Raw genomic sequence first — 144,179 nt, 5'->3', positions numbered from 1 at the left:
ATATCACACACCACAGACTTTCTAATTAAATACAAGAGCACGATATAGTCATTAATTATCTGCCTATTACAGTATGTGACTTAAGTTTCAGGACACATCATGCTGCTATATTTATAGTAAAAGCAGAAATTCTCATTTTTTTCATTCAGCAACAACTGAATGAAAACTGTTACAAATAAACACACAAATAAATGTATTGCTCAGCCGGAAACTAAACTCCTATGTTTCTCACTGCAGTTTTTTGTCAGCACGCAATATAATTTTCTATTTATCACCAGAGATCTCATTAAAAGATATTGGTCCACCAAATACACACAGTTATGTCTGCGTTCCAAATATTGGCATCATTGGTGAACTATACCATGTGTATCAGAAGGGAACACTCCTATTGTATCTCTGGTACATCAGATGTATTTGTTTGCTCACTAAGTGCACCACTTATGCCTTGATACATTAAAGCAGAAGAGTTACACAACTGTTTACCTTTTAATAAACTGCAAGGAAGAGAGCACTTTATTTGGGGACCCTAACCCTTTAGACCAGGGCTCGGCAACTCCAGACCTCAAGGGCCACCAACAGATCAGGTTTTAAGGAAATCCCTGCGTCAGCACAGGTGGCTCAATCAGTGGCTCAGTCGAAGACTGCACCACCTGTGCTGAAGCAGGGAGATCCTTCAAACCCTGGCCCTTGAGGGCTGGAGTTGCCCACCCCTGCATAAGACAGAAGGTGTCAAATCATTTCAGTTGCTCTAAGATACTTCTTACCCTTTTACTTGTTCTAACTACATTCAGAGGATTAGTTATATTGTCCTTTGCTTAAGTGAAAGCATGAAGAGAACAGTCGTGGGAATGCATCACCGCAGGCTACTTATTCTGATGCTTCATTTCTAGGCAGTTATACAACGCACACATGTATATAGTACTCTCTGCCATTTCTAGGCAGTTATACAACGCACACATGTATATAGTACTCTCTGCCATTTCTAGGCAGTTATACAACGCACACATGTATATAGTACTCTCTGCCATTTCTAGGCAGTTATACAACGCACACATGTATATAGTACTCTCTGCCATTTCTAGGCAGTTATACAACGCACACATGTATATAGTACTCTCTGCCATTTCTAGGCAGTTATACAACGCACACATGTATATAGTACTCTCTGCCATTTCTAGGCAGTTATACAACGCACACATGTATATAGTACTCTCTGCCATTTCTAGGCAGTTATACAACGCACACATGTATATAGTACTCTCTGCCATTTCTAGGCAGTTATACAACGCACACATGTATATAGTACTCTCTGCCATTTCTAGGCAGTTATACAACGCACACATGTATATAGTACTCTCTGCCATTTCTAGGCAGTTATACAACGCACACATGTATATAGTACTCTCTGCCATTTCTAGGCATTAAAGCAGCGGAATGCACTACACATTTTTTTGGGGGGGGGGGTGTCCATTTATTTTTATTTATTTTTACATTACCTGAACCGTGGGATCCCTTTGAGACAATCCACGGTCCCCCAACCTTTGGGCATCCGCTGGTTGCTAAAATATAAGTGGTTTTATCTACTGATGGCACGCAATACGGCATATAGTAATGTATTAAGGATGACAAGTATAAAACGATAGATATATTTAGTAAATATCAATTACATCAAATGTCACTTTATTAAAAAAAAAAAAAAAAAAAATGTATATATCAAAAACACAAAAATGTACAAATTCTGACAAAGTCCAAAACCAGAACCAGAACCAAAACCAACAGACTTTGGTTATGCCTAAGGACAAAACCTGGAAAAATATAGGCGCCAGAAGCAAAACATGCCTAATTTTTCTAATAGTAAAATCCAGTATCACAATGAGGCAAAAAATGGTGACTGGTTCCTCATTGAAAACACCACGTGTTACTACATTTGGAAAACGTGTTTCATATCATTTGAGATCCGGTGCAAAATTGGGGCAACATTTTGTTAAAGGTACCCCACTGATAAATACAATAGTCATGGGGTGCTCCACTCAAGTCCTCAAGCTCCCCCCCCCCACACCCCAACATGTCAGATTTTCAGTCGAAGACTGAGCCTCTGATTGAGCCATCTGTGCTGAAGCAGGGACTGATTGAACCACCTGTGCTGAAGCAGAGATATCCTGAAAACCTGGCCTGTTAGGGGGGGGGGGTCTTGAGGACTGGAGTTGAGCACCCCTTCTATAGTGTTCCTGTCTGGTCCTACCTTATACTCTCCGGTGAAAATGATTATTGTCTTAAGGTGCGGCATGTGTGGGCTGAGGATAGGGACATTGTTCAGTCATGTCTGCTACACAGAGAGAGCGCACAGTTTTGGCTAATGCAGACGGGATAAAGTGCTTTTCCAACACATTACTTCAAAAAAAAACTTTAAATGAAGAACATTGACCTTTCACTAACATGTTGTAACATAAAACTGAGCAAAGGAATCTAACGAAGAAAAAAAAAAGGCTATTGACTAAAAAAACCTGCACAGTTCTCCGAGGCCTGATATCTTCTCCAAGCACTGAGGGTACTATTGTCTAAGTGGTGCTACTGCTAAGCCGTATGATGCCTTCCAGCATCGGAAGTCACTTTACAGCACATTCACGTAAATGGGCGTCAGTTATTTCTCGGATCCAGACTGTCTTATGGTAGGGTTGGCCAAACACGTATTTTAAGCCATGCCAAGAAATGGGCACACATTTTTGGGTGGGCCACTGCCTACTGTGCCCCCACACTTTCCTCTCTCACTCAATTTCCCTCCCCCCTCTGTCACTCAATTCCCCTCCCCATCCTCTCTCTCTCAATTCCCCTCTCTCACTCAATTCCCCCCTCCTCTTTCACTCAATTCCCCTCTCTCACTCAATTCCTCCCCCTCAATTCCTCCACCCTCACTCAATTCCCCCCATGTTGGTTAAATTCATTTTTTTTTGCTGTATACTTGTACTAAATATATTTATATTTGAGGTGGTTGTTGGGGTTGTATTGCCTCTGTCACGGCGGCTGGTTGGGGGGTAAGTGCAGGGTAACCTTGGCAGACAGGGCTCAGTTACGGCAATGCCAGGTGGGGCATATGGTGGGTGAGTGGGCAGGGCTCGTGTTGCTTTGAGTACCTGGGGCCCAGCTTGTGGCTAACGTGGGGTCCGCTGAACGGCTGGGACTTGGGACAGTCCCAGCTTACGGGCCCTGATTTAAGCGTCATTGGCCTTACCTGTGGGGGGAGCGCTCTGGCAGGGTTAGCACCCCCCCTTTTGCTGTATATAAATAAAAGCCGAGGCTATTGTACCGCCAGACCTTGGTATTTGCGCTTCATTTGCGGGATTTGGGGGGTGGGGGGTGAGAGCAGCATTGCAGGCTCGAAGGTCGTGGCTACAAAATTACTTCTGAAAGGTTCATTTAAAAAAAGTTTTACTATGGAGAAAATCCTGATTTAGGTGAGGTGGAAAATAAGAACAATGTGTCTTCTTTAACCCCTGCACCTTACTGTAACTCTTGCAGAGCATTGTGTTGCTGCAATGCAAATTTCAACTTCAATGTAGGACTAAATATGTGCAGGGGACGAATATGTGCAGGGGACGAATGTGTGCAGGGGACGAATGTGGGCAGGGGACGAATGTGTGCAGTGGACAAATGTGTGCAGGGGACGAATGTGTGCAGGGGATGAATGTGTGCATGGGACGAATGTGTGCAGGGGACGAATGTGTGCAGGGGACGAATGTGTGCAGGGGACGAATGTGTGCAGGGGACGAATGTGTGCAGCGGATGAATGTGTGCAGCGGGTGAATGTGTGCAGGGGACGAATGTGTGCAGCGGATGAATGTGTGCAGCGGATGAATGTGTGCAGGGGACGAATGTGTGCAGCGGATGAATGTGTGCAGGGGACGAATGTGTGCAGGGGACGAATGTGTGCAGGGGACGAATGTGTGCAGGGGACGAATGTGTGCAGCGGATGAATGTATGCAGCGGATGAATGTGTGCAGCCGCTGGTTTGCATAAATTTATGGCAGAAAAGAAGGATTATTTTCCCGAAAGCACCAGTAATTTACAATGGAGACACCCTACATTTTGTGTCTACAACTTTTTTTTTTAAAATAAAGACAGGACTACCAGACTATATTTAGAGGCGTGTGAAAGTTCCACTTAGTAAATACATAAGGGGAGTGTTATATGAATATCCTGTGGCACTCATACTTCCAAGCACTGCTCTTACATTGACTACTAAGCCCAGCACGTCTTTTAGGAAATAGTCTGTAAATTCTTATCCATTCTTCCCAGTTGCTGAAGCTAATTGTAAGCTTTCATAGTTTGGTTTATAAGGAATGTGAGTATGAAAGTGTTTTTGGAAGATTCTTGAGGAATGTGAAAGAATGATTGCCAATTACTGTACATGTGTTTCCTGGCATTTTGTTTTGCAGGAGGGAAGTGCGTCTGATTGGGGAGATATTATTTAACCAGACAATCCAAAGCTTCATACTTATTCTCAGACCAGTTGAAGTCCACCCTCAGTAATTTAACAATGTGCTGCTTTTATCAAAACATTTAATCTTACAATATTGATAAGGCGCATTCTGAACAAGTTTAAAGGTCATCTGCTAAGAAATAACACTTATAATAAAATACTATTATGCACGGAGGAAATGTGATACCTGCTTTTACATTAGCACAAACCAATTTCCTCTGTTTTGTGAATTCGTCTCTCCGTCTTCTGAGTCACTTCCTCCCATCTTTGACACAATAGTTGGTATTTACGCCCAGTTAATCTGCCTTCCGCAGGAGGAGTAAGTGCAGCGAAAGGAGGGATTCTCTCCATGAAAGCAGTTGAAGAAAGGTAATTACTGTAGTGGAAGGCATCACTAATAATGTCCATGCTTTTGCACTCTAGATTCCTGCTAACGCAAGGCAAAAAATAGAAATAGGGCAGAGCACTGCCGCAAAAATATCTGGAGGAGGCTCACATTAGAAAAATAAGAAGCGTTATTGGATCATTAGAGACCCCTGATACAAAAAAACACACCTATGCGTTTTGGGCCCGTACGCCCGTTATCAAGGTGTATTTATCAAGGTGTATAAAGGCTGCACAGCCCGAAACGCGTAGGTGCATTTTTTTTGTATCAGGGGTCTCTAATGATCCAATAAAGCTTCTTTATTTTTCTAATGTGAGCCTCCTCCAGATTTATTTGTGGCAGTGCTCTGCCCTATTTCTATTTTTGCCTGTTCAACCTCTCTGGCGGATTCTGCACGCCGTCTGATCTTCCCTATGGATTCCCATGGTGGACAGGATACCCACTGAGTGAGTTGTTTCAGCCCTGTTTCCACATTTAGGACTTATTATTCATTCTGGGGACAAATATTGTACTGTTATCTTTTGTGCTTATGCCATTGGCGGCACTAGGTACTAGTTCCCCACTCCCTGGCTATGGGATGCTGTTATTTTCAAGAATCTATATGGAGTCCTATTCTATTCTATTCAATATCTGAAGCACTGGTTTTCTCTTTATATCAACGCTAACGTTAGGCAGTGCTATCTTAACATGGCGTCAAGCCTATGCTAATGTGATGACTAACGGCCATTGTTTTTGCATATATTTAGCTTTGTGGATTTCCGTTAACCTCAGGCATCATAATGTCCATTACTGATTTTGATATGATGTTATGAGCCCTAACTTAATGGAGCTTTGAGGATTTGGGCCTGGGAGAGATTCAGCAAAGCTGCCAGTGTGACAGCCCTATAAAAGTGTTTAGCCCTCTCTATTGTTGACTGATGAATGCAGCACGGACACGGTTTTGTAAATAATCAGAAATATGTATTATTTATAGGCTCAACGTTTCAGTCCTTTTTATTGAAAAGGGTCCAAGAAAATGACCGAAACATTGATCAGTTGCCTCGTTATTCAGCAAAGAAGGGTGGGTACCCGTGTTGGTCCTTTCTTCCATGTAGTAACAATGTGACAAGCTGTCCAACTTCTCAGGGTTCTTCATCGGGTACGGCAGAAATACAGACACACAATATGACATACAGTGTGTGTGTAAGAGGGATCTCTGCTTACAATGGAAGTTGAGAGGAAGTGGGAAAGAACGTAAGGTAGAAAGAGGCAACAGTGAAAATTAACAGTGGAGACATACAAGGCTATTCTCTATTGAAACGTAAAAGCGGGCTGGACAGGAAGGAGACTTGAGGGGGAGTGGAATGGGACACAACAGAGTATGTGAAAAAATGTAATCACAAGACCATGTGAGGGCCGCATTCACCATTCAACTATCTACGGTCTAAAATTTTGCTGAGCACCCAGCCGTGGCAGATAATGAAGCATTTTCGTGAGTGCCCTTTTTCTAAGTGATATACAGCTGCAGGGAATGCGTTCAGAGGCTTTCGAGCCAACCTAAATACAAAGGGCCTAAATACAGGTACACAGAGGTCGGTTAACTCAGGGCTCATAACGTCATGTTATCAATATCCGTAACGGACGTCATGTTCGCTAAAGGTTAACGCCAATCCACAGAGATTATAATGGCTATTTCTGATCTCATTAGCAAAGCCTAACGGCATGTTAAGTTAGCCCTGCCTCACGTTAGCTTCAAATCACGTCTGGCGTTATGCCCGTCTTACCCAAAGATGTCGTCAGCTCCCTCCAGACCCTAAAATATGGGAGAGAGAGAAAGAGAGACAGAGAGACAGACAGACAGAGAGACAGAGAGACAGAGAGACAGAGAGACAGAGAGACAGAGAGACAGAGAGACAGAGAGACAGAGAGACAGAGAGACAGAGAGACAGAGAGACAGAGAGACAGTGAGAGAGATCGCTAACCCAAGGACCTGTTACGGCTGAAAACAGCACTTAACACTGCGTTAATGAGCTGTGGAGACGCCCGGTAGCAGTTAACGATGCATTAACTTCAGTTAACACCACATTAAGTCAACGACGGAGCCTTGTGGATCAGGGCCAAAGTGAGCATTCCTAAATAATATACTGCTCTTATAGCATCGTCCATGTTAGAGACTTATCTTTTGGGATACACTTTATTCTGTTCCTTTAGGTTCTTTGCCTTAGAATCATTACGAGACAATGATTTAATCAGATTTTTCCTGGTTTTAAACAAAAGAAACTCTGGGATCCTAATCCGAGACTTCCAGTTAAGAAGTTTGAACAATTAGCTGCTTGTTGAAAGAAAAGAAGGAAAAAAAAAAAAAGTTTCCCTCCAAACGCAGAGAGGCGTTTCATATAAAATCAGCTGCTTGCTGTCTGGGCAGCGCCTAGCTTGTCTAAACGTATACAGTTGTTAATGCTGCCCATCTAAGCATCTATTGTCTATTATTTTCCTGTGAGAAACAGAACATGCAATGAGATTGTATAAGGGCGACTTGAGAACAAACAATCATTCTATGGGTGTTAGGGAAATGATGTCAGGCACGGAACATTTGCCAGGAGTTCAGAGTAAGTTTGTACTGTTCTAAGCATGACCTTGGATTACAAGAGGTTGCAAAGGATGCAAAATAACGGCCACACAGTCATATGACCGCTGAGCTATAATGAAGCACTTTAATTTAGCAAAGGTAGTTTCAAGCAACAGCAAACTGAGCAAAGGTTGTAGCCCAATGAAGTCCTCCAAAGGGATCCATCATGCAAACATGTTCATAATGTTTTTTTCCTTTTTTAACCATAGCTTTGTTGTAATTTATTTAATACAATTAATTTTAAAAAAAGGATCGATATGTCAGGTGAAAACAAGGATTCTACATAGTATGGTAACGCCTTTAGTGATACAAGTACATGCAACATATTGCAGAGCATAAAGGGAGAAGTGCTATGTTGGTTGCTGTTGGCCTTCGTAATATACTGTGCAGTAGGCTAACAAATTACTAGGATCACGTCTGTAAGGCACAACTAAGTGTCACTTTGTGTTAAAATAAAACTTACCAAGGAGCTTTGTGTGGGAATCTGCTCAGAATTACCCGGCCACCTCTGGACATTTATGACCATAACACATGTAACCCCTCTTTTTGTAGATAGAAGGGCTGGGGTCTGAGTTTGCCTCCCCTGAGTAAAGGTAATAATCAGCCGCCAAGAAGCCATGCTGGTGTCAGACTACACAGAGTGACATGTATCTTATTAATAATAGTACTTTATATCTGCAGAACTTGGGGGTGGATTTTTTTAAATGTATTTGTGGGTGGTTTTTATATGTATTAAGGGGGTGGTTGTATTTTTTATATATGTATTGGGGGGATGGGGGGATGGGTGGGTGTATTTTGTTATATGTATTTGGGGGTGGGTGTATTTTTTTAATATGTATTGGAGGTATGGGTGTATTTTTATATGTTTTTGGGGGTGTTTTTTTTTAATGTATTGGAGGGTGCGGTGTATATATGTATGTATTTTGGAGGTGGGGTTTATATGTATTTGGGGGGGTTATATATTTGGGGAAGTAGGGGTTTTTTTGGTATGTATTTGGGGTGTGGGGGGGGGGGAGATTTGCAAGACCGCCGACACGGGGAGAGGGGAGGGCCCCGGGAAATCTGTCTGCGGCCCTTTTAACTATTACTAAGGGAAACAAGCACAATTATCTCCTGTATGCTAGGTCAGGGGCGCGCAAACGTTTTTTTTGCTGCGCCCCCCCCTGCCTGCTCTCCTCCGTTGTGCACCCCCCCCCTCCTTACCTCGCGTGGCGTCAAATGACGCCACGGGGTCGTGTGCAGTCACGTGACCCGTGGCGTGATTTGATGTCATGTTACCAAGGCAACCGTGATATCACATGACCCTGCAGTGTCATTTGACGCCGCGATGCCATGATCACGCGTCCTGAAGCCAGCTGAACCCCGGTAAGTAGAAATTGCAGAGGCCCCTCCCTCCCCCCCAGTTTGTGCACCGCTGTGCTGGGGATAATGGTGAAAGGCAGGGTTGCAGACCTATCTAAGACATGTGAATGTGCTCACAAGTGATCTTTTTATTTGATTATATATATGTATATAGCACGCGGCTAGGGGGCGTGGCTCTGACATCACAGTGTCAGCCACGCTGTGATCGGCTCGCAGCACGAAAATACAAATTTCTTGTATTTTCCCAGATCTGCCGGGCCAACGCTCACGGCCGTGCACGCCTGAAGTATAGCAACTGCAGGGTCATACCCCGCAATTATCATTCACGCTCACGGCAGCGGGTGGCCAACCCTCAAGTCCTCAAGAGCTGCCAACAGGTCAGGTTTTCAGGATATTCCAGCTTCAGCACAGATGGCTCAATCAGATTAAGCCACCTGTGCTGAAGCTGCGACTGATTGAGCCACCTGTGCTGAGGCTGGGACATCCTGAAAACCTGACCTGTTGGCAGCTCAAGAACTGGAGTTTGCTGCCCATGTTCTAAGGTATTTCTCTCCTTCATCTTCTAACTCTCTTCTGTTACAAGAAGAACCCCACCTGTCTCTAGCAGAAGGGGGGGCTCGGGGGGGGGGGGGGCAAGGTTAATGCTGCAGCTGTTCCTGTTGGGGGAGCAACAGTTGAATTCCTCTCCTGTCTCCCTATGCGTCACAATCCTTTTGATTAGTAGAAGTAAGCTGATGGCCTAGTATGGCCATGCAGCCTGTCCTATACACCAGGGGTACGCAAAGTGGGGGGCGTGAGATTTTCTTGGGGAGGGAGGGCGCAGCTGTTACAGAGGACCCGCACTTCCCCGAAGGCATTTAAAATAAATGTCAGAGATCGCGCGAGGCCTCTGTAACTTTTCACTTACCTGGAGTTCCAGCGACGCGTCTCCATGGCAACCGGCGTCAAATGACGCTGCGGGGTCACGTGACGTAATTTGATGCTGGAGCCGTGCACAAGGGGCGGGGGGCGAGCCGGAAGAGAGAGGAGACGGGGGGGGGGTGGGGGGGGTGGACAATACACTTTGCGCACCCCTGCTTTACACCACCAGGATAGCATCACAGTAACACACTTATTTAGCTACTGACTTCTTTCTCCTTTCAAAAGGTAACTTGTGGCCTTAAAGCAGCAGTCCAAGCGCTCGTTTCTTTTTTTATATTTTATTTATTTTTTCCCCTTTAATATGTGCATCAATACAATCCACACAATAAGTAATTAGCTAAGTTGCCGCTTGATCCCTTCCTGAAGATTCGGCTCGGGTTCACTAAATGGTTGTCAGTGCAGCAGAAGAGGACCAAAGATACAAAGATCTGTGGGGAAGATCATGTGACCGGACAGTCACTAGACTTTGCTCGGGCTACCGGGCAAAAAAAAAAAAAAATCCAGGGCCCCATTATGAGTGAACATATTCCATAGATTCAGGAGTTTCCATCACACCCCCCCCCCCCCCCCCCCAGCGTGATGGCAGCCCTGCGAGACCCCCTCCCCACCCCCCGCTTTTACACCTCTTCACTCTTCTCTATTCACCCCTCTCTCATGTATTTATCTCCACCCTCTTACACCCCCTCCCCTACTATCCCCCTTTTCCTCTCACACTCTTCCCCCCTCCTCACTCAGTGACACCATCCCTCTCCACACTCAATCCAGCTCCCTCAATCCTCCCCTTCACCCCCTGGCCACACACATACAATTCCTCCTCTACAATAGTTCCCCCCCCCCATACACAAATTAGAATAACCACCTACACGCACACTACAATAACCCCCATCTCCCCCCCCCCCACACACACACGTGGTTGAAAAACACTGGTGTACAGTATACTCAGGTTTGCCACCTCTCTGGGTTTGACCCCGAGACTCTGGGCTTACGAGTTGCCGTCGTCAATCTTCGGGGTGCGGTGGCGTCTCCGTCATCATGCTGCAATTTCCCCCCAACTGCAGTGAAGATAGCTGCGCGGCGTCAAATGACATCACATTGCCATGGCAACGCGGTGGCATTTGATGCTGCGCAGCCATGTTCACTGCAGTTGGAAGGGGAAATTGCAGCAGGATGCCGGAGAATGCCGGGAGACACCACCGCACCCCCATGCCACACAAGTAAGGGATTTATTTATTTTTTCTCCGGTTTTGCGTTCAGTAGAAGGTGGCAACCCCGAGTATACTGCACAGTAACATCTTTTTATAATTCAGTGAACTATAGACAACTGTGTAAAGAATGACACACTATTTTAAAAATGCTCTAATAAAAAGATTGTTATCACGTGTTACGTCAATTTCTTGCACTGAGGTACACACAGCACACAGACACTGAATCACACACAGCACACTGACACTGAATCACAAACAGCACACTGACAGACACTGAATCACACACAGCACACTGACACTGAATCACAAACAGCACACTGACAGACACTGAATCACACACAGCACACAGACACTGAATCACACACAGCACACTGACAGACACTGAATCACACACAGCACACTGACACTGAATCACACACAGCACACTGAGACACTGAATCACACACAGGACACTGACAGACACTGAATCACACAGAGCAAACTGCAGCTGACAAATTTACACACAAACACACAGCAAATTGACACACACGCATAATAAATGACACACAAACAACCAACTGACACACACACAGCGTACCTTCCCACAGCAGCACATGGTAACTCCTCACCCTGATGTCACAGAGAACAGGGGCGGGCAGAGCTCTGCAGCTCTCTGCCTCAGTTCCGCCCCCAGCCTCTGCTGCCTGCTCTCTGCTGCCTGCTCTCTGCAACTCCCCCAAAGTTTTCCTTCGTAGCTCGTAAATGTGTTAAACTGTTGTAATCGGAAACATTAACATTATTGTATAGTTTCAGTTCAAATGTGTGTGTTCAAAATCTCCTGCTGCAACGCACACCCCAAGAAGATGAGAACGCCATTGTCTGATTGCATAATTGATAATGTGTTGATCCAGCCTCTCCCACTCCTGAACGATTCGTTGTTTTATGAATGACGTAAAATTAAAGGGGTCTCATCTTTTCTGGTGTGTGTGTGTGTGTGTGTGCATACACACAGATAGATAGATAGATAGATAGATAGATAGAATACAAAAAATCCAGGGTTTTCTTCTCCTGCACCACAAATTCTCTGCCAACCATCCACAACTCCTGGATTAGGGCTAAAAACAAGCTCCAGGGAACCCCTGCTTCTGGATCCGTAGTGGGTGCCGGTATCTCTGCGGAGTTTAAAGGTGCAGGTCTCGCGAGCCTATAGGAAGCCACACCAGATGACATCACAGCTTCCTATTGGCCCATGTGAAGCGGGACATTTAAGGTGCCACTAGATTAAGACAACACTACGGAGGTAAGTATCTCTGGAAGCAGGGTGTAAGTAATTGTTGCTTTAATGACCTTACTGTATGACATAAGAATCAGAAGTTACAAATGTACTGTATGTTGAATGCTAACAAGGTTATCTTCATTAATTCATTTGAACTCAAATGCTTAAAAGTATGTCAAAATGGAAGTGTTAGCAGATTTCTTTAATTTTGTCACACTTTCCACCAGATGAGGATATTTTGCAACTTCATAGGACTAATACATTTACAACCTGCTTTAGCCTGTGTCATGATAACATCATGAGATATTATGTATTTGTTTTAAATATATAAATTAATGTTTTATGGACTGTTGAACACTAGGGCAGGCCTAGTTTAAGGACTGATTAGGATCTGGAGATAAGGGCATCTCTTTTGCTAGAGAGGGGATTGATTTATGGCCCCTCTGACATCCACATAAACAGGACACTAATAAAGGTACGCTAAAAATCATTCTCTGGAGGGTTCTGCAAGGCTCAGGGGGCGTGGCTATGAAAGTATCCCACAAAAGAATGAATTTATTAAAACTGAGGATATCCGGTGATAACTTATATCTTAAAGTATACCGTTGAGATATCTGTAACCGTTGCAAGGATACGCATGCAGTAAGAGCACACACTACATGGGTAAGAGGTGTCAAGGACAGATATCCATTTGTCACTCAAATTTAGGAGCAAGCCGGTCATAATTAGTCTTGTTACATCTGCCATAATCGCCTGAATCTATTGATATGACTCACAGGTGTCTAAGTATCAGAGAAAGGAAGTTGTGAGGGCGTTTATATATTGAGGCAAGAGATTTAAATGTCTTTTTTAGGATTTTTTTTTCTCTGTCGTAAAACTGTCAACCTAGCATCTGATTTACTACAGGGGTGGGCTTATGTTGTTTCAATGGGGAAAAATAGTACATAAGTCTTAGCAAGGTATTATGAAATCGGAATTAACAGAGGTGTGTTTGGCATGAAATACGGGAAAGAATTATGCAAAATGTCATATATATATATATATATATATATATATATATATATATATATATATAAAACATGTTTTGCATAATTCTTGGTGGTGGAAGCAGATAGACATGATTGAAATGGAGTAAGGGGTTCATTTTAACTCATTGAAAGTACCTTGCAGAGGAGAAAGGTGAGTTTGCTCGTACTCACAGGTGTGCCATACGTGACAGCCTGTTTATATAATTAATTTAATTATTGCTTGAACTGGAAATACCCCTAGTTAAATATATTTCCTGTGGAGCCAGTGTAATCTGGGAATACTTGGGAAAACCAAATATAGATTTCTATTGAAGGAGAAACTAAAATTGCCCCAATTCTATTTATTACCTAAGATAAAAAAAAAAAAAACCGGGAAGACCCATTGTATCATGAATTGACTCCCTTAGATGTAACATTTCCGAATATATCAATGTTTTCTAGCATAAATATCTAAAACAGCTTAGATCTGATCTCAAAGATACCCTGGATATTTTGATTCTTCTTAGAGAATTACAATGGAAATAAGAATTTGTACTCGTGACATGCGATGTCACGTCCCAATGTATCTCTATCTACCACACCAATGGCTGTGGGGCAATTAGGAGAATCATGTCGAAAGATGGTGATATGCCAGATTCATAGACAACATTTTTGATAGACCCAAAATGCCTTCTATACTATTTCTGGTTTAATGGGGGTTTTTATTTGCAGAAGTGTGGTACTGCTTTGGGGGACCAAGTTCGTACTGAGCTATGCTTAAAAAAAATTATGGGAGTGTGGGAGGACGATTACAATTAATACTATGTGGGGCTTGGTGCGAACTTGCTCCCCTGGTGAAGATATATTGCTGATGTTCTTTTGGTTTGGCTAGAGGGAGTCTTGATTGTTACAATTATTTTTTTTAATCTACCTTAATGACAACCTAAACCATACCTCCAAATGTAGTCAAATGTAGCTGGATTTTGTAGATCTAACTCTATCGATAACAACCAATTGAAGACAAAGGCCTACTTCAAGCCAGTAGATCGTTACTTTATCTTACAGTCCAGCAGCCACCATCCAAGGTTTACAGATAACTGCCCAAAAGGAATGTTCAGAAGGCTTAAGAAGAAAGGGACAGATGGTGTCAAACAATGATCCAACAATCGTAGCCCCTCAAAAATCACAAAAGAACTGTGGTCCTTGTGTCTCCATACTTTCCTTCTAGATTGTAAGCTCCTTGGGGCAAGAGCCTCCTTCGTAAGGCCTCCTACGTTTGTCTTAACTTATATGTATCTTGTCATACAGTACTATTGTCCTCCCTCCCACATTGTACTGCGATGCGGAATATGTTGGCAGCATACAAACAAAAGATAATGGATTAGAAATCAGTTATATCAACCTTACGATGATTAGTTTATTTTTTTCCATCACACAAAACCTAGTATGCCGTTGTAACTTGTTTCCTCCATAGACGGTTTTGTCATTGTAAATTACCATTTGGCTTTAAACCAGCAGGTGTTTGGGGTTTACTCAATACATTGAAATAAGAAATCTGCATTATTACGTTTACAGTATTTCTTGGGGTGTCATGCACAGAGAGATGGAGCAACCGGAAATCGGGTTCTACCACTTCAAAGACATTGCAACTACTGCTGGACCATCTCCACTATCACATCTCTCTTCTAGTGACGTTCTATTGTTTTGGGATGATATGAACTCGCTCGATGCACGCTGGTCTAAACACAAGTAGTTCTCCGTTGTACTGGCCAATAGCAGTTTATTCATCTGCGTGTTAGTAATTTTTCAGCATCGGTGCATTCACGCATATGAGAATAGTCCAAATCGGAGGAAACTATGCTATGTGTCAACCTACAGTATGCCATTCTGAAGGTCAGCGGAGGGTGGTGGCTGATTCTTTGTAAGTTTCCTGGTTTCACTTTGATTCTCCAGCTTGGCTGTGCTCCTAATTTCAAAGTCTGCAACAGCCTTATAAATGATCTGTCTTCAAATACTTCAGTCCAAGGCCTTTTCCTCCCAGTTGGGATTGTGTTTCTGTGTTGCAAAGTTTCAGGGTATCCTTGTACTGTTTGCAGCTGCTTCTGGTTTGATGCAGGCATCAAGATTACTTTTTGTAAGGTTCGCAAAAACAGCCATTACATTAACTTGAATGATGTTTAACAATCACTGATGACCATGAATTTAATGATTAGTCCCCATATTTGAAGAGAAGAAAAAAGCACAAAGCGCACCAAGGGTAAGAGATATGTATAATATACAGAACAAATAAATGCAACTAGTAGCTTACATATGCAGTGTCTAGTCCAATGGGTTTCTTATAAGCGTATATGTCCATGCTGCCCCGCCGGATAAATGTATAGCTTGGAGACAGTACTGTGCTTGAAGCATTGAATCCAGCGCGCTGGGATCAGCTGATTACCTCAGCGCTACTAATCCACTTCCGGGTTCGCATTGTACGGCGTACCCTGTATGCAGCAATTCAACATGTCTCCTAGGCTCACAGTGTTGAACCGGAAATGTAACACAACCGGCAATATAGAAGGCCTCAACACAACGCGTTTTGCACACGCTTGTGCTTCGTCAGGTGGTAGTTGAATGCCTCTACGTCAGACTTCATATACTCTCTCAAACAGTGGGGTTTAATTACCCCAATTGATTATGTTTGATCAGTCTCCACATCAGAGGCTAAACCGAGGGTGCATTATTTGATGTACATTAATGCATACTAAAGAGAGTATATTAAGGCGATATAACCTATATTAATAAATCCTATAATGACCTTCATTAGATTTAAATTTACTTGCAAATAGTCTGAAGTAGGTGCTATAAACAGTCGAGCATATTAAGAATGTATAAAATAGATATAACATCAATGTAAAAAAACAACATACCAGTATTAAAAAAACAAAACATCAAAGCAGAATACATACAATAAATTAAAAAGGGATATACGTACTTGGGAAAGAAACGAAAAAGGAAAAGATACTGGAAATAATAGAAAAAAATGGGGGAGGGGGTGTGGGGGAGGGAAAATAATGGTGTGGGAGGGATTGGCAAGGGAAGGGGGGGAAGTGGAGGGAGGATAGAAATAAAGGTGGATACTATAATAAGTATCTTTAGATATCATATGGCTAAATTGCCATTAAATCAAAGAGCAATATGACAATCTATATTTGTTCTGTGAGAGATAGGTAAGAAAGGAATCAAATTAAGTTAGTATGTCCACAAACAAAAGGACCTGGGGATCAATGATCTATTTCAGGAACGATGTTAGTTCTAGATAATCATTGGGCCCTCCCGGGAACTTACTCTGTAATGTAAAAATCCAAAATTGCTCCCTTCTAGCAATATGGAAATCCCGATCTCCTGCCCGAATGTTTTCCATTATTTTCTCTATGCCCATGTAACGTACCCCTTCTGTACTACATCCGTGTTTGTCTTTAAAATGGGTCAATAAACAAGTTAATAGTTTAGATGACTTCTAATTTATGAATGTTCAGGATGTTTCTTAGGTGTTCCATAATTCGCAATTTTAAATTGCGTTTTGTTTTACCTACATATTGTTGTCTTTAAAACCAGAGACACCCTCCCTCCCTCACCCCGACACCCTGAAGTCATGTCTTTCTGTTTGTCAAGTCTGTCATGTTAGTTTCATTCAATGTATTGGAAAAACAGAATTGGTGATTTTACGAGAGCCTATGGATTGTGTTATTATGTATGTACGGGATCACCCAATAAAATCAAAGTTATAAAAAAAAAAAAAACAGAGACAGAACATGAAACACAGACAGAGCTCCATTGACACAGATACACGGGGTGGGGGGGTGGTGTGTGTGTGTGTGTGTGTGTGTGTGTGTTAGATAAAGATATCTTTTGAATAAAATGGTCTTTTAGTTTAACTCTTTGGCCAAAGTGTTGTAAGCCCTTGAGCCCCTCCAAGGCAGACCACGTCTCAAGGGTCCCTAACACTAATATAAATTCTTAATAACCTGTGCATTACCAGGAAGAATGATTTATAATAAATCTGTCAAAATTAGTTGCATAGTACTAAGTCTGATTGAAGCTCTTATTAACCTGTACATTACCAGGAAACGCACTCTGTATTAGATTTGTCGCAATCAAACTGTATGCAGGTTCCCATGAGTGTGGAAGGTGAAGTGGAGTGAGCTTTTAACCATTTAAAAGTGGGAGGGGGCGAGCTTCAAACCTGAGAAGGAGGAGACACCCTCTATTGAGCTTATAGGGTTTCTGTATGTTTTACATATTGTTGTCCTCAGCTGCATTGCAGAATGTACACCACATATGTAGACAAATCAATATAATTATTGATTTTATACTCGATACCTGTAACATGTGATGTTAATATTTTGATCGGAAGCATTTTGGGACAGATTTTGTATCTCGGCATCTGTAATTCCCTACTAAACCCAAGGTATCTCTTAAATCTATTTTTGGAATTACATTGGTACCTTCGAGGAGGCTAGGTGCAAGGATGGTTTTCAGTGTTTGGGATTTTCTAAATACTACAGGAGTTTTTTTTTTGGAAAGAAATCCTGTCAAAACAGGATCCATATGTAAAATGTGCCAATGTTGAGACAATATCCTTCTAATTAATGCATGTGAGCTATTGAATTTGATTACAAAATAAGGAGTATGTTGTCTAGATTCTAGGGAATCTACAGTGGTGTCTGAAGTTGTTTCAGTATTGATACTGGTATTAACATTGTGTCCATTTATGTTATTCATATTTCTCACTGTTTGTCTTTTTTGTGAAACAATGTTTCTCTCTTTCTCCTTAAGGCATCCTTATAAGTTACTCATCATATCCTGTCTGTCTGAACCTCTCACTGAGAAACTTAGATTGTTCCTTAAAGGTTCCCTCATCTGCACAATTACGCCTTATATGAAGGAACTGGCAGAGGATATGAACTCAAAATTGAGAAAATGTGAAAATCTGGTTATGCTCACTAAAAATATGAAATTTCTAAGAGATAAATTAGATTACTCTTTAAATAAACAAAGATCGTGGGAGAACCCTCATGATCAAATAGAAAACAAGGTGATTCATATTGATCAAGAATCAAGGACACAAACATCAAGGGTTATATCAGATCATAGGGATGTTATAGGGTCTCAGGTGTATTAACCAAATCGGGGTTTGAGAACCTCTATTGTGCGACTCCCACCATCCCAATATTCTATCACTTACCTAAAATTCAAAAGTCTCTTTCTAATCCACCGGGGCGACCTATTTCTGTTAGAGATTCACTCCACAGCTAATCTTTCACAATATTTAGATTACTTTTCACAGCCATTGGTGCCAACACTCCCTTCTAACTTATTAGACACTACTTCTGTCTTAACTCTCCCTACGGAGCAGTGCGCGGGACTCAAACGCTTCGAGCACCGTACCGTCTCCAAGCTACACATTTATCCAGCGGGGCAGAATGGATATACTCTTTTAAGAAACCCATTGGACAACAGACACTACATATGTAAGCTACTACTTGCATTTATTTGTTCTGTATATTATACATATCTCTTACCCTTGGTGCTTTTTTCTCCTATGATTGGTTCACCTGTGGAGTGGATCTGCGGTGGACACTAGTGGACGAGGGGAATACCTCCACACACAGAAGCTACAACAGCGGGGAGTTGATCAACTACAAGATCTATAGGAAGCATGAGCCGGATCATATTCTCTGACTGGTCTCCATATTTATTTCTCACACGCGTACCTATATCAAGAATAATACAGATAGCATTCATTCACGGAGTAGTGACTACTCTACATTTCTGGCAGGGGGCTCACTTATTGTAATGTTTTTTTGTTTAACCTTCGTGTTTCTCGACCCCACTTTGTCTTCTACTTCGACTATTTTATTGGTCCTGTCTTTTAATAGCCTAAAATTATCTATATCCGTCTCCTCTGCATTTTGCTCAGAATCATATTAATAAATGTTGCGTGCAAGTTAAGACATCCATTTCTAAAAGTGTTTTATCAGCAGCTGTTCCATGTACGTGTAGAGTAGGTTAGCAGATTAGTTACCTATGTCTGTGTTAATCTATTCAATTATGTCCAGGGCTCACAAAGGTTAAACCCACAGACAAAAAAAGCACAAGACATGGAAACTAAAGACTTAGGGCTGTTCTATAGTGTGTGCGCTTGCTGCGCCGCACGCGGCATTAATAGTTGGCTGAGGTTAGTCAGCCATTCTATAATAGGACCGCTTGCACGGCAGTGTGCGTGGAATCGGCCGACAGGGGGGAAGATGAGAAAAATAATGAATTTGCGCCGCTACCGCCGCTGAAATGTACAGTATGTATATGTGTATATGCATGTGTGAATACGTGCACAAATAAACATTTTTTTATTTATCAAACATGTTTTTTTTTCTTTTAAAAATCTTATTTAAGTAATTATTCACTCACAATCTATATATATACACACACACACACATATATATAAATATACACACACACACACACATTTTATATATATATATATATATATATATATATATATATATATATATATTATATATATATATATATTATATATATATATATATATAATTATATTATATATATATATATATATATATAATTATACACACACACTACCTTCCCAGCATGTCGCTCCCCGCAGCACAGAGTCTATACACAAAGTGTGCGGCACGTGCACGCGCCTTTGCATGGCAGCACACAGTATATAACGAGCCTTATTTAGATTTAGATGCAACAAGCTTCGTCTTCCAGATCAGAGAGCACAAATTAATGCAGCACTCTGTTTTTACAAGATGGGAACCTGAGCAGAATCTGGCAACTTTCAGCTCTCAGGACCCAGTTTCCAGAGATTCTTACTGGTGAAAGCACCTGGATTAAATCTCTTTTGGGCAAACAAAATGACTGCAAGACCGCGGGCCAATAAGAACCTGCAACATCACCGGTAAGCATTTCAGGAACCAGGAGTCCAATTCCCAGAGCTGAAAATAGTGTAGAATAACACAATAGCCAAGAATACACCGTTCAATGGAACCCCTAGCCGAGCAGTATCACACAGTTGTGCATTAATTAGAATACCAATTAATCCTTTAATAAACTCAATCCAAATTTGGAAGCCCAGCAGATTGTCCTTTCTCAATGTGAAGTGTGATGCCAAACAAACCACTCTCCAAATAATTAATTAACACTCATCCTAGATATTGACTGAAACACCATTTACAGTTGGATGTCCCTACCCAAAGTAACCCACTAGCCCCTAATCAACACAAGCACACCTTGGTTCTATAATCCCATCCCGATGTTTCACCCAACATTTTGGGAAGGCTTGCTACCTAGTAATTATAAAAACAATGTGCCACTACACCTGGCAAAGCTGAAGCATAGTGCATGCAAGTTGCAATGAAATGCTTTGCACTCAATGCCCCAGAGTCAAAGCACGATTTGGTGCATCGTTAAAGTCAATGGCAGATATCGTTTGGAGCGCAATGCAGCAGATCGCGCATTGATACTCTGGGGCCATGTGCCCCATGGTCTTTAATAGCTCTCTGCATCAAGCGCAAAATCGCAACTCCTAGCTACTAAGGCTGCGGTCCCAGTCACTGCCACAGCGCACGGCTCGGCGTGCGCTGTGCGTGTAAGCACCGCCCCCCAATGGGGAAGGGCCCAGTACGCACCTTCATGCTGAAGGTGCAGCCGCGCCGTGCTGCAAGATTTTTTAAACTCAATGAAATAGAGTTTAAAACTTGCGACGGAGGCGTGGCCACGCCCCCACCGGCGGTTCACCCAATGAGGGCGAACCTGACGCATGATGGACACGCCCCCGCAAATCCCCGAGCACGCCCCGTCCCGTCGCAAGCTCCCTCTCACCCTGTCAGACCGCAGATCGCGGTTAGCGCTGTGCACACGCCGCCCCCCCCCGCCGGGCGCGAGTGTCACAGTTATGACTGGGATCGCCGCCTTAGTAGGTATCACTGCAGACATTCATTCCACCTGCAAGCACCATTTGGAAACAATGGTTTGTGTAGGTCTTCTTTGGACGCTGGCACAGCAAAGACTGTATTTGTAATGTTCATCGAAGATTACGTCCACCTCCCAACACGTAACAGATTGAAAGATAGTCTATTGGATGTAGCTGAATGGTAGATAAGCTCAATACTATTAGAATATAACATTTTAGAATAGCAGCATTTAAAACTTTGTTTCCAAAACAGGATTAAAATGGGATACTTCAGCCATTTGCCTCTGAGGAAAACATTGCTGCTGGGCAAAGCAAATAGCAAAGTTGTGTATTGGCTCAATTGCAGCCATTTTTTATTTCCCTAGCAAATATGCCTAGACAAATGGTTATAAAGTCTCCCGTAATAGTAAGAATGATGCAGCCCAATTATTTATATACTCTATAGAAGTCAGTTTTTTTTGTTTTGTTTTTTAAATTATGGACTCTAGCATAACAAGCCATTTCCCATTTCTAATCTTTGCAAATATAGTCTCAACCACACATTATATAAATTATGGCGAGTAATAAAAGTGGGGGGTAGGGGGGAGGGTTCATATAAAAGTGATGAGGATTAAAATAAGGTCCCTTGCAGCACTAAGTAAACATGGCCTAAGTGGTTAAGAAAAATTGCTTGAAAATGAACAGTTGATTTTTTTAAAATGTATATATATATAAACAGCTATTTTATTACAGAATTTCTGCAGCTGCCCAATTAAATCTATTCTAACAAATTTGCTGCAAATCTATTACAAAACTTAAATGTTTCTAATAAAACGATAATGAATGTGTTTCAATTAAACAGCACTTTAAAAACAAAACAAAAAAACAAACAAACACATCTTTGTTTTAATATAAGCAGCCTTTGATAACCTTTATTGAAAACCAACTACCCAAGCTGCCTATCGATTCGTTCTCCCGTAATCGAACGGCAAAGATGCTGCTTCCCAGGGCGCACTAAATGGCTGCCTTTTCAGTTTCAATCAATCCTTCAGTCAGTAACTCAGCAGCTACACTGTATCTTAACGTTACTGTGGTAATTTAATCTATTGTTACTTTTTACAGCTTCTTAAAAAAAAATCAGTTCTGTAGCATTAGGTAATATTTACTACAGTACCTATTTTTATTTTAAAATTCAACTCTGCCATTTTGTTATGAGTTTTAATATACTGAGCATCCTTTGATTTCAATAGCAGGCTTTAGCCCCCCTCCCAAGCAGTGCAAGATCTTTGTAAGGCCGCGGCCATACAAGGCACGACGCGAACAAAAGGCCGCGCCTCTATAAGGCAGGCGCCACCAGACAATCATTTGACTGTCGTGCGAAGACCGGGTCACGTGAGTGGTTTAGCCAATGAGGGCGAACGAGCTACGTGATGTCATGATTACATCTTCGTTCGCGTCTGCCACATGACCACAAATCGCCTCTGCGGCAGGCATGCGTGGCATCAAGCACCCCGTCGTGCGCCTAGTATAACCTTAGCCCAACACTTTCCTGTTTGTTATCATTTGTTGCCAATGTTCCCAGCAGTTTAAGCTGCGAACTATAACAATAGATAATGTCACCTTAGTAATATAAGAATACATTGTAGCGGCGAATTTACACTGACTGAAGGAGGCAGCCACAACCTCCATATTAATGAACAATTGGTTAACTGAGAAAGAAGTTCATAGGCGGCTTTAAAAAAAATTAAGTAAATAAGGCACCTGGCCCGATGGCATACGTCCAAGAGTTCTCAAGGAGTTAAGTTCAGTAATAGCCAAACCATTATATTTAATATTCAAGGACTCCATTTCCACAGGCTAAGTACCCCAAGATTGGCCTAAAGCAGATGTGGTGCCTATTATTTAAAAAAGGGAGCTAGATCACAACCGGGGAATTTACAGACCTGTAAGCCTGACTTCAATAGTGGGGAAACTACTTGAAGGTTTAATACGGGATAATATTCAGGAATACCTAATGGATAACAAAATTAGTAGCAAGAGTCAGCATTGATTTATGAAGGATAGATCATGCCAAACGAACCTTATTTGTTTCTTTGAGGAAGTAGAAATTTAGACCAGGGTAATAGTTGATGTGGTTTACTTAGATTTGGCAAAGGCTTTTGCTACGGTTCCACACAAGAGTTTGGTGTACAAAAGAAAGCAAATTGGACTCAGTAAAAATATATGCACCTGGATTGAAAACTGGTTGAAGGACAGACAACAGATGGATGTAATAAATGAAACGTTTTCAGGTTGGGCTAAAGTCGTGAGTGGAGTACCTCAGGGATCGGCACCCCTGCTTTTTAACTTGTTTATTAATGACCTTGAGGTTGGCATCGAGAGCAAGTCTCCATATTTGCTGATACACAATTTTTAGTAAGGTAGTAGAATCAGAGCAGGATGTAATTTTTGGGGATAAATTGGAGGAATCCTTGATGGAGAAGGATTTTGGCGTGCTTGTAGACTGCATGCTTAGCAATAGTGCCCAAAGTTATGCAGTAGCTTCAAAAGGCAAACAATCTTATCTTGCATTAAACGGGCAATGGATGGAAGGGAAGTAAACATAATTATGCCCCTTTACAAAGCATTAGTAAGACCACACCTTGAATATGGAGTACAATTTCGGGCACCACACCTTAGAAAAGACATTATGGAACTAGAGAGTGTGCAGAGTAGAGCCACCAAATTAAAAAGGGAATAGACAATCTAACTTATGAGAGGCTAGCTAAATTAGATTTACTTACATTAGAAAAGAGGCGTCGGACCACAGGAGGTCAGGGGGAAGTTGAGTCTTTCCTTTTCTCTTCTCACTCAAGAAAAAGAAAAAATGTATACTAGGCTGATATATTGCTTGCAATGTTTATACCATGTAATGACTTATCTGCCTAATAAAAAATTTGGAAAAAGAAAAGAGGCGTCAGAGGGGATATTTTAACAATATACAAATATATCCGGGGACAGTACAAGGAGCTTTCAAAAGAACTATTCATGCCAAGGGCAGTACAAAGGACTCGGGGGGCATTCCTTAAGGTTGTAGGAAAGGAGATTTCACCAGCAAAAAGAAAGGGTTCTGAACAGTAAGGGCAGTTAAAATGTGGAATTCATTACCCATGGAGACTGATGGCAGATACAATAGATTTGTTAAAAAAAAAAAAGTTGGACATCTTTTTAGAAAGGAAAAGTATATAGGGATATACCAAATAAGTAAGCACGGGAAGGATGTTGATCCAGGGAGTAATCCGATTGCCAATTCTTGGAGTCAGGACGGAATTTATTTTTCCCTTTATAAGGTATCATTGGATGATATGTCACTGGGGTTTTTTGTTTGCCTTCCTCTGGATCAATAAGTGTAGATCTAGGATAAAGTATCTGTTGTCTAAATTTAGCATTAGGTTGAACTTGGACATGTCTTTTTTTTTTCAACCACAACTACTATACAACTATGATTTGAAACTGAAAGGCAGTCATTTAGTTAACCCCGGGAAACATGATTACGCTGATCGATCACAGGACAACAAATTGATCAGCAGCTTAGGTAATTCATTTTCAATAAGGTAACCAAAGGCTGTATATAATAACAAATTATTATTTTTTAACTGCTTGGATTGACTCTATAAAACCAGCTATAGAAATCAAAGGATGTTCATTATATAAAACTCATTAAGAATGGCATTAAGGTTTGAATTAAAATAAATAAACAAACCACAAGTATTATCCAATACTACAGAACTGATGCAACACGTATGATATTGCATGGATTGCTCTTTAAAAGACTGGAATGCTTTTTGACCTATGATGAGCATGAATATGTTTAGAATATACAGTACAATGTGGATTTCTGAGCTTGCAGGTTTTTAAAAACATGGCAATGGAAAATAACCATGTAAATCATAAGTTGCACTTGGAACATCCAAAGCCATGTGATTATTTTGTGGGATTTGGAAAATACAAATCCTCTTGACCTCTATTTCCTGGAGAGAGAAAGGAGGGGGGAAAAAAAAAAAAAAAAAAAAAACCTGTATGTTTCAATCATGACCGACTTTGGGGTAGAAGGTCATTTGGTATTAAATTGTTCTTGCCTTTAACCTACATGGAGGACTCAACATATTGTGGGTTTGATCAAATACAACAGGAGCTTATTTTATTTGTTTTCCTCTGGAGAAAAAGGTCTTCATGCGTGGCTTTAAAAGATCCATTCTAATTACGGGGGCATATATAAAAATTAACACATGCAAACTGGTATAAATATGGTATAAAGATTCATGTTTCGGACGCTTAAAATGAATTTTCCACAGCTGAGAGAGACAACATGGCTATACATTTGCTGCAAGCCAGTAGCACTAAAATTAGAACAAGACCCTTTCATGGATCTTATTCCCAGAAAATGCCAGCCTCAAATGTACTGGCCCTTCGCGCTAGTAGCGGTCCCTGTAAAATGTGCAATGTTGCAAAAGAAGAATATAAAAAAAGCGGCTAAAAACACGCTAAGAAATTCATAAAAACGCTCAATTATTTTAATGGAACATTTTAATTGAAGGAAATATGCCAGTCTCTTGTTTTTAGTGGCAAATGGACGCAACTAAAAAGTAGGTTTGTTTGCAAAAGGTACTAGGAACAGTCTCAGTAAGTACCAATATGGTACATACACATACACATATAAAAAAAAAACTTGCTATTTGTAAATAAATTAAAAAAAGAAAATACCTATAGAACAAAGTCTCTAGGTGCAGGTGTGAATAGTAGAGATGGGCAAAATTTTTTTGGGAGGGGGGGGAGGGTGGGAAGAGAAGATAGCCGGTTCCTTCGGTCCGTGGATTTCAGCGAATCAGTCTCAGAAAAAGCGATTCGCGTTTTCTGGATTTTGTGTCTCACGCTGGTGGATTTTAAGAATCCAATAGCTGTTTTTGACTGTTCCGTGCGGATTAAAATCTGTTGACAGACTTTACACCGCGGGACGTATTTGGAAAGGAAAGCTCAGGAAATTCTGCAAAACTGATTTTTTTTTCTAGAGACTAGGAAGCCCCCAAAGTAACAGGGGCTACAGAGGTAAAATCCACAGCACTAGTATTCCAAGTTGAAAATGAAAGCTTTATATTTATTCCATGTGTTCAGCAAGAATGACATTAAAAAAAAAAAGCTAGAGAAAGAGTCTGACTTTCAACGCTGCTTGTTTTTACGCAGTTATTCTTGCTGAAAAACATTATGGAATAAATGCAAGTCTTTCATTTTTCAACTTAAAGTAGGATTGTTAATATTTAGATAAATTACGATGGGTAAAAAAAAAGTGACGAAAACCCTCAAATTGCATACAGCAAATGGAAATATCACTTGTGAGCACATTCACGTCTCAGACAGGTCTGCAACCCTGCTTTTCCCCCATTATCTTCTAGCATACAGTGCTTCCACTGCAGCCAGGGATTCTGGGAAATGACATGCACATTTTGCTTCTAATCCCTTTTAACATGGAGCCCTATAAATTCCACTGCAGCAGTGTATACTATAGAGTGGAGAGTTTGCGGCACTTTTATATACCCACTAGAACTTATGGTGTGGTTGAAACCCAGTCTCACACGGGTTTACAAAAATTCCAAAAACAAAAAGGACAAACATTGTTATAAAATGCTTTAATAAATAGTTTTTTCTGAAACTTATTTTAAGAACATGTCAAACAAAATGCACAATAAACAGAGGATTCTGCGAAGCAATTCCTGCATTCTCGTATAAAATAATTGTTTTCAAGCATTCATAGTCATTGGCCAAAGTTTATACTTTCAGATAACTTTCCTTCACTGGGTATGCTCACTATATGCATGTTGTGTTACATTGTTCCAGGGGGAAAAAGAAATAGCTTGACAATTGAAAGTAATAAAGCCTTAAAAAAAAAATATATATATATAATAAAAAAATATGCTCAAGCCTCGATTATGAATAACCATTTTCCATGAGGTAATTCATCCGCAATTTTTTTTCCTTTTAAATTGAAAATGAAAAAAAGCACTAAGAAGAAAAAGAATGAGGAAAAAATTGTTCCCTTCATTAGGCCTGTAGTTAAAGAAAAACAAACAAAAACAAAACAAAAACATAATACCACGTTCACAACAAGGGAAAGTCTTGCTTCGCTATGCTGTCCAGCGTCTCACACACACGGTGAATGCAACCTCCAATGTTCTTTGACAATCAGAACAAAGGGGATAAAACATCTCTATATACTATTTACACAAACTGTTCAGTGTCGCAATGCAAATACAAATTACCCACAGATTCCTAACATTGATTATATTAACATCCCTTACTAAATCTGATCAAAAAAAAATAAAAAAATTATATAACATATTATATATATATCATATATATCAGTCATAAAACCTCCCCTTCTGCAACATAAATTAAAAAGGAATGGCATGTAAAAAAAAAAAAAAAAGGCTGACATATTGTAAGTTATTAAATCAAATATACAGAGTGATTCATTTAATATATACATATTTACAAAATGTACGTTCACAATTAGAAAATAAACAGTGTCTCTATGAGGAGGCTTGCACAGCTATGCCTAGAATTTGTGAGCAATATCAGAAAGGCAGTCTTTGACAGTTGCTATAGAAAAAGTTTCAATCTCAAGGCACTTGTCACATACGTCAATACTGCAATCCTAAAAGGAATTAATAAAATGTAATAATATAAAGGCCACTTTTTAAACCACAGTTGAAAGCGCTCCGACTTGTTTTGTTCATTCCTCCTGCAAAAATAAATAATACAAAAAAAAAATGTAAGGAAAAAAAAATTCCGTACGGGGCAAATTTGCTAACAACGAATGCAACAAGTGCAGTGAGCTGCCACCTGAAACAGAAGATTAACCCTTTCCCGGCGAGGGCCCTGCAAGGCAGGCTACCCGACGGCGAAAAGGCGATGAAGTCAAGAAAAAAAAAAAAAGTTCAAGTTCACTAATTTTCCTCGACCAGGAGGTTTTCAAAGCCACCGTTAAATTATAAACCGATAAAAGGAAATACATTCTGTAAACAGATGTACAGTCTCGAGTAATAAACTTTACATGATATATTGAAAATAAAGACTACCTTTTTATGTCCTCTCTGCTTTTAAGAAAGGATGGTTTAAGTAAACTTTACAAAAAAAATAGCAACTATCAAAGAACACTCAGATTCTTTTTTTTTCCCCTCTCGCCAACTTGCGTGTTAACCAGACCGTCACAAATAATGTATAGAAAAACTGCAGCAACAAATAGAAAATTATAACATTTCTTACATAATATAAAGAAATTAACACAGACTCCAGATTTTAGTCCTGAACCCGTTTGCTGCTTGGGGGGGGGCCCCGTGTAACTTTTATTAGGCAATGCAACACCGACTGCTCCAATAGTCAAAGAGCTAATGCAGGGGGTGGCCAACTCCAGTCCTCAAGGGCCACCAACACGTCAGGGTTCCAGGATATCCCTCCTTCAGCACAGGTAGTGCAGTCTTTGACCGAGCCACCTGTGCTGAAGCAGGGATATCCTGCAAACCTGACCTGTTGGTGGCCCTTGAGGACTGAAGTGGTCCACCCCATGAGCCAATGCATCGGAGACGATATCTGCCTCTCACCTCTCCCCATTCTAAGCATAGGCCACAATGTCCATCACTTCCTTCAGTGGGATGCATTCACATTTTTAACACATCTGTTATCCATTTTGTCGTGACTTGTCCGATGTGGTTTCTTTACCAGGGTACTTTCCGAGCTGTCAACATCCCCTTTGCTTGTAAAAGTTTTTGGGTATGTTTGAGAGAGGCATTTCTCAGCCTCCACCACCACCCCCTCCAGCTCCTCCTCTTTCTCTCCCTCTTCTGCATCAAAAGTTCTTTTTTGATGAAAGAGGAAATTTTTGCATTCATATTGAATGTCTTTGTTATTGTAAGGTGTCCCAATTGGGTTCCTTATGGGATTTAAAGGCTCCCGTTGGTTATTTGCATTTTCTTCTTGGCATCGCCTCTCGCGCTCTTTTCTTCTTTTTCGTGTCCACCACACGCAGATAATTATACAGGTGCTCCACACAATACTAAACACCACGCAGAGTATTGTGACCAGATCTGCAAAAAGCAAAGAGAAGCCCCATGAAATGATCCGATGAGTAGGTTTACACAGGCATTACACACGAGGAGTGGCTCGGTAAGTAATGGCACTGACTGATAACGAGTTTAGAGAATCTGGTTCAATTCCCGGTGTGTATCATGCACTACACTGTAATTGTTAAGCGCTCTGAGTCCCACTATATGAAATAAAGCTATTAAAATTATATACAATTAAACAAAATACTCCTTGCTTTTCACTAAATAAATCACTATTTTTTTGCCCACTCAAATATGCCTCGTAGAGTGGCTCGCCAACTTAAGTTTGAGCGCTATCAAAAAGGTTTCTTCAATTAATTAACGCCGCTCTAGCCATCACTAATACAACTTGATAGGTACCGTATGCGTTGCGCTGAAATGCCACTGTGTCGGTGGCCCTCAGGGGCTGAACTTGGGGAACCATGGTTTATACAATTCAAGGTTTTAAAATGAACATTTCCTCCCCTCATGGTATAGTAAGAGTTTATAGAGAAGAATAATACTGACAGACGATATTATGCTTTTTATAGCCATAGGAATTTAAGCAGTAATTTAAACCACTACAAAAATATTTAGAAATGTGTTTGAAAAGTGACTGCAAAGTGAGAAACAGTGAATTTAGAGAGTCATTTAGCAGAGAAGCCTCTTTAAAACAATTAGTATATTTGATGTATTTATCCCTGTAACAGATTATACACTTATCCCTGTAACAGATTATACACTCCTGTACTTTAATGTTATCTGTTGAGCACTGCATAAACCCGTAGCACTATAAAAATATTATATATCCCAGATGTAGACAAAATGGCCTAATTAGTACTGAAGTTAAACCGGTTCTTAGGTCTGCGGTGTATGGCAATTTATTTTAGCTCCGTATTCCCTCTCCTCAGAGTTCGGAGCCAGACCAGGTTTCAGAGGCAACCACCCAAGTTTCTATTTGTATGCAAATGAGGTGAATTCACCTGTGTGCAGTGTATGGGTTATTCCCAAACACTGCGGTGGCCGTCTTTCCCAGAGTAGAGATTTGAGAACTACTGGTAGATAATACATTTTAGATAGGAGAGATCCTAAGAATGTAGGACGTTTGCCAGAATCCCAGTCCTGGGGGAGTGGATCTTAATCTCCATATTATTCATTAAATCTCCCACACCCCCCCCCCAAAAAAAAAATATATGTAATATACCTGAACTGGATTTTCCTACGACAATGGTTTCAACTTTGACTTCGGTAACAGCCAGCATCACAGTACTGTTTTGCTGTTTCGTAATGGCGGTCACTATGCTATTGGCAGCATTCTGGATAAGACTGGGGTCTTGAGTGTCTGTTTGAGAGACAAATGCCTGCAAGACAAAATGAAATACAGATTGGTATAACACATCATTTATCTCTAGTGCTGAAGCAGCAATTTTTCTCTACCATTCCTGCCAGTTATACTTTAGCCACTCTGCACCTTGATTTACAGGACTACTTAAAGCAGAAGGGGGTCATTGGGAGTTGGGGAGGAAGAGGAGAAGAGGGAGTCATACAGAGCTGAACTGCACTATATTTTAGCTGCAGGGACCGCAGATACCTGTGATCTTTAGCATTGTAGTTACCAGTGTGTTCTGCTAGGGCATTTGAGTGACCATCAAATAGAAAGCCATAACAGGCTTATCTGCAAGATGTGGGGGCCATTTTGAATTCCCTGGAGCAAGCAGAAACACTGGTAACTACACCATTACGAATAGTAACTCGTGCTCAGGCTAGAGGTGGAGAAAGAGGAATCACTGTACATCAGTGTGTGCAATTTGGGGTTGCTTTACATTTTGTCCTCCCAAAGCTTACCTGGGACCAGAGAACTTCTCAGCTGTACACACACACACACACACACACACACACACACACACACACACACACACACACACACACACACACACACACACACACACACACACACAATCTTACGCGTTACCTGTCTGCCCTGCATGTTGAACTGCACTAATATTAATATATACATTAGAACAGGGGTGTGCAAGATTTGTTTAGGGGGGCGCGGGTGGTTGCAGAGGCCCTGCGCTCTCCCCAGGGGATTTAAATTAAATGCTGAGGGATCGCGCGAGGCCTCTGCAACATCCTTTACCTCGTCTTCGGGCGACACATCGCCATGGCAACGCGGCATCAAATGACGCCGCAGGGTCACGCGACGTCACATCGCCATGGTAACGTGACATCACGCGACCCCACAACATCATTTTGACGCTGGAGAGATGGTAAGGCATGGGGGGGCGCAAGCACGGGGTGAAGCAGGCAGGGGGGCGGAGCGGGGAAAGATTGCGCACCCCTGCATTAGAAGACAGGCAATTTATCGATTTATCATATGTAGAGGGCAGTTGGGGGTAAGTTTGCTCTTATTAAAATAGTCTCTTGGGAAACAAAGACAATACAGTAAAAGCCTAAAAGGTAGGAAACCAACATTATTTCAGATTTTTTTTTTTGACTACTCAATTTCTACAAATTGTAAAGGTTGCGCTTACTAGCGGTTACTAACCAGCCTATTAGAAATATAATTATTTTACCATTAGCCTACACCATCATTGGGCTTATTCTCTGTACAGCTCTCGAGTTACATTATACAAGTACAGTTACTTACTATGGCAACTTCAACCGCTTTCTCTGATGAATAGGACACATCACACAACACTATTAGTGGCCTCTCTGTGGATAGCGTCCTGATGGATGGTAAATATCTTATTTCCGAGCAAATGTTTTCAACTGTAGTTCCCTTGAGAAGGATCAAAAAAAAAAAAAGAAAAAAAGCACAAGTCAGCAAAACTAAGAGTAGCTTATTTGAATTGTAAATTTAAAGCTGCAGACCGAGCAATATCGGGCATGCGTTTGTGTGTTTTTTTTTTTTAATAAATCAGTTCTGTACTATGAGAAAATACTTGTAGCATTTCTTTAAACAACTCTGAATGACATTTTAATGTATTATAATGTAAAAAGCATTTTGATTCTATAGCAACCATTTACAAATTCACATCCCCTTCCTCTTCTGAAACAGGCTCTGGCACACCCCTTTTTGAGCCCTGCCCTCTCTCTAGCAGGGCACCAATTGTATCTAGTGACTGCCTGGTCACATGAACTTCCCCACAGAACTTTGCATCTTTGGTCCTCTTCTGCTGCACTGACAGCCATTTAGTGAACCCCTGACCCCTCGCCAATCGATTACAGGAGAATTGATCGATCAGCAACTTGGCTAATTACTTATTGTGGATTGTAGTGATGCACATATTAAAGGGGGAAATGAAGGAGGGGGGAGGGAACTGCAGCTTGGACTGCTGCTTAATACAACCTAATGTAGGTCTAATGAAACAAACCACAGAAAAACAACTTGTCACATTGACACATTTAATCTGCCTTTCCTGCACTCCTACTCCATACGTGTCGAATGTAGCTGACATGTTTCCGAGAATGGAGAAGACGGCTTTACAGTATATTGCATGAGGGCTTCAGTTAAGTTTGTCACTGATACACCATGTTATATTTGAGAGGAAATGGGTTATGTAAAAATATGAATAATTGGGCTAGGATATACTCTATTTAGTGCACATTCTTCAGTTATCTGTAGATTTAACTCCTTATCTCTGCCAAACACTACCCAAGGTTCTAACAGTGCGTGTGCAGTTTTTGATTATTTATCATGATTCTCACCTGTGGGATTTTATTATTGTTAAAGATCAATGTTATTCGTGCACAGTTGTTGTCCAGGTATCCAGAACTGGGCTGGCATTTCACCACAGCCTGGGATTTATCTGGTGCATTGCATTCTCCCCAGTCGCTGCACGGCGGTTGAAAGCATTTAATTGAAGACATTTTCGCTTCACAGTCTTGGCCATGAGGACACTGGTCCTGGTCATGACGTTTTTCCAGCAAACAGGGCTTCCGGCCACACCACACCTAAAGGAAAAAATAAATAATTAAAAAAGGGAAGATCTAGAGAGATATAGATATATAGATGACACGGTCCTTACATGGGCATTTCAAGGCTTCCTAAACCGAGCGATGGAAACAAGTTATTCATCTTACACAAGAATCTTTTTAGGTTTATAACCTTTACCATTTTCTTTTTACAAAGAATAAAACGAATGCCAGGATTCTGAGCCTGGGGAATCTCCCACACAATGACCCAAAGTTTGCGGAGTATCACCATGCTTAAAGAGTTGGCCGTGTACATCCAAAATTTGAAGAAGTTAATGGGGTAGCTGCCAGGGAATGTAATGCATTATTTGTTCTCCCAACAAGGTCGTTACGTTGAAGCATTGAAGTGTGTTAAATGAAATCTACGTTTCTACAGGTTGCGGATGTTACACTTGAGTATTTGCCTTCAGATAAAGAGAAGTAGACACGGATCTGTGCATGTATGATTAACAATGAAAGAGAACATTCTAATTATTCCTTTCACTAGATCTTGTATAGTAAGGAATACAAAATATATATTTTGTCTGTCCGTAAAAACACGACAATCCCATTCTGCAGCATTAGGCCGAGTCCATAGCAGGGGAGGCCGTGCGGACGCTCCGCGCTGAGCCCCTGCATCCTCCAGGAGGATGTCTTTAGAGGGGGCTCACGAGAACGTCCGCAGGCTTGCTGAGGCGCTGGATTTTTCAGCCGACAGCCAAGCTGTTTTTCAGAGCGCTGTCGGCTGAAAACATCCAATCAGCGCGAAGCAGCGTCAATGTGTTGGCGCCGTGACGTTGACGTCCCTGCCCCGCCTCCCTCAGTCTCCCCCCGCCTCCCGATCGCGCCCGCTGGCTCGCCTGCATGGGCATGAAATCGGACAGATTTCAGCAGGCGAGCCTCAGCGTCAGCGCGGTCCAGCACTGACAACCCCTCTATGAACGTGGCCTTAGAATACTATAAACACAATAAACTATACCTTGGTACATTCAACAAAACCATCTAGACAGCGACAGGTGTTACACTCTTCATCCCATTTACTTCCATGGGGGAATTGCATTTCTTTAAGCCAACAAGATCTTCCAAAGCCAATCACTTAAAAATGGGATAAAAAAAAAAAAGTTCAAAGTTCAGATCTAGTGGCATACACAAAGTGCAAATGCATGCTAACAATGTCAAAAGCTTTCAACTAAATACAGATTAAATTACCTTCTTGGCATCGGGGACCAGCTCTTCCTGAAGGACAGGTGCACCTGTACCCATTTATTTCATCTATACAAGTGGCGCCGTATGCACAAGGGGAGGACTGGCATTCATCGATGTCTACAAAAGAAAAAAAAAAAAATACACAAAAACAATGCTCAGCAGCGTTTCATGATGTGCCTAATTGGTAGCAATGAAACCTGGCAGGCACTGCGTTGTTTACAGTGGAAGTGTGTAAGTCACGGGGACAACGCTTGAGAAGCTCCTTACAGCTGCTCGGGGTTCAAACCATTTGAACTCTTCTGATTACCCCATAAATGAAGCAGAATACACATCACCCGTAAAAAAAAAATAATAAATAAAAAAAAGTTTGGATTTTTCTGTACAGATAGATATCCATCTATGACATATTTTAAAATGCTGCATGTTGGTAATTTAAGGTTACGGTTGCTGGATAGATTCTCAACAAATAAAATAGTGATGTCTCAGTCCCATGGGGTCCCCAAAGAATGTGCAATGGCTAACGTGTTGCTTTTCTTCCCCCTATGACAAGTATTAAATGGTAGTGCCAAAAAATAATTTAAATAGTTCAATTGAAGCAGACACTTACTGATTCGGCAATCAGGCCCTGCAAATCCCGGCGCGCATTCACAGCGAAACCAATTCACGCCGTCAACACAAATGCCGCCATTGTAACTGTCAAAACATCAAAAAGATCACACGTTTGCATCCTGTTCACAACAGACCAATTACAATATAATGGGACCAGATTATCCCCGTTCTCACAGGAATATTATTTTGGGAGAAACAAGACCAGTGTTCTCCATATTTGACTCCTAGTAGAACAGCTAGCACCTCTGAGCAGTGCGGTAATATAGGGGCCCCGTCTTGCTGCCGCTAAAATCACATGGCTCAAACCAAATTAACCCACTAAGTGCTAGTATGTTACAGGACTCCCATGTGCTACTTAAACCAGATTAATGACGATGGGAAAAAAAAACGTAGATGGGGAATGTGTAATGTGAAACGCTACCAGGTATTACAGGGATATACCAAATAAGTATACATGGGAAGGATGTTGATCCAGGGATTAATCCGATTGCCAATTCTTGTAGTCAGGAAGGAATTAATCTTTCCCCTTAATGGGGTTTTTTGTTTGCCTTCCTCTGGATCAATAAGTAAGTATAGATATAGAATAAAGTATCTGTTGTCTAAATTTAGCATAGTTTGAACTTGATGGACCTACGTCTTTTTTCAACCTCATCTACTATGTAACTATGTAACTATGTATTAAAAACTAAAAAGATAAATAAAATAAAAAACACACTTACCAGGGGTGAGGATTGCAGTCATTGGTATCTATAAGAAATACATTAAAATTAGTACAATGTTTATTTGAAAGTTGAATTCAGTAAACCAGTTTAATAAAGGGAAGACTAAAAATGCGGCGCACGAAAAACACCAAACACACAAAGGAGCAGCGATACATCGGACTCTAGAATAGAAAGTCTTCTTTAGGTACTGCATTGCTGGGATGCGTTTCCAGCACAGAAGGCTTTTAAGAGACCCAATAGACGGAAGATCATGTTTATGCTGGCAAGCCTCCAGAGCATGCACGCACACAATACACACACACGAGAAGGCTTTTCGTGCCCTCTAGCTACTTCCCATCCCAAATGAGTCAAATATGTTGGCAAAGAATTAAAGGATAGAACATGTTAAAGACACACCCAATAACCTAAAGGAATAAAATAAAGCGAAGGCTTACTCTGCGTGCAGGTCCGTCCCTCCCAACCTTCTTTACAGACGCAAGAAAAGGAATCTCCACTCCCCACGCAAGTCCCTCCGTTCACACAGGGGTTGGGAAGGCAGCTGCTGTTCTTTGCTGTTCGCAGAAGCAGAAGTTACAAATGAATGCTTGAACAGCGATCATATTTTATGTCATGTGGACTTGGTAAATACTGCAAACATGCAATATCAGAAGAGATTTACACCTCCCAAAAACACCATGTTAAAAATAAAACGCACCGATTGATCACTATTGCATTACAAGTAGGCAGTGCTTCATGTTTGTAGATTGCTCGCTGCAGAGAAAGGATTCTGATCCCTTAAGGAGAGAATTTAGATTGTGAGCTACTGGCAGTAATCCTAATGGGTAACCCGAATGCTAGACTTCTGCTTCTTCAATACAACACAAACAATCCTGACTTTATTTCCATGACCACATATACACATAAGTGTTTCCTAAAAATTGGACAAGCTGCGTGAATTTCTTTAGTTGCATTTAATGAATGTTACAGCATTTAAGCATACCCCTCTCCCTTCTAACCTGATCCCCGAACTACGCAGACCCCACGATTTGAGAGATTTGCAGAACTCTCCTGATGATGCTGCAACTTTCTATTGGCTGCCAGAGCGAGCTTGACCCTGTGACCACTAGGCAAGTATTCATGGGGGGTGGGAGGGGCACGGTATGGAGAGACAGCTTGATGCTCAATAATCAGGCGGTCCATGGAGGTTAGGGCCAAAAAGGACCCCGCTCCAGGGGCTACACCCTCATCCAGGTTATAAAAAATAAAATGTGGTTCTTACCAAGATTGCAAGTGCCTCCTTCCCATCCTGGAGGACAAAGACATCGAAAAGTGTCTCCTTTATCATCACATATGCCCCCATTGCTACAGGTGTTCCCATCGCACTGAGTGTAGCCTGTTGGGCAAAAATAAAATCCATCATGATGCGCACTAACTTATCGCCATCCGAAGACTCCTTTTGTAAAGCAAGATTTTTCAAAGTGACCCTCAAAACGAACATTAGTCGAGGCTTTGAAAAATATTGTCCAAGAACCTCGTGGGAAGTATATCCACAACAATGTGACAACTTACACAGTAGTGAGAAACAAATCTTTTTTTTAAAAAGTCACTTACGTGAATGGCATGTTTTGCCTTTCCAGCCATTTTTGCATTCACAAGCAAAATCGTTCACCAAATCAACGCACCTGCCATCATTGTGACATGGGTTAGGGTTGCAATCATTGTAGTCTAGGTTAAAAAAAAAAAAAAAAAAGACAAAAAAGTTCCATCATAAAACAGACAAAACTGGCAACAACAATGGGCCAAATTATCGTCTAAAATTAACCGAAGAAAGTGGTTGGGGTCTGCAAACCACAAACTCGCTGTATCAGACACTATCAGGTCTTGTATATCAGGGGTGCGCAAACTTGGAGCTACGCGCCCCCCCCGCGCCTGCTCCCCCCAGTGCTTGCACCCACCTTACCTTTTTTGCCAGCGTCAAATGACGCCGTGGGGTCATGTGATGTCACATGACCCCGCTGTATCATTTGACACGCTGCGGCAAACCTCAATCTCGGCAAGTTGAGTTGCAGAGGCCTCGCGCAGTCCTTCGGCATTTAAATGCCAGGGTGAAGAGCGCGGGGTCTCTGCATACCGCAGCAATCCCCCAGTTTGCACAGCCCGGTTGTATATGATCTCTATAAAAGCACTGTGTACATGGTTAGTGCAATATAGAAAAGGGCAATACAATACAAATTCCACCTACTTATGTCACAGAAGTCTCCTTCCCAGCCATTCGGGCAAAAACACTTGAAGGAATCTATGTCATCGATGCAAGTCCCGCCATTCTTACAAGGGGTCCCGAAACAATCGTTTATATCTAAAAGACAAATCACCGCATGCAACAGTCAGACAATAAATTATGTGGAAATGGGTGAGGGGGGGGGGGGAGGAGGAAAAAAAAATCTATTTCACTTGTACATCTATTTGCATAAAACAGGAATATAGAGGGAGGGGGAAAAAAAAAAAACACTACTTACTCTCATGACAGTAGGCACCAGTAAAACCTCTCTCACACGAACAAGTGAAGTTTCCACCTGGCCGACTGATGCAGCGGCCATGAGGCCCGCAAACATTGGATGAGATGTAACGGATACCTTCCTGGGTGGCATTAGTAGAAATCGCTATTGTACAGCTGTCTATGACTAAAAATAAATGCACACATTAGCGACACCGAGACGCTCCATCAGCTGCATAAAGATTTCACTGACAAAACGCTGAACCAGGGGCCCGTTTCATTTCAACATGAAATGCAGTTTACATGATAATTTATGACCGTTTCGCCCCCAGAACGGTATAGGCCAGGGGTAGCCAACGCCAATCTTCAAGAGCTACCAAGGATGTCAGGTTTGCAGGATATCCCTGCTTCAGCACAGGTGGCTTAGTCTTTGACATCCATCTGTGCTGAAGCAGGGATATCCTGAAAACCTGACCTCTTGAAGACTGGAGTTGGCTGCCCTTGGTATAGGCATTCCTAATTATTATTATGTGACACACAACAACTTAACAGAAATGGCAGAGTTTGTACATTTTTTTTAAAATAGATCGTTACCTCTGCAGGCGCTGTTTTTGCAGTGGTCCTTAAGGTGAGAACAATTCTTTCCATCATAGTCATCTGAGCATGCACAGTAATAATCTCCTCCTAGATTATAGCACTGGGCTCCATTCTGGCAAGGGTTTGGCTCACAGAAATCAATATCCATCTATAGAGGGGGGTAAAAAAGGTAAACCGGCAAAAACATTTAAGTGTACAGAAGAAAAAAAAAGTATATATCATTTGTAAATGAACCAGCCCCCCCCCCCCCCAACCCAACCCACCAGCTTTAATAAAAACATGGAAAGGAATGGGCCATTCAATCTTAAACCTATAATCTTGCAAACATGATCCTAATGTAAGGCATTGTGACTTTAAATATGGCTAAATAAAAATGACGAAACAATGCTTTAACATCTAAGCAACATTGTTCTTCTGGTAATAGTTTTTGCGTTGTCATGTGTACATTCATTTTATGTATACAAGACTACGAAGCAAAGAACCAAGCAAGACAAATTTGTAATAGCCCACTCATGCCTTCAGCAACAGGCATAATTTATAGCATAAAGAAAACATTTAGACGCTTGATCAGCTTTCACGTGCGGTTCAATACTTTGGTAATGATATGCATATATAAAGAATGCTTCAGCCTCACGTTGAAAGCCTGTCTTTGAGACTGTTGTTAGGACAAAAATGCCCAACTTAAACAAATCTTAAAACCATGTAAACCTTTATGCAGTTCTATCCTTTTAAGGTAGTCGTTCATCTTAATAGATGGGCTTCGACTTGTCTCAACTGCATTTATTTAAACCAGCTACAACTTTGCCATAAACCTAAAATGCTCCATTACAGCACTTTAAAAAAAATAAAAATTAAATATAAGTCAAATTAAAAGAACAGCATCTTCTGCATGTACAACAAACCACGTGTCCTAGTTTGGAGCACAACAACAACGGCATAATTACAAGCTGTATTACCGCTTGTATTCCGACTGACTCATTTAAGATTCGTCTTTTTTAAATGAAGGGGACAGCGGTATAATGAAACAAAATAATATATTTTGGTTTTGCTGTTGCACGTCAGTTTGTGTAGTCAGATTTGCTTTCTACAAACATGTGGCTTCATTTTGATTTCACAAGTTACAGGGGTGCGCACACAGTATGGCGCCACATGCAAGATATGCCATGTCATCAACAGCCAAACAAATGAAAACATAGACAGATGAAGGTTTGACGGCTGCAGTGAGCTGCACAAATGTGCTCTTCTAATTTGCAATAGTACTACCCTTCCCCCTCTAGGACACAAGAGAAAATAAGGGTATACAGTGTCTAGGAAAAACGTTGTTCACTTTGCTCTCCTAGTCTGGGCAGCAGTTTCCACACCCATTTTTAAGGAAGCTCTAAAGCGTGCGCACTTGTTGGCAGTGGGCTTTGCTAGCAATCAGCTGGCGGTTGGCGTGTGTGGAACTTCAAAGAATCGCCTGTTCGGCAAGAAAAAAAAAAAAAAAAACCCTTCTAGCAGCAATGTCCCGGCCTGCCACCTGTCTGATGTAAACCAGTCCAGCGAAACACTGTTAAAGAATACACCAAGGTCTCGGCAAAAAAAGTATGTCTACACCATTGGACTGCCAAACTGTCTTCAAACAACTGCACTAGCGAGCTATACAAAATCTGATCCAATCTTGTTACAATACACAACTCTTCAGTATCCTATAAACCAAGCGGATGGAACAAGCAAAGAAAATACAGCTTAGCAGAACATGGAAAACCTAGGGTGAAATACGCAAAATAATTGTAACTGCATGTCATGTTTGTATAGTGTGACGCAGTCTTCATTGGGCTTGCTGTGATTAAGTATCATTCGTATAAAGAAACAACCATTTCTCAACCTGCTGACATGGACTGAACATACTACTAGCCTTTAATAAGCTTCTTGCACTTAGGAAAATGCCAATCTACCATTGTACCATGGATATGGACTCCCTAATAGACTGCCCCTAACAGACCTCACAATACTCCAGAGACCAGCAGCTAAAGTATTTAGATGAAGGCCATTCTTGTCCATCATCACACTGCAGTAAATAGCAAAGTACAGGGGAGGGGTTCGGTAGTATGATACCTTTTATTGGTACAACAATAGTTTAGTGTGTACAAGCTTCAATGTACATTCAACATAAATATACCGCTGGGAGAGGTGAAATCTTTCCCCAAACCTATACATGCAGCATTAAGATTAAATAGGTAAGCCAGCAGTCTTAGACAAAAAAAAAAAAAAAACCTGCCTAGAGAGGGATGCATCATTTATAGTAGTATGAATTGCTTCAGGGCGTTTGACGTGTAAGGGAAATTGATCACACAAGTCCAGAAATATTTTTGTTGTTACGGAAAGCTTTATGAAGGTGAACAAGAGGTACCATGTTTCATTTCAATTGAGCCTTTTCAATTGAAAGGCTGAACAAAGACTGAGACATGCCATATCAGCAGCATTTATTTGTTTTTTTTTTTGGTTTTAGAACACTTTTCCCTTTCAAGTTTAATAGTTGGTAGCAAGAACTGTACACAGAAGTGGTAGAAACTTCCTCCAATTCAACCGGCTTTTAAAAGGTTTTCTATAGGACTTGGGAAGCAAAGCACTTTAAATAGACAAGGCTGTTACAATGAAAATTTGGGAGAAAGTAAAGGGGTTCACTAGTCACGGCCAAATGGTCAGCAACACATTAATTCAACCCTGTGTCACTGAGCTGGTAAAAGCAAGTAATGTTCTTATACTGCAGCCATTTAACTCTTGGGTGGCATTGGGGGGGGGGGGGGGAAGGGGGAACGCAAAATGCAAAAAAAAAAAATCATCCAACACGGAAACTTGGGGGGTAAAGAAGAGAGATAGCTGCAAAAGTGGCGCTGAGACCCAAGGTGGGTGGTTACAGTTTTAGAAGACACCAACACAAGAGAAAACTCTTAATAAAATCAGGAATTCAGAAGTCTAACTGGTCAATTATTCATTTTTTAAAAACACATTGTTACATTATAATTTTGCAAAGGCCATCAACAAAAACAGGTCTTCCATAGTTTATACACCCAACTTTATCTGCAAACCATACTTTCTATTTATGAACCTCAGCCTTTTTATCATTTGAGAGATTTTTAAGAGGGGAAAAAGGCCACGTTACAGCACACAAGAGTGAGTATGGATACCATGATGAATTGCTTTGTGAACAAAATGGAGAACCACAATACAGTCCAACTGTTCTTTTTCTATTACATCCCAAATATCTCCATGGCCATGAACCCAACAAAATGAATGGGATAAATTACAAAGATCTATGGGTCATCCTTTATCTCCCTCGTCAAATCAGTTAAAAAAAAAAAAAAAACTTTTCTAATTAAAACTAAAAAAAAAGTCTTCACTTTTATAAAAGGATCTGGTGGATCAAGCCATACAGAATTTGTATTTCCTGAAAATGTGGTAAAACTTATTTTAATAAAAACTGACACTCCTACACATCTATTTGCCATTCGTCGCAGATATATTCGGGATGCACATTGATATCCTGACAACCAAGACCTATGCCAAACTAGGGGCACTTTACAGGAACAAATCCTCACTAAGTCTCCTGGTCAAAGCGTATCGCCCAGCAGATGCTAATGCCAATTATTGACTATGGCAACATAGTATACGTCTCGGCACCTCAAACCCACCTTAGCAAACTTGACACCCTCTACAATTCAATTTGTCGTTTTGTTCTCCAATGCAACTACAACACACATCACTGCGAAATGCTCAAAGAACTAGATTGGTCATCACGCGAGTCTAGGCGCAAAGTTCACCTTTCCTGTCTTGCCTTTAAATTCTTTATGGGCAAGCTACCCAGCTATCTGAACAAGCTCCTCACCCCTACCACATGCAGCACTTATCACCCGAGATCAGACTCCAAAAGACTATTCATGGTCCCAAGGCTCAACAAAGTATCCGGACGTTCCTCCTTCTCCTACCGTGCACCCCAAAACTGGAACAACCTACCAGAGACTCTCACATCCACCACCAGTTTCATATTTTAATCTAGTCTGTAACTGTTTCATACGCCCATAATATATATTATCTTTAACTGTGCACGCAATGTCTTGTATATAATGTATACCCTGTTCATTTATGTAACTGTATTTGTAACCATGTATTATTTGTCCTAACTCTGTGCCCAGGACATACTTGAAAACGAGAGGTAACTCAATGTATTACTTCCTGGTAAAATATTTTATAAATAAATAAATAAATATTGCTTAGATTAAAAGTGATAATTTTGCATGGAAAATAAGCAACATGTAAGAATTGCAGCCGATATCATGCACTTATACAGTATTACGTGTGCCCAAAGCAGCAGTATTACAGAGTTGCTGCAGACCAGTGCCGTGGGTTTCAACACAGGGGTGCAGAGTCTCCTTCCTGATTTTCTTGGCACAGTGGTAAGCTGGGAAAGTGGCGAGAAAGATGCTGATCCCTTATCTGCGTTTCAAACACATCCTGCACTTCCCAAGAGATCTCTTTAACCGAATGTGATCCACAACACACACACACACACACACACTTTTCTTTGCATTACAATTAAAATGTCCACTGGTTGAACCCACACAAGGAGACTTTTTATTCAAATTGTTTTCATAATACCTATTTGTAGACACATAGCAAGAAGAATATATTTAATTGGAAACACTATTAAGCACCTGGGGGTTCCATGTGGTCCCCAGGATGGCAAACCGTGAAGGCCGCATGTTGCAGTGCCCTCCAAGGCAAACAAAATTGCAGTTTCAATCCCCTACGTCACACAGGCCAATAGGAAGACACAGCATCGTCCATCACGGCTTCCTATTGGCCCACGTGACGGGGGGTAGGGGGGTGGAGAATTTAAATAACTGGCATACCTTCACCGGTAAGAATCTCAGGAACTATGGGGTCCCCAGAGTGGAAATTAACACTGTTCATCTTTGGGGATCCCAATAGAGAGATATCCCAATATCTGAATCATGATAAAAGTGGAAGATTTAAACAAATGGTCTCAAAAGCACAAAGAAATAAACATTCCTAGAGAATTAACAAGCCGGAGGAGAGCATATCATGCCGTGCCTTTAAATGTTTAAAGCTACTTGGACCGGACTCACCAAATTTGCTTATTCACACACAGTATCAAGTAACAGCTGCCTTAATCTGTAATGCTTCTAGCCTTGGATTGCTCAAATGTAAGCCGGAGATATATTTCCACAACCCAATACATCAAAGATAGTACAGTACAAACATTTCGGAGCCGTCCTCACCTCGCACATGGTTCCAGAATACCCTGGGAGACAACGGCAGTGGAATCCATTGACTAGATCATCACAGACTCCTCCGTTTTGACATGGGTTGCTTGAACACTCATCCAATTCTCTCTCACAGTTCTTGCCAACAAAACCCCGTGGGCAAGAGCAGCGATAACCATTTATCACATCCTAATGGGGAAAGTTTTGGTTTTAAATTTGAATTTACAATGAAGGGCAACACAGGAGCTACACATGATTAAATATAACATTATTTTGTGTATCATAAAGCCTATTTAGCGTGACACTAAAGCTGTAACAATAAATATAGTCAACAACGTTATATCAATCACACTTCGGGAAAATGATTGCAGGAATTTAATACAGTATTCTATCACTATATACATGGAGAAAAAAAAAAAAAAAATACAACCTACCTTGCAAATTCCCCCATTTTTACACTGCCCACGACAGTCATTAACATCTACAAATAAAAGAATATACTTATAGAATACACCAATGCAACTAATAAATTACATAAGAAAAGGAGACCAGAATTTATATTAAATTCTTGGTCTTGAAAGGCAAAATACAGCTCAGCATTGAGAGAATGTTCAGTAATGGCTCACAAAACAAGTTTAGTTTATTGTGCACACTCCCAATAAATTGCAGTGACTTAAACTTGGCCAACAATGTAACCATTCATCTTGAATACTGCTAAAAAAATATATATATATATATATATATATATATTTTTTTGGTTTTTATTTAAAGCGGATAGGAAAGTTAGCTTCAAATGGACTATTAAATACTAACTGATGTGACAATTTACGCCTGTCCATCCTGGAATGCAGTCACAGTAATATCCACCAATCAGATTTCTGCAAGAATAAGCATTAAGACAGGGTTTTCCCTCACACTCATTAGCATCTGTGAAACAAGACAAAAGAAAGGAAATAAAGAACACACCCAAAACATATTCCAATACACCAAGCAGATTACACATGCAAAAATCAAGTAGCAGTCACATACATGGTATACAAAATCAATATCTACGTCGCATGCAGATTGTTCACATGTTCATGCTATCATCTTTTAGCAATGTTTGTTACATGCTATCCCATGCCATATTATTTCACCCCTGCTGAACGTCAGACTATTACATGGTTTCCATTTAAAAAAACGATTAGTTCACACACCATATCCATTTAGAGACCACAGCAAAATACCCACCACCAATACAGCCAATTAAACAGAAAAACCCGTCACCATTGTTGAGCAACACAAAACAAATGCAGAATGAAGCTAAATAACTGCATCTAGGATTGGACTTCCGATACCACAAAAAAAGGTAACAGTTGTGTTTTAAAATAAAAATGTGCCGATAACTTTCCATATTGAGCCGTCTTGTGTATCCTGCAATGCCAGAGTTCTGTTCTACGAACATTCCATATTCCCAGCAAATAGTTCTATTATAGAAGGGCGCGCTAGGAAGGATGGGGAAATATTTTGGCCGTACGTACAGGAATAACTTACCAAGCTGACAGGTGGTTCCTACCCACTGAGCGGGGCATATGCACTCAAACCCATTAATGAGGTCCTTACAGATTCCTCCACGGGCACATGGGTTTGATGCACATTCGTTAACGTCTGCAAGACAAAACCGATATCTACAACAATTCTCCAATGTATAGTACAAAACGCTAATCGCTGTAATAAAATGGACAGGGTTATCATCATGAGGAAGAGACAACTTCAATGACCTGGAGTTGGTCAGCACGTCCCTCCCCCTGCATCTCTGCTGTGGGTGTCTGTTTGCAGTGCACTTCATATCACTAACTCAGAGGAGATAACAACCGAATCGCAGAAAAGGAGGCAGCCAAAGGGTGTCCGCTGTTTGGTGTGTACAGGCAGCTGTAACATCTGCAACCTTCTTATCCCCCTGTACCCTATTTTTCCATGTACCCTCTCTTATAGATTGTAAGCTCCTTGGGACAGGGCTCGACTTGCCTACTGTAACAATGTCATTTCATCGTTTCTTCGTCCTCCAACCCCATTGAACTGTGCTACGGAATATGTTGCCGCATTATAAATAATAATGGTGCACGGCTGTCTGCATGTCAAAGAAGCACCAACTTACCCTGCTAAGCATCAAGTAACCCTGCTTAAAAACTGTGATTGTAATGTGTTTTAGAGGGTGTGTATGGCTGAGCCGTTTCTCATTTCAATGAATAGATCACCGCTTAAAACATTTATCTATGAAATATGACAAAGGGCATCTTCTCCCCATCAGAAACTAATTTAAGGGTCAATTTAGGAACTGCATGTAGGATATAGATGATCCGACAGTAGTGGTGCCGTGCTGATCTTCATCAGCCCACATGCATTCTCCCATTTGTCACCTGATGCTAGGAGAAAGACGTGTTCCAGCCATGTGTTCTAGCAGACAGCCAACCATCTCAAACTCCATCCACCCTCCCCATCTTGTGTTCCCATTTATCCTCCTGTCCCCAGTAAAAAGGGAACAATCTTTAAGTAGGGACCTTACAACTGGATAAGCTGCAGCATTAAAAAGCAACAGTATCACCTACTCCGCTTTTACTTTAGGTACCAAGAGAAATAAAAAAGGAACGTATGGTATCACTATGCGAGGTTTGTATCCTTTTGGGGAGAGGGTGTATTTTTTGGCATTCAAATCCAAAATAGACCTGTTCTAAACAAGCAGTTTGCAGAGAATAACCAGGACTACTTACTCAGCCACCAATCTAAAAGCACCCAAGCAGATTGCAGCTTTAACTTCGCCAAAGCACTAGTGTGAGGTATCGACTAGCTCTTGTAATTTCACACACACGTTGTAATATTTGATCAATTAAACCTCCACAATACAAGCATGTTAGGCTTCATTTGTTTTTAAAAAAGTGCAGTTTTTTTTCTGCGAGTTTAAAATGGCGCCTACCAGCTGCACAGGTGGGTCCGGTCCATCCTGGAGGGCAAAGGCACTCAAATCCAGAGGAAACTTCATGGCAGAGGCCATTATTTGCGCAAGGATTGGAAGCGCATGCGTGCTCCGCTGAAGAATAAGAACAATCCCGTTAATGTTGAGCTTAACTGAAACCCAACTTGCAGCACTAACAATAGACTTGAGCCAGGGGCTCTCAAATCCAGTACGCAAGACTCTCCAACAGGTTTTCAGGATATCCCTGCTTCAGCACAGGTAGCGCAAATCCGGCCACCTGTGCTGAAGCTGGGATAGACTCACCACCTGACCTGTTGGTTTGGGGGAGGGGGGGGGGGAGGTCTTGAGGACTGGAATTGAAAACCATCGACTTAAACACGTTCACATTTTCGATACGAGCACAAGACTTTAGCGTAATCATTAGATTATGATTCCTGTGGGGGACGGGATTCCCATGCGGGGTATTGTGGGACACGCTCCCAGGCGCAGTCATTGAAAGGAAGGGTTCAAATAGGTATGCAAGGGACAGGGGCATCAAGGAGGATAATCTATCTATTGTTGGCAGAGTGCGGCAATATGAATCAATGGATTTAAAAAATAAAAAACTGGGAGGTGGACATATTTATCAATATCTGTGTTACCGTATAGAAAGAATGAATACAGGATGGAGAGCAGGACTCGAGGTATTGTAAAGTCGTTTAAAAGCAAAAAAAGCGTTTAAAAATTGTAAACCACGAACCAACAGCAAAAGCATACATTATACTTAATAGGTACGGCAGAAAGGTGTTCTACAAATCAAATAAATAAAAAGGATATAATAAATTAAAAAAAATGATTTTCCAGCAAATCATACCGATTTCACAGTTCTTTCCAGAATAGCCATCCGGGCAAGCACAGTAGTATTCATCTGGTTCAGTATTCATACAAGTTCCAGAGTTCAAACATGGGTGGTGATTTCCACAGTAGTTCAGATCTAAGAATATATATAATTAAAAATCAGTTGAGGTGAAACAATCCACAAATATGCACCCCCTTCCTGCTTTTAACGCTGCTCTACTTACTCCATTCTGACCTGCAGTTTTCTCACTAGCTGGCCTGTCACCTTACTCATGGGTGCACAGAAAGCAACAGCAAATAAAAATATGGGAGTGAGGAAAGGTTGACAAATGTTTAGCATGGTCAAGTCCAAGCTGCTAGAAGAGGCTAAAGCAAAAGCCCTTTTAATTTGCTGCAAACCGGGGACAGAATTTGCAAGGCTTAATAAATGATCAGCCCTCAACCACTGTACTCGTAACTAAAAATAGCCAGTTGCGGCCAGCTTAGACAATGGACCTTCCTCAACTAGATATTGGCATTACTTTATCTTTACTAGGAAGTTTATAGGAAACCCGTGTGACTAGTGCAGGGGTGGCCAACTCCAGTGCTCAAGGGCCACCAACAGGGCAGGGTTTAAAGAATATCGCCATTTCAGAAAAATTGGCTCCATCAGAATGGCTGAGCCACTTGTGCTGAAGCAGGGATATCCCCAATACGTGGCCCCTGAGGACTGGAGTTGGAATCCCCATGAACTTGCAGATTCTTGGGGCATAGTATTAAACTCTGAAAAGCACAACACTTCCTAGACCTGACAACACCAACAGCTGTTGGGCAAGTGAGAAATATACTCTACGCAGAAGCTGCAACTGTCGAAAGGAGTCTATTTTATGAGACTCTAAAACCCTTACTCCTTCGTGTTAAACACACACAACACAAAAGGTTACCTTTGTTACAGAGAAGGCCACCCCAGTTGGTCTCACAGTTACACTGCCATGGCTCACGGCAGCTACCATGTACACAGCCAGGGTAAGGGACACACTCGTTGCAATACTGTCCTTGCCATCCATAATGACATCTAGGAAAAAGGGGAAGCAACAACATTTTAGATATGAAGTAGTAGTCCAGTTAATATTTGTGTATTAAATTTTGATCAATGTTGGTGTTCCCATTGAAAACATCATTATCCCAGACAGGTCTTTCACGACCATACAGAGAAAATACTGTGCGCTACTATCTAACCCAGAATTTAGAATATAAATATAGTGCAGTGACTAAACCACATAAATAAGTGACCAAGAAATAAATCACAATAACCACAGTGAGGGTGTATATATGAAGAAATTATATCACATAACCGTGTATTTGTAGAGGCGTCTGCTGCTATAAACACAGGGGGTGGCTCAGCACCCCCCACACTCTAAGAAATGGAAACACAAGAAACAGCGCACAACGCCAAATAGTGAAGCAAGTAATGCTATATATTAGTAATTACAGGGTAATAAATCTGCGTACATCAAAACAGTGGAATAGGTGCATTTAGTGTGTTTCACACAAGTTACCACTCAGCAACTGTTGTCAGAAGAGTCTGTAGCTTGCTTCTCTCAGCGGGGGCCCTGAAGAAGTAGTTTATTCTACGAAACATGTTGGATGATTTTTATCTAGTGCCTTAATATTGCCATTGCCTCCATTGGCTTCACCCTGCTAGTATTACTCCCGGTGGTAATTTTGGGCATATGAGAGACTTTGACTGCCTCCCTGCCGGTTCCCTCGCTGCTGCGGAGACTGTGACGTCATCACGCAGTATCCCGTGACGGAGCGACAACGTGGCACGCCGAGTGTACCCTTGCAGAGCTGAGGTCTCACCCCCGTACAGTGGATCTGCTCGCTGAGCTACATGAGCTGCACCAGACGGCTTGGAAGCGCGAGCGGTCCCACCAAGCACCAATACCTGCAACGGAGCGTGGTTGCTGTAAAGGGAAATACCCTTGGGAGCGATGTACTGCTGGATGAGGGGTTTTGGACATTAGTCCTGCTCCTGAACCAACGTAGCGCCCCCGCTGAGAGAAGCAAGCTACAGACTCTTCTGACAACAGTTGCTGAGTGGTAACTTGTGTGAAACACACTAAATGCACCTATTCCACTGTTTTGATGTACGCAGATTTATTACCCTGTAATTACTAATATATAGCATTACTTGCTTCACTATTTGGCGTTGTGCGCTGTTTCTTTTGTTTCCCTTTCACGACCATGCAATGGCCCTTAAAAAGAAGCATCTGGCTTAAAATAGTACAGAGAATGAGTAATGTCACCTCTGTAGCAGGTGAACCCTGTTAGGATGCCAGAATCACCTGCTTGTGACGTTGGGTGTCACTATTTTATATGCCTTGAGTGTAAATGCCTCAAATTATATGTACAGTGCTGTGTACACTACAGAATCAGAAGAGTATAATAAAGTATAACACTTTTACAACTATACATAATTTAAAGACAAAAACGCACTTGAGTCTCCTAAATGATGCCCAAATACCATCCTCGTTAGGATGATCAAACCAGCTGGCATTATTTGCATATAAAAAGCTGTCAAACCACAACAATTATCAAACCATTTTCTATACAACCTGTGCCACAAACAGCCCATTTAAGAACGTTTGGTGGGCAAGCGGCTGGTGAGAGGTTAGCCAATTTGTTGTTCTACAGAACGAAAGTGTTATTTTAAGGTCTGGGGGTGGATGAAGACAGCTGTCTTGTCAATTTTCGCAGTGTTATTTTAGGAACCTTTTCTATACAATGAGCGTTAAGTACTCAACACAGTACTTTTAGAAAAAGTGTATTCCTAGTTTATAGGTGTCTTACAAGCATGACTATACCAATATTTTAAAAGGGGACGCTACATAACCATTTAGAGATAATTTATGTCTTTGCAAGTTTAGAAGACCCTTTTAGATAATCTATGCCAGGGATGGCCAACTCATGCCATCAAGGGGCACCAAAAAGGTCAGGTTTTCAGGCTATCCCTGCTTAAGCACAGGTGGCTCAGCTTGTGCTGAAGCAGGGATATGCTTAAAAATCTGACCAGTTGGTGGCTCTTGGGTACAGGAGTTGGCCGCCCCTGATTTATGCCCTAGCAGATACTTGACAGTAAAACTGTATGCTCCGATGTTCGTATTTAAGGGTTGGTGCGTGTTGTCACTCACTCAGACCTTTGCCTCTTTTTGATATCTGATCACATCTGGTTACTGCCTAGAGTTGAAGCTTAAGAGAGACACCTAAACATTAATATTTTGACAGTTCAATTGCTCAGTCATCATTTTACTACTAAAACCATATTTCGAATAATACAGACGCATTGTCTCTCACCGAATATTTCCCTAGGCAAGATAATTACCCTTTCCAAAAAAACACAAAGAACCCAAAATCTACGGACTCGACTGGTAACCAAAGCCAAGATCAGAAATTCCCGGCAATTAAAAAAAATACATGTAAAAAAAAGTTAGAAGTGACCTAGTGATATTCCAACAAGGTGAAGCATTTATTTCCAAATAGGAACACAATGTTTACAAAACCAAAGGGTTACTACGTGGGTTATCCCAGCAGTTCTAACATTAACTAGGAAGAGTAAATCGAGACTTCCTTTGTAACAGGAAGTCTGGTCGCATTCTACTTTTACAGGTGCTGGGCCAGATTTAATGTCACTTCCTTATCGGAAGCAAAAAATGTTTCCACAAGTCGCATCACACATCACATAGGATGTCGTCAAAACTACATTCAAGTGTAGCTTTTATTGAAACACGTCCTGCATTTTTATTTTTGTTCCCATTTGTAGCCCACCTTTTAGCTACATGTTGAAATAGGAATGTTTAGGAACTATACAAATCATCCATTTTTAAATGGCTGAAAATCACAATAACGTGAAGGAAATATCATAAAAATACAAGAAGTTGGAAGGGGAGGGAGTTTGATCATTTGCAGGACCTCAACATCTTACCTAAAACACAGATTCACGAACGGAAACGTAAAAAACAGATTTTACACACACATCAGTACCGTGTTAGCCGAGCTTAATAATCAAAAACGAATAGACGATACCGTTCTGTGGCTGACGAAATGCTTTTATTTGTGCGCGCTTTCGAGATACACTGATCTCTTCTTCCGGTGGTGTTACAATGGATAAAGCAAGAAAGGTTTTTACTTCAAAAACAGTGCATCCTGGAATGTATCTGACTGAAGACTATTCCTCCCCCCAGCGCAATTTATGACTTAAGGTGTTAAATGGTCCCTGAATGTTAGTGATGTGAAATACATATAAATTTATAAAGCGCCCACAGTATATACAGCGCTCTAAAAAAAGGTGTGTGGGAGTGTATACCAATGGTGTGGGTAGGTGTAGAAATGTAAGAGGGTGTTGCATTACTATTAATGTGGGTGGATACTATGTGGTCCCTATTGTTATATAGGGATAGAATTACATTGTACATATGTATGTGTAAGAGACAGCTGTCTGCATTCATATAGCGCAGTATGTATAGACATGGTCATTAGCACTCATGGGAAGAGAGTTCTTGTGTCAGGATACTGACTCATGAAGCTGCGGACTCGGTTTAGGCCACCGCCAAGTTTCCCGAACAGTTGCATACATTTGTATTCATGCAACCGTCTCTCTTTTGGTGTTCTAAGATTACCTTTGAGTATGGCCACCTTCAGATCGTTCATCTTATGGCCAGAGTCAGAGAAATGTTCGCCGACAGGACTGTCTCTACCACCGCATGTGATGCAGATTCATTCTCTTGTTTAGCCCCTGTCCGTCTCGCCTATGTAGTAGCAGCCCCCTGGGCATTTCATGCACATGATGAGGTACACGACATTGCTGGAGGAACAGATGAACCTTCCTCTGATTTTATAGTCCAGATTCCTGTGTGGTATTCGTATTGTGCCCGCTGTGTGGAGCATTGCGCAGGGTTTGCATCTTGCGTCCTGGCATTGTCTTGTCCCGCATTCAGTTGTACTGTTTAATAATTTACTCCTCACCATCATTTTCTTGCGATTAGGGGGTCGGCTGTATGATAATAAGGGTGTTTAAGGGAAGACCTGTCATATCTTCCTGGAGATTGGGTTGTAGTTTCCTGGCGATCTTGCGTAGGGCTTCTAGGTGTTGGTTATATGTGACCACCAAAAGGTACCCTGTCGCTTGTCTCTTTCTGTCTGTATTCAAGGAGATCACTTCTTGGTATTCTGGTGGATTTGCTAGTCTACAATTCTGTGGTTATATCCACAGTTTATGAAATCCAATCTCAGAGCTGTAATCCACTGGTGTATATACATATACATGCAACTTTACGGTAACCTATACGTTTTGTTTCGGGTTTCCCTTGATCTGTACAAACAAGAACTACTTAAAAATAGATGTGTGAATTAGCAACACAGGAAAGGCTGCAGATGAAAGCATTTTGTCCCATAGACGGTGCAAGTGTTTCCAGGTCATGGCAAGTGTCATGTCAGGAACAAAGAATGGCAACGGAATTCTCGTGGCGCCGGCGCCCTGATCTCCCCCCCGCCCCCCCCCCCCCCCCCGAGTTTCCAAATCAATTTTAACCCCTTTCCAGCCAGGTGACTGCAACACATCGCTCTGCACAAGGGTTGACGAAATATGCACACATTTCTTCTCTTTTCTTATAGGAGTAAATGTTTTTAAATGTATTTTTAAGTGAACTTTGAAATAAACATTAAACTACAGTTTAGCTACACAGTAAAGATCGTTGGGCAAAGACCTAAAATGTCTTGCACTATTTAATGACACCAGCTAAAGTAATTTTCACTATAAATGATATGCACACCTGTAATATACAGGCAGAGTGAAAAGGAAATAGAGAACACACAGCATTTGTGCAGCCTTAGTAACCTTATCAGGCTCCAAACTTCTATTTCTGCACCATGGCAATTGTTAATGTATAGGATACATTGACCTTGCAAACCAGAGGAAGAGACGCAAACGGAATTGCATGGGTGCACCAAGTAATTCTTTAGATTGCATCCAGAAACAGCTGGCACGACTACCACAGGAAAAAAGTGGGAACGCAACACGGGAAGGAAGTACTGCAGAATACACAGAACTAAAATACAATGTGTATTTTGATTTGCTTATTTAAAGCTGGGAGAGGAAAAAATAATTAAAAAAAAAAAAACATCTAAAGAGATGTATAGGCGAGTTTGGTAAATAGAGTGCCTTTATTACAAAATACAAAAATAGTCAGGGAAATATGAATGTTCTGCAGAATAGTAAGTAGAAATACATTAAGGGGGAGGGGGAAGTGGGAGTGTTGGGAAAAGCATCTTAAGAAACATGCCAAAATATTAGATTTATGTGCATCAAAGTGTGAAACCACTACAAAAATAATTAGAATGCCACTATCCATCCAGATCAGAGGCTTTATAAAAATGGCGCTTTTCAAGTACGCAAGAACGCTCGCCAGTGAAACCTTTGGGATAAAACATAGGTGCAGGTGAGGATAATATGTTCGGTCTAGCCTGGATATAATACATTTGGTTGACAGATCTACAGGGATCTGTTAACATGAGGGCACGCAACATGAGGTTACCTAAAATAGGTAATGGAGACAATTTTCCAAGTTTAACGGATATCCACCAAGCTAAATATATGCAAAAACAGCCATTAGTGATCTAATAAGCATAGGCTTAATGGCATGTAAGGTTAGCACTGCCTTGCTTTAGCTTCAAACAACAAGGCGTTAAGCCTGTTACGCAAAGGCGACGTTACTCCCAACCAGACACCAATAGGTGTTTAATTGAAGTACAAAAAGATACGACAGGAGAGGAAAAGAGCCAGCCCTGTAAAAATGGGATCGTTAAAAATCATACCCAACTGTGGTTCTACACTTATCCACACCCAGTAAAATAGCCATTTCAGGGCGTTTGTGAGCAACGTCAACTTTAGCCATAACCTAACCAACGTCTCGTTAACAGAGCTCTGTGGACACAGCTGCATTGAATCTCAACCACTCCAGTGTGCATCTCCGTTGCCCCAAAGACGGACAGCCTTTGGTGCAGCCAAAGGGTGTAAGCAGTTTGCCGATTTTAAAGCTGCTCTAATTCAAATCTGAAACTCGCAAACCCTTTATCCCCTGTACCCAATTTTCCGACAATCTGTCTATGAAATGTCTGAATTGACTGCATAACCCTGTTCTTTTAATGTAACCATGTATTTATTTATTTTTATTAATGTAACCATGTATTTTTTTTTTTTTTATAACTCTGTGCCCAGGACATACTTGAAAATGAGCGGTAACTCAAGGTATTACTTCCTGGCAAAACATTTATAAATAAACACTCGTGGTTAGTGGGGAGCATCATTAGAGTGAACGTTTGTACTAGTTAACGCAAGGGGGACGTTACGGCTGAAAACAGCACTTGAATGCATCGTTCATGCGCTTCGAAGATACCCATTAGCACTCAATAACGGCGCTTAGTGGATCTGCCCCTTGGTGTTTAAACCAAACAGAGTGTGCTCAAGAGTAAATTTAGTGACAGGTTAATGGAATACACACACACACACACACACACACACACACACACAATTGTGTTCCCCATTAATAAACCAGGCAGGGATGTCACAACAAGGACTGACGAATCTTATTTTTCTTTTTACAGTTTATCATGACAAGCCCCAATAACCTGGCTCTAAACACCACTGCACGGATAGGCCTTCACTTGACCAATTACAAAAAAAACACTTTCATACAGTGCATGGAAATTAAAAAACATTTAGATCCTGTGTACATAATACAGAAGAAAAACGTAACAGACCTCGTGTAATTACAAAGGTCAAATATTTAAGAGCCGTTACAGTATTTTGCAAGAAACACTGCAGACTTGCACGTACTTAAACAATAATAAAACATATCCTGTTATTCAGTGTTCAAGACATTAGATTGCCAATACATAAAATACATTTAAAAAAATAAAATTAAAATAGGACCTCAAAAACAAAAAAAAAACAAAAATCAAGTCAAGGAAACCAAGTGCTTAAATTGCAGTCCTATCATCTTAAATGGTCTTTGGCAAAGCATATGCCGATATTTAATTGAGAACAATACTGAAAATATAAGTAGACACCACAAAATGTATAAAAAAAAAACAAACGTGGCAAAGAACATATACACTTTAGTTATTTTCCAGCTTAGTTTACCCACTATGCACACAGCAGAGAAACAGAACCAGGGGGAACACTTGGTGCCAGTTGCGTACCAGATGCCAAATCGGGTATTGAGTAATGGAAAGGAAGGGCCCGACATTTTGTGATCAAAGAGGTTTTTGCTGAATTCGTCTGTCAAAAACCCCAACGTTTCGCACGATAGGACTTTTGTTTGCAGGATAAGACTTCTTTGATCACTAAAGGTGTTCCTGGATTTATTTATTTCCTTTTTTGATGGACAATAGAAAGCCTAGTCGTACTGGGATAGCACGTACATTAATCCATTTTTAAGATCCAGGGTAATGAACCCATGACAGAATTGTTACTCTTATTATGGAAACTGGTTACATAAATGTATGTTTAAAAAAAACAAAAACAAAAAAAAACTCTTCTCAGGTTTACAGAAGCCAAACAAGCAGCTTTTTTCCCCTTTACTATTGTGTCTCCTAAAAACCATTAACTGCACCAAGCAAGCTGAAAAATGAAGACTAACACAAATCGAGAGAGATCTAGGTTGGTTTACCGCAGAATAAAAAGCCCTCTTTGTGCACATATGATTTCATGCAGAACACATTGAGAATGTTTTTCTGTTTTAAGGAAAATAAATTCCAGTATTGTTTAATGATTTATGCAATAAGTCTTCTGCTAAATTCCAAGGCCAAGTATGCTTATGGTCGTCACAGCACTCAACGCTCTCATCCTCACCTCGGTGGATCGGTGTGCGAGTGCAACTGTGACTCAGAGTCAAACTCTTCCCTACCCCCCGCTATGCACCCAGAGTGCTTCACTCCCCCCCAACCCCCAGGGTTAACATAAAAAACGGGACAGAGCAGGAACAACGTGTCTCACTCCCCCAGCCACCAGCCAACACAGCGAATCGTCTGTCAGTCACCGCCGCTGCCCGCATCAGCGCTCCAAAACATGTTTAGCGCTCGCGTTTGTAAAGCATTGAGTGCGTCATTGCTGGTCGCGAGGGCGACTGGTGAGTAAACACTGCTTGCACCAGGATAGAACATTTAGTTACCCGGGATTTTGCCAACACTGGCTTTAGTATTATCCGAAACGGCACCAAATTGGGGAAAAAAAATAAAAAAATAAAAATGAACGTGTGTATTTACAGCCTCCAGTTCACTAGAATGATTTACACTCAAGAGGCAAGCAGGATTTTCCAAAATGTAGTTTACAATACAAGTCAAGACAATTGGCACCAAAAGATCCTTCCTCACGCCCAAGCTCCTTCCTCTCATTTTCCCCTATTGAATTCAAAGCAGCCTTTGTTTTTACCTGCTAAGTGCAGGGTGGCACAATTCCAAGAGTCCAGAAGCAGACGCTTGGAATATTACTTAACAACTCAAACAAAACACAAAGCCTGACCTACAACGTCTAACATCCTGAAAACAGCAAGAGAACACCAAACACCATCACGTTTTTGCTCTATTGCCCAGATCCACAAAGCTCGGTTTAAAAAAAAAAAAACACAAAGTGGCGTGAACCTACGTACCTCCACTTCAATGTCAAGACCAACGATGTATCGTCAAAAAAATAAAACCATTAAGCCATGTGCTCTTCAGTAAAGAGCATAGCATTAGCTAGAACAGCAGTTTGTGATCATGGACGTGCAAATGAGACGTTAACATTCCATATGTGCGCAAGTCCGTTTGTGTCAAGCCCAATGTGTTAACCTTATGTCGGTTAGATCATACCTGGTAGCTACCAATATCCAGATTGTGAAATAGAGTTTTAGCATGGTCTGGATAGGTTTTACACCAATTAAAAACAAACAAAGATGCCCAAAGCTACTTCCAATGTGACAAAAACACAGTGCAATACCTATATATTCACTTGAAAAAGGGTCAATAAGTTTAAACCTTTGGCCAAAGCGTCTTAAGCCTGCTGCCACTTTTCAAGGCATGATCGTTATACCAATTAAGTATGATAGTCCCTCTCCCCCTCCCCCCCTTGTTAAACGCCTTTGTCAGGGTCTGGATCAGAGTAATCCAACACATACTCAACGTCATGTTATTGGAAGAGAACGCAACAATAGTGGGACGTTAAGCCTATGCCAATAGGATGAAGAACGTCGGTTTCTGCATATGAGGATTCGGATTAACCTCAGGGAACAGAACGTCCATTCTGGTTTTAGGCAAGTCACTTTGTGAGCTCTGATTTAATGGCACTATGTGGATCTAGCCCTATGTACAACTATAACCGTACAACCATTACCCTACCACCCAGAACGGCGTAAGCAAAATAAGGTAGCAATACTACACTACACAGTCATCACAAAAGCTACTCCAAAGTTTAACAGGAATTGCAATTGGTTAAATTCAAACTAATTTTGTCCTACAGTGGATTATGACTTTTCAATAAGATTTTTCCAATTGTACGGTTCTTTTTATGGTGTTAAGCAACAAAAAGATGTATGAAAATTGGATAGATCTTCGAAAGATAGTCTACCATGAATCCAACAGAAAAGATGGAGATTACCAAATCTGAGCAATCTTCCCATTTAAATATACATTTTGCATGCAAATACTTACTTGCACTCCCCTGGCACACCGCAGCCACCGTGTAGCAAGTCACACCCCTGTTTGCATATAGCTGTGAAGCAGAAACAATGGTTTCAATTAGATAGATGGTTGTCACATGAACGGTGTGACTCAATTCGTTTTCAACTACAGGTATAAAGCAGTGCCACCCCCTTGCAGCCGTCACCCACCCAAATTAAGGTTTTTCCTGTGATTTATATCACCCCAATATGTACAAGTGGAGTTTAAAAAGGAGCAGAGATTATTCACAATGGTGACTATGATTCATTAACATGAAACTATGTTAGTACAGCAACATTTCTGGAAATACAAAATAAGAATTCAGTAATTAAACATGTAAACTAGGAGGCGGGGGCGACAAAAAACAAACAGGCCACCAAACAGCAAGTGTACCCAAATTGGTAAAATAGCGGTGAAAGGAAGAGTAAACGGACCTTGTTTGCATTCTTTTCCCATCCAACCTTCCATGCACGCTTTGTTTCCATATTGGTCACAAGTGTAATGACCAACAAAGTCGTTCCTTGGTCTGCAAAGTTTGTTGCACATGGCGCCATAGTAATTCTCATCACAACGGACTCTTATCTTGAATTCGAAGTGGGCAACATGCCCATTCAGCGGCAAGGGTGTCCACTGATCCTCGGGGTTTATCACACCAGCGTGGGTAACGCGATCAATCAAGAGATCGTCATCTAGGAATAAATGGTCTGTCAATTACACAGAATGTAATAATAATAATAATAATAATCTTCTATAAATTGATTAGATGTATGCACGTCATCTTTATTATCCACTTGACTTTAGACAAAACACCAAAACAGTACATCTTTACAACAATTTCAGATCCAGCGTCACATTTTGTGCAACGGTTTATTAACACAAACACAAAGCCAGACACACAACTGTGTGCGCGCATATTTGACATTAGGTTATCCGACAGGGTCACTTGACTTCTCATGACCCCGCGGCATCATTTGACGCCGCATTCAAGGTAAGGGGGGGTGCAGCCGAGGAAGTTTGCGCACCCCTGGGTTATCATATAAGCAGACATCTTTTAACCCAAGGGATGTACCGTATTTCCTCAATTGTAAGACGCACCATCGATTTGGCTCTTACAATTGAGAAAAATTACTTTTTCACTTATGTTTCAGGAGAGGTCCCATGTCAGCGCACAATGAAGCGGGCGGCGGCGGCAGGAGAGGTCCCACGTCTGCAGATGGTTCAAGATGGGTGTGCAGCAGCAGGACAGGTCCAAAGTCTGCAGGTGAATGAAGATAAGACAGCGGGCGTGCGGTGGGGCGACAGGAGATCATAATAGCAGGACAGCTGAGCAGGAGCAGAGCGGCATAGGGGAACGGCTTGGGAAATGCACACTTTAACCGGAAGTCAGACACCGGTCAACTTCCGGTGTTACAGTGTGCACCTTCCAAACCATTCCCCTACGCCGCTCTGCTCCTGCTATTATGATCTATTAGCCGCCTCCGCCACCGCACGCCCGCTGTCTTATCTTCATTCACCTACAGACTTGGGACCTGTCCTGCCGCCGCCACCGCACTCCCACCCGCTGTCCATCTTCAATGATCTGCAGACGTGGGACCTCTCCTGAAACATGTTAAAAAAAAAATAATACATCGATTCTAAGACGCACCCCGATTTCCGACATGTGAAAATCGAAAAAAAGGTGCGTCTTAGAATTGAGGAAATAGGGTATTTGCTTTTTCCCCCCCACATTTTCCCATAAGTTAGACAATAAATGTAACAAAAAATAGTAAGTAAACATTTTTCATTCCTGAACATGACAGAAATAAAATAATAATAATAATAAAAAATGGACCATGTTAACTAACCACTGCTGTGCAGGTCTGTTATGCTATAAATTGCAGGTCCCATTTAGCGCTGAAGGCATTAAAAAAAAACTACTTCTAATTGAATTCCATTTATCTCTTTAAAAAGTTAAAGACCAACCACACCCACACGCCGACAGCAACAAATCTTTTACTGGAGGCTCCATGGACTATTTCAAGTCTGCATTCCATGTTAAAAACGGTACAGGGGCATTTCCTAGTTAACAATAGGAACAGGATACAGACTGTACATTTCATTCCTGAAGTCGCACTATTCTATGTGCAGGGAAGAGTGAACAAAAACACTTGTCACAAACTTTAAAGTTTGCTTCAAAGTTTTGTTATCCTCTAAAAGATCAGAGTTGTAAGAGTACTGTATATTTTAATGTTTCTTTAATAAAACGCAAAAACATACCTTATAATCTATATTAAAGCAACGTGACGAAAATGCAGATTGATTTTTGCAGAGCAATATACAAAGCAGTAGTGACATTTGCTGTTCTCATCAACATCTATCTCATGAAACCATTGACTGGCATTTAAACCGGAGGACAGGGAGGGGGTGTCAGCTTGGAGCACACGGTTTTAAAGCCCCATCAATAGAAAATAAAGACAAGTGATTTAGTTAATGTGACCAACACAACCAGTGCTACAATCACTTAACCCAACCACTTACCAAGTGGCCAAGTAATATATACACACACATATCTAGTTCACAGCTGTGGAATAATTAGCACGGCCCCTTTAAGACTGTGCGCACTATCAGACAGTTGTTGTAAAACATTCAAGGCCGATTCTGTTGAAGTGGATGAGAGCACCAGCAAGGTGACAGCTTGATGAAGAAATTGGCAAACGGGGGAGAGAAAAAAAAATATACATAAATTAAAAAAAAAAAATAAAAAATAAAAAAAAAGGGACCAACAGCCACTAAACCTAGTCCATTGAAGCACTGGATGTATTTATGCTTTAAGAAATACATACACATTTATTCAGGCCGTTTTTGGGTTTATACAAATCACTTTATTATACCTCCAAAAAGCAGTACGGGTAAGTCCTCGCTAACCCACGTTTTCACTTTTACAACGAATGGCATATCCAACGGGACCCTATGGACCATTTTGACGCCTGAATGCGTTATCCAACGCTCACCGCCACTGATTAACATGGGACTCACTTTACAACGGTTTCACTATCCAACGCTACATCCAATGCTCCTTCCAGAACGGATTCCGTTGGATAACCGAGGACTGCCTGTATTTGGTAGGCAACCAAAATCAGTTGGAGAGCTTAAATCTTTTAGAATACTCAGATATAAGGAACGCCAAACTATTTTTCAACATTAATAGCTGTGATTCGGAGCGGTCCGTTACAAAAAAATAAAATAAAAAAAATTATACCACTTAAGCTCCATTACCAGCAGCTGTGGAACCAGAATCTAAAAAAAGGAATTTATATGAAGGGCCTAGTTGTATTACAGTTTATGGCACTAGTACAGTACAATAGTCCTCTTTGCAGAAGCTGCATTTCCTTCTAAACATTAGTAACAAGGCGATTCCACATATACAGAATTAAGAGGCACTGGTGGTTTTAAATTTGAATAGAGTCCTGCCTTTGCGGTTAGCAATCACAGCCAACCACGGTTTACCTGGACGGGCACACACACTAAAAAGAAGAGCCGAGTAGACTACAGTAGATTCAAATAAAGCAAAATGTGACATACCGATAGAAAATCCGAAATGTCACATTTTGCCAGCCTGATGTTTGAGAAGTTGGACATATGGACTAGAAAACGGCTTTATAAAAAGATACAGGCAAACACGAGTTCAGACAATGTCCTTCATCCTAAAACCACATAATAATAATAATAATAATAATAATAATAATAATAATAATAATAATACCCCCAACATGTCCATTCAAATGTGATTATCCCATCTTCCTTGGCGATGCCACAACATGTAATGTACGAACCCAAGTAAAGTAGGAGTAAAATATGACAAAAGGGAAAAATGTAGTTCACAGAAGAAGAATCTTGTAGACTGATCAAAGCAAACACAAGCAGGTATACTGTACTAGTCCCATGAAAGGCAACAATCTGTCAGGGCAATGAAAGTAGACCTAAAAGAAATTGCATTTTAAAAATGCATTCATCTGAGTCTCCCAATAGTACACAACTGCTCTACCAGATATAAACGGATCTACCTCCGCCTTATACCATCACAGCTTGTTTATTTCCCCATAAAAATGTTTTTAATCAACTTCTCTTCATGAAGATAAGTCTCTACAGTCAAAACAAACACTTTTATAACCTCCAAATTATTTTGTCGTGTCAACGCTACAGAACTCAGTTCCATAAAACAGTGCTAAAATCCACCTTGGTCTACAGATTAAAATATGGTAACAGTGCACAAAATTACAATATAGAACTAAAACACGCGCGTACACATACATAAAGCCAGGGCGTAATCTTTTAGATGCTGTAGACTTGCCGTCTGCATAGATTTATTAATGCATCAGTTGCTATTCAAAGGTTTGTGTATTGAAAATTGCTTTTATAGTTTGCCATTCTGTTTCCAGTTTTTGGAACAATATAATTCCAAACACTGACCTGAGCTGAACCAGGAGAACACAGCTAGTGCCAACCACTATGTTTCGTTAAACAAGCATATCAACCGGAAATAAAGACTGTGTACTCATTGTACAAGTGCTCATCAGTAACACTTACGTTTGGGAAGGTGTCCACTACCTCGATATTTACCACAGGGGCTGTGATGTACTGGGAATACTTCTCAAAAAAAAAGGACCACAACATTTATAAATGTAAAATGCGTTTGCCAGCTGCATCATCCACAATTTCATGATCTTTAAACACTGCAAGCCAGTGAAATCTGTTAGCGTTACATAGTTACAATCAATACCATTTGCTCAGCATCTTTTAGAAGTGCCTGATCGACAAGATCTCACTTTTAAACTTGGAGAAAAGACCATTGAAAAGTAGGCGCAGAGTGTCCTCTTTTCCGTGGCCTCGTGGTCTGTAAGCGGTTCACAGAATAAAATCCAAATCACCACATCTCTCCTCACTGTATCTCCAGTCTTCTACTGGAATAAAAGCATTGTAAGAAACACTGGCAAGTCTGTCTCGCCACCGTAGCGAAGTGTGTGGATGGCAACAAAGTCGATAATTAAGGACCGAATTTAAAAAAAAAAAAAAAATCCAACTGAAAGGTCATTTTCTTGTCCATTATCGTATATTAGGCATGTCAAACAAACGCGTACTCACCCGTTTTGGTTTCATTATCCCAGTCCCAAGCCTCCAATACCAATGTAAATGATCTCTGAAAGAAAAAGAAAGAAAAGTAAAAATTTAAGAAAATAAAACATGTTGTGAAGTGAAAACTCCTTTGCAGGAACCTAGGTGAATTTGCTTCGCGGAGACGGAATTAATGTCACGGAAGTGACGTCATTGTGGGCAAAAACAGGCATGCAGTCGTCGGGAGTCATTGTGGGCAAAAGAGGAGCTCGGCGCATGTGCAGCACCCGCTGGCGCTCTGCGCATTCGCAGCATCCATAGCTCGGCGCATACGCAGCAGCAGGTACGTGCGACGGGGACACACACACAGTTAGTATAAATATAGAAGTGCAACTAGCTAAAACGGGGTGTGTGCCGAGCATGCGCGTTCCAAGTCAAGCTTCTTTGCGTTGTCACTGAAATTGTGTTTTGATTTAATTAAAAACATCACCATCACAAATACAATTTCTGAGAGATAACAGTGACAAAAGACAAAGCAGTTTCACTTAAAATGCATGTGCTCAGCACACACACCCTTTTATTTTGCCATCGCCAAACACCAGAGAGACTATTTTACCTAGGAAAATAGGCAACACAAATACCCAAAGACTAGTAGAACAGGGATTTAATGGGCTGGGTACCAGGCAATTTCACACAGGCAATAACAATCCTGTAATTATACCCCACGGCATGATATTCGATGTGATCCAAAAATATTTAATCTATGTATGTCATAAATGTAGCAAACACATCTTCACAGGTTTGAATGTGAAATACTGAGAGGAGCAGCAGCAGCCTTGCAATTACAGTACAGTGTGTTAAAGTAGATCGTTTAATCCTCATGGTGCCAGAATGTCTTCCTCTTCTGGAAGCAAAAAAAAAAAAAAAATAGGACATGACTGAGGAAAACCACGGTCCCTGTGACATACACTGATCATACAGGCCCTGCAAGAAGGCACACGGATCATAGAGGCCCTGCAAGAAGGCACACGGATCATAGAGGCCCTGCAAGAAGGCACACGGATCATACAGGCCCTGCAAGAAGGCACACGGATCATACAGGCCCTGCAAGAAGGCACACGGATCATAGAGGCCCTGCAAGAAGGCACACGGATCATACAGGCCCTGCAAGAAGGCACACGGATCATACAGGCCCTGCAAGAAGGCACATCTTCTTTACCAAGTGCGGTTGAACACAATACACCTGACAGAATGGATCCAGTGTCATTCAGTGATTATCCCTCAGCGATCACCAGTCCAAAAACAAAACACTAGTTTACCAGAAACTAACATTTAACAGTAACAGATACAAAAAAAAAAAAAAAAAAAAAAAAAAAACATTTTTTCCTTTAAGCAGAAAGAATAAAAAGGGATTTTTTTTAACACACTTTAATATACAAGTATATTTTCACAGTTTCTATTGCAACCTCAAAATAAAAAAAATAAAGTATAAGAACTTCTTGTAAAACCTTCCCCATTTATTGTGTTTTTAATGAGAACCATGTGAAGGCCTCACACTGTGATAAGGAAACGTTATGGTCTTCCCAAAATGTGGCAAATGTTAGGAAAAGCACGCGAAATTACTCAAATGTACATCTTGTGTATATCTCCTTCCCCTCAATCCCACTTGCACAGCTCCCCCTCATTTGCGATGTAACCTGGGGGTTCATGTTATGATTAGGGTTGAGCAGAAGCCAAAAGTTAAGTTTAGACGCTGCCCAGCTATACCAGCGCTAACGTCAGAAAGGCAAAGTAAATCTGCACATACCAGAGGACTAGAGAATCTTCTAGTGAAAAGCAGAGATAAGAATACTCCACACACTAGTGTTTTTACAGTTTCAAGGCTTTAGGAATTGCAATTGGACATTATTTAAATTATATAATTAAAACACACACACCTTAGATTGTAAGCTCTCAGGGACAGGCATTTCCCATGTCTCATTTTGACCGCTGCACTTATTGTATTATAATTCCCTGTATTTTATGGTCTCTTTTGTAAATACATACAAACAGTATATAGCCATCCTTCATAGTTCCACAACTATTTAAAGCCGAGAATAAAAATATAAATAATTGCGTGCAATCATAAATTTGGGGGAGAAAGGGAAGAGGGTATTCAAAAGGAGTGGTTTGCAACACACACACACACACACAGAATTTAGTCCAATAATCGATTCACATATGTAGCAAGTAGGCCAGTGTGACATTGAACGCGCGTGCCCAAGGCTGCAATCAAAACAGTGACTCCTTCAAAAACACACAAGACCAGCTACGCAAGGATGCATCACATCAACTGAATTCTAACCTCACAAACCTATCTCCATGTTGATTACATTATGATTTGACAAATCACATATACATATTAGTACATCGCCCACCTCTGAACATTAGACAAATTATTACTCCTGTATTTTCAAACAGATGCGATTTCATAAAAAAACAGATTTGAATTCCATGTTCTTGTGGACATCACACCTGTGACAGGTGTAGGTTTGGCAGAAAACTAGATTGATGCTGCACATCAGCTGTGACACAATAGGGTCATTTAAGATCATAGAGCAATACTGTATTATGATTTGACCTGTTACAAGTTATTCACCCAAAAGTGCTTTACACTGAAACAGAGCAGTGATCTTAAATGTGAGAACCACAGTGGGCAATCATACAAATTGTCCATAAATATGCTGTGCGGCTTTGAAATTTTCTGTTTTCAATAATGTACAAATATACAAAGAGGCAGAGAAGTTAGTCTAAACATTTTCAATTTTTCAAATAAATTTTAAAGAAAAAAAAAACCTATGCAAAAGCATCATGCACGAAAAAAAAAAGCAGCCACTAAACAGTGTTCTCTCTCAAGGTTAAATAGTCATTCCTATTGATGTGTTTCCTTGCTCTAGTTTCTAACAGCTTGCAGTCTCCAAGTGAAGCTGGATCCCACCAGTATCATATAACATTGACTATTCCTGGCAACCCTTAGAAGAAAATGATGCTTTCATGTCATAGATGCTCAGTCTTTTTGGATTGCCTCATTTTAAACCTTTGGCAATTTCCAGATTCGAAGGTGTTTGACCCTAGAAAATTAGGGTCAATAAATTAAGCAACTAGATCAGTTCTAATTAGTTTTCTGTTTAGCTGGTAAAGCAACAAGTAGCATTTCAACAAATAAATATATTAAATAATTGGATCATTCAACAGCTCTTAAAACCAGATACATTTTATTTGTAACAGTACAATTTACCGTGCCAAAAAATATTTAGCCATCATCATTTTCAGACTTGTTCGTAACCATATAATTCACATTTTACGACAACATGCACAAAATCCAACAACATGAAAGTTGTAATCATCTCTTGACATGAACGCATATAGAAAGCACTGGCTGGAGAGCCATGGATTTTACACTTTACAGGCCCATGGATAGCTACTACTACTCATACTGCAAAGCGTTATGGGGCACAATGTTGGGAAGCAGAGCGGTGACTGACAGCTCTTCTGAACACGTTCTACATCAACAACTGTCCTTCAGTCCGAAATATAGCGCCAACAATGTATGCAGCACGTCACTTAATAGAACAAAAATGTAGAAGGCATATTCTTGCTACCGTCGCCCCATTCTATGCTCCAATCAATAGGGAAAATATCTGCTGGTTTGCAGGAGTGAGATATAGATACACACAAAACAGTGGGGGCGTGGGGGGGAAGAAACAGTTTGTGAACCCTAATGACAATTATGGCAATTCCATAGTATTGTCAGGATAACTGTCTTAAATCAAAACCAGGTTGTTTCTTAAATATCAAATAGGGTTTATATTAACCAAATGGCATGTCTTGAAACAAAAACGTGCGAATTAGACAAATTAGTATTTAGGAGTCAGGGTATGTGCAAAAGTAAGTAAACCCTGTTTTTATTTGTTAAAGTGGAGGGTAAATAGAATCAGGTGTTTAAATAATTAAAGTAGATCTTTCGGGGGAAGTTTGGGAGGCCGCACCCTATATAAAGATCAGAAACTTTGATTTTGGGCTTCACCATACAGGTGTGGAAACAAGTCATGCCATGACCAAAAGAAATCTCTGAGGACCTCAGAAAAGCAGTTATTGATGCTCAGTCTAGAAAGGGTTACAAACCGTTTAAGGATTTGGGGCTCCACCAATCCACCGTTAGTCTACAAATGGAGAAAGTTCTATACCACAGTCACTCTACCAAGGAGCCAAAATCTCTAAGAACAAATGAAGAAATAATCTAGGAAGTCACCGAACTCCAGAGTAACATCCAAGGATCTGCAGGCCACTCTCACCTTGGCTAATGTGAGTGCTCAGGACTCAACTGTCAGAAAAAGGACTAAACAAGAATGGTGTTCATGGAGGGATAGCCAGGATGAAACCACTGCTCACTAAAAAGAACATTGATGCCCGTCTCAAGTTTGCCAAAAAGAGCACATACATGATCCACAAGACTTCTGGAACAATGTTCTCTGGACAGACAACTCGGAAAAGTAGAACCTTCTGGCCTCAATGAGAAATGTTATATGGCAAAAACCAAACACTGCGTTCAAACAGAAGAGCCTCATTCCAACCGTTATGCATTGTGGTGGGAGTGTGATGGTTTGGGGCTGATTTGCTGCCTCGGGACCTGGGCGGCTTTCCATCATTGACACAACCATGAATTCTGCATTGTATCAAGATTCTAGAGGAGAATGTCAGGTCATTCCTGTCCGTGAGCTGAATCGAAAGTGGGTCATGCAGCAAGACAATGATCCCAAACATACAAGCAGATCTACAAAAAAGAATGGCTGCAGAAAAGGGGGTGCCACCAGGTACTGAATCTAAAAGGTTCACATAATGTACTTTTTCACACATGGATATGGAGTCATTTATGGATAAAGAATGTTGACAGAGCAGGTTATCTTTAGTATTACGACTTACATTTTAATCTAACATTTTAGGTTTGAAATATGTGAAAATCCTAGGTGGTTTACAAACTCTCGCCACGGTCTATAGATACACCCTCTCCACCAGTGATGCCAGATAAAATACTGGGGAAAGGGGATGGTTGTCTGGCACACCAGAGTGTCCAGGGAGATCCTGTGGCTGGAGATGTGCGTGTTTTGACCCCCCCCCCACCCCCCAAGAAAAATAAATAAAAAAGTTGTTAAATATGGTGGCGGGCTAGAAACATAGCTGCTCCGTCATCAGGTGACAGACAGCCTTTTCATTGGCTGCCGGAGCGACCCTCGGGAGCCATGTAGTTCCCCAGTTTGTCCTGTGGGCCTCTGCTCCCCACACCCCTCGGGAGGGATTCCCGGATGTTGGGGGACCACTGATGAGCTCTGGGGATACTACGGTTCAGAAAATAAATAAATAAAAATAAACCCACCACAGGACTGCGGCTTTAAAGCAGCTGTTCAAGCTGCCGTTTTTTTGTTCGTTTCTCCCCCCCCCCCCCCCCTCGCCCCCCATTTAATATGTGCATCAATACAATCCACACAATGATAAGCAATTAGCAAAGTTGCCGATCTCTCCATTCTCCTGTGATCGAGTCGCGACAATTCAGCTCGGGGGTTCACTAAATGGCTGTCAGTACAGCAGAGGACCAAAAGATGCAGAGTTCTGTGGGGAAGATCATGTGACCAGGATGTCCCTAGATACACTGGATATATTGGTGCACTGCTAGAGAGAGGGTAGGGCTCAAAAAAGGGTATGTGACTTTGTAAATGGTTGCTATAGAAACAAAAAAACTTGTTACATTATAATTACATAAAATATGTCAGTAGTTTAAAAAAAATGGTATAAGTATTTATCATACTACAGAACTGATTTTATTTATAATACAAAAATAAAAATGCTGGCTCTTGAGCTCAAACAAACATTGGAAAGCAGATCTTTGAATTTAAGAAATTTTTCTCCCCCTTCATTTACAGGGGCAAACCCCCGTCTCCTCTAGTTGAATGTGGCAATGCATGCTGCATGTACTGAGCATCTGAGAAGTACCACACGTGCCATATTTTATTGTCCTGAGTCATTAGCAGACCAAAGCAAGCCGCACGCTTGGCTCTTTAAACCAAAAGGAAAGGTGCAGCTCCAGCTGTCAGGAGATTTGGGAGACGAGCCAGAACACGAGTGTCTCATATTTGCAAAAGTACAATGTAAATTATGGGACTCAACAAGGTTCTCTTGCCGTCACTCTGTTTACCATTACAGTGCAGTGAACAGGGGGGGTGGGGGGGGGTGTTAGCTTTAAAGCAGCAGCAGCAGCAGCCACAAGAGAAGTGTACTTCTTGCTGGGGAGTTAACTTGCTTTAATACTGCATTACAGTACATATACACAGGAATGAAGGTAAAAACGGATCCCCAATTTCCCATTCCCAAAGTAATAGTTGCAGGAGAGGCAAAACATTTCATATTTTGTAGACCAAATATCCACAAAGGACTTACACTAATGCATTATTTTTTATTTATTATTACGTTTTACTTCGTAATACATATATGAATTCAGCGGTTCTCTGAAGAACTGGGAGGGGGAGTCCAATGTTGTTGATAGTATCGATGGTAAAGTGGAGTTCTGAAAACCTAAATGCTGCACGTGTAGATATCACTATTGCTACAAATAGACGCCTCTGATGACATTATCCAGAAGTGTGATTTTAAGATGCAACTGTGGCCCTCAAAACATTTCCACCATCCGAAATGGCTCTTGTAAAGTACAGTACCAGTGGCCTAAAAACATGGAGCGTTCCAGAGATTATCCTTAACATGTTGCTGAAAAGGCTCCCTACTGGCAGGCTCACTAGTGGCCACTATAAAAATTAGTCCTGCTGTTAAAGTTCATTATAGGGTTTGCTACAAAATATACTGTAATAAAAAAAAGGTATAAGATTATCCCAAGAGATCCAAACTGATCCTATTACAGTTCTCAAGTAACAAAAATTAGGCACAAGCAAAAACAAAAATGTAAAAAAGTATATATGGGTTTTAAAGTATTTCAGATATTTCCAAAAGAAATAGACCCATTCAATGATAAAAAAAAAAGAGCAGATATAAAAACCAGTTGTGCATGTAAACACGGTATCAAAAATAAAGTTGTCGGATAAAATAGACATTTTAACAAATATTCGTTTTTAGGTTTCTGTATTTTCCATCAGAAGACCCAGCATACTAAATGTCAATGTTTTAGCATTGTATGATACAATTTCTTACCAAACACTTCCCTGTTTTAAAGGAGGTGCAGGTTCATACCAGCTGGCCAACATTTTATTCCAATACATAAAACGGATCTCAAAAAGTAATTTTCTAGGAGATCAGCAATCATGCTTATTCAGACCCAAAAAAAAACACACACACACACACACACACACACACACACACACACAACTTAGCCCTCGCTTCTCTAAAATGCTACTTCATAAAAATAAACACTACTGAAAAAATAAGGTTCAGTCCCCGCTGGCGCTGAGCACGCTCATGCTTGGAGCGCTCTGTCACTTACACGCGCATTGAGCGCGCTGGAAAGTCAGATTTTTTTTGTTTACATAAGCGCGTGTGCTCTATATCTATGCTCTATACAGGCATACCCCGGTTTAAGTACACTCACTTTAAGTACACTCGCGAGTAAGTACATCTCGCTCAATAGGCAAACGGCAGCTCACGCATGCGCCAGTCAGCACGTCCTGAACAGCAATACCGGCTCCCTACCTGTACCGAAGCTGGGCACAAGCGGGGAGACTGTAGAGCCTGTTACAAATGCTTTATTTACATCAGTTATGCACGTATATAACGATTGCAGTACAGTACATGCATCAATAAGTGGGGAAAAGGTAGTGCTTCACTTTAAGTACATTTTCGCTTTACATACATGCTCCGGTCCCATTGCGTACGTTAATGTGGGTTATGCCTGTATGTAAGTAACCGCGGCAAGCGCTGCCTGCTCAGCGCTAGAAAGGACACAGCCCAATAGGTGATCTCAATTCTTAAAGATGCAATACCCTCACATTTTTAAAGCGTAGCCCCCGCCATTCGTGAATCTACCTTGCCACTCTAAAGCCGCTTACTGCCAGGGATAGAATGAGTGGAATTTTAAAAGTGTTTATGTCGGAGTGATGTTACCATCCTCACTTGGGAGGAAGTGTCACTAGAACAGAAGCTGCCAACTTTTTTTGGGTTAAGAAACCCTGCAGAACCCCAACCCTCTCCAATAGTGCATCTGAGATCAGATGTATTGTAAAATCCTTCTGTATTTGGTACCATTTTCAAATTACTTGGGCCTCCCTAGAGGGTTCCCTGCAATGTTGAAGGGTTCCTAGGAACCCTGGTTGAAGAACACTGCACTAGACTGCGGCAAGCTAGGGATTTGGGAAAAGAAAATAGCCAGCCAGTCTGATACAATGACTATCCTTAAAAATAAAATATTGTTTTCTTTTAATAAATAAAATAAATAAAAACACTAGATTGAGATTCTTTAGGGAAAACAAATGTAGAGTAGTACTTGGTTAGAAACACTTTTTTTAATAAAAAGTATTTAGTTTCATATTGATTTGAATAAACTTTCACATTTATAAAAATGTTTTACCATGAAGTAATACATTGAGAGAGTTACCTCTCGTTTTCAAGTATGTCCTGGGACCTACATCAGTGGAAAAATACATAAAAAAGGAAAACTACCATTGAAAACAATTAAACACATAAAAATATAAAAAGTAATGGCCCAAAACCACAGAACAACTCAGGCAGAACAACCATATTTAGAAGGGCGCAAGAAAAGAAACAATTTTAATGGCAGATTAAATGTCTGTATACTGAATAACCAGATAGTGGACAATCAATCCACTTCACTAGTTAATCTAGATTCCTGGCATGTGAGAAAGAAGTGCCCTTACACTTCACATCTCATGCTCATCGCACCAAAACACACACTTTGGCTAACCATTAAAGAAGCAGTAAAAAACATCCATTGCAGGTTTACATAAGTCGATGAGGTCAAATGCCTTTAGGTTGGCCCCTGGAACATGCATATATCAACATAGGGACATAATTTAGCCCATCTGAAGCAGGGAGCCACTAAGGAAACTGCTACATAGGGAGAGCACATTTTGTCGGATTCATTGTAGTCCGTTTTCTTTAACGAATATTAGTGTGTCACATATCCAGCTACAGTATATACACGGTTTTGGAAACCTCACAAGGCTCTTCTCCAGATTTAGTGCCACCAAAGCCGAAACTTTATTTCATGTAAATTCTCTCTTACAGTATAGTGTGCGGAAAGCGCGGAAAGAATTTTACAGACAGTCCCCCAGATGACTTTACAGTCTATGATTTTGGGGCCTGAGGCACAGGGAGATAGTGACTTGTCCAAGGTGACCCCAATTCAAAATCCGTGTCTTTACTCACTGAGCCGCTCCTCCCGTATGAATTTTACTTTTCCGGTGCTTCATACAGAATATATTTTCGTATTTAATACAATAAAAGCGTCCCCACCCCCCTTCCTAAATGAGATGAGCACCCCCCCTACTCCCCTGAAAACAATATTCAGGCATGGTGTGCAGCAAATATTTTAAAAAGATATTAACTTGACCTAACAAAGTATGGGCTCTCTATTTAAGTGGCTGAGCTGAACTTTATCACAATCACATTTTGTCCATCAGCATAATACTGTGATCATACTAGATAGTATGCTGCAATACGGAACCATGCCTGGATGTTATGAAATTCCAAATACATGCTTAAAAATAGAATTCCAGGTCAGCAACTGTGTTTGTAAATAGTTATCAGTAAAGCAAGGCCAGCACTGTTAGGCTAACTTGGCTGTGTGTAACATCAAAGTGTAACATTTAAGTGTGTGGAGTTAATCTTGGAGTTATAATCTCTGGATGTTTTCTTTCTATATCTTTAATCATGCATGCATTCTGAATATCTGGACCAACATTCTGACTTGTTTCTTCAAACAGGTATGTTTGAGCTGAATTCTACCATAAAATGCTACAGATTTTAAAATGCATTATAAATTGGTATGTTTCCTTCAATCAATTTGCAGCCTCCCTGTCATCTCTTCCCCTGTAAATGGTGTCAACCTTTTCATTTAACACTGACTAACCGAAAACTCACCCCACAAATCAAGCATCCCAATAGCCTGCACTCATGGCGATTGTCCCACAGTCACTTATACCACCCATTGAGGCCAAGCACACCCATCTACAGCACTTATTCCCTCACCTGCTGTCTCTAATTTTCCACTCAAACCTCTTAGATTGTAAGGTCTTCGGGCAGGAATTTCCTTTCCTATTGTCTGATTTTGTTGAAGTTATTGTATTTTAAAAAATTCCCTGTACTGTATTCTTTGTGAAGCGCTGAGTACACTTTTGGCGCTATATAAAAAGACATACTACACAACTCACAGATGTAAAGTTCCATTTGCCACCTGCTTTCTACTACATTGGGGAACAAAACAAAACACACTGCATCACATAAAAGCAGCAATCCTACCTTTTCATAGATCTGTTTTGAATATTTTAACAAATACATTTTAAACAGAGGATCAGTTCCCATGTTTTACAGTTTTAGTTGCTGGTGTTTTAGCTCCAATTTGTGAATTCAAAATGGTCACCAAACCCAGTGGCCCCAATAGGAAGATGCAACAGAGACCGTTCTGGCTTCCTATTGGATGCCTGCGGGTACCATCTTTAAAACCCCCAAAAATGCAAACTGGAAATTAAAACCAAGTATTTCAGGAACTAAGAAATCGGTGGGTACCTGCAGCTAAAACCAGCTGCAGAGGATCCACAAGGTCAAAGTCTGAATAAAAATAAAACAAAATAAAAAATGGGCAGTGTGGCTGTTTTACTGTTTGAAGTGGACAAAAAAAAAAAAAAAAAAAAACACACATCTACACATACTTCATGATGGCCCATTTTCCTCAGAGTAAAAAAGGCCAACTGTTAGCCAGCATTGGTACCAGGGCACACTTGTCTGTGCACAGTATGATAGGCAAAGATTGCAAACAGCAATCTCATGAAGTACCTCCCTCACCCACCTTGTGTCACCTCTCACACTGTTCTGCACTTCAGTCTCCTGTCTGCTTTTTGATTCACTAGAGTCGGGTGCCAGATTAAAACCCTTTGAGCCACAGAATGCCCTTCAGTTGGTGGGTGTGTGTGTAAACTATTTTTAGGGCCGCTGTAAAATAGCCATCCCGTGATAAGAAGTTGGGCACAGGAGCATTCTGAAAAACGGCAGCACCAATGCACTTTTCTTGCATTCTCATTGTATTGTATGTCTTTATTTATATAGCATGCATCCAGGGTAGGAAGGGAGCGATGGTATCAGGCACACCCAAAAAAGAAAAAAGAAAAAAAGGGGAATAATGGTGCAGCAAGTAAACACAGAATGTGGATCTATGACAAATCTTGGCTCTAATAAAATGCCTACTTACAACAAGTAGGTATTAAAACAGCAAATATTGATGTTGAAACAAGAGGTGGTTCGTGGAGACTTCCACTCGAAGTAACAGGTCGGTGTTACAGCAGCATATACTGGTGTTGAAATGGGAGATGGTTCATGCAAGCTTCCACTCGCAGTCAGTATCATGCAAAACAGGGAGAGGCCATAGTGTAGATCATAAAAACGTAAGTTTTATATTTAAAAGCACATAAGACATGTACTCACATTGTGTACATAGAACAAAATCCCATAAGATTTTACTTGAGGCAGTAGGTCAGCAAACGCGGTGTTAGAGCTGCAGCCACTTCAAAGTCCCTCCACGAGAGTGCCCCCCGCCGGATGCTTACAGTTTCACTGGAATTGGTCCTACATGAACATTGTGTTGATGCTCATCAGCTTGCCAAACCTAGCATCTGCAACAGTTTATCTGTGCAGAGAAGCTGCGAGGGGGAGGAGAGCTCAGAGGGGGAGGAGAGCTCAGAGGGGGAGGAGAGCTCAGAGGGGGAGGAGAGCTCAGAGGGGGAGGAGAGCTCAGAGGGGGAGGAGAGCTCACCGGATGTCAGCTGTTTCTGAGTTCCCGGCCAGGGATCAGCTCCCTTCAATGCTCCCCCACAGCAACAGAGCTCTCCTCCCCCTCTGAGCTCTCCTCCCCCTCTGAGCTCTCCTCCCCCTCGCAGCTTCTCTGCACAGATAAACTGTTGCAGATGCTAGGTTTGGCAAGCTGATGAGCATCAACACAATATTCATGTAGGACCAATTCCAGTGAAACTGTAAGCATCCGGCGGGGGGCACTCTCGTGGAGGGACTTTGAAGTGGCTGCAGCTCTAACACCGCGTTTGCTGACCTACTGCCTCAAGTAAAATCTTATGGGATTTTGTTCTATGTACACAATGTGAGTACATGTCTTATGTGCTTTTAAATATAAAACTTACGTTTTTATGATCTACACTATGGCCTCTCCCTGTTTTGCATGACCCTGACTGCGAGTGGAAGCCTGCATGAACCATCTCCCATTTCAACACCAGTATATGCTGCTGTAACACCGACCTGTTACTTCGAGTGGAAGTCTCCACGAACCACCTCTTGTTTCAACATTAATATTTGCTGTTTTAATACCTACTTGTTGTAAGTAGGCATTTTATTAGAGTCAAGATTTGTCATAGATCCACATTCTGTGTTTATTTGCTGCACCATTATTCCCCTTTTTTCTTTTTTGGGTGTTCCTGATACCATCGCTCCCTTCCTACCCTGGACCATACTACTTGTAAGGGAATCAGTACACATTCCCTGTGAAGGTTGAGAATCTTTTTAGTTACACCCTATAATCCACTTTTATACATATATTTTTGCACTAGCACTGTTGTTTAGCACCGTTCCAAGTCACTGGGTTCCGATATTTATTTATATAGCGCCATTAATGTACATAGCGCTTCACAGTAGTAATACACGTGGTAATAAAATAAATAACAGAGCATGGGAATAAGTGCTTTAGACATAAAAGTAGAAGAGAGAACTGGCGCGCAATCCAATGAAGTGGGTCCCAGGGTGAAGGAAAATACTTTATTGATAAAATTCCATATAACAAACGGAGGAGAGCACCCTCCTACGCGAAAATAAAGAAAGAAAATAAGAAACACAGGTAGGGTATAAAAAGAACTGTTTGTGAGCTATTGCCATACTCCTTGATAAAGTGTACAACCGTACACGAAACGCGTAGGAGGGTGCTCTCCTCCGTTTGTTATATGGAATTTTATCAACAAAGTATTTTCCTTCACCCTGGGACCCACTTCATTGGATTGTGTGCCAGTTTTCTCTTCTACAGTTGACTACCACCACCTGGCTGCACATCCCACAGGACTTTGGAACAAGGCGGTATGTGAGTATTTTTTATTCTGTTGGAGGGGACCATCCCTTTGAGGAGTCACAGGGGCCTCATCATTTACCCCAACCTCAGGGATTATTTGGCCCCACAGAGACGGTTATTTCTCAGCCATATTCCATTTTGCCATATTCCATTTTGGCAAATTCCATTTTGCCAAATTCCATTATGATCTAGCACTGGAGCGCAGTTGTCACTACAATTTCTATTAGACATAAAAGTAACATTAAGGAAGAGGAGTCCCTGCACTGAGGAGCTTACACAGTCCAATTGGTAGGTAGGGAGAACGTACAGAGACAGGAGGAGGGAGTTCTGGTAAGTGCGTCTGCAGGGGGCCAAGCTTTATGTATCGTGTTCAGAATATCCACAGTGCTATTCATATGCTTCTTTAAGCAAGTGTGTCTTAAGGTGGGTCTTAAAGGTGGATAGAGAGGGTGCTAGTCGGGCACTGAGGGGAAGGGCATTCCAGAAGTGTGGGGCAGTCAGTGAAAAGATTTAAGGCGGGAGAGGGCTTTAGATACAAAAGGGGGTAGAAAGAAGACATCCTTGAGAAGAACGCAAGAGTCTGGATGGTGCATAACGAGAAATTAGGGCTGAGATGTAAGGAGGGGCAGAAGAGTGCAAAAGCTTTAAAAGTGAGGAGAAGAATGGAGTGTGAGATGCGGGATTTGATCGGAAGCCAGGAGAAGGATTTCACGAGGGGAGATGCTGAGACAGATCTAGAAAAGAGTAGAGTGATTCTGGCAGCAGCGTTTAGGATAGATTGTAGGGGAGACAGGAAGGCCGGACAGCAGGAGGTTACAGTAATCAAGACGGGAGAGAATGAGGGCCTGAGTCAGAGTTTTAGCAGTCAAGCAACAGAGGAAAGGGCATATCTTCTCATCCTTTCATCAAATCACCAGAAACACAATGCTATCCCAGGTGGGTTTGACAAGACAAACTGAACGCACCTCTAGGCACATAGAAATGATCCTAAAAATTGCAATCCTTCATCTTTTGAATTTTATTTTAAAACCCAATTTAACCTTTTTGAATAGATTTGCTATGGAAGATAATTTGACTTGCAGATGCTTATAAAAACAGTGTATGTACATAGACATATTTCCCCACTGGCTAATCTAGGTTCCTGGCATGTGAGAGACAAACACAAACTATGTTTTCCCAGCATTTTCTTATTTTCAGAATGATCGTCAAAAATATAATTGTTACAATTCAAAGCCATCCCTGCTTAAGCAGTAATTAATACTGGCAATAACATTGCACTTCTCTCCTCCTCCCCCCCCCCCCCCCCAAGCTCCATGTAGCATGAACGTAGCCATGTCCTTTGGGCGTATAGAGCTGCGCATCATTATAATTTCAAGCAAATTGGAGAGTCAAAAGGGAATTAAAGTGGCCATGTAACGGTGCACTATAAATTACTGCTCCAGAGCAGAACATCTGCATGCATTTCATTCTCAGAAACAGCATGAACTCAGCAATACATTAAATTATACTAAATGTGTCATTTTCCCACAAATTTGGGGGGGCGGGAGGGGAAATAAAGCATACAACTCCATTTACACTCCTTTGGCAAAAACTAAGCTCCAAAATTGACAGAATCAAGAAATAAGACATTGGAAGTGGGGTTTCTAGAACTACTCTCAAAAACGGCTCATTGGAGGGAATTTACTTTGTCTATACCAGTGTTTCCCAACTCCAGTCCTCAGGGAACCCCGACAGGTCAGGTCAGGTCTTAAGGATATCCCTGCTCCAGCACAGGTGGGTCAGTCAAAATGACCAAGCTGCCGATTGACCCACCTGTGCTGAAGCAGGGATATCCTTAAGACCCAACTTGTTGGGGTTCCCTGAGGACTGGAGTTGGGAAACACTGGTCTATACCGACGGCAACTCCCTGAATTAACTTTATAAAACCAACTTCTCTGCTGCTCCCCTCTGCAGGTCATTACTGGCATAAAGTTATAGCAGCAATGCTGGCTGCTGAGTTTTTTTTTTCTCCCCCTCTTTGGGAGAAGATATGTTCTGGACAATTAAAAATGGCCACCAAAACAGCAACATTGGACATTAGAGCCGTCTATTGGATTTCCATGGGCACCATCTTTGAGAATCCAGGAAGTACACTGGTACTGACAACCAAGCGTCGTGAGGCTGAAGGTCCTCAAAGCTTTAAAAGCTTTAAGAGAGGCACACGTTTTGCCTGGGCTTGCCGCTTTAAAGTCTTGGTTCTTCAGCCACAAAAAGCTCTCCACATCTCCAAATACTGCCCAAGTCGTCTTCACCTACGGAATGCTCTACTTCACAACTAAACCACCCCACCTCCCCTTCACACATGGAAAGGATCCCCAATGGGAAGCGTGGCAAAACATCTAAAAAAACAACCAGCTCATGTGACAGTCAATTCCCACAGGGAATTAAAAAAACTACTACTTGGCACAAGCTGAGCAGTAACACAACCTTCAAAACTACTATATAAAAAAAAAAAAAAAAAAAAAAAAAAAACCTTCCTTCCACACTCCACCCTTTCCTTGCAGATAGCAAGCTCTGTGTCAGGAGTCATCCTGGGGGGGTGGAGAAAAAAAATAAAACATTTTTCATGGCGTGTGTTACATGATTTAAAAACAGGATAGCAGTTCTAAAAAACCTGCCAGCTCACTGTAAGATGAAGCTTCGAGTTGACCCTCTGGCTATGTTGCAGTGGAATAAGAAATGAGGCACACGACAACTTCATCAGTCCTGTAAAACAGCAAGACGTACCTTTTAAAAAATAGACCAAAATGTAATATCACAATTTGATCTAGATTTTCAAAAAGTCAGTCATGATATTCAAGGCAGAGAACACATAGATTAGATCCTATTCTTTTAAACACCCCCCTATCCCCCCCCCCACACCCCTTAGACATACATATAAAATGGGGGAGGGGGGTGAGAGGGGGTCACAATTATTATTTCACAACTCCCCACAAATGGAGAACACCGTTAAAAAAAAAAAAAAAAAAAAAAAATTACATATGTTTTTTTTTTATTTTAGCAGGGAGTCTCCCAAGCTCAACCCCGTTCATGTCAGCTCCGTGCCACCCTGCTGTAGGAGATCCTTATCTCTATAGTTGGTAAGACTTGGAGCTTGGGTGGCGCCTTTAAAATGTATACATGCATACCCCGGTTTAAGGACACTCACTTTAAGTACACTCGCGAGTAAGGACATATCGCCCAATAGGAAAACAGCAGCTCACGCATGCGCCTGTCAGCACGTCCTGAACAGCAATACTGGCTCCCTACCTGTACCGAAGCTGTGCGCAAGCGGGGAGACTATAGAGCCTGTTACACATGCGTTATTTACATCAGTTATGCACGTATATGACGATTGCAGTACAGCACATGCATCGATAAGTGGGAATAAGGGAGTGCTTCACTTTAAGTACATTTTCGCTTTACATACATGCTCCGGTCCCATTGCGTACGTTAATGCGGGGTATGCCTGTAGTGTGCCAAAAACATTGTACAGCTAGAATAGTCAGGACTTTCTCCCCTCTCCTCCCACACCACAATTGTAACTTCCCAATGTAGAATATTAAACAAACCAAATGTATTTATTTATTTTTGAAAGGGTATCAAGCACTCGCATGGTTATTTTTGCAGAACCTGCATTATTAAAAAAAAAAAAAAAAGACTTCATTTAAAATCCCATGTAAATTGATCAAGATGCAGGAGCTATGCACAGATGGTAACTCATTAAAGAGGCAAAAGCACACATTTAGCTCTCAAATAATAATAAAAATAATAAAATAAACACACATTTTGCATATCATTAATGATCACACATGGCCAGGGATCATTGGACGTTGTTTATAAAAACTCTTACAAATCTTATCCCAGGTGAAACTTAAACAGGTGCTTAGTTTCTGAAGTGTCTGTCCACAGGACACATAATTGGTTACTTAAAAAGGACTAATTAGACTGTTTCTTAGCAACAGACTAGAAGCTCTGAATCAAGTATAACAGGCACTGTCATTTAGCCTTGGAACTCCACACTCATAATGGAAGATTTTGGAAGCCATTAGAGACAAGCACCAATTTTTAGCACTGTCCACCCGTGCAGAAACAGGGCTATCCTGAAAACCCGACCTGTTGGTGGCCCTTGAGCCCTGGGAGTTGGCTTTCCCTGACCCATTTACTCTTAAGTTGAAACTGGTGTTCTAACATTCTTTTATCAATTTTTATTGTAGGAGATCTCAGCAATATTTAGCATTTGTATCAGATTTTCTGCAGTTTCTTACTATTGTTCAACCGAAAACATCACACAATTAATTATTCGGCAATATGCGACAGGCAAGCCTCTGCGGTAATGCATATTTTTATTACAGATTCCAGAGTGTTTTTGGATAACTATGGATTCGATCTTACAAAAAACAAATACACGTTCTAAGCACAGAGGTCATGAACAAAATGACTTCTAAAACAGTCCAAATCAGAAAAGTGTTCACCGTGTACCAAAAAGGCTCTCTCCTTCTGCACAAAGAGGATGGTTTAAGCATTGACAGAAGGCCCGGTCCCTCCCATGGAGAGTTTCACCTTCTGCCTGTTCTGTAAGCTATGAAACAAGTGGCTGAATGCTGAGGGCCAACTCACTGAAAGGCTTTACATATATTTGTCAAGCCTGCAAAATGAAAAATCAGTTGGTGTACACACAGCAACTGTAATACTTGCAACATTGGCCTGGCTTAGTCACGCTCAATAGAATAATGTATTAAAAAGGTCTGGTGAATCAAATAAAAAATAAAATAAATAAAAGACTCCAAATTGCTTACTACCCATCAGCCATAATCTAATCCTGGGGAAGCCAACTCCAGTCAGTCATCAAGGGCCACCAACAGGTGAGGTTTTAAGGATACCCCTGCTTCAGCACAGGTGGCAAAGTCATTAACTGAGCCACTTGTGCTGAAGCAGGGATATCCTGGAAACCTGACCTGCTGGTGACCCTCGAGGACTGGAGTTGGCCGCCTCTGGACTAGACTAATCAAAACTAGTGGTATTCTGTCTTCTGCAAACATACTCTGAATTTAACAGCAACCAATACAAAATGACAGACCTGTATATATTTAAGCACATTAGAAACTCAACCGATGATACCAACTGCACCCCGAGGTGGCCCCACATGTTAAATAACAGAGATGAAAGCCATCTGTCAAACACCATAATACTGGCTCAACAGTTGCAGTGCAAATTCAACAATTTTAGTGTGATGGCTACGTGCAAATATATATCAAGCATAAATAATGATAGACATAATAATAAATGGTCGGTACACATTAAGTCAGACTTAATACAGTAGTACAATCCCATGAACAATGGGAAGGACCAGTGGCAAATCTAGGATTTCAGCATACACCATTGTCACCCAAGTAATGAATTCAGCGGGGACCTCAAAAATGTACATTCCTAGGCAGGCACTAGTTTACAGTATTAAATCAGTTGGAGGTGAAAGAACACACACACACACAATCCAGAACCAACATCCTTTCACCTATACGGCAATAGCCGAGCAGGGGCTCCCTTTCCCTCCCACCCTCCTCCCTCACTAGGTATAAACCAAATGGTAGACTGAAAGTTTCCGACACTAGACTTAAAAGAACAGTATTGTATACGAAAATAATGGTGGAAAGGGCAGTGTCTCTCCAAGGTAGGAAGAAACACTATGCCAACAGCTCTACCTGCAAATCAATACGATGACCCAAATACAAATGCTGACTGTGGGTAATTCTATATGGTCTGAAACATCCAATGACTTGAATGGGGGTTTCAGCAATTGGTAGCTTCCGTCAATGTATAATGACCCCTTAATGGAACACGTAATTTTTAGTTCCAGAATTTTTTTTTTTTAATGGAGTGATCACTGAACAAGAGTCAATACATAAAAGTACTATGGTATAATTTTTTTTCTTCTCTGGCAAAGTTACAAAAATAAATGTATACACGAGATAAAAGAAACCCGCTATTTTGTGCATTGGCAAGCAATGTTCAAGCAACAGCAGATTCTAAAAAAAAAAAAAAAAACGAACGATTGTGTGTTCTAGCTATAATGGATGTGATGCTTTTATCCATTGTTTGTCACGCATGCACATCATTCGTCTTCTAAATATGACACTTGAGCCGTCTCCAACAGTGGGAGGCATGTCCACTGAAACCTATACGCATGAAACAGAGTATGGAGAACTTTCAAAAAGGGAGGAACGAAAGCTTCCCCAAGAGCACATTTTATTAGCATTTGCAGCTCGGTTTCATAGTCTTTACTTTAAAATCTTCTGCGTCTAACAGTAGGAACACAATCTCCTTGTATCACATACTCAATGTCCCCAACCCAACAGCGCACAAATGTTTAACTTGGAGGAAAACAAAATTCTGATCATACCTAGATACCGTAAAAGGTTAGTAGCATGCCTGCAGCTGCACAAAAGTACACATATAGTGACACTCTTAATGATAGTTTTCATTTATAGGATCCTTGAAGCACACTAAAGACTTCAAAACAATGTAAAGCGCTGAAAAGGTCTCTTGCAAATTAAATATCTGTCCAACATGCAGTTAAGAGCGCACGTTAGTTGAAACCAAGACATTCTCAGCAACACAAGGCAAATTCAGGAGTGGATTTTTCTAAAGCAGTAAAGGAGGCGAGTGATCCTACAGCACAGTACACCTGTCTCTGTCAAAGGGGAAAGGGTGTGTGCATGGAGATTTTGGGGGTGGGGGGGGAGGAGAAGAGAGAAGGGTGAAGACTTGTTATACGAGACTGGTGAAGACTCATGTTTAATGCACTTTAATCTCACACAGAGCCAGTACTACTGACATGCCTCAGACTCACACTCAGATTGGGTTTCCAACAGTTAGAAGAGATCAGGAGACTCGTCAGTTCTACGTACGGTAATGCACATGCTCGCCTGGAATGGCATCTGTGCATACACAGTTTTACATTCTAAATGTAAAAGTTGTCGAGAGAGATATATAGATGTATATACACACACACTTTTTTTATATACACATAACTGCATGCGTTAGTAAATAAAACTTCAGTTAGAACGAAGTAGAAAAGATACAAACAGTGTTTACTTTTGATAAATGAATGTAGACACCCATTGTGTCTCATTCAATCCATCACCAGTCATTTTACAATATTACAGGGTTATTTGACAAGACCAAATCTTTTGCATTTAAAAAAAAATATTTATACCACAGCTTTCATATTTAATTTTCTGGGCATCCTGGTGCAGTGTTTGCACCCCCATTACCTCAGTTAAGCAGCCATTCTGCACCCAGTTTCACACTCGAGAACCGAAAAATGACATTTTCTTACAATAGAAACTCACGGCTCGCACATTTGGTTAACAACAAATTCTTACATATAACTCATCGAACCAGTGCAGGAGACCCCAAAAATTATCGTTGCGAGCCTTATCTGTGCGGTCAGAAATTCACCAAGCACAATTTAACCCATTGGTTGCCTGGGGGTCCCGCAATGCTGGACAAGCTGACAGCCAAAGGGGTTAGACACCAGCCATTAAAACTACCCTTAAGCAGAACTTGTGCAAATATTCATGTCTATTTTGACCCCACTAGCACACATTGCACGACTACACAACCAGCACGCACAAACCCCCGCCCTGCCACCAGCCTCTATTTACTGGGCTTGAGGCTGCCTCCAGCTGGCACGAGCCCAACTATGCAACACGCCTCCAAGGTAACAGGGCAGCCCTCCAGCCCCCACAGACCCCAGCAAGCGCTGGCTGACTAGATGAAACGCTGTGTCAAGCCACCTGTAGCCATGAAAAAGCAGTTCCTGGGTCCCCAAGCAAAAAAAAAAAAAAAAAAGGACACCTGGGGACAACAAGCTTGTCAAATATTTCTAATAGATCTAGCATGAGAAGTTTCATATGGGAATTAAAAGATGAATTGTAGCACGGAGTCCCCACGGCTCTTACACAAACACAGACAACCTAGTCACATCAACTACTTGGTCTCCATAGCATTGTAGTACTTGAAGGGGATAAATAGCACTGAAAGGGCATCATTTTTATTCTGTTCTTTATGAACTGGGCACATGTAAAAAAAAAAAAAAAAAAAAAAAACAGTAAAGCAGGGGTCCAATACAACCCTGACAAAATGAGCTCTAGCAATTCAACGTATGCAGCTTGCTCCAGTCTGATCTACAAGCCTGTGTTACTAGATACCCAAAGGCTTCGTATTCATGCGAGCACAACTACTACATCAAATGTCCTTTTAAAAACGCCGATCCTCCACCTACCCCAAACACAAAAGCGAGGGTGTGTGTATATAACAAGCACAAACACCAGCACAAAAAAACACAAATACAACCCAGAAGCATCCATGAGAAGGCATCAAGAACCGATCCCCGACGTACAATAATATAAAAAAGCCAGCAGATTAAATAAAGAGATCTCATATGAGCAGCAAGTCAAGTGAGAAGATATGGATAGGACAGATCAACCTACCGGCCAGGCGAACTGGAAAGGGATAACAACTCTGCCACCTTCGTTGAGATGGTTTTTACCCTGGTGGCTATATTTGTTGCTCAAATAAAAAGTATTTCCACCGAGAACCGCAGTAGATCCAGAGCCGTAGTTGCACGGTCCAGTTGGGGTGATCTTGGCCTGGTACTCCTTCAAACAGACTTTCAAATAAGTGTCACACTCATCCCTGGTGCAGTCCGGGTTCTGGGAGCTTTTAATGTCATCACAGCATCCCCCGTTGAACAATTCTCCGTTTACATTCTTCACGGCGTTCAGCTGCAGCTCAAAATAACCCGTGGACTGGGAAACCTAAAAATAAAGACATCAAGGAGGGGGAGAGAGAGAACCTCATCACTGCGGTGCCTGGGGAGAGGTAAAAGGGGGGCTGGGGGGGTGGGGAGAGGTAAAAGGGGGGGGGGGGTGGGGAGAGGTAAAAGGGGGGCTGGGGAGAGGTAAAAGGGGGGGGGCTGGGGAGAGGTAAAAGGGGGGGGGTGGGGAGAGGTAAAAGGGGGGGCTGGGGGGAGAGGTAAAAGGGGGGGCTGGGGGGAGAGGTAAAAGGGGGGGCTGGGGGGAGAGGTAAAAGGGGGGGGGTGGGGAGAGGTAAAAGGGGGGGCTGGGGGGAGAGGTAAAAGGGGGGCTGGGGGGAGAGGTAAAAGGGGGGCTGGGGGGAGAGGTAAAAGGGGGGCTGGGGGGAGAGGAAAGGGGGGCTGGGGGGAGAGGAAAGGGGGGCTGGGGGGAGAGGAAAGGTGGGCTGGGGGGAGAGGAAAGGTGGGCTGGGGGGAGAGGAAAGGTGGGCTGGGGGGAGAGGAAAGGGGGGAGAGGAAAGGGGGGCTGGGGGGAGAGGAAAGGGGGGAGAGGAAAGGGGGGCGAGAATCTGCAGGGGTGATCCATTCTTATGATCACAGGCCGCCCTCTTGGTGCAGGCAAAAAAAAATGTTTATTAAAATTGCTGATGGGAATTAAAGACGGATCGATTGCATGAGGTAAAAATGCAGCAGCCATCGGTGGGGTGGGGGAGATTGAACTACACCCAGATCGATGTTACTGCTAAGTACGTAGTTCAACGATGCAAAAAAAATAAAATAATATATATCGAACTTTTAGGTGTTTGTAATAGTGGTTCTTGGTTCCTACTTCCAATGCAAAATCTGGACTGTATATGTAAAATTATATATATAATTTTACACTTGATATATAATTGTGCGTGTATAATATTACATACAGTCCTGATTTTGCATTGCAAGTAGGAAGCAATTACCCATACTAATTTGCGGAGGTGCAAATGGGGGGGGGGGGGCAGTTTCATTGCAAAGTATTCCCAGCTATCCATATTAAAATCTCCCCCCCTCACCTCACAGTATAAGAGATATCCCGGGGTACGGGCGCCCGGGAGAAACGTGCAGGGAAGAGAGGTGCAGCGCACAGGGCAGGGAGAGGACCGTTAGCCCGGAGTTGTGTATATGGGAGATCCCTTACCTGGATCCAGAAAGTTAGCAACACCAAGCCAACCGCGGCTAGGTGGCCGCCGCTAAGCGCTATATCCGACATCGCCGGCGCTCTGTACAGGTGCAAAATCAGTAATCAGGACTGCGCGATAGCCATGCGCCGGTATCCAGCTCCCCGCACCCTGCAGCGCACACACACAACACGGCTCCCCTGCAGCGCACCGATGTGAGCGCGCGCTCCGCCAGCAGCTCCCAGCCCCACTCCTCAGCTCCCTGTGTCCTGCACCCAACATGTAGGTGCGAGACTGACAGCTTCATTAACCATTAGTAAGAGGCGCTGCGTCATTCATATTCATGAGGGGGCGCGGGCTGGGGGGCGTGACCGGCTTCATTGCACACATGGGGGGGGGGGGGGAGTGAGAGGCAGAGAGTGTAGTGGTGGAGGCAGGTTGTGTTCTTGCAAAGGGTTAATGTAATCTGCGGAGATCCTGTGTGCTTTCTGCTGTGATCCTGTGTGCTTTCTTCTGTTTCTAATCAATAATTCCCATGGATACATAACTACTATATATATATACAATACATATAATATATATATATGTATATATCTGTGTTCATATGTTTGTGTGTTGTGTTGTATATGGCTATATATCAATGTATAGAGATATACATATATTTATGTAGATACATCTATCGTTATATGTAATCCCTATGTAAATATACAAGAAATCAAAGATATGCAGCATATTACAACCTACCTCTACTTACCTACCCTGCAACTAGGTGACCCAGTTATGCCTACTTAAAGTTCAGATGAATATAATTATTTCATTTGTTAACCCCTTTTGTGCCAAAAGACCTGCAGAACATAGGAAGTCACTTGGCAGTGAAGAGTTAATTCACCGCTCTTTGATTGCACTTATATGGGAGAATTTTGTGTGTGTTGCAAATATGATTTGCATTTCCAATCCACTGAGCTCCCCCTTCTGCTTGAGAGGTGCAGAGCATGTACAGTCCAATGCACAGACCCATTTTATTACACGCACCTATTTAATGGACAAACTTAATACAAATATGCTATTGCCGATATTTTTTTGTATCCCCACACAAGTCATTGTACCTGTTTTAAAGTGGTAAACTTTAAGTAGATACGGCAGACCAAAAAACCCCATTACATACAAATACTTCGATTGTAAGCTCTCCGGGGCAGGGATTTCCTTTCCTATTGTCTGATTTTGTTTGTTGCACTTATTGTATTATAATTTCCTGTACTGTACTGTCTCTTTTGTAAAGCGCTGAGTACATTGTGGGTGCTGTATAAATAAAGATAACATACATGTGAAACACATGTTGTAGCAAGACATTATTCATCATTAATGTCTCTCTCAAACCTACAGGTAATTTGCAAGGAGGTTAGTCAGACCACCCTGTGCAACTTCGTCAAGTTATCAGTTAGCTACCAGGGTTTCGCCCTGATTTTGTATCTCAGATACAACTTAGTGCTAAGTTCAATTTTCCCTTGTTAAAATATGTTGGGTTGTGAGCTAGAAAATCATCACCTGCACAATTACATCCCCCCTCAAATTCACTGATAATGCCAAACAATAATCAGCTTTGCATTAGTAATAAAATCATTTGCACCTGTGTTTATACTCAAACATTTAGGCATTATGGCCAAGATTCACTACACTCCGCCGATAAGGTTATAAATATGCGTTAACCTTTTCGCTGCCGGCGTTCCCGCGACAGCAGTTTGCCACTGGACCGTCAGGATTTGTGGTCACGTGAGCACGACTGCCACGGTGGATGTAAACGGATACACACACACACACACACACACTACTACTACCCCCCAAATACACACACACTACCCACCCCTAAATATACACACACATACATACATGCACACACACACACATATACACACACACACTACCCACCCCCAAATATACACACACACACTACCCACCCCTAAATATACACACACATACATACATGCGCACACACACACACACATACTACCCACCCCCAAATATACACACACTCATACATATACACACACTTGCATTGGGCCTGCCTCTTTCCTCACTGTCTTAGGTTGCCACTCCCCAGCCGTTGCCGCTCTCCCTCACTGTGCTGCTCTTGGCTGCAGGGGGGCCTGGCCGACGCTTCTCGAGCCACTTGTTGCTGCCCGGCATCACCCCAGCTGCTTGCATGCCTACACTGTTCCATGGCGGGCCTCTCTGTGACGGTGGCGTGCGGCGGGAGTGGCGCCGCGCACTTTCAGTATGTGTCGGTATCAGAGAGACCCGGTGTGGGACAATGTAGGAGGCATGCCAGCAGCTGGGGAAATGCCGGGCGGCAACAAGAGGCCCGGCCTGCGCCGGCTGGGCGCCCCCGCAGCCAAGAGCAGCACAGTCAGGGAGAGAGGTAGCAGCTGGGGAGCGGCAACCTGCGGACGTAGGAGAGCCACATGTAGGTGCTGAAAGTCACATGCGGCTCGGGAGCCCTGAGCCTAAGGCTGCGGTCCCAGTCATGACTGTGACACGCACGCCCGGCGGGGGGCGGCACGTACACAGCGTTAACCGCGGTCTGAGGGGAGAGGGAGCTTGCGACAGGAGGAGTCGCTAGGAGTAAACTCAATTTCCCCAGCCTCCCTGAAAAGCTGTCGTGCAGAGCAGGAGGAAATTGCGCGTCAGGGTAGCAACTGGGACCGGAGGTACTGGGGGCGGAGTTTAATTGCACAGCGCACACCGAGACGTGCGCTGTAGTAATTACTGGGACCGCAGCCTAAGACGGCCCCCTGCTCTGAGTGGTGCAGCTGGACGAGCCCTCGTCCTCCAATTGGCTGCACCATCATGATCCGTGTTTTGATTGGCCTCTGCTCCATGAAAAATATAGGAGACGGAGGGCTATGTAAGGAGCCCGGCCGATCAGAGAACCAATACAATCTTAGATGACGTTTGGAGTTTGGATGGAGACGGTGACATCACGACTGGCGGGCTATTCGAAAGTGCTATTGGTTGAATAGCACTGAGAACAAGAAGCTGTTCAGGGCAAGCCTACCGAAGCAGGCACCTGAACCTACTTGAGGCTAGATTCTTTCCCCGCAGGTGGGAGTTGCATTGTGATTGTGTGATTTGTGCATTTGCTGGCTTGCCAGAATAAACTTTCGTTTATTCAACTGTAGCCCCGGTCTATTTTCAGCCTCAGAGACCCCCTTCGTTGCGTGCCGAGCGGTCGCGGGTGCCACCGGAGGCAGCGAGGGAACCGCCGGCACACGGCAAAGGTGGGGGCCGGAGCAGGGAGCGCTCCGAGGCCGCCATTACAGATGCGCGCAGATAGGGGTAGGGAGTTGCAGCGGCCATTAGGGAGTCGCGCATGCGCAGTGCAAGCGAGCACGCGGCCCCAATACAAAAGCAGCCTCCATGGGACTACAGTTCCCATGAGGCTTAGGGCCAAAGACCCCAGGTGTCCCAGAGTGGCCAATGAGGGCCAAGGATTCTCAGCCAGGGATATAGATACATTTCGCGGGCTTAGGAACGGCAGTTGGAGCTGGGAACAGGAAGGGAGAGGCAGGGTGTAGGGAGCAAGTGGCTCCTACACCAGGTAAGGTAATCCCCAGGTCCCAGGCAGGCCCCAATCCCCACTAGGGTAGTGGGTAGGTACTGAGGGAAGGCCCCTAAGGTAGGGACCCTGCCCTTAGGTGTGTGGGTGTAGTATTGTTAGTGACACAGCTGTCAGTGCTGTGTGCACTGACAAGGAGACCCAGTGTTGAGTGCAGTGCGGTTGATGCAGGTATTAGGTTGAGCTAGTGAGAGGGGATCCGGGAGGTGAAGGGAGAGGTAGTGTGGGTGCAGGTGGTCCGTGACCCACCTGCATAGGACAGTTCTTCCCCGCAGGCCCCTAGGAGAATCCCTGAAGTCACCGTAGATTGCAGTGCTGCAGGGACGCCCCACAGTGGTAGCGAACATCACCCTTACTGAGTACAGGTTAGGGACAAAGGTACAGAGTTGCGGTTGTGGCGAGTCGTTTGGGACCAGACGGCTGGACATTGACACCCAGGAGGCAGGCCGCTGATTCGTCTGACCCTTTGCGAAGTTGTTACCGGTCACCGCCGTGACCGGAAGGTATTTACATCAAGTGCACCAACATCGGTCAACAGGCGCTGATCTCGCCTTATGCGTAACTCTTTGGGGACACTAGTGAAGAGGCCAAAGGACTGAGCCTATACAAATATAGTACCATACATGGACACGGTGTGTGGGGCACGCGGTGAGGGGACAGAGACGTTACTCCCGATGAGAGTGGCCGAGCCACTAAGGTTATATTGCGTTATAGTATAAGGTTATGTGTGATATGTGTTATTGCCACGGATCATTATAAAGAGGTTATTATTGCATTATAGTAAAACTGGTTGTATTCATATGTGTGTTGTTGTATTTCTTGCCCAGGGGAATCTCACATCACAGGGATCCTGGGCAAGTGGAGGCGCTGCGCTATAAGTGTTACCCCAGGCTCCCAGCTAGCGGAGGCTCAGATCTCCTGGAGCCACAGGTGTGTACAGTGACCAGTAGTCTCTTTGGGAGGCGTCAGAAAAAGGGCTACACAACTATTGTGTCCTGTCTGGTGATAGTGATCCCGGTGGTAAAGGTGTTAAAAGTTCTGGTCTCCCGTGATACCCATTATGTGTTATTTGTATTATTTGTTATTTATATGATTGTCACGTGTATTACTGCTGTGAAGCTCTATGTGCATTGATGGCGCTATATAAATAAAGACATATAATACAATACAATGTGAGTCAAATTTTACAGCAAACATGTAAATGAGCATGCAAATGAGTAATTAATGCAAATTATTTATTCACATGCTATTCAATACACGCTAATACCTGGAGATATCACCTTGACATATCTGGATACTGGCTACAAGAAAATATCACCAGTTTTTAGCATCTATCCCAGGCTGGCGTTAAGCCTATCTTGCTCATGTATGGAATGGCCACTATACACATAGATAAGAAAACTATATACATAGATCATAATAGCCAAGATAATACTATACAGGATAACGCTAGCCAGCCTACAATAGGTGATGAAAATAGATAGAATGGGGGAATAAATATACATAATATTAAGATTGCACTACTAATTTTTATATTAACCCATTATAAGCCAAAGTCACCAGCTTGTCATTGTCACCTATTCTAAATAAAATAAAAATAATAGAAATAATAATACTTAAAGCAGCAGTCCAAGCTGCCGTTTAAAACATAAATAAAAAATTACCCCTTTCAATAATACAAATTCACATAATGATAAGTAATTAGCTAAGTTGCCGATCAATCCGTTCTGCTGTGATCGGTCAGCGAAGATTCGGCTCGGGGGTTCACTAAATGGCTATCAGTGCAGTAGAAGAGGACCAAAGATGCAAAGTTCTGTGGGGGAAGATCATGTGACCAGGCAGTTACTAGATACAATTGGTGCACTGCGAAAGAGAAGGCAGGGCTCAAAAAGGGGTGTGCCAGAGCCTGTTTCAGAAGAGGAAGGGGATGTGACTTTGTAAATGGTTGCTATAGAAAAAAAAATGCTTGTTACATTATAATACATTAAAATGTCATTCAAAGTTGTTGTTGTTTTTTTTTTTTTAAATGCTACATGTATTTTCTTATAGTACAGAACTGATTAATTTAAAAAAAAAAAAAACACACACATGTAAGATATTGCTTGGTCTGCAGCTTTAAGGCCTAATATTTGCACGAATGGATATTTTGGTTTTTGCATTTTAATTGTCGGGTGTTTATATTAACCCCTTTGATGCCTGAAGGTATTATTTTGCAATGCACTGGTAGCCTCAGTCATCAAATGGGTTAAAAGATTTTGTTACATGTGTTATGGTTAGGCTCACCCAGTACTAACTGTACTTACATTTTCTTATAATTTACTGGACTGCTTGAGGTGTAACCAAAAAAAAACTAGAACACAAAAGATCAACAAACATTCAAATTCACAAAAATCCAACACTCCCTCATTATTAAACCTGTCACATTAGTTATATCACACTGCATAAAAGCCGTCACCTCTTTCTAATATTTCATTTAAATTGGTGTTTTATTTAATACAGATGTAGCGAGACGTATCGTCTCTCTGGCACCCGAGCCAAGCTGCGTGACCACGACCAAAATTGCCCTGGGGCAGGAGGATTATCGCTGTGGGGGTTCCGATCCGAAAGCATGGACTCCACGCAGTGCGATGGAGGCGGACTCCAGAACCTCAGCCACGGCACCAGATACAGTAAGTGCTTCTACATCTGTATTTTGGCTAAAGTATGATAAGCTTGCCCACCATGCCAAGGTAACCTCAGATCAGGAAAGTCCTAACTTGTAATTTAATTATATGTCATTACATTTAATGAAAGTGTAATGTTATTAAAATATGCAACTTTTACATACCTTAAGCAAGATTATAACTTCATTTTAACTCAAGTGTTAAATTACAGCATTATTTATTATGAAATCCAAAACACAGTTTCAAATGCACATCTGTAGTGTTTGTTTTCAGCACTGCGACATTGGAATAAATAGTACATTGGGGATGTCTCGTGAAAAGAATACATTCAAAACTAAAATGGCTCAGGTATGTTGCAGCCTATAAATATCATTGTTGTGTTCATTCAGATATATTCTAATACATGTTTGTTTTCATGCCTTATATATTTGTTCAACAATCAAAACAGAAACTAAACACAACTTGGGTTCTGTATCCAGAGGGTGGAACATGCTCCCAAATGCAAGGTAAACATTTCCATCTGCAGGAGATTGCACCAGTGACATTTTTATGACGCTTGTTCGTCTTTTCTCTTACATTTGTCTCAGATCTTTTAGGGAAAGGGGGTAACGCCACCTCGGACCTGGCAGATCTATTTGACGCAAACAGAAAAGACGACTGCACAAGGAACACAATACGGTTTATTTTCATTCCTAGTACTTTATTCAGAAAAGCGTTTATGGGAAGTTAGGTTGATATTTGAAAGCAGCAATCCAAGCGGCCGTTCCCCCCTCCCCCCATTTTTTCTTTCCATAGGCTTGAAGCAGGAGGACGAACCCCCTTCATTTACACTCTGGGGACCCCCTGCTTTGGAAGATACTTACCTCCGTAGGGGCCCCGTTAGCCACCCCAGCTCAGCTACGTGGCTTATGTAATGGCGGCTTTTCAAAACTCCAGCGTCCTGAGGGCCAATAGGAAGCCGTGACATCATCCCTAGCGGCCTCTGATTGGCCAATGTGACCTGGACATTTAAACTCCACTCCCTTATTAGATCAGTATCTCTGGAAGCAGGGGGACCCCAGAGCTGAAATTAATGGGGTTCAGCTCCGGAGACCACCTGCTTCAATCCTATAACAAGAAGATGTAGTGGATAGTGGTTTGCTGCTTTCATTCCTAGTACTTTATTCAGAAGAGCTTTCATGGTAAGGTAGGATGATCCTAGTTTAAGACACTGTTACTTTAATGTTACTTTACTGTTAACCCATTTGCAGAGGGGTATTGCAAAGTAATGTATTTTACTACCTGGAATGCAAATGGGTAAATCAGACTCCGAAGTTAGTTATTTTAGATTATAAAGATGATCGCGTTTTACTGTGTCCACTCATAAATTAATATTGACGGAAGGGTGCAAATTGGATATACCCTTATGTTGATAGATGTATGTTTAAAAGAACAGTAAAAGAGACTTTCTAATAATATAAATATGGCTTATACCTAGAAACTAGAAAACATTCTATACAGTACATGTAGGGTAGAAGTTGCCTCTCTAAATAGGTAGAGAGAAGGTGGGTGAGAGAAGGGGTGGTTGAAGGGGGGGGGAGGGAGGAGAGAGGGGTGAGTGAGAAGAGAGAAGAAAGAGGGGTGATAGGGAAGCGAGAGGAGACAGGGGTGAGAGGTAAGGGGGAGCAGAGAGAGGTGAGAAAGAAGGTGGGGGGAGGGGTGAAAGGAAAGGGGGGAGAGAAGTGAGAGGGTAAGGGGGGAAAGAGAGGGGGAGATAGAAAATGAGGGAAGAGTGAGAGAAAGGAGGGGGTAGAGTGAAAAAAGGGAGGGAGGGAGAGAGTGAAGGAAGTAAGACTAGAGACGGGGGCATGTAGGGGAGATGCAGGTAAGAAGAACAGTATGTGGGGGAGAAGCTGGTGAGGAGGGCAACATGTGAGGGAGAAGCTGGTGAGGAGGGCAGCATTTGAGGGAGAAGCTGGTGAGGGCAGCATGTGGGGGAGAAGCTGGTGAGGAGGGCAGCATGTGGGGGAGGAGCTGGTGAGGAGGGCAGCATGTGAGGGAGAAGCTGTTGAGGAGGGCAGCATGTGGTGGAGAAGCTGGTGAGGAGGGCAGCATGTGAGGGAGAAGCTGTTGAGGAGGGCAGCATGTGGGGGAGAAGCTGGTGAGGAGGGCCGCATGTGCGGGAGAACCTGGTGAGGAGGGCAGCATGTGAGGGAGAAGCTGTTGAGGAGGGCAGCATGTGGGGGAGAAGCTGTTGAGGAGGGCAGCATGTGATGGAGAAGCTGGTGAGGAGGGCAGCATGTGGGGGAGAAGCTGGTGAGGGCAGCATGTGGGGGAGAAGCTGGTGAGGAGGGCAGCATGTGGGGGAGAAGCTGGTGAGGAGGGCAGCACGTGGGGGAGAAGCTGGTGAGGAGGGCAGCATGTGGGGAAGAAGCTGGTGAGGAGGGCAGCATGTGGGGGAGAAGCTGGTGAGGAGGGCAGCATGTGGGGGAGAAGCTGGTGAGGAGGGCCGCATGTGGGGGAGAAGCTGGTGAGGAGGGCAGGATTTGGGGCCACATTCTTAATGTACATTAATTGTACAGCTCCAAAAGCTTACCAAAGCCTCGTAAGTGGCCCCCAACCAAAATATTTGCCCCCACATTGCCACAGATTTTAAAAACCATAACTTACAAATAATAGAAAAAAAATCAAGTTGAAGTCATATATAAATGAACAATTCTCCTAGAAATATTCACCATGGGTAGTGAAAAAAAACCAAAACACTTGACACATATTTGTAAAATGTGTAATCCTTGCACTCCTAATTTCATTTTCTCCTATAGGATAAGGGGAAGGTGGGGCGGGTGGGGGGTGAAGAAAATAAATATGACATGAAAGGAGGATCAAGAAACGTTTGATGTCATAAATACTACTTACAACAGAAGCAAATGCCAGTTCCCCTGAGTATATGCAACATTATACAGACATACAGAATGCAGTGAACGACAGACATTAAACAAGAGAAATATACTACAAGCAGCAGCCTAATATGGCAACTTGCAACCATTGTTTAACTGGTGTAATTGATGTGTTTTTGTCACTGCAATATAGAAGCAAGAGTGAAGGTGATTTATGTGCCTGGAGGATTCATTTGAACAATTTAGGTAAAAGACTAGCTGACAATATGTGTTTCTTTACTTAAAAGCCTGAAAATAAGACGATACACTATATGTATCAAGAGAAGCTACTTAAACCTGGCCCAAACAGTTGTGCCACCAGGTGCTCCTACACATCATTTATATTGGTTTAAATGTCCACCAAATAAAAGATTTAACATCGTAAACACTTGTTTTGTGGTAATTTTCTGTTTGGGTCGTACATGTAGGTTTAATGTCAAAATGAGTTGGTGTATTCCATCCCCCTAAAAATATGTGTGTGCTTCCAGGAGAGGAGCACATGCAATTCTTGACTTATTTGTTAACACATGGTAATTGGTAGAAAGCACTTCTGTTTTTTTTCACTCAAAACTGTAGAACACCCTAAGGCTAAGTCCATAGTGACTTAAGCCGTGCGGAGGCGCACTGAGGCTAAGGGAGAGCGGGTGCTCTCCCTGGCCTTAGAGCGCGCGCCGTCGGTGGGCGTGCCTGGGGGGCGGGCCAGTGACGTCACGGAGCTGGTTCGCCCTCATTGGGCGAACCGCTCACGTAACCGGCCCTGCGCTCCCGTGAGCGCCGAAACTAAAGATTTATTAAGACACACGCTTCCGCAAGTGTGCGGAAGCGTGCGCGAGCAGCTGCGCGCCTCAGCACTGGTCAGCGCCTACGCGCTGACCATGCCCGAGGCCTAAGGCGGAGTCCATGCTGAGGCGCGCTGACGCTTGTCAGTAAGCCCCTGCAGCCGCAATGAGAGCGGCTTTAGCAGGGGCTCGCGCACGCTTCCGCAGGCGTGCGGAGACGTTCCACTTAAAACATTTTTCGTTTTGGCACTCACGGGAGCGCAGGGCCGGTCATGTGAGCGGTTCGCCCAATGAGGGCGAACTAGCTCCGTGACGTCATGCCCACCCCCCAGACGGCGCGCAAACTAAGGCCAGGGAAAGCACCCGCTTTCCCTCAGCCTCAGCGCGCCTCCGCACGGCTGCAGTTACCATGGACTCAGCCTAACTCACACAGACGTAACCCACACTAGCATATCTATGTTAACCCAGAACTGTCTGCAACAAATTGCTCTGCAAGCCCTTTTGATATTGAAAGGGTTAAATTAAATTAAATCAAAAGCAATTAGCCTCTCAATTGCCTAACTCCGCAATCAGAAATGATTAACATTAATAGTATTAACTGAGAGTTTATTAATTAGGTTGCACAACACAGGTACAATGTGCTTTGGATACATCTACAAACAAAGGTAAATGTACATTAAAGGGTACAGTGTGCGTTGGATACATGTGCAATGAACTGGAAAGTTATTGGTTCTTCCTTTATGATTACCAAGATGTACTGAATGTAAAAAAACATCCTGGTCATTCTGACTGTGCCACTGATTGAGCCACCTGTGCGGAAGGAGGGTTATCCTGAAAACCTGACCTGTTGGTGGCCCTCGAGGACCGGAGTAGGCCAAACCGGGCATAGATCATGTTGAAACAGTAATATAGAGATGCAGAGGTATTTGACGCCGCACTGTCACTGAGACCTGTCAGTAAGATGGTAGCATTAGTGGAGTGATGCTGAGAGTCCCACTGTATGTACAGTGCTGTGCATCACTGACCCTGGGGACTGCAACACTGACAGAATAAAACAGGTAATAGTGAAGTGTTACGCATCAGAAAGTATTAAGACCTGCTCTTAGGAGAATCTTAGGGGCTTATTCACTAAACTTCGATAAAATCAGTGCATTGCCGAGAGACTTTGCATTGTTTTAACGCACTATAAAACAGGTGTGTCAAAATGGTATTCACCACGAAAAAACACTATTTTTTTAAAGGTCGGTAAAAAAATGCAAGATCAGACTATTTGTTTGTTTTTTCTAAGTGTTGTCGCATTGTAAGTGTTTGTTTAAACTGCAGCCTGGAAGAGCTGCACAGAGATGATGCATCTCCATGCACGGCTCTCACAGGTGATTGTGCAGTTTAAATATTAATTGTAATACTAGTGTACGGGAGCAGGGGTTCTCCTGAGCTGAACCACATTAATTTAAGCCTTGGGGACCCACAGCTTCCCGAGTTACAGTATGTGGTGCCGGTATCCCCGACATTTTTAAATCCTCCGCCCATAATTTAGCCATGGTTGGCCACTATGGCAATAAATGGGCAAGCTACAAAAAACAGCCACTAAATAAAACACATTACATAAAAAAACATTAGCAATGCCAATAAACCAATTGATTGACACAGTGGTACACCATGCCCATAGAATACGGGCATACTTTGCCACTATAGCAGTCAATGGGCAACCGAAAAAAAAAAACAATCAACAAAAATTACAAAGAATTAAATAAAACCAAGAACCACAAGACCAAAACAATTAAATAAAAACAAGAACCACAAATTCAAACAATTAAATAAAACAAGAACCACAAATCAAAAACAATTAAATAAAAACAATCAACAAAAATACAATACATAATAATAGCATGTTCTTGTATAGCTATGTTAGTTGTGCACAGCGCTTTACAGAGACATTTTGCAGGCACAGGTCCCTGCCCCGTGGAGCTTACAATCTATTTTTTGTGCCTGAGGCACAGGGAGATAGAGTGACTTGCCCAAGGTCACAAGGAGTCGACACCGGGAATTGAACCTGGCTCCCCTGCTTCAAACTCTCAGTGCCAGTCAGTGTATTTACTCACTGAGCTGCTCCCTCTTCATAACAATGAAATAAAAACAAGCCTTTGCAAAAAAAATACATTGCTTGTCACTGTGCATATCTATACCCTTAAAGGGGCATAGAAAAACACATTGACAGTCAATGCGCAACCTAAAAAAAAATACAATAAAAATATATAAAATACAAAAATAACACACAATCAATATTTTTCTTACCTTTGAAGTCTTCATCCTCTGATTTCAACTGCAGCAGGAACCTCTCGATCCTCAACGTAATGCTCCTCTTCTTCTGGTAAGTTCTTCTCTTCTTTCTTCAGTCTTCTCTTCTTTACTTGTATCCAAGCTCTTGCTTTTATTTCATTGTTTTAGATTTTTGATTCTTGGTTTTATTTAATTGTTTTGGATTTGTGTTGATTGATTTTTTTTTTTAGGTTGCTCATTGGCTGCCATAGTGGCAAAGCATGTCCATATTATATGGGCATGGTGTACCATTGTGCTAATCAATTGGTTTATTGGCATTTATTTAACAAAAATGTAATGTGTTTTTTTAGTGGCTGTTTTTTTTTAGCTTGCCCATTTATTGTCATAGTGGCAAACTATGGCCATGTAATGGCCATTGTTTAACACTGTGCCAATCAATGGGTAGCGGGGGTGGGGGTAGTTGCCCAAGTGAGGGTGGTTAGGCCTCCGGGGTGGGTAGCAGGGGAGGGAGGTTAATCCCTTTTTTACTATAGCGGCTACTAACCGCTAAGGTGATTAAGGGGTTAGTGTCCATTAGTTTGTTTTCTATTGTAATGTTCCTGCCAACGGAGGACATGGACGGGGAAGAAGACGAGAATGGTGATGAAGACGGCCTGCATCCTGGCAGGGGTAAGTGCCACTTTTATTTGCTTTATGCTGGCTGGTTTTATTTTTAATGGGCAAATGCACTATTATCCATAACTGGATAATAGTAATTTTGCCCATTACTGTACTGTATGTGTTGGGTTTGTGGGGAGGAGGGGTTGTATTTCTTGTATTGCACTGTAATATTTTTTTGGAATGGGGAAAAGCGCTATTAGCCATCTTTGGTTAATAGCACTTTTACTCATTCCTGTTGTTGGTACAGTCATGGGTGAAGGTGGTAGTTACCCCAGGGTGGGTGTTTAGGCCATGTGGGAGGGTAGCGCGAGGGGTTAACCCCTTCATTACCTTAGCAGTTCTAACCGCTAAGGTAATGAAGAGTTTAACTTCTACTGCCACCCTCCCGCAAGGCCAAAACACCCACCCTGGGGCAACTACAAGCTTCACCCGCCCCCTGTATCAACAACTACAAAGTGCCTGCTTTTAACCCTTTCATTACCTTAGTGGTTAGCCGCTAAGGTAATGAAACTGGCTGCAATTTTATTTTTATTGCACAGGATTGATACCGGAGGCCAGCGGAGACCCTGCAGGCATAGATAAACACATGGCCAGGATGAAGTTGACTCATACGAGCTTGGGCCTGTGTCCCCTGTGCATGGCTGTTTCACTTTCTTTAATTCTCTGCTGAAAGAATCTCTCAAATTCTTCCACTTTACTTTTGCCAAGTCATCTACAAAAAAAAAAGGTTAATATAAAATGGTAAATCAATTTGCGATTATACACTCTTTCATACAATAGAACACACTGTGCAAATAAAAAATAACATTATTTCATGCAATAGAACACACTTTGTGCAAATAAAAAAATACATTATTTCATGCAATAGAACAAGCTTTGTGCAAATAAATAAAATACATTATTTCATGCAATAGAACACACTTTGTGCAAATAAAAAAATACATTATTTCATGCAATAGAACACACTTTGTGCAAATAAAAAAATACATTATTTCATGCAATAGAACACACTTTGTGCAAATAAAAAATAACATTATTTCATGCAATAGAACACACTTTGTGCAAATAAAAAAATACATTATTTCATGCAATAGAACACACTTTGTGCAAATAAAAAAATACATTATTTCATGCAATAGAACACACTTTGTGCAAATAAAAAATAACATTATTTCATGCAATAGAACACACTTTGTGCAAATAAAAAAATACATTATTTCATGCAATAGAACACACTTTGTGCAAATAAAAAAAACATTATTTCATGCAATAGAACACACTTTGTGCAAATAAAAAAATACATTATTTCATGCAATAGAACACACTTTGTGCAAATAAAAAAATACATTATTTCATGCAATAGAAGAAGCTTTGTGCAAATAAATAAAAACCTAATTTCATGCAATAGAACACACTTTGTGCAAATAAAAAAATACATTATTTCATGCAATAGAACAAGCTTTGTGCAAATAAATAAAAACATTATTTCATGCAATAGAACACACTTTGTGCAAATAAAAAAATAGTACATTATTTCATGTAACAGAACAAGGTGACGGCAATTAAAAAAATAAGAAAAATGTCAAAATGATTACATAAATTTACTTACTTGTAATTGACAATATTGCTGCAATTTCTTTCCACAATTAATCGTGGAGATTACCGTCAAGGTATGCCTTGGAACGGTGATTCCACAAAGGATCTCTTTTAAAAACCTTGGAAATCAATTGCTCAATTGTTGAATTTTCCATGGTGTAAAAAAAGCACGAAGGAAAGGCACAACTCCACTGTATAAACTACAAAAAAAGTGTGTGTGTGCCGAGCACGCACATTTTAAGTGAGACTTCTTTGTCTTTTGTCACTGTTTTGTCACAGAAATTGTATTTGTAATGGTGATGTTTTTAATTAAAAATCAAAACACAATTTCAGTGCCAAAACGCAATGAAATTTGACTTAGAACACGTGTTTTAGCTATTTGCACCCCTATATTTATAATAACTGTGAATTCCTTGTGTGTGTGTGTGTGTATATGTGTGTTTGTCAGTCAGTGTGTGTGTGTGTGTGTGTGTGTCAGTCAGTGTGTGTGTCCCTGCGGCAGAGGTACATAGACATGGGGAGGGGGGGGGTCTGTCTGAGTGCCTGCCTCGGAGCAGCCCCCACTCTCTCCACCGGCGGAGCTGTGTCCTGCGCGGCGGAGGTACAGGGACAATCAAGAATTACAGCATATAATACTGAGTCTGACATCCGGTTTTAAGTCGCTATACAGATACACCAGAGCATCCATCTGTGGCTTCTACCAGGAGCTCAGGCCCCCTCCAGTGACATAGCTCCGCCCGCCTTCTGCTTGCATGCCAAAGGACTTCCGTGTGTCAAGCCTCACTCTCGCCTCACCGGCTGAGCGTTCTGTCGTTTCCACAGAGTTCAGTTCCAATGCGGGGGGCGGCTCTGTCACCGGGGAGGGGGGGGGCGAGGGCGTGCTCGGCGGCTCAGTTACGGGGGTGTGTGTTCAGCAACTCAGTCACGGGGGGGGCATGCTCGGCGGCTCAGTCACAGGGGGGCGCACGTACTCGGCGGCTCAGTCACGGGGGGCGTGCTCGGCGGCTCAGTCACGGAGGCGTGTGTGTGTGTGTGTGTTCCTCCTGACTCCTGCTGGTGGAAGCTAGCGAAATTTAGAGGCAGTTAATGTTGCTTCCGTCACCACTGACTTCCATCCTCATCAACTCCATTCAGTGCCATAGTATTTTGCGCATGTGGTAGGAGCCGCTAAAGAAGTTTCACTTCAAAAGTAATGAATAGGGCTGTTACCAGGCAGAATAGATGAGCTTCACTCTCATTGGTTCTCATCTGCTCACGTGACCCAAAATCAAATATTTTGTCTGCTCTGGGATCGCGAGCACCATCGCTCTTCATCGCGATTGCTATCGCGTGCTCTGTGGCCTGCCTCATAGAGGCATGGCCTTTTGTTCGCGCCAAGCTAGGACACGGCCTTAGGCCTCGGCCAGGGGGGCGCTGAGCGGGCGGGTGCGCTGAAGCTGGCCACGAGGAAACACATTGCGGCAATGTGTGTGTCCAGCGTGAGCGAGTGCCTGCGCTTGCACGGCGCTTAGCTTCTTGCAGAGGAAGCAAATTAGATTTTGCTGCTCGCAAGCGTGTCACGTGAGCAGTTCACCCAATGAGGGCGAACCAGCTCCGTGACGTGGCCACGCCCCCAGACGAGCGCGCACCTAGCCGGCCACGAAACGCTCGGCCGAGCCGGGCGCAGCACACGAGCGCCAGCGCGCCCGTTCCCTGCCTGGCCGCAGCCTAATATTTCAGAGTACCTTTATAGGACAGGCAACATTGCGCACTAAGTTATCCTATTCCCCACTTTTCAATTTCTTCCAGTTTTCTACTTGCATTGGACATATTTTTTTTTTTTTAAATTGTTATTCGATGGCAGATAAATCAAATAGTATCATAAAGGCGGTCCAGAAGAAACGTGTCAGGTTCTGATTTACTATCTCAAGGTTCCCGAGGCCTAACAGAGAAAGATTAAAGTTCATGCTCGTGCAGTAATTCCTCTTGATGGCATCTGTTCTTGTTTTCCTTTAAACATATACAAATGTGCTGATAATTGTTAAAGTAATAGGATCTACAGTTCCTATAACATTTTGCAAGAAAAGAAACACACTTTGCCTTTTATGGAGTGTTGGACGGTTGTTTCACTCATGTCTGTACATTAATCCCAAACCTCACCCTCATAGTGATTGTCTGAGGCCCTTGTTCCAGAATCCAACTGTCCTCAGTCGTCTTTTGTGATCTCGCAATCCCTCATTAATGCCACCCAACAAAGACAACCTATCTAACTGTAGCTGCATGCCTGGCCCTCTTCTTTTTAAAAACATTATTATTTTTTTATTTTGTTCACGTTTTTGGGATACAAAAAATATGAAGGGGTTGGGATGGGAGGTTAGATGGGTAAAGAAAGAATAAAAGGGAAAGGTATGGGTGGGGTAGGGGGAGGCACAAGTAGCTTTACTTACAACACAAAAGCTATGACACATTATGGCATTATCATTGCTGTTGTACATCAAGGTGGACCAATATCAAGGGGGACCACTCCGAGGTCCGTAACGTCCAGGAATAGGATGGTGTCTAGACACTGACACCAGTCTACATCAACTGAGAAACAGGAGAGAGATTCCTTAGCTCAAATTTGGTCTGACATACTGCAAGGAGAAGGAGGGGAAAAAAAACTTATAACAGAGCTCTAAAGGAGACTTGCAATATATGATAATTATGTCAATAAACAAAGTATAAGGTGACTAAACGTGTGACCGTGAATGTGAAAAATAATATAAATATAAAGTGCAACACAAGTGCAATAATGTGAAATAAAGAAATGCTGCTCAGAAACCTTGGAAGGATGGTCCACAGGAATCCCTCTTGCTGGAACGTGTGGAAGTTGAAGGGGAGCGCAACTCAATCAGTGATGATATGCAAATGAAAGAAGACACAATATAGTGCAACAATGTTTTTAGGAAATTTCTCCAATTTCTGTAGACTTCTATAAATTCAGAACTCACATTTTCTCTGAAAAAATCACGCACACACACACACACACACACACACACACACACACACACACACACACACACACACACACACACACACACACACACACACACAGAGTATAGAGAGAGTTGAATCTACATACCACATCCCACTACCACTGCCAACTTGAGTTCGGGCTACATGCGTGATTTTTTCAGAGAAAATGTGAGTTCTGAATTTATAGAAGTCTACAGAAATTGGAGAAATTTCCTAAAAACATTGTTGCACTATATTGTGTCTTCTTTCATTTGCATATCATCACTGATTGAGTTGCGCTCCCTTTCAACTTCCACACATAAGGAGAAGGAGGACTGCAGAGATTTCCTTAGCCCATAACTGGGCTGACCTGAGGAAAATATGATGTCTTGATGCACACAGAAGGATTGTATGCTGACAGCAAGACAAGGGGACAAGACCTCTATACCTGGACACAGAGAGTGCCATAGCACATAAGGATGCTGACCCAGGAGAGCAGAGAGGCCTTCCCCTACAGCAACAACAGCATAAACAGATAAGAGACTTTCTTGTTGGACTGTTGTGTGTGTGTATGTATCTATATATCTATGTATGTATCTATCTATATATATATATATGTTTGGGGTGGTAATCAGCCTAGCTACCCACCCAGTTAGATAGGGCATATACAGTACTGTCCGTTATTCTCCAAAGTGGAGCAGGTTTTTCTTTTATGTTTTGTGTTTACATGGTTAAAGGAACAGGCAATAAAGCCTTATATTAATTTCACCCTAAAATGGTCTCCATTTGCATACCTCTGCACACATCTCTTACAGTTACAAACATGCTGAGAGTAATACATAACTTATTACCCAGGGCTAGGCCACTTCCAACCTCAGAGTGGCATTAACCCTTGAACTAGGATTGCCCCATTAACAGACAGAGGCAGCATGTGAGCGTAACCTTTGTTGTGGGTTCCATATATACCCGCCCATCACAGGGTGTGATTTGTATAGAGTTTTATTAGTTTACAGAAATACACCACCGAGCAATAGTGTTTCTTCAGCCCAACAGTTGATGGGGGAGGGGTTAAGTCAAATTTACTGATTATAGACAACTTGCTGAAATTTGAAGACACTGAACAAATAAGGGCAGAACAGCAGAAAAGGAAAGAAAAATATTACTTTGACAGAACAGCCAAAATCGTCCAGAAACTAAACCAGGAGATCGAGTTTGTCTGCGGAATTGCATCTCTAAGAGAGGTACAATCATGGAAAAAGTGCAAACCATAGGTCCTATATAGTCCACACAGACAAGGGGGGCAGATTTCAGAGAAATTAAAGGGACCTAAGGATAATAGATGAAAGTCTAAGCTCAAACAGATAATGAGAAAAAAGGCATGCAGCGGGATGACAACTCGTATTCCACTGAATTCCTGCCAACATTGAGAAGAAGAGGGACATCAAACTTCCTGAAGGCCTCATTGAAACTTGTTAACTTAACAGGAGACAAGACAGTTTCAATAGGAGAGAAGAAACAGCCACCAAGAGCCAAATACAGTTTTGTGTTTGCTGCAGAATAGTTTGTTTGTATATGCATACATACAGTATTTGTGTTTGGTGTGTTGATTTCTTGGGAGGGAACCTGTGCAGATATGCAATTTGTATAATATAGTACAATTTATAGATGGTCCTTTGTATTGAACAGTTACATGGAAATTTAGCGAGACATGAGTCCCCTAGTATTGAGACATGGGGAGTTGTTATGTGAGTCAACTAGAAAGAAGCTGTGCTCTACAATATGGCTGTCGCTTGTTATTAAAACATGTGTCTTTCTTATTCATCTGCTTTACTGCTCTATACACCCACAAAGATCATTACACACCATATGGTGGTGGAGTTGACTTTAGGCTGCTGGTTTGCTGCTACAAGTTTGACTTGGATTAAACCCAAATATTTTTATATTCACCATGAATTTCCATTTTGACCTGAAGAGACTTAAATAGCACGTGTGCATGCTAAAGTCTGTAACCAACAGGAATTTAAAATTACGTGGCTTGCTTTTTCAGAATATAAGTACATTTATCTATTGCATTTATAATAAAACCATCACCAATTTCATTTTTGGTGTGATTACTCTTCACTTGAAATACCCCCACACAGTGACATAACTTGCAGGGACACAACAGGGTCTTTTTAAATAATGTGTACAGCTTTACTCATTCTTTCTTGATAACTCTCAGGTCTCAGGAGAAAGAACAGTGAGTAATCTCACATTGCACATTTGAGAAACGGCTTCTTTTAAAACATCAAAAGAAGGGAACTTTGTTTTCCCACCTGCAATCCACAACCACTAAGTTTCAGTAGAAATGGCCAGCAGTTGTTTTACAGAATATAAAGCTGTATATGGTTTCAATTACAGAGGTAAAGGTCTGTTCAAAAGCAGCATGTTAGCATCAATATGAAGACATGCCATGCATTCGTCCAATCTCATATCCATCTTCATTTCTTGTCACGATTGGACCATTTTCACAATACATAGTTTAGGATGCAATATCATATTTATGTATCCGTAAGAGAGACCTCACTGGGTTTTGAAGCAGGTTCACCTGTTCCAAAGACAGAGTTCTTAATACTGTACTAAGCCAGTGATGGCGAACTTGCATCATCTGAGTGGGCACTGGAGCTGGCCGGTCTTCTCAATGCCCTCCTTGTTTCGCACGAGAGAGGTTAAGTGAGTGGAAATGGGAAAACAAAATACAGGTAAATTAGGGGGGGGGGGGGCGAGGAGATGGATAAGGGAGCGCTAAAACCACCGTAGGTCCAGAATGCATTCTGTGTCATCATACCATAAATGTACATAGAATGAAGAGCATAGCAGAAAAAATGCAGGAGCACGTGTCTCATTAAAAAACATGGCTAACAAATCCCTTTGGCACACCACCGCAAGGTGAGCATGAAGTTTGGCACATATGTATGTAGGTATTTATATCTTTATTTATATAGCGCCATCCATGTACATAGCGCTTTACAGCAGTAATACACGTGACAAAATAGGAGACATAATAGGAATAAGCGTTTCATACATAAAAGTAACATTAGGAAAATAATTCCCTGCCCCGAAAAGCTTACTATCTTAAGTGGTCATTCAAAAGGTTTGGTGCCACCGCACTAAAGCTATTCATTGAACCCTAACATGAGAGAAGTGCTAAAGCAGATGGCTTGGATTCTTGATACATACACTTATTTCATAACTAAAAAGGCCTACACATGTGTGCATTTTGTACCCAATAAACAAGTTTTTGTGATTATCTCTTGTGCTGTGCCGGTATATTGGATCTCTAGGGATCCTTACAGACTGTAACTATTTAGCCTTTACCGTGCACCCCACCTGCCTCTGCTGAGGCCTTTTTTTCAGTGTGTGCTGCCATTCTCTCTATGTACCCACAAATGTTGATCGATATTTCTTATTAAATACAGTGAGAACTACAGTTTTTTTTATCTTGCTTTAAACCACAACTCATTGATGAGACTTCGCAAGTACTGTGCAATACTTAGAAGAATGTAGGACGTAAATGAGCAAGTAGAATAGATGTTGGTGTCATAATGAGGGAGCGACTGTTATTAGCAATACAAATATACAATTTTAGCCATATTCAGTAGGAATTATACATGTACAACAAATACAGTACTACTTTGGCTGTAAATATGACTTGTGATTATAAATAATACAATACAATATGCTCTTCCTAAATAGAAACTGTGAAAAACATTTCTCACGGCCGCGTCATGAGCGGTTCAGCCAATGAGGGCAAATCAGCCTTGTGACACGTCCACCACGCCTCCCCATTGCCTCAATCCTAAAAGCACACATCGCTCGGGCACCATGTGTTCTGTCGCACGCGCCACTACTATAATCTCAGCCTACGGTTGGACTCTTAGGCTGCGGCCAGGGTGGAGCGAGGACTTACATATATCTATATATCAGCGCTAGAGGGGACGCAGCCTTAGGGCTGGGACCCGCTGTGCCCGGCGGCGCGGGCGGCCGCACGAGCGTTCCCCACCAGCAGGGGAATCCTCCCGAGCCGGTCCCAGTCCCCCCTCGCTGCACAGCTCACTACACGCTGTGACGCGTCAGCCGCCAGGGGATTCAAGAGAATTGTAATCCCAAGCGGCGACGCATCATGTGGTGTGGCTGAGAGCCAATGAGGAGGGGAGGCTTCAGGGAGCGGGGAGGAGAGTGTGGGGGGGAAAGTAGCATGAGTGCCTGTCTGTGTGTGTGTATGTGTGTGCCTGAGTGCGTGAGTGCCTGTCTGTGTGTGTGTGTGTGTGTGTGTGCCTGAGTGCGTGAGTGCCTGTCTGTGTGTGTGTATGTGTGTGCCTGAGTGCGTGAGTGCCTGTCTGTGTGTGTGTATGTGTGTGCGTGAGTGCCTGTCTGTGTGTGTGTATGTGTGTGTGTGAGTGCCTGTCTGTGTGTGTGTATGTGTGTGCCTGAGTGCGTGAGTGCCTGTCTGTGTGTGTGAGCGGCTGAGGAGTTGAGGGGCTAAACAGTTGAGGGGCTGAGGGGCTGAGGGGCTGAACAGTAGAGCTATTATGGAGTGGTTGTATACAACATGTACATTCATTAAATAAATGCAACATCAATCAACTTAGACAGTGTCTATCAATACATGGTTGAGGGGCTGAACGGATGAGGGGCGGTCCCGCCCCCTCACGTCATGGCCGCGCCCCCAACCCATTTTGGCCAGGCCCCCCCCCACTCGCAAAAATGGTCCCATTGGACCGGAAAAAGCCCCAAGTGCCTCTCCACGCGCCGCCTGTCTGCAGTGCGGGCGCGTGGTCTGAGGCAGCATGGCCTTAGCCTTAGGCTGCGGCCAGGGTGGAGCGAACCACAAGCGAGTTTGAATGGTGACTCTGGATGCACACGTCCAACGTGCGGTTGCGGGCTTGCGTGCGCATGTGCACGAGTGCTTGCTGCTTGGCAAGACAGACAAATTTGATTTGGCTGCTCGCTAATGTGTCATGTGAGCGGTTCGCCCAATGAGTGCAAACCAGCTCCGTAAAGTCACGGCCACGCCCCCGACACGCCCTTCCCCCCACGCGCATAACTAGCTGGCCAGGAGCAGAGCGCATGACGTCACTGTGCTCGAGTGCCAGCGCGCGTGCTCCGAGCCTGGCTGCAGTCTCAGGCTGCGCTTATAGTGCCGGCGACACGACGGCGACATCAGGCTGCAGTCGCTGGAAAAATCAAATGGAGATGACTTCCAGCAATCGCGACCAAGCCGTCGCTCCGTGCTTACTAGAAGTGCACGCGATGGATGGCGGCAATGCATTTGTTTTGACGCGCCGTCGTGTTGCTGTCGACGTTGCCGGCACTATAAGCGCAGCCTTAAAGCTGCAGTTCAGTCAATATCCTGCATGTGTGTTTATTTTTAATAAATCAGTTCTGTAGTAAGAAAAAATACTTTTAGCATTTTCTGTTTTTAAAAAAACAACTTTGAAAGACCAATTTTCTTGTATTCTATTTTAACAGCCATTTGCTAAGGCACTGCCCCTTCATGTCCTGTCACAAGCCCTGGCACACCCCTCTGTCAGCCCTGCCCTCCCTCTAGCACATGTCAGTGCGGGATTGCTCATGAATATTCATGAGCTTCCACTGACAGACAAGCAGAATATAAACAGATCCCTTCACTAATTATGTCACCAAATTTCGACCTATCAATACATGGAGAACGAATTGACCGGCAGCTATACAGTTCTTTAGGTAATTAGAGATTGCACACATGAAACTATTGAAGTAAAAAAAAAATAAAAAAATAAAAAAAAAGACTGAACTGCAGCTTTAAGCACCAGCGCCAAGCTCTGCAGCAAACCGAGGACAATATTGAGAACTGGGACGCGGGGAGACCTGTGAATCCAGAAATACCTGCGTGTGCATGGAGAATGCTCCCTGCAGAGTTGGATCACCGCTGTGAACATTGCTTTCCAGAGTGTATCTCTGCAGTGACTGGAAGTCCTGTTTTCAAATCGATTTTAAATGCACGCTTCTTCTGAGTGCAATATTTTATTCTTTTTATAAGAATGTATTAAATGGTAATTTACTATGGAGCATGCACTTTCATCTTCTTGGAAATTATATATATTATATATAAAATATTGCAACTAAAAACACATTTGCATACATTTTTTGTCAGATATGACATGGTTCGGATGTCGCCAGCAGGTTAAGAAATAGCTTAATACAGGGTTTCTCAACTCCAGTCCTCCTGAACACCTCCCCCCCCACGCCACCCCATCCCACCTACAGGTCAAATTTATGGAAATCCCAGCTTCAGCACAAAGACTGAGCCTCTGATTGAGCCACCTGTGCTGGAGCTGGGGATATCCTGAAGACCACACCTGCTGGGGGGCCTCGAGGAGTGGAGTTGAGACCCCCTGCGTTAACATGTTAAGTACTTTCATTTTGTGCGAGTATGAACAGAAAGGGAGGGAGTATAGCACAATTTACTCTCTTATCACTCTCTGCAAAAGTATCCATGAACAAAATCTTTAATAATACTGTGATATTTTGCACACACCGAACTCGGAAACATTTGCATATCTCTGGTGACGGTGCCAGTAACAGGGAGATCATTCATCCCAATCTACGTGCTGTTGGTAACAGATCTCTTGTCCGCTGTGAGTTTACATTGCTAAATATAGCCAATCTGACTGTATCTACCAACTCATTCTATTATCAAAGGTTTACAGGAGACATGTAACAATGATTCGTTTATCATGAGTAATTGCAAATGCTTGGACCTCGAAATATAAGTGTTTACTAGTGCTTACTCTTCTCCCCTTTCCCTGCATTAAACAAAATGCCCAACTGGGTTACACATTTGTGCTAAATGTAAAAAACGAGATTAAAGCAGCAGTTCAAGCAATATCCTAGATGTGTGTGTTTTTTGTTTTTTTTAATAAATCAGTTCTGTACTATGAGAAAATACTTGTAGCATTTAAAAAATTTAAAAAAAAGTTTTAAAGGCATTTTTAATGTTTTTAATGTAGGAAGCATTTCCAAAGTGTCAGCCCCCTTCCCCTTCTGATAGGCTCTGGCTCTTGAGTCCCGCCCTCTCTCTAGCAGTGAACCAATTGCATCTAGTAATTGCCCAGTAAATCATATTCCAGGACTACATTGCCCACAATGCTGTGCAAGAACTGAATTAAATAGCTCCAAGCAAGCGATTGATTACAGGAGAACGGATCGATCTGCAGCTTAGCTAATCACTTGTCAGTGTGCAGATTGTATTGATGCACTTATTGAATGGGAAAAAAAAAAATATATATATATATATATATATATATATATATTTTTTAAAACAGCAGCTTGAACTGTAGCTTTAAGTAGGATCTTATATTTGATGCATATATGTATGTATGTATGTGTGTATATCTTTATTTATATTGCGCCATTAATGTACATAGTGTGTCAAAGTAGTAATACACGTGACATAATCATATCAATAACAAATAATACAAATATCACATAATGGGAAGAAGTGCATATACAAGCAGAAAGAATAATACAAGATGTCATGCATTAAAACTCACATTTCAGAACCTCGATTCACAGACCCCATAATATTACCAATTGCCCACTTGGTCACCATCTTTCAAATCATTTTTATAATGAAAACGTGTGATGAGCTGTCTATGTCCATTAACAACTTAGCACACATTTCATAAATATGTAAATACTTCAACATCAACTAAGGCAGCGCTTATAGTGCTGGCGACGGCAACGGCGACGCGACCGATGACATCACCCGTCGCCACTAGCAAAAGTTATCATTTGATTTTAAGCGACGTCGCTGGCGACAAGGCCAGTGAAGTCACGAAAGGGGGCGGGCCGCGGTCTCTCATTGGTTTATAGACAGTCACATGTGGCGACTGTCTCTAAAAAAATCAAATAGACCTGTCTTCCAAATTTTTGGTCGCTCCGTCGTTGTCAATATATTTGTTTCGGAGCGACGTCACGTCGCCGTCGCAGGGCACTATAAGCGCAGCCTTAAATTGTATTTGTGCATATTTAGGCGTTTCATGAAAAATACAAAACCTATGGGACAGTTGGGATGCGGATTTTTTCTTTCTAGCCTGCAGCTGCCAAAGTTGTTTTCTTTATCTCAAGTAGCAGAGCACTTGCTTTTAAATAACATGTTTGATACCGATGAACCCCTGTTTATTTAGTGAGGTGTGTAAGAGCTCTGGGCTGTGTATGTTTCTATAAAAAGTTTACACAGACATCTAGAAAATTCAATCAGTACAACTTGTGTGTCACGTGGACATCAAATCCCTAAGGTCCCGTCTTCTCCTGGAAGTTTATTTTCTTTCAGTAATACGGTATGTCTGCTTCTCTGCCTAAATATAGCTACAGAGAGGCGCATTCTGGAGGCTCCTATTACAGCATCACACCGGGTTATAGTACCTTCCAACATAGCGAGTACAATTAGTGGGCTCATTGCTATCCATTTCCTTTATTACAATGCAATGAAAAAGTTGTGTGTTTGTGCAACTTATACTGTATAATTATTCTATAATTATATGCATTATTTTGATAATGTGGAGCATAAGGGCTGGGTCCCGCTGCGTCCGGCGGCCGCGTGAGTGTTCCCCACCAGCAGGGGAATCCTTCTGAGCAGGTCCCAGCCCCCCTCGCTGCACGGCTCACTACGTGCTGTGACGCGTCAGCCGGCAGGGGATGCAAGAAAATTGTGATCCCGAGCGGTGACGCGTCAAGTGGTGCGCTGATGAGCCTCTCAGCGGAGGGGGCGGGAGCTGTCAGACAGCTTCCTACACAAGGTAGGGTGTGTGTGTGTGTGTGTGTGTCTAACATTGCAGCAGCTCCCTCCTGCAGCCCGGGAGCCCGAGCCCGTGGAGGAAGGGGGGGAGTAGCGGGTCCCTCCGCTCAAACCACGCCCCCCCTCCCACTCCCATCCCCCCCCTCCCACTCCCATCCCCCTCCCTACAGACCGCATATCGCGGTCTGTGCCTGTCAGCGCGCCGCCTGTCTGCAGTGCGGGCGCGCTGACTGAGGGAGCGGGGCCTTAGCCTAAGTTATGTATGCCGTCATCAGCTAGCCTTAGGGTTGAATGCAATTCATCAATTAGTTTGGTTTAACTGCAGAATTGCTGTAAGACCCATGCATTGGATAAAGGAAAATACAATAGACAGATCAGAAGCAAGATAATGATTTTGGAAATGCTTGTTATATTATTTATTCATAAAACTCTGATTCTTAGTTTTCTTACTTTCATAAATTGTCTACTCTTTTGATGCTTCTTAAACTGTTTGTATTAGACCCTAAAGGTCGAAATAACTGTCTGTGAGTAAGTTTACTGGATATGCACTTCTTTAACCCATGCTGTGCTGAAAAGTTGTGTAATGCAGCCAGGGTTGCCACCTTCTACTGAAGGCCAACCCGGAGAAAATGTAAAAAAAAAAAAAATTCCTTTAATTGTTGGGGCGTGGTGCGGCGGCGTCTCCTGGCATCCTGCTGCAATTCCCCCTCCAACTGCAGTGACCATGGCTACGCGGCGTCAAATGATGGCAACGTGATGCCTCGTAGCGTCATGACCTCACGTAGCGTCCCATTGTCACGGCAACGTGGTGTCATTTGACGCTGTGCAGCCATGTTCACTGCAGTAGGAGGGGGAATTGCAGGAGAATACGGAGAATGCTGGAGACGTTGCCACCCCCAGCCGCCCCCCGGAGATTGACAGGCCATAGCCCGGAGGTAAGTGCCCAAAACCCTGAGTCTCCAGGTCAAACCCTGAATGTGGCAGGCATAAGTTTATAGGGCTCCATGGTAAAATGGATTAGAAGCAAAAGGTGACACTGTGTGTTTATTTGCATGTTATTTCCCAGAATCCCTGTGGACGCATTGCATGCTAAGAGATAATGAGGAAACGTTACTTTCTGAGACGTGACCGTGGTCACAAGTAATATCTTTATTTGCTATTAGTTTCCAATATTTTGCCATAGCAAGTAAGAAGAGGAATAATCTTGGTTGTGTACATAATAATGTATCCCTTTTTTTTGGTCTACTTCTGTTCATTATTCCCATTTACGGTTTAATAATGACAATATCCAATACCTTTTTCTATAAACCAATGTTAATGTATTTTATTTGCACAATCCCAGGTATACTGGTGTGGCCTATAGAATATAAATACTCAAGGAATAAGACTTATGGGACAAGGAATCTTATTTTGGGGCACTGACTGGCACCACAGTATTGTCTCAAAATGCATAACTTTGCATTGAAAATAGTTGTTTTGAAATAACTTAGCCTTGTTGAATTGCCAAAAGGAATTGAAGAACTGTTGTTTTAAAAGGAGCTTTTGTACTTTCAGGAAGTGAGACACTGCGATTTCAAACTATATCCATTGAAATATTTCTTTGTAAAATAAAATAAAAAACCGGAAAAGATAACAATGGACTGAATATATCAGTGCACATTTTAAATTATTGTTAGCAATAAACATAGCTGCAACAGAAAAAAAAAAGTTCATAACAATTTTATACAATTACTAGAATACTACATTGTAAGCTCTCACGAGCAGGGTCCTCATTACCTTCTGTATCACTGTATATTTGTCCTTATTTGTATTTGTATGTTACTCTGTTTATTTAAATATCAAATCTCTGGAGTACCATAGTACCACGCTGTGGAATATGTTAGTGCTTTACAAATAAACGTTAACAATGTTATTAATAATTACCGTCATTAGTGATGTACCGAGTACCCGGTAATATCCCGCTACCCGCTTACCCGGCACTTTTTCCGATACCCGGAAACTACCCGGACCCGACACCAGGGGCTGGGTAATTTCCGCGTTCTGCTCTGCTCCCTTGGTCCTCCACTTGGAGAATGGCAAAAGCAGAGCAGCAGAACACTTACCTGCAGCCGGTGGCGGCGGGTGAGGAAGACCACTGCCGAGCGTGAAGGGGACCACGGCGACATCGTGGGAGCAGCGGCAGACATCCAGGTGACGGTGGCAGCAGAGGACGTTCTTGTTGAGCCAGCGCTGGAGCAGCAGAACACATCACAGCTGATGCCAGTGGGAGCCGGGGAACATGTGACCAGAGCAGGAGCGTTACTATTGGACAGCCGGGGAGGAGCTGGCTGTCCAATAGTAACGCTCCGCTCCAGACACATGTGCCCTGGCACCCACCGGCATCAGCTGTGATGTGTTGCACTGCTCCCGCGCCGGCTCAACAAGGAACCCTCTGCTGCCATCGCCATCGCCACCAGGATGTCTTGTGATCTCCTCACCCTACACCGCCGGCTGCAGGTAATTCAATGCTACCGGCCGGGTACCCGGCCCGGTAAAATTTCTATTTTTCCTCGGGTACCCGGTTTCCTTCCATTTAGAGGACTCGGTACAACACTAACTGTCATCAGTGACTCATTGAGTAAAAGCACTAACTCTTAAAACAATGACACTGAGTTTGATAGCAGAGGAGTCTGGTTCAATTGCCGGTGTCGGGACCTTGGGTGGGTCATTTTATCTCCCTGTGCCTCAGGCACCAACAAACAGAGTGTAAGCTCACCAGTGCAGGGACTATATATGTACACTGTCAGCACTATACCAGGAAAAAAATACATATAAGTACCCAGAGATTCAATGTTGTGTATTTCAGATGTGTATTTATTTAAGTGGCCGCACACAGCTAAGATAAATTACAGGGCCCAGAGCTGTGTGATTCTAAGTATGATTCATTGCACACCAGTCCGTTCTCTATGGAGCTGAAATGATGTGCTTTTTTAAACAGTTTATCGCCCCCCGGGGTCTCCATTTATGGAGATTTTCCTGTATACGCTGCATTGTACGTAATTTAAAACGGCGGGGTTTTGAGTTACACTTACTCGGTTTCAACTTTAAGCAACCTGCTATCTAAAGGTTACAAGGGTGAAGTTTCAACACTCTTTTTTTACTGCTCTGAATCCCTGAAAGTGTAAAGGAATGCTTTGTGATGCCCCGTACCATTTAAGCATTTAACTTTGACAAAGCTAGCAATGAGGATATAATTCATGGATAACCTTGGTCAAAAACAAACATATGCCACATGCTGAAGCAGGTGCAAATAAGATGATACCATGATAACATTCTTCCAAGTCAAACTCTTAATTTTGACTGCAGCACTGTTATTGCCAACTGGCATTGAAAGTACAGCAGGGTGTGGCCAAGGGAGACCTATGTTTCTTTGTTCTTTGATACAAAGTTAAACAGAGAGAAATACAAATAGGTAATTTGTAACTAGGTGGAATAGAAATGAATTAATTAGTTATGATTTATGCACCAAGTCGGATATACGATACAACTCTTGTTCAAACTCATATAGCCCATTAGGTCGATGCGCTGCTGAAACTGTTACTAGAAATGTAACTACGTCATTTAGTCACAGGAATTTGCCGCAGCAGGAGACAGGACAAGTGGATATAAACGATCTCTGGTATTTTACACAGTAGACGAAAAATGCACCAAATCAAACCTTTTGGCATTGTGAGTTAAACTGTTATTTATTTTGTTTATATACTGAGGGTGACATGATTTTTCCAGTTGAGTTGAGGAGGAGTTAATCATGGGATCCTGAAATATCTTAACAAATCAGCAGCCCTTCCATTTTTGGAATATAGGTTTTTTTCCGACACAATTGTCACTGTGGAATCCCCTGGAGTGAAATGCTTCTCTTCATAACTCCAAGGACTCCCCCTTTCCCCCAATGACATCGAGCAGAACAGTATGCAAGCATCTATATCAGTGGTTTTCAACCTTTTTTTGGTTAAGGAACCCTATAATTAGATTGTGAAACTCTAGAGAACCCCAACCCTCTCCCCACCATCTCTCATCTCCCCCGTCTCTCATATCCCTGTCTCTCGTCTCTCCCCCCTCCCCCGTCTCACCCCCTCCCTGTCTCTCTATCCCCCTTCCCTGTTTCTCTTTTCTCCCCCTCTCACACTCCGCCCTTATGATCCCTCTCCCCCTCATGCTTCTCTCGCCCCCTTACTCTCCCTCTCCCCCTCTCACACACTCCCCCTTACGCTCCCTCTCCCTTTCTCCCCCCCCCTCTCCCCCTTACGCTCCCTCTTCTACACACACACACACACCTACACCTACACCTACACACACACACACACACAGGGAACCGCAGGTGCATCAGTGAAAAATCCCTGCAGTGAGAACAGCAGAGACAGACAGCGCACACCTCTTACCTTGGGGCCTGCGGTGCTGCTCAAGAAGCTCCTTCCTCTTGAAAGCCGGAAGTTGCATTCAACTCCGACAGCAACAAGGAGAGGAAGTCTCACAGTGACCGGGTGGCTGCTGCTGAGCTGGGGAGCTGTCGGGTCAGTACTGCGTGGTGCGGCTTCGCTGGGCCTGGGACAGTTCTCCTCCCCTGGCGGCTGCGAAACCCCTGAGGGTTGCCCGCAGATCCCGGGTTGAAAATCATTGATCTATATAGTGCATAACGTGACTTTAACTGTTTTATGCCACCTCATTAGTGTTCTGCTCGTGGCAAAAATTATTCTGGATATAATTAGGTTTAGTCAAGATTTATGGCTTAAACGTTCCAAAATGAGTAAGCAACATTTGCTTAATTACTACTAATATCCTCTAATAATGTTGCACAAGAAAATGTTATCGCTGATACAACACAGAAAACCCAAAGGTTGGAAACATTGTTGGAAGGGCCTTATTGTCCTAAACCCTAAATGTGTTTGGTGACATGGTGTTTAGAACGGCTTAGAATCTAAATATTAGGCCAGTTCCCAGAACTGTTGAAAAGCTTGAAAGGAGCCCATCACCTCAAAATATTGGTAAGCAACATACGTTAGTGAGATGGCCACACAAGCAACCTGCACTTTCCCCCAAGGGCAACGTGTCCTTTAACTAGAGGGCCCCATTCACAAAACCACAGTGGCACTTTATTATGGTGACGCGATTCACTTTAATGCTGTAGCCCAGAAGAAACAACATACCCATTATAAAATGTTGCATTAAGTACTTTTTGTATGTTTGTTTCTGTGTGACAGCTAACTGAACATATTAACGGATATGTGGGAAATAATGCAAGCATTTATCATTTTGGTAAAATACGCACTCTTTGATCAATTTCTTATGAGTAGTCCCCAAAATGCCTATTCCTTATGGGAGGGCAAGGTATAATTCAGAAATGTTTGAACCAATCATAGCAGAGAGAATCACTTCATACACGCAATAGACACCTAATTAATGTCCTGGTAAAAGCACAAGGAAACTAGATTCTTCTTTGTGAGTTTTGACATCAAGTTCTTATTCCTTCTGAAAAAGCTGTTCATTTAAACGTCTAATTAACATAAACAATCAGGACACTCAAATACAGCTTTTTGGCTCTCGATAATGACTAAAAGGAAAAGTGTCTGATTTTACAGCTAAGCTTTTTAAATCTCTCTTGTCAAGGTCAAGCTTGCTATATGTCCTTATTTGGGCAAGGTTATAAGGTCGTATTGATCCCTAAGTCAATGTTTTGTCCTAGAGATAGCCATAAGTGTCAAATAGCCAGACGTTGTGCAGTCTGACTCCTGGAAACATGCCAGACTTCCAGAGATGGGTCAAACTCCATCAACTGACAAGTAAACCCCAACAAAAACATCTAACACTTGACATGACTAAAGCACAGAATCGTATGATATGCTTCACCAAATCCTTGTTTAAACAATCTTGCAATTACATGTGGCACAACTGAACAAGCTGTGTATAAATGCCAGGTGAGCAGAGGTCAGCTGTGATGGACGGCATGGTCTGCTTTCAGACCTAAACACTTTATAAAATTGTGTAAGTTAAATAAAGGCTCTAGAACACATAAAAGCAGACAGACATTTAATGAAAGATCGATTTGTTTAATATTTACGTTTTACTATTCAAAGGGCTCGCTGCCTGTGTGAGGTATGAAATTGTGCCCATAACTTGCAGTGAAAAGAAGACATATGGCTTAACACTGTTATTATTCTGCCGATCCAATAAACATATAAAACCAAATGGGTCTTGTCATAGAAAGAAAGAGAGAACGCATTAATTAAGTTGTTTTTCTCGTATATGGTTCCCCACTGGGTTTGGTTCACTTATAGTGTATTTTCACTAGGAAAACTAGCATTCAGGAGGAGGAATATTCAAAGACTGAATACGCTCTCTATAAATGTTGTATTCTGGTAAGTGTATGTATGCTTTTTACCAACATTTTCCAGATTTTTATGTAAAGTTTATTTTTATTTTCAACAGTGTTGAATGTAAATTTTAGACGCTTTGCAAAGGAGCTAACAATGTGATACAATGGAAACTTTGGGCATACAGTAGATATTTTAAGCTGTTTCAAAATATGAATGTATCACATTCTTCTCAACTGGAAACTTTAAAGCAGCAGTCTAAGATGATGGTCCCCCTCCCTTTAATATGTGCATCAATACAATCCACACAATGATAAATAATTAGCTAAGTTGCCGATCGATCCATTCTCCTCTAATTGATCGGTGAAGATTCGGCTCGGGGGTTCACGAAATGGCTGTCAGTGCAGCAGAAGAGGACCAATGACGCAAAGTTCTGTGGGGAAGATCATGTGACCAGACAGTCAATAGATACAATTGGTGCACTGTTAGAAAGAGGGCAGGGCTCAAAAAGGGGTGTGCCAGAGCCTGTTTCAGAAGAGGAACAGGATGTGACTTTGTAAATGGTTGCTGTAGATAAAAAAAAATGCTTGTTGCATTATAATAAATTAAAAATGTCATTCAGAGTTGTTGTTGTTTTTTTTAATGCTAAAAGTATTCTCTCATAGTACAGAACTGATTTGTTTAAAAAAAAACATACAGGTGGGATATTGCTTGGTCTGCAGCTTTCAAGGCTCATTCACTAAACTGCAATAGAAGTCTAATGTGCAGCAATACCATTCATTCCAATAGTGTTTCAAAATCTTAATGAATTCGGTCAAATTAAGAAACTACCAAAGCAGATATTTATATCACTACAAAACTTCAAAACCTTGGTAAACAGATTAAGAATGAAGTTATCAAGTTTAAAACAAAATAACCATGGTAAATCCATTCTAGAAAAAAAACCATGTAAACTTTAAACCCAATTTATGCTAATAGGTCACAAAATACACAACAGCGAGTTACTGAAGGGTGGTCAAGTGTTTTGCTTATTAATAGCAGAAGTGCTTTACTTCTAAATTAATATGACACGAGATAAGTCCAAGCATGTTCTTATTTTAGCAGATTCTAATCAATGAATAAAAGAAAATAATCCAAAACTGCACGCCCCCTAATAGTTTATTCATTTAAATGTTACTTGAAGATATGACATTGTGCTAAGACCCAAAACCTTAAACTTTACCTTGGTAAGTAGGCTTGCAGTCAAACGTTAACTAGTAATAACTATTCCACATGTTTCACCAACGCTTTTTTTTTTTTAAACAAATATTTGTGTTTCATTTCTCGAAGTGATCAACGTAAAAGAACGTCTGCAGATCAAACATTATAAAAATAAAAAGTAGCGCTCATTTGCATACAGTTGGCATGTGTGTCTGCCATATATCAGTTTATGATATTGAATACCTTTGTGCGATGCCACATCACCAGATGCCGTTGCAGGAGATCTCAATGGCCCTTTATTGTCGGAACGGGACGTTACACATTGTTGAATAATAGAGCTGGTTCAAAAACAGGTTACAGTGAAGGAAATCATTTGTGAAAAGTGACACAGATGTCGCTCGTAAACTGCGGAGACTATTCGTGCTGTTTCTTTTGATATCCTATTACATTAAACAACTCAGTGCACAGGTACATAGTGTACTATCAAATGTTTGAGTTGTACTAAAATAAGTACAGGCAGTCCTCGCTTTTCTGATACAATGCATGCCACAAACCCGCGTCGGAGACGATATAGTCGGAAGTGGGACCCAGGTTAATCGGCGGCTGTTTCTGCGGCGGATAATGAGTTTTTAGACTGCATTATGTGCCGTGGGAAACCGCATCTGACGGGAAGCGCAACATCGTTAAGCGAGGACTACCTGTAACTACTTTTGCATTAAAAAAAAAAAAAAACAAAAGCAAAAAAGTCCCTAATATCTAAGAGCAAGAAAGTATACTGGTAGTCGGAGATATTAGGGTGCTCTATAGATTTTTTATGGTCAATATTTTTTTGATTCCAATAATCAATCAATTGAAATATAACCCGATCTCTGAACCCACATAAACACTTTAAAACATATCTCTATCTGTGCTCAACTTAACTCTTATAGTACAAACACACAAAGGCAACGATGCCAGATGCACCAAAGTTTGTTTTTCTTTAGTTTATCACAAGGAAATAAGATTCAGTTCCTGAGGTAGGTTGTGTTTATTTTATAAGCTGCTAAGTTCCTACATTCAGACTATGAATACAAAAACACATGTAGGCTATGTACTGTATATCTTTATTTATATACAGTAGCGCCATCCATGTACATAGTGCTTTACAGCAGTAATACACGTGACATAATAATATAACACATAGTGGGAATAAGTGTGTAGCCCCGGTAAGTAATGGGGGCTATATATCTTTCTTCTACTGGTGTAAGTCCTGCTAATAGCAGGCCGCCAGTAGTTATCATGGGTTTTCCCTGCTTCAAGCCCTGCCGTGATTGGTAGAGGTAGGCACCTGACTCTGTGTGGGAAGGCATAGACACAGGGGAGGGCCTGCTGACATCATGAGGGGTGGGACTGACTAAACTTAGTTGCAGTTCCTGTCTGTGTGCAGGCAGTTAGTGTTGGAGTGCCTGACTGGACAGTCAGAGCAGTAAGTTAGCTAGGTTCCTGTGGAGTAGGGCCTAGTAGCAATAGGTGGACCAGTGCCCTTCACCCTGCTTAGGGGGTGAGGGAAGAGCTAGCCCCACCCTGAGCGCCCTGGGATGGGGGTGGAGGCAGGGAGCAAAGAGCCCCAGACAGCCCATCCTGAGGGTGCACTTCTGGAGGGAAAGGAGAAGGAGGCAAAGCCTGTACACTGTGTCTAAAGTTTTGCTGTGTGCTGCTGCTGTGTGCTGCTACTGATCTGCTGTGAGTACAATAAAGACCATTGCTGCTTTTATAAAGAGACTGTGTGTGTGAGATTGGAATCTCTTGCCCTGGGACCAGGGCTTTCTCTGGGAAGATTCCAACCTATCCCCTAGGTTTCGCCAGAGAATGGAGGCGCTGCACCACAACCACTAAAGAATGGAGTCATATACCCCAGAAGCCTGGCCCTGTTATCCCCCATACCGCCGCGGGAGACTCAGGCCCTCCTGTTACAAGCAGGTATGCACCACCATATACATGTAGCCAGCCCTCAATACACCTTAGAGGCACAATCTGAGTTTGGGGGGGGGGGGGGGGGGGGGAAGGGGGGAACATGGGCTACAAGTGCTTGAGACATAAAAGTAACATTAGAAAAAAGGAGTCCCTGCCCCGAAGAGCTTACAATCGAAGTGGTAAGCAGGAAGAAGGTACAGAGGCAGTAGGAGGGTGTTCTGGTAAGTGCGTCTGCAATGGGTGAAGGTCAGATGGACAAACACATGGTGCTCTAATAATGTATAGCAGGGGTACAGCTAAAAAAAATATTTAGGGCCTTCTTTACTAAGCAAGGCAACTCCATGAGACATGTTCCAGCACTGTTTAGTGAATATGGCCCTATAGGGCCAATTCCGACAACTGCTTTGTATTGTGCCCTTTTGGAAAAGAAGGTGCAGTATGGAGTAACACTTTGTAAATATGGCTTTTTTTTATCCCATTCCCTTGAATTGGGCCGTAGGGTGTTTGCCAGCACGGAAAGTGTCGTGTAGTGTAGAACCTCCTAGTAAATTTAAACCTTAGGGTTTTTTTATTTTATTTTTTTGTTTACCCCACTTTAGGCGTTGATGGTTTTTACTAAAATGAGAGCAAAACCCCCAGAAACGACACGCCCTAATAAAATATGCATTACAAATTATTCCTTCCTGTTTCCTCTGATACTTCCATATAAATACTCCTGAAATCGCTGACACGAGAATGTTTGAGCAAAGTAGTATTGATGCTAAGAGATGTTCTAAATGATTCCCTTAGGACTAATTACACTAATCCAAGGTCAAACCTTTGCATGCCATTGTCGCTGAATAACAATTGAATTCATAAATGGTAATATATTCATAAACAGCCCAAGCATACCTAGAATTGTATGATTAGGACTCAGATGTTAAGTCCTGCTCCTGATATGCTGCTGATTAGCGATCTAATTCCAAATTAATATAAATTCAACCCAAAAATGCAATCTACCTTTATGAGAAACTACTGTGGTATATTCTGTTGCCCTTTTGTATGACCCTCTCGTGTAAATGCTAAGACAATTTATGTGGTCACAATATGTTGTAATGTTTCTGAATACATGAAAACCTAATAATAATAAGAAAAAACTTAACAAATGGGAATAGCTGGAATCCCTCCCCCCCCCAAAAAAAATCCTATTAATTTCAGGCAAATTCAAAGTGTAAAATAAATTAATCCAGTTTCCCAACACCTTTACAAACTGTAAAATCATAATTTCGCTAAGATACTGCATAGGAAACAGGAGTAAGGTATCCCATTCATATAAAAAGCTGAATACAATGACAAATTAAAATATGACATTAAAAAAATATATAACGTTGCAAAATAGGTAGCAAACTGTCTTTTCGCATCACTAAGTAAAACAATAGGCAGAGATCTTAATTTAAACGTGAGAGTTAAATGTGAGACCAATGTTCCGGTCCCTCCTTGGACCTTTGTCCAGACATAGGTCCAAGGAAAGTGAAACTGTGATGTTTAGATCAAGACCTTTTGAGTGCGGACTATTGCTTTAGGCCTCGAACATAGTACAGGAGCGCAACAGAGCGCGTGATGTCACGCGAGCCTGCACTTGAAGAGATTTGTGGCCTGCATGTTTTGAGCGATGGGCGGGCGTGGTGAGGGCGTGCCGGGGGGTGCGTGGCGGTGACGTCACGTGAGCGGTTCGACCCCATTGGCTGAACCGCGCACCTAACCTGGCCGTCGCGTCGTAAAAACAAATTTGTTTGTATCCTTAAGTTTGTGCAGCACCGTCTCCCACATGCACACGCGCTCACACTGTAGCTGGGCGCATTGACGTAAGGTAATTTGTTTTCGGCGCGAGCGGCTTCGCCTCCCCTATTATGGCCAGAGCCTTACTCATCGGAACACCGCATTTGTGGAGGTCTCTAGGTTTCGCAGGCAGGGGGGAATGGGACAGATTTTAGTAATGTGGACAAAACAATATAGCACGTGAAGCCAGACTATTCGTTCATTTCAATTGTTTTATGTATTGCTTTCTCCTGACATTAAAATGTATGAATATGCATATTCCCATTTTTTTGGCAGCAAACTATTTCAGAGAGATGTGTTATCGTGTTAAAGGGTATAATAATAATAATAATAATAATAATAATAATAATAATAATTGTTTGTTCTTGTATAGCGCTGCTAGTTTTACATGGTATGCACATTTTTATACTGAGAGAGTGTTTATTACAGTTTGTGCCCTTTTAAAATTTACACATTTTGAAACAGGGATGTTTAGACATTAGAATGTATTTCTCTAAAGAAGGGGAATGTCTGTTTGTAAAATGTGTATGCGTGCAGCCGGACATGCTCAGTGCATGTCATTCTACTAAGTTCATCAGAAATTCTATTCGTAGTCTTGGCTCTCTCAACTTTTCCCTTTCCTCACACAGGCAGGTGGAGCAGCTGCAGATTTGGAGACAGACAGTTGGATCTCATACTTTTCCGTGGAGAGTCAGCACAGCAGCCACTATGCTTTCAAAGCAAGTGACGGAGGTATAAACAACTGGCTTGGGGAGACAGCCAAGACCAAGTACTGTGCACCTGCCAGAGGTTCAAAGGAGGTTTTGAGGATGGCAGATGTTTTTTTCCCACCTGCATCTCACTGATGTTGGTTATGAAGCTCTCTGCCATATGGAGTTGTCTTCCTCTGTTTGCATGGGCTGGACAGTTCCTAAACTATGTATCGAAAATTACATGAATACAAGTAAAGCAACATGAAAACTCAGTAGGCACTATCTGAGTCTACTTGGTTAATATATATATTCTCTACAGCTACCCTTTGCTTGAATTTGCAGCCACAAACCTGTTAGAACTTCACTTTTTTATTCTTTAGTCCCAAATCAGGATGAGTCCCTGAAGTATAGCTGTAATGCACTAAAATGTGCATGCGTACTATCCTCCACATTATTATGCCCTCTGCTGCCATGCTTTGCAATGAATTTCTGGCATCACTACATTGCTGTAAAAAAGTTTAATACTCTGCCCATCCTTCACAAAGTTCCAGATACATAGTTAGTTTTAAGAAGTCTATTGAACAAAAAGTATAGTTGCCAAAACAGTAGATGCAGTAAAACTTGTTTATCTGAATTTGTTGTTCTTTTAGTTTCTCCCAACTCATGACATGTAGCAAGACTCACTGTCTCGGGCTCCACAATAGAATCATTCCACAAAGGTATGCGGTGTCGGGGCAGTGGGGGGTCCATGCTTCCTAATGGGACTCCCTGCGGCATTAATCCTCTGGTACTGCAACCACCACAGTCATGTGAATGAGTGGCAGCAGCGCCGAAGACAGTTAGCTAGCTACATTTGTACAGTATGTACCCCAGATTTAAAATCAAAGCTCACACAGCCTTACATACCTATGCTACTTACTGTACTAACACATTTTTGCTACTACCAGTGTTTATTAAGAAAAATACAGAATACAAAATTCACTAAAGACATTCATTGCAATTTTTCTTTAAAGCTTTATTCCAAGCACAATTTCTTTTCTAAAAAATAGGTTTGAAGCAGGGGGTGTCACGGAAGACCAGAACATATTTACGGGATCAAGCACCAGACAGGACACCAAGATAAAATAAAACAATATTTATTTCGACTGGACTCAGCAGACACAGCACAGTGTCACACAACAGAGTTGTACTCCAAGAAACTGTGCATACAGGGGAATTCCAGAGGTCCTAGGTGCCCGGCGCCACCGTAAGGGCTTACCCGGCACAGCTTCCACTCTTGTGGGGTCCGGAGTATCCAGGCAATGCTGGATGCAAATTGCAGGCAAGCACTTTTGAATCTCCCGTTTTGGAATGTCACACAGCCTCGGTTTTGGGTGTCTCTGGCACAACCTCTCAGTACACCACTTAGTCCGCCTGCATGCCTGGCCAAGAATGAGCTGTGGAACTCAGATCGGCTGCTTTTTTTCTAGTTTTCCCATCTCCATAGAAAAGCATGGAGAATGGGGTCACGACCAATCACAGTGCGAATGCTGTGTGTGGGACCATCACATTGTGAGGGCTCGCCTGTTTTGGCCAATTCGGGCTGAGGCACAGCGAGCGGGAATTATAAACAGACCAATGAGAACAGCACCTACCAGCCCATGTTCTCAATGCTGGTTTGCCATCTCCTGATGAGATAGGTGCCTCTCTGTCTGAGGCAGACAATTACTCTGCTTATCGGACCAATATCTCCCAAATAGGACTGCCCATGCCTTCCCTCCTTCATCCTCAACCCCCTCGTGGAACCAGCAGAACCCATATCTTTTGGCATGCAGTCTGGACAGTATTACCAGCCTAGCACTCCAAGGGAACCAGAAATACGCTATACAGTTTTAACACAGTACATTTATACATGCAAAAAAAGGCTGTTCTATACTGTACATTATTATAGTTCAACACATGCGATTTTGTGCAAATGAGGCACGCAAGGATCAATATCCAGGGCCCATCCTGTATATCAAAATGATAGGGGTAATGGCTGGGCTTTGCCTTTATTATAAGAGCCACATTGCCCCAATCATTACAGGGGGTCTCCAGAGCTGAACCGAGTTTTCAGCTCTAGGGACTCCCTGCTTCCCGAGACACTTACCTCTGTAGGGGGGTGCTGGTATCTCTCTGCTCTTTAAATGTCCTGCAAGGAATTCCGTCACGACTTCCTATTGGCCCACGTGACATTTAAGACGCCATTACAAGAACCCAAAAAAGCCCAGTCAGAGCAGTTACTGCACCCCCTTCCGCGGTAAGTATCTCGGGAAGCAAGGGGGGGTCCCATGAGCTGAAACCAACATGATTCACCTCCGGAGACCCCGTGCTTCAAACCTATTAAAAAAAAAAAATACAAAATACATGCCGCTTGGACTACTTTAATTGCAGTTAATTGTGTAATTTCAAAATTGGTAAGAAACTGAATGTGCACCAACTGCAGTGGTCTGATGAGCTCGGAGCAGCTGCTGCTGAGGAAAAAAATAGGTGTATTCATCCATTCACCCCGGAGAGTTGTCTTGTTACAGGGTTTGCAGATATCTCTAGTGACAATTCTGGGCTTCTATAATACAGATACATTTCTTGCATTGTGGGATTCAGTGCACTCTATCCAAATGTTATAACATTTTATCTGCCTATAGTACAAAACATATACTTTCTCGTCATTCGTTACCTTGTTTAATGGGTAGAGATGCACTGAATAATGAGCATCTTCTCAGACATATGAACTGTTACCCTAGAACAGGGGTGGCCTTCTCCAGTTCTCAAATGCCATCAACAGGTCAGGTTTTAAGGATATCTCTGCTTCAGCACAGGTGGCTCAGTCGTTGCCCTAGCAGCTCACAGTAAAATGAGAATGATAGCCATTGCAAGCAGCAGGGCCCAACATCCTATATACCACCATTTATAAATGGGCCCACCATCCTATTTTAATCATTTTAATTTCATTAAAGTAGGTGGTCACTCAATATTGTCAGAGGTTGCTACAAGAAACCATTATGCCAAAGCTGGAGTGACAGCTCTTCCCAGAATACGTCATTAGTGTGCTTTCAAAAGTAATGATGTAATTGGTACATGTGCGGCCACTTAAACTCAACAGCACTGCTGCGCTATTTTATACGGTAGGTTTTATTACCCTAACTAATGATTTACAAGTTCATAAATCCTTTCAATACCGGAGGTACTTAATGGTGAAACCCCTGTTAGTTTGATTTTTTTTTTTATTTAGTATTTTCAAAGCAGCTCAGCAATGTCATTGTCTTCATTAAACCAATAGAATCATACATAAAGAAAGCCTTTCGTAGCTTTGCTTTTTTTTTTAGAAATGTTCTTTTCATTAGGGCTGCTGAATGGGGAGTACTTGTCAATCAAGTGTTTACTCAACCACCAGCCCACTCTCTCCCTATGGAAGGGACAATAAAGGTAAGGAGGAGTGTGTGAGGCCTTGCATGTGCAAACTCCCGTTGAGTGCATAGTAATGTCGCACAAAAGGGAGTAGCTAGAAAAAAAATCAATCCTCTCCCATGTTGTAGCACTGGGGCACGTAAACTGGCCCCTTTTCTGGGAAGAGGGGAGGCGCGGCGGTTGCAGAGGCCCTGCACATCCCTGAAGGCATTTAAATTAAATGCTGGGGATCGCATGAGGTCTCTGTAACTTTCTAGTGACGCAACGCCACGGCAACCCGGCCTCTAATGATGCCATTGCCATGGCCACTTGACGTCACATGACCCTGCTGCGTCATTTGATGCCGGAGCTGAGCAGAGGGGGGTGGGCGCAAGCAAGAGGTGAGAGCAGGCAGGGGAAGTAGCGGAAGTAGGGAAGCAGGGGATGCAGGGGAAGCAGGGAAGTAGCGGAAGCAGGGGATTCAGGTCAAGCAGAGAAGCAGGGGAAGTAGGGAAGCAGAGGAAGCAGGGGATGCAGGTCAAGCAGGGAAGCAGGGAAGTAGGGAAGCAGGTCAAGCAGGTCAAACAGGGAAGCAGGGGAAGTAGCGGAAGCAGGAAAGCAGGGAAGCAGGGGAGGCAGGGGAGGCAGGGAAGCAGGGGAAACAGCAGAAGTAGGGGAACTAGGGGAAGCAAGGGAAGTAGGGGAAGCAGGGGAAGTAGGGGAAGCAGGAAACGTGTCGTCACGTGCCAAAAACTGGCAAATTGGAGAAGTTGCCTAAAGTCACAGGGAACTGATACGGCTGCTTCCGATTCGTAGCCATTTACAAGACCAGGAAGCAGTGTTTGGAGAGGGGGGTCCCAACGAACATCGTGGCAGTATTCCGGGCGCTGGTGCACTCCCGTATTCGGGCAGAGTTCACGTACGCCGAGTCCGCTGGGACGGTTTCGGAGTTTGCCTCCCAGTGGGCGTTAGGCGAGGTGCTCTGCTCGGTATCCCCCATCATGGGTTCTTCTGAGTTAACCCTTCTTTTTTAAATGCATTTTTTTTTTACAGTGCACTTGTTGGTTCCCTTTAAATATTTGTTTGACTGGTTTTTCTTTGTTCTACTTGGCAACAAGTAGAATTGCTGTTTAACTGAATTGGCCGGGTTCGCCGACGAATCAGTATTAAACCAGATCAAAATAGGCTGCTTCCGATTCGGTAACATTACCTTTAGACCAAACTTTATCCCTGCCTCCCCATATCTAGGAATTCATAAACAAAGCTATTAAGTGAACTTGACAAAGGAGATTTTTAGCCCTATTTACTAAGCAGTGCAATTACATAATATGCTTTCCGGTGATAGAAGGTATGTTATAGTATGGAATTGTAGAGTGCCAGTGCGTCAGAATAAACAGGCCCCTTGTATATATAAGCGTCTGCAAAAGGACCACTCCCAATATACTGTGTGTATATAATGTAATTGCCCTAATAGGGTTTGGGGACTAGTACCTAATGCTATAAAGCACCAATAAGCAGTACAAACATTGTCCCATACAATGAGAAATAAGGGTATGGCAACCCACAGAAGCAACTCAGTTGGTTCCCAAGATCCAAAGGAGTGGTCCACAGCAGTAGGTTCAGCAGCGTGCAGTCCACCAGGCAAAGACACCTTGATAAAGGGCACACGGCCCGAAACGCGTAGGTGGGACACATGCTGTGACTATGGGGGACTTTGTCTGATCCCTTTATTTCATTAAAGTAACTTTTTTTGCTTCCGTGAGCCTCCTCCTGTTATTCTAGGCAGTGCACTGCCTTTTTTCTCTATATGTTATAGTATGGCCCATCCACACCCACTTAGTAAATATGTCTTTACTGAATCTGCTACAATATTGTGCGCAGTTTTATGATTCTCTGATTCTTTTTGAAATTACATAATTCTTACATGAATAGTACGTTTATAAATATAATACTAGAAGGGAGGACTGTGCAAAGGATCACAAACCAACCAAAAGAGTTGCGTTCTAGGTGCACACCTAAAAAAAATATAACATAACTTTTAATGGGTATATTAAAATGAGATGGCAAAGAAAAATCGGCACAGTGTATAAATGTGCAAATAACTGTGCAAGTGGTCAAAAAAGTTTAAAAAACAGGAAGGAACAGGATATTTGTATAGTGACCTGTTAAGACAATGGAGAGGCTTGTGGAGCTCTAATAGTTAACAGCCCACTGGTTAATAACCTCAATTTAGCGAAGTAGTAGCTTAACAGGGACACTGCCAAAATTGTGACACACCCTAATGGGGTAACAAAAAACACAAGTTACCTTTATCCTGCACATTAATAAACAGGGAAGGACTTAGATGTAAAACCTGTGTATATTACACCTAGGCGGCTAGGTATGAGAGTAAGGGTAAAATAAACACCCTATGACAACAGCCTGTAGATAGAGAATGGACAGCCTGTAGATAGTGAGGCCCTGTATGGAGCAGGCTCCTTTAACTAGCTAACATTGTCCCAGTGGAATCTCTGTATCTATTAACTCTGATTATAGTACATCAGCCATATAACACAGCATCAGTATAGTGAAAGTAAAGTTACTTGGTTGCTAATCTATACATCTGTTGCTGTAATGCTGTTGTGCTGCCTATGCCTAGTATGCTGGACTTCCTGGTTATGATGTCATCACGTCACGATGCCCTACGCGTTTTGCTCACTAACGGATATTTTCATTTCATCAATATTTTTATTTATTGCTGCTTGATAACGATGTAGCAAGTTTATTTTCCTAGCAAGTACATTTCTGTGTTGTATAACATAAGTGAGACATTTGCTTATACAAAGTTGGCATAGGATATAACTTTCTGCGCATCCAGGGCCGCCAACAGCGGGGGACAAAGGGCACTGGCGTCCCGGGCCCCGTGGGTCAGGGGGGGCCGGCCGCTCGGGCCCCCTGCGCGGCCGGGCGCCAGTTAATGGAAAAAAAAAAAAAGCCAAGAGCAAAGCCTTATTTCTCCAAAATACAGACAACAGCTGACCAAGTTTTCACATGTTCACCTCTATTTCCATCTTTTCATTATTGCTTAATAATGTGTTGATTTGATAAGGATGTTTACAACCATCCCTGGTTCCATCTTTACTGTGTGGCTTATTCGAGAAAGTTTGATCTGGTTTTGCATCTCGCTGTAGTTATTAAGCCATTATTAGATGTCCAAATCGTGTGGAAACACAGGGGGTGTTCAGCTCCAGTGCTCAAGCTCCTTCCCCACCCCCCCAACAGGTCAGGTTTTCAGGATTTCACAACTTCAGCACAGGTGGCTCAATCAGAGGATCAGTCGACTGAGCTTCTGATTGAGCCACCTGTGCTGAAGCAGGGGCTGATTGAGCCACCTGGGCTGAAGCTGGGATATCCTCAAAACCTGACCTGTTGGGAGGGGGAGGGGGGGTTGAGGACCTGAGTTGAGCCCCCTGCATTAACCCATACCAGAAGTTAGTGGATCTCCTCCTTTCGCTCTCTCTCCCCAGGCGGTATTGTAGCATACTGACCAAAAAGTGATTGCAAATGTGATGTCAAATAGCATGCCGATTTTGGCAATTTTGCACTGACAATGTAGCGGTTTCATGCATGTATCTGTGATAGTTTAATGATAAAGTATTATGGAACTCGGAGCTGCAAATAAGCCTCAGAAATGAAAAAATAAATAAGGAATCCGTTCTCAAGAGGGTTCAAGAGAGGATTTCTATGACACGCTGCCATTCTGAAGGAACTTTGGATAGTCCAACAGGAAACAACATTTGCCAACATGAGCAGCTGTTGATTTGCATTCATTTCCAAATGAGAAAGGAATGACAGGATCTAGTCTGATATAGTGGTCAGACTCAGTCAAACAAATAGAGCTATTGTGCAAATGCTTGTACACTTATTTGTACCATGTGCTTTTGTTTCTACTCTGCATGCTAAGAAAATATTATCTTATGGAGAAAACCTAAGGTGGCATTTTGATCCATTGCCCGTAGTCACTTTAATGGCACACCTATGTATGACTATCGTTTTTATAACCACAATGAGTAGTTTGGTTATCACATAAAAATCAATGTGTCGGAAGCGTCTATTTTCTTGCTAGCTAGTGCATTTGAGAGAAAGAAACTCCCTCCACCCTGTGAAAGTGGCACCTGTTTTGGTGTTTCATTTGTCTTATTCCCAACCCCCACAACTTATCCAGTTCTACAGCATTCATTCATTATATGTATTTGTTAGATGCTCAGCAACTTGTTTCTCTGTCTCTGGAAAACATAAGAACACGGGGCCTATTCTCGTAGCTCCGGAGTGATCATTGCCAAACGGTTCGGCATGTTCAGAAGTAGCAGAATGAAATGGGAAAGAAAAAACTATTCTCTGTTGCAAACCGCTTCTTCTAAACCGCTTCTATAAAAAGTGACAAGTACGGTACATAGACTTTTTCAGGAACAAAATAGGAGAATAAAGGTGGAAAGGAAAAAGAAGACAAGCACAATCCTTGCTTTAATAAAAGTGCAATTAGTATATTATGGGCCGAAAGCCCTAATTCTCACTTACATATTAAGTACTGGTAGTGCAGCATCAGAGGGTACATAGGGTATGGAGGCAAGCTGTTGTCGCTGGGTATATATGACCTGGGGAAGTCCCGTTGCCTTAGGAGCCTGTAGAACGCGGATGATACCGGCAACAACAGGGCTCCCGGCATCCTCACTTCTCTCCGCACTTCCCGGGGTCCTCGTCACAGCGACGTTACAGCGTCTGACGTCACGGGTTAAAAACTGGCAATTTGGAGAATTTACCTATAGTCACAAGGAGCTGATACGGCTGCTTTCGATGCAGTAAGATTACCTTTAGACTAAACTTTATCCCTGCCTCCCCATATCTAGGGTGTAACATATAACAGCCAAACCGCTCGGATTGTACGCGCTTTAGAAGTGGGATGGCCTGAGGTTGTGCTAACTACTAACTAACTGTCTGACTTATGGGTTTTGCCCTATTAGCCAAACCTATATTTCAGGCGCTGGATGAAACTCACAGTACCAATCTCGGCCCTCCTTGAGGCAGCGTGAATAAAAGGGAGTTTTTAGCAGCGGTTTGCCTAACGGAGCTAAGAGAATTGCGTTTTTTGAGTTGGAGTCTTTTTTTGACAACCCGATCTGATTGGCAGAGCCAGAGTGAAAACGCTTCTAAAAAAGACTTTTAGACACAGATTGGGCTTAGAGAATAGCAAAGCATGCCAATCGGAAAGGCTCTTTAGAAGTGGTGGTTGTCATACTTCGGAGCACAAGAATGGGCCCTATATATGGCCTCGGCCATGTTACGTGCTTGCTGGCGGAAGCGCGCTGAGGCGCGCTCCCGCTCAGCACTGAGCCCCTACAGCCGCAATTAGAGCGGCTTTAGTAGGGGCTCACCTGCGCTTCCGCGCGCTTGCGGAAGCGCAGGTCTTGGGGGAATTTAAAATTCCCCCGCTTGCCGGCGAGACAGGCCGGTCACGTGAGCGGTTCGCCCAATGAGGGCGAACCAGCTCCGTGACGTCACTGGCCCGCCCCCGGCCAGTGACGCGCCCGCCCCCGGACCGCCCCCGGACCACCCCCTGACGGCTGCTGAGAGCGCTTGCGGTAAGCAACCGCAAGGCCAGGGAAAGCACCCGTTTTCCCTGCGCCTCAGCGCGCCTCAGCACGCCAGCAGGGACCGTGGACTCGGCCTATGACTGAAGGGGGAGAGTCGCCTGGTTAAGGCACTGCAAGCCCATGTTAACTGCTATTTAAATCAATGCAGTTACTGCAGCACACAGTGCGTTAGTCCATATCTGAGACTATTGAATCTTCCCCAAAATTCCTGTCTTGATAGACCCAAAAATGTAGCAAGTTATGTTAAAATTGCCAGTTAGCCAGCATATGTGTTCAGAATATTGTATGTAGTCACAAAAGGTATGCCATGCTGTGTTTTATAAAACTACATTGTATCTCACTGGCGTCTATTAAGGTGCTGAATTCCAGTTCTCAAGACCCCCAACAGGTCAGGTTTTCAGGATATCCCAGCTTCAGCACAGGAGGCTCAGTCAGAGGCTGAACTTCTGATTGATTGAGCCACCTGTGCTGAAGCAGGGACTGATTGAGCCACCTGTGCTGCAACAGGGATATCCTGAAAACCTGACCTGTTGGGGGTCTAGAGCAGCGGTGCGCAAAGTGGGGGGCGCGACCCCCAGGGGGGGCGGGAGATTGTGCTGGGGGGGCGCGGGCAGTTGCAGAGGCCCCACGCTCTTCCCCCAGGCATTTCAATTAAATGCCAGGGGATCGCGTGAGGCCCCTGCAACTATTTACTTACCGGGATTCAGCCGTCTGTGTTGCGTCGCCATGGCAACGCGGCGTCTATTGACGCCGCGGCACCATGTGACCTGACGTCACACGCCCATGCAGCGTCATCTGACGCGGCTGAAGGAAGGCATGGGGGCGCGAGAGCCGGGGGCAGAGAGACAGGGGGGCGCAGCACAAAAAGTTTGCGCTCCCTTGGTCTAGAGGACTGACGTTGAGCACCCCTGTATTATGGCTACATACAATTAGCTAAACTCTCGAAGATCATTAATTTCAAGTGCAAATAATGCTAAAAGGGCCTGATCCACAGATCACTGTAATAATAACAGCATGTTCTCTTATAGCGCTGCTAGTTGTACACAGCGCTTTACAGAGACATTTTGCAGGCACAGGTCCCTGCCCCATGCAGTTTACAATCTATGGGTTTTTATTTTGGTGCCTGTGGCATGGGGAGATAAAGTGACTTGCCCAAGGTCACCGGGAATTGAACCAGGCTCCCCTGCAACAATCTTAGTGTCACTCAGTGGCTTTACTCACTGCCGCTCCTTCTCCTATACAGCCCTGATTGAATTAAAGTTGAGGGAATTGTAGAAGGAAAGGAAAGCAAAAAAAAAAAAAACAAAGCAAAAATTTGGCTTACAACCATAATGCATTAGCTTTATATCAAATAATATTATTTCATATAAAGAAACAACAACAAAAAACGGTTTTGCTCATTACCGCATTTTAGCATTACATTATAGAAAGAAACTGAATGACTTTAATACAGGTCCATCTGTAGCCAAAACATCCATTACGATAATGTTGATGACAGCAGATGCATCTTACAGAAAAATCAATAGTAATTTGTAATACACTAGAACAATTATCAAGCTCAGGCAGTGACCCATCTTAAGCCAGTGCTGAAGGAACTGGGAATCAAGCCCAAAACTGAAGCATCTCTAAGTGCTTAATGGCAACGATAACAAGGTCAGGGAAAGAAACTGTACTTTCATCCTTGTCAGTTCGCCTTATTCATTGTTTGGTTAATAAAAACATTCATTTTACCAGAGCTGCATTTAAATGACCCAAATTTAAAAGGAAACTGACAGCTGCTAGTATTATGCAACTATTTTTAACAAAAAGGGCACAGGGGTGAGTTTTCAGCAGAATGGAAAGGAGCATGCATCAGGCATTTAAGGAGTTATGTTATCTACCGATGAGATAGGTGGTGCAAAATGTGTAAAGCAATGCTGAGGGGAAGATAACTCTGCAGCTTTTCAAGATCTCAACTACAATGAAAAGGCATTTATTAACTATTATGTACATAGTACACATCAATAACTCTGAAGTACAGTAATACATTTCAGTTACATCGTGCCCCAAGTAAATATACTCGTTCCAGTCAACCTCCTAACAGCTTAGAGTGATTTTAAGGTGAATGCAAAATAACAGGGGCTCGCACAGCTATATTTTCCTGTCTTCTTTACATATATATGTCACAAGAAGGCTAAGAACGAAGGTCTTGTGGGAAACAAAGCTGCAAAGCAGAGCTAATTACATTTGTTCTGACAATCCCTAGCAGCATGGGTACCAGCTCAAGTAGCCCCTGGTCACTCATTCCCTGAATGTCCTGCAAACCCTGGTTATATTGGTTGATATAAGAGACTTGAAGTCTTGTGCTTTACAATAAAACAATGGTAGCCTCACAAGTGTAACACAATAGGTTATCTGTACAGCTGTCAGTTTCAGAATGACCTCACCAGCAACATGCTCAGTGGATCTTTTTTACTTGTCAATCACATTGACATGGACTCACTCATTGGGAGTGAGTGTCACTCATTGGGAGTGAGTGTCACTCATTGCAAGGTTCTTTTGCTCTTTTTTTAGCATCAGTTTATTTTATCTATTTACATTCCGGGCAACGCCGGGTCTCTCAGCTAGTGTGTTCCCTCCTAACCTCCTGCTGCACAGCATCCCGCTGCAAGTGGTCAGAGAGCGCGTTCCTCACGGTGCGCTTCCTCCTTGCCTCCTGCCCCTCCACAGGTACCGCGCGGCGCACACATGACGCACGTCCACCACTCCCCAGCTGCGCGTCAACACTAATCCCTCTCCCACCTGTCTCCTGCACCTTGCAGCCTATTACTGCTTACACGGAGGCCGCACCTCTGCTCCTCCCCTCAGTCCTATTCGTCCAGCTCTCTTATATATGCTTAGCCTTTCCTTTGATTCTTTGGCTGAGCATAGTTCATGGTAGCCTTGTGTTCCCATGTCCCTGCCTTGCCTTGTTCCTGTTGTGCTTTAACCCTCTGCTGCTTATCTCTTCTGTGTACCGACCAGGCTTGACTTTAGGACCTCTCTCTGGATTACCGACCCCGGCTTGCCTCTGACCATCCGTTATTCTCCATCCCTGACCACGGCTATCGGACCAACTACCTTCCTACTGGCTCCAACCCCAGACCACGGCACTCCGGACACTGACTACTCTTCTGGCACCTAGCTACGACTTCGGCAAGTATTAAGAATAACCCACTCTCTCCAGCCCAGACCCGGCGCTCATGACTGTCCACCCTCCAGGCATGCCTCCGCTGCTGTGGGTGCGTAGTTTCATACTTTCCCACCTCAATACCGGGGTCCCACCTTGTTCATGTTGAGCGCAAGCGTTACAGTAGCCTTAGGCACAAAACATCGATTGTAAGTTTTGTGGGGTAAGTGTCTGTAAAATTCTATGTACCGAATGCTATTTTGTCATTCTGAAGTCCCCTATCTTCACCAGAAAAGTGCTATATGAAATAAAGTTTTTACAGTCCATGGCAAAACGGCTCCCCTTATGTAGCGCTGCCGTTTGCCCAGGCTCCTCGCGACACAGTCTTCTAGGGTTTAATTTGTAGAAAAGGGGAACAAACACGTGTATACACACAAGGGGCACTCAGCCCTCAACCTTCAGCGGTTTATTTCTCCATTAGTGACACTAAACATTTTAAACACCGTCACTTTAAGAACAAAATAAATCATAAAAGGAAACATCTACTCCTGTCAGGGGTCTAACTCACATGCACATCCCTATCTGCAATATTGGCTGGCTAAACCAGTTACCAACTTTAAATAACACACAAGTATAATAACATTGAGTCCTTAACTGTCAGATGGGGACAGCGTCCTAATAGATCCTCAGCTGCTGCAACACGTGGGGGAGCCGTCTACCCCGAACTGGATACCGGAGAGCAGCAGTTTTCCTCCCAGCCTCCAGGCTCTAAGAGAGAGACTGGAGTAGCAAACCTCACTACAATATATTCCTGTTCCTTAATTAGGAGAGCAGGTGAGGGAAACCAGAACCATTGTAAAGTCTGGTATGGATTTCCTATCCAACAGCCTTAGTGACTGTGAATCTGTGGAGCGGGATCACTTCCATACTAAGTCTGCACTTTCTTCTATAAATCAGACAGAAAGCTGCCCATTATCCTGGGACTATGTCACAAGTCGTATTAATAAACCCTCAATTCCAAAAGTTCTCGTGTTTAGTGAAAGAAAATCTAAGCGTATGCAGTGGGAACCTAAATATTGAAATAATTAAACACTGAGAAGAGAGTTTGTTTAATGGGCGGAAGGAGCTAAATGCTAACCTCCGAGTGGCTGTGTGTTCTACTTGAACCACCTTTTTATTAACCGCAAAAGCCCAGATCCACAAAGCTCATTACTGATGTAACGAGGCGTCAACCGTATTGCTAATTGGTATCTTCAAAGCTCACTAACATAGTGAGAGAGTCCTCCAAGTGCTATATATATCCCCCCCCGAAACACACCTCTAAACAACACGTGAAGAGACACCCATGTACAAACAGGAGCACACCTGAGATACCTGGGATATGGGCCAACGTATCTAATTTTTAATATAGTCATAATTATACCTAATAAATCAATAATAACAGCAATACCTATTATGTAATAATATTTTTTTTCAGATAACTTTGACTAGACATGCATATATACAGTAAGAAGTAAACAAGTCAGTTATTCTCCTCTTTTGAATGTAAAAACAAGATAAAATGTGCCACCATCACCAATTCTACAGCCCTTATTAAACTACCATCACTATCTTCAAAAGCCTGGAAAATAACGTGGACATTTTGTTTATGATTGGCACTACGAATCTGGGCCGCCGACAGGGGGGGAGGCCCAGGACTGGTTTCCCGGGCCTAGTGGCTGTGGTGGGGGGGGTTGCCTGGCGGCCAGACCTCTCATTGCCTCTGTGACGTCAGAGCGCGCTGGAAGCAAGCTGGGCTTAGCATCCGGTGCGCACCTGCATGAGAGAAAGGCCCGGCATGCGCCAGAATCAGACGTTCAGCGGGGGACAGAGTGAGGGAGAGGCCTGCACCTGGGGGAGAGCCGGGCCCGGCGGCAATGAGAGGACCGGCCGCTGGGCCCCCTCCAGTCACCGGGCTTGGCCAGAGGACATCCCCAAGGTAGATACATGTATTGGGGGGGGAGGAGTTCATATGTATTTGGGGGTATATATGTATTTGGGGGAGTTATGTATATTTGTGGGGGTTTATATGTATTTGGGGGGTGGGTTATATGTAAGTGGGGGGTGTTTTTTTAAATCTTTATTTGGGGGGTTATATGTGTTTGGGGGGGTTATATTTATTTGGCGGGTTATATGTATTTGGGGGGTTATATATATTTGTGGGGGTTGAGTGTTATATGTATTTGGAGGGGTGGGGGAAGTTATATGTATTTGGGGGTTTATATGTATTTGTTTTTTTAAAATATGTATTTGGGGGGTTATTTATTTAATATGTATTTGGGGCTGGGGATTGTGTGTATCGGGGGAGGGAATGAGGGAGAGTGGGGTAATTGATGGGGGGGGCTTAGTGAGTGATGAAAAGAGGGAGTAAGAATGAGACAGAGGGGAGAGAAATACATGTGGGGGGGGGAGGGATTGAGAGAGAGTGGGGTAATGGGTGGAGGGGTGAGAGGAGAAAGGGGGTGAGTGAGGGAGAGGGAGTGAGACGGAGGGGAGTGAAATACATGGGAAGAGTGGGCGGGTTATACAGGAGGCTCGTGAGGTGTGAAATGAGGGGCTCGTAAGACCGCCGAAATGTGGGGGGGGGGGGACATTGTAACTCTAGTCCTGGGCCCCGGGAATTCAGTCTGTGGCCCTGCTAACAATCACCTGCTGTTATTAATATTCTGTTTTTGTGAAGCACATGTAGGGCATAAATAATAGGACAAGGTGTTTCCATGCAACATGCAGTAAATCAGATTTGAAATCAGTTTGGTATAGCAAAGCCTACCTGTTTTTGGCACTGTAAATTTGTGGCTGCTAAGGTGAATATGTTTTCAATTTCATTTTGCCTGCGGCACAACACTTAAACTGAAAGTTCATCCGTATAATACCTTGCACAGAGTTACATCTTAATTATAGCTTATAGGAGTCCATGTTAAAATGGACAAGAAGCAAAAAGTGATATGCTGTGAGTGTTCATTTGCATTTCATTACCCAGAGTCCCTGGCTGCAGTTGCAGTATACTAAGAAATAATGGCGAGAGGCAGGGTTGCAGATCTGTCTGAGACATGCGAATTTGCTCACAAGTGGTATTTTTTATTATTTTATATGCATACATAGAAAAAATAATTATATAAAAGGGAATTTTTTAACAAAGAAATCATATTTGTACAGAATTTTACAGAGGCACAAATGGGCCCTTTACAATCTTGTAGGTGGATTGTGTTTTTTTACTTTAGCTTTTATTGGAAACTAACAATTACATAGTTGTTGCACATGAACATCTCATAGCAAATATATCCCTTGTTCAGATGAGACCGATAATCTTAAGAAACTACAAAAAACGACAACAATTTTCACCAATACCGAGCACTCAATGTTATGATTCACTAATGAATGCGTTTTTTTTTTAACACGATTATTTCATGCACACTTATGTGGGGAACGGATTAACTAATTCAAGTATATTATTATTGTTTTTTTGTGGAGCGCTAACATAATCCGCGGCGCGGTACAATGGGGTACAGAATTATGTATATTACAAAAACATAAACAGTTACATACAGGTGAGGACAAACACGCACAAACAGATGCACAGAGGAATATGGGGAGAAACTGACTCTTAGGGGGGTAATCATTTTAAGTATATGGTGGTAACTGGTGCATGATAGGCTGCGTCCCTGCTGGCACTGACCGCGCTCATGCTTGAGAGCGGTGATGTCACCAACTCTCTAAGCATGAGCGCCGGGTATCCTGTCTATTTTGCAAGCGGGAGCTGAGGGGCATTGGGGAAATGTTGAGCGCGCTTCAAAGTCACTTTTTTTCGTCTACTCAAGCACCAAGCTTGGGAGAGCGTGCGAGCCCGCACACAAGCACGTGCACCGTGTGAGCGGGAACATCAACATAAAGAGTACAGGAAGTAAAAGCTGCAAGCGCCGAGTGCACAGCACGCTCAGCGCCAGCGGAGACACAGCCTAAGAGTATGATCTTCCATGATTTAAATTCATGAGGGTAAGGCTAAGGCCCCGCTCCCAGAGTCAGCGCACCTGCGCTGCTGACAGGCGGTGCGCTGAGATACACAGACCGCGATCTGCGGTCTGTAGGGAGCGGGAGCCGGAGCGGGAGGTGGGCGGGAGGTGGGAGGTTTGATCGGGAGGTGGGCGGGAGGTGGGAGGTTTGATCGGGAGGTGGGCGGGAGGTGGGAGGTTTGACAGGGAGGGGGGGCGTGGCTTGAGCGGAGGGACCCGCTACTCTCCCCCCCCCTCCCTCCACGGACTCGGGCTGGAGCTGGAAGGTAAGTTTAAACACACACACGCAGGCACTCATTCATACACGCGCACACACACACACAGGCAGGCACTCACACACTCATACACACACACACGCGCGCACACACAGGCAGGCACTCACGCACTCATACACACACACACACACAGACAGAGGCAGGCACTCGGGCACACACACACACAGACAGGCACTCACGCACTCAGACACATACACACACAGGCACGCACGCACTCAGACACACACACAGAGAAAGGCACTCACCTGCTTTCACTCCACACTCCTCCCCGCTCCCCGAAGCCTCTCCTCCTCCCGAAGCCTCCCCTCCCCATTGGCTCACAGCCACACACGTCACGCGTCAAAGCTAGAAAACACCATTCTCTGGTGTCTCCAGCGGCTGACGCGCTACAGCGTGTAGTGCTCTGTGCAGCCAGTGGGGACCGGGACCGGCTCGCGAGGATTCCCCTGCTGGTGGGGAACTCGCGACCCGCCGCCCGCGCCAACGAGCGCAGCGGGACCGAGGCCTTAGTCATGACAGAAAAAATCAGAGCCCATGGGCTCCTGTGTCAGTGCTCAAGAATGCATATCAGATATCCATAATATGTTGGTAGTAAATGCATTTGCAATATATATATATATATATATAGCAGACCTGTCTAAGACATGCAAATGAACATACAGTAATATTTACAGTTGCTATATATATATATATACAATTCCCAGGCTACGAAATGAAAGTATATAGCTAATACCAGGTCATATTTGCTCCACGAGTGAGGGAGAGAGAAACACACATATATATGGCACCCTGAGGGGATGCCTGGGTCCTCCGTGAGATGAGGAGTATCCCGACCCCCTTTACTGGCCTAGTGTCTCTCAACTCTGGGAGCTAGACTTGTAAATAGGTAAAGGCATTGAAAGTCCAGAATCAATAAAGTAATCACGTCTGGATGAGTGCAGCCCGAGATTCTTGCGTGCTCACAGTCCAAAGCAATATCACAGAGGTAGCATCCCAAGGGGAGAAGAATTGGGCGCGCCCTGCGTGTCAAAAGCCGGAAAATGATGGAGCCTGGATCGCATCAGCAGGTAGAAAAAATCTTTATGGGTTATTCATGAAATTGCGATAGTGCCGATTAGGCAGTAGAGTGCGGACATTTCCACTGGGAATCAGGCAAAAGAGAACAGAGTGTATCTTGTCCCGCAGCCGCTTGTTCTCTATTCTCCTTAGGCCGTGTCCATAGTGCAGGATACGGCATGAGCTACATACCTCGCGCCGCAACAAACACAAGGGCGCCTGTGCACGTGCATAGTGCACATGCGCTACATGGAGAGTGGCGCTTCGCAATACAAACAAGTTTGTTTTGCAAGCGCGACGCCGGGGAGGAGCGTGGAAGCTAGCGCGTTCTACTATGGACGCGACCCAAGAAGCTTGCATAACTACTACTGTAAAGGTCCTATGCCATATGGTGAAAAGCAGAATAACACACTGTTAACAATACTTAATTTCATACTGAATTATCCTTGACCTTTAAAGGACTATTCAGTCTGACTCAGTATTGGCCATTCTTACATGTTTTGGTTATTTTTTCCCTAACACTTACAAAAGCCCACCTTGGATTAACTGCTGTAATGGTTGATCCTGTAATGCATTGCACTTGAGAGCCATATGCTGCTCAGAGATGTTGAAGGGCTTACACAGGATTCCAAGAGGTTGAAAATGGATACAAGCAGTGATGTCTGCAGTCGATAGTATATCAATTATGCAGAGTCTTTTACTGTTACTTACTAGTGTTTAAACAAGCGGATAGGTTATGTGACGGTGACTATATGTATATATACATGCAACATTAAACCCTTGATGTCATACACAAGTGAATGTTACAATATTAGATGAAACTAATTTCTTATTTCATTACCTAATGACTTGCTAGTGATTCCATCCTCTATGGGTCTGCCCCCAACCCCAGACTCAAAGTAAAGACCTGACTACACTGCAACAGGTTATAATGCAAGTACCCTTTAGGCCTCGTTCAGGGTACAGGCTTCGGAGGGAGGGTGTGCTGCCGTGCGTGCTGCCGTGGGACACAAAGTATTCAAATTGGTATACTGGTTGTCAGGGTAGCAGCTGCCCTGTCTCCGAAGCCCGGAGTTGACGCTGGCTACAGTTTCACTAAAAGAAAAAATCGTTTTTTGAAGCTGCAGCAGCGTCACTGGGACCTCGGCAGCCAATGAAATCATTCTTGAGAATGATTTCAAGACTGCTGCCTCGATCCCTAACGTCAGGTCTGTAGCCCTGCCCCCTCCCCACCTCCTGAAAACGTCTG

The 144,179-nt window shown here is 42.5% G+C and overlaps 1 protein-coding gene across 2 annotated transcripts; it reads right to left on the bottom strand.

The window, feature by feature from the left end:
- Positions 1-26,829: 26,829 nt before the first annotated feature.
- Positions 26,830-87,351, bottom strand: JAG2 (jagged canonical Notch ligand 2). 2 transcript variants are annotated; one of them, XM_075614903.1, is made up of 26 exons: positions 87,081-87,351; positions 85,587-85,913; positions 63,774-63,828; positions 59,087-59,341; positions 58,644-58,704; positions 48,842-48,972; positions 47,935-48,054; positions 47,082-47,195; positions 45,662-45,775; positions 44,942-45,055; positions 44,563-44,609; positions 44,144-44,317; positions 38,859-39,009; positions 38,287-38,451; positions 38,013-38,126; positions 37,382-37,495; positions 37,050-37,163; positions 36,226-36,342; positions 35,789-35,816; positions 35,068-35,153; positions 34,464-34,577; positions 34,234-34,349; positions 33,009-33,254; positions 31,948-32,079; positions 30,502-30,658; positions 26,830-29,300 (listed from the first exon to the last, which is right to left on the bottom strand). In XM_075614903.1, the coding sequence occupies exons 1-26, from the start codon at positions 87,150-87,152 to the stop codon at positions 28,861-28,863; spliced, it is 3,678 nt and encodes a 1,225-aa protein (XP_075471018.1). In that variant the 5' UTR covers positions 87,153-87,351; the 3' UTR covers positions 26,830-28,860. The 2 variants fall into 2 exon arrangements, with proteins under 2 accessions (XP_075471018.1, XP_075471019.1); XM_075614904.1 differs by lacking the exon at positions 44,942-45,055 and having other exon boundaries at positions 87,081-87,350.
- Between the last annotated feature and the right edge of the window lie 56,828 nt (positions 87,352-144,179).

Source organism: Ascaphus truei, chromosome 9 (genome assembly GCF_040206685.1).
Source record: "Ascaphus truei isolate aAscTru1 chromosome 9, aAscTru1.hap1, whole genome shotgun sequence".
NCBI classification, from domain to species: Eukaryota; Metazoa; Chordata; class Amphibia; order Anura; family Ascaphidae; genus Ascaphus; species Ascaphus truei.
Note: the sequence above shows the minus strand (reverse complement) of the source record. Positions and strands in the feature narration are given on the sequence as shown.

Coding starts and splice junctions, on each gene's coding strand:
- JAG2 (XM_075614903.1), bottom strand. CDS start 87,152: ATGTCGGATATAGCGCTTAGCGGCGGCCACCTAGCCGCGGTTGGCTTG. Junction 63,829..85,586: donor CTTTCCAGTTCGCCTGGCCG/GTAGGTTGATCT, acceptor TTTTTCTTTCAG/AGATCATTTACATTGGTATT. Junction 29,301..30,501: donor CGTAGGAAAATCCAGTTCAG/GTATATTACATA, acceptor TGCTTTTTGCAG/ATCTGGTCACAATACTCTGC.